We start from the raw sequence: 135,970 nt of genomic DNA, 5'->3' as shown, positions 1-135,970 counted from the left end.
TAAGGTAATCCAAATTTCTTTTTAAACTGGGAAAAAAATGAACCCAAAATGCCTGTCAACGTACTTTTTTTTGTTTTGAATATATAATATATATTTCTTGATTTTCATATACATGTAGGAACTTTCTAGCAGGTTACCTAAACAGATTATTCATAAATTAGACATTTAGAGGAATATAAGGAAAAAAATGAAAATCTAGACACTTCTGAGAAGCGACTGTAACCATGGAGACCATTCTCGTAGCTGTAGTGTGAAGGACAAAAAGAACTTGTGTTCCCAGATCTAAGCTTATCGTGTCCCTCGCTAGTACAGTCACAAAACTGAGACACAGCACATTTCTTGGTGGGAAGGAGGTCCACAGGTGGACCATGTCTTAAGGGGAAGTCAGAAGAAATCATCTTCCCCACAATAGAAAAAAGAACTCTTGAATTATTGGAACAGTCTGAAAATGCCAGCTCAGAGGCTAGAACACATGACCTCCAATGTCCCTTCCAACCCAGAGAGTTTATGAAGCTGTGTCTCTGTGAACAGAGGCACTGGGCCTGGGGTTGTCAGTTACTGAACATCTGAAGGGTCCCGCTGCGTTAAAAGCCTGCCCCGCCAGCCCCCAGCAGGCTGTGCTGCTGGCCCCTCTCTTCCCTGAAGGCAAGGGGCTTTAAGAGCCCAGCAGAGAACCAAAGGGCAAGCAGCAGCCTCTGACAGGATGTTGGTTCTCTCTGATTCTGCAAGTAGAATGAAAGAAAACCAAAAGCCACCTGAGCCATCCTCTTTTGCATGTCCCAGGAGCATCTCTGAGTGCAAAGATGCTGAACAGAAGCCTCTTTGCTCCCCCTGGGTTACCTCCAAGTCTTCCTGGGCCCCCAACTCACTAAATGCATCCCTGTTCACCCAGATAACTAAGCCAGGCCCATGAGGTGAGCAGAGTCTCCTTCATCCCCCATTCAGTGATGAAATCTGGTCTACTAAGAGGCATCTCATGTCTGGCATACTCTCCTACCTCCACCTCCACTGCAGTCCCAAGGCTGGTCAGAGTTCAGCCCCTTGTGCTCTCTTTTCTGTACTGTTTTCTCCTCCCAGTGATAAGGACTCCTTCGCCCATACCGTTACTGTCCACATTGACCTCTCATGTGAACACCAGCGCCACTGGGTCAGGTTAAGACAGGATTTCCATAAAAGCCTTGCAGATTCTTCTGCTCATCATCTCTGCAGAAGGCATAACTTGCATCAGGCACTGGTGGAAAAGGTAGATCTTCAAATAGAAACTAGTTTTATTAGGGAGCCAGGACAAATCCCAGTCTCCTCCTTTTTCTCTGAAGAGACAAGTTCCTCACTCCTGGGTGATGGCATAAAGATGACTCTATCACAGCCTGATGGGGGACTGTAATGGGACCCTGTAGGGGAGCCTCGCCTACAGGTAAACAAGCACGACCCTGTAAACCAGTTTAGCCACAACCAATGCTCACAGGTTACCTCCCTGTTGTCCTCCTGAACCAACACCAGTACTGGTCACATATTCAGGGCCACTGATCCAATTCCCTGGGAAGCCAATGCCTTGAGGGTTAGAATACAGTGTGTGGAAGTCATACCTATGGAGAAAAAGTACCTCAGATAGTGATGTAAAGCTCACCAAGTCCCAGCCAACCCAACAGGATGCTCCAGAGCAAAGGTCTCCTGTTAGATGAGTCCAAGCAGACAAAATGGTCAGATCCTGGACAACCCATGTGCTCTTCTGTTCAAAAGCCAAGACAAGGGACCACTGCAGTGTCTCATCCCTGTCATCCTAGCTACACGGGAGGGAGGTAGAGGATTTCATTTCGAGGCCAGCCCTGGGAAAAAAGTGAGTGAAAGCACCATCTCAACCAATAAACCGGACATAGTGGTTCATGCCTGTCATCCCAGCTATGTAATAGGCATAGATAGGAGGATTATAGTTAGAGGCCAGCCCCAGGCAAAAACACAAGAGCCGATCTAAAAAATAACGAAAGCAAAAAGGGGTGGGGGTGTGGCTCAAGTGCTAGAGCACCTACCTAGTAAGCACAAGGCCCTGAGTTCAAACCCCATGCCACACACACACACACTCAATCTGAAACAGGCCTTGAAAGCACTAAGAGCTAGACCCTCAGCTAGCTGGCTATACTCCTTGCAAATATTCAGCAAGTTCTTTCCAGAAAGGAGATCTGAGCAGTGTGCCTTGGCTATGTGCTGTGGAAAGAGCATTTTGGAAAAGACTGGGTGAAGGTTCTGGACGTAGTTCATACCTAAAGCCATCCGGGATCCAGGGATCACAAACGAGGCTCCACAAAATGCTTAGTGGAAGGGACAAGGTGGGACTGCAGATCAAGCTACCTCTGCACAGGAGGAATTGTGTCCTTTCAGTACCCACCTTCAAGACCCTGTGGACAAATTGGACAGAAGGTAGCTTCTTCCTTACAGCCCCTGCTTGTCCTTTTGCCAGGGGCCACCCAGGGCAGCCTCAGCACTACAGCTATCTGCCCATGTTATATGCTTACAAAAGACATGCCAATGACTCCCCGTTGCCAAAAATGAGGCTCAACCTCACTCTTACCTCACACTTCTTAAAGTGTCTTCATAACTACTCTTGAGAGTCCCTTAGAATAATCAGCCATGTGACACCAGACAAGTCACGGGCTCTCGCACCACCCTGCTTTTGAACATGCTGTTCCTTGTTATACGTGTATACCCTCCCTCCCTCTCTCCTGGAGAAGTCCTGCCTGGTCTTTGTGAATCCAGCCTTCCACCACCAATCCTGTGCAATTATCTGCACATCTTCCACGTTCACTTCCCACTCCGTGACTCTCTTTTTGCTGGAGTTATTTGTTAGTTAGGATCTTAGGTTTCGCCTGGGGCTATCCTTGGACCACAACTCTCTTATTAACCCAGCACTTTCCGCTTTCTGCAGTATTCTGTGGTGAAGGGGTACCAGAGTTTCTGCCCACTAGGTTGTGAATTTCTTGAAAATTCACACTATGGGTCTCCCTGACGCAAACTATGTGTTTGATGAATGCTCAGCAAGTTCTCACTGGGAAACCCGAGAGGGTATGTGAAGACAGAGCCAGAGCACACATGACAGCAAAGTAGCCATTCTCTGGGCATTTGTTGACATACATTCCCATTTTACCAAGACTGGCCTTTGTGCCTTTCGCTCAGCTCCGGATGTCACAGCCTGAACACTGAGGAAGAGAACCCAGGATTCTCTCTGAGGAGGTTCACACCCAGAGAAGGACTGGGAACCTGGAGTGGAGGGAGATCCTGGTATAGCCACTCTGAAGAAAATTGAAGAGTGGTTAACAATGGTCTTCATGGAATTGGGGGACCCATTTACATAGACCAACTGCCTAAAGGTATGAGGCGCTAAAGAGAACACTGGCTTACTCTATAGAATGTGACTTGAATGCAGGACCTCGGCATGACAAAAGAAGGGTGGTAACACTACCTGTGAAGGTGGGTGACAGAAAGCAGTCAAGGACTCTTTGACTACTAGCAGTTTATGGAATTGCTTTCTTTCCTGTATCTAATTACAATTCCTGCCCCTGTTCAAAGGAGATTCTATAACCTAAGCTTCATGCTTCTGTTTAGCCCAAAGTAATGTACAAATCTGGCTAAGGGCTCCTTCTGAACCCATCCCCACCCACCTGAACAGAGCTCAATAAACAAACCTAAGCCTCCGACATCCCAGGAGAACCTGTTATTTTACAAAAGAGCTGCAAAATGGCAAATTTTGCTAATTAGGACCAAAAGGCATAAATATTTTCTGCTAGCAAAGCCAGAGTATGGGGGGGGGGGGGGGGGAGGCTGTCTTCAGAAGAACTGATATTTAAAAAGCAATACTCAAGAGAACACCAAAAGATCATTGTTTCTGTGAACAGGGCTGCCCCCAGGACTGATCTCAGAAGAGAAGCCTCCTCAGGCTGAGTGGGAAAGAGACAAAGAGCTTCAAGGTGCTTGGTGCTGCAAGGGTCTGTGACTGAGAAGACCTGGACAGGGTCCACAAAGACAAATGTATTTGTCTAGATGTTTGGTCATTGCTTCCAGGAGCACTCAATTTAAAAGGATTCTGGGTCACATCTGGGCTCAGTAGGAAAGAGTGTCATGGTGACTGGTGATCATAGACACTGGGCTAAATGGCGGGGTGTGTCTCATATTTGCCAGTCCTGATTTATGGGCAGCTAAGACCAAAATAGTGAAGGAGAGTTGCCAGATCAGTGGGACACACAGGCTTCCAGCCAGTGCCAAACCCGCAGGTCCCAGAATGGTCTGCAGGTCTCCTGAGCACCTCTGGGCTTCAGGAGGTGTTCAACTTCCCCACTTGGAACACACAAGCGCACACAGGCAAGTGACTCCAGAGAGAAAGCATGAGCCAATCTTGCTGGCTACTTCATCTCCATGATTAAATAGTGCCTTCCCTTTAGAATAAGTGATCAGTAACTTAAAGTGAGTATTGATCTGTCATTTCAAAAATGAAAAATAGATCACTGTTTTATTTACATGGCTGTTAACCAAAAAGGCTGTTGAGTTATAACATCCTAAATAGTCACTTCCTTCTTGTTCCCAACTAGCTAAAGAAGCACTTGCATAGCAGTGAGCTCATTCCCTTCTACCTGTGGGAATGCATATTTATAGGAAGAGAGAATTTGACACCTGGCTCAGAAAGCTAGTAGTGTTTACCTCCAAGAAACAATCAGGGCTTGGGCAACCGATCGATGGATCTGGGGAGTCCCTCTTCTTGAGGGAATCTGACTTTCCATCACAGGGTATGGCTGACTGCCTCCATGACACATGGAATCAGCCATCATGTCGCCCTGGCTGTGCAGGGACCAAGGTAGTAATGCTCCCTGCGGAGCGGCAGGAATGACTTTGGAGAGGCTTGGCAATGAGGACAGAACTACAGCCACAATCGTGAATGGTCAAGAACAATTGAGTTGTGTGACCACTGAAGTATAAATTCTAGGAGCCCCTGGCAGTCCCCATGGTGGAAAATGATGGTGAGGAGGGAAAATGAGGAAGCATTTATTTTAAAGGAAATGAGCCAGCCATCATGTACACCTGTAATCCTAGCACTTGCTCTCAAGAAGTCAAGGCAGGAGGATTGCAAGTTCAAGGTCATCCTGGGCTACATAGTTAGACCCTGTATCTAAAAAAAAGGAAATGATTGCAAATTGCCTGTGAACACTTTGCTGATATGTATGTATGGATTTGTATGTAGGTGAACACCAAGGAGATTTGAAAATTAATGTTGACCATTTTATTACATTATTAAAAAAATAAGTAAATAAAGTCATGACCTTGGAGGCACGGGGTAGCCACCCCACCTCCCATGTCCTTTGCAGCCCCAACCCTGGTACAGGGGCAAGCATGGGTCCCAGATACCCTTTGGCTTCCATGTCACTGGGATCCCTTTCCAACCTCCCAGGATAAACACAAAAAGTGAACCTTTAACCTGACTGTGGGAGGGAGTCCACTCTGGCAGTAAAAGCTTCACTTGACATTTTTAAAGCTCAACATGAGTGTAAAAGTCCATTTTGAAAAGAAGCCAACGAGCTTCTTTCCAGAAAGATGGCCTCTTAGCCACTAGTTCTGTTTGACTGAAAGCTGTCTGAGCAGTCAGGATCCATTAAGGAATTATTGAAGCTCACGTTTCTCTCTATAAACATTGATTGGTGTGGGAAAGCCTTTTGGTTAACTGGGGCCCCTCCTTGCACAGCGCTGGCTGGACGGACCTGTGGCTCAGACCCTGGTTGACAACAGGTAGGAAAGTCTGAAGATGAAAGGTACAATCCCTGAAGGGGGTCATCTAAATTCTAACCCTGGCTATGCCAACTCCCTCCTGACTTTGACAAGTGACAAATCCTCCCTGACAACGTTTCTTTATCAGCAAAGTATGTATAATCGTTGCACCTTCCTTGTAAGTTTCTTTTGGGGACTGAATGGTTAACACAAACACAAATGACCAGTACAGTCCATTGCCACAGTTGTCACCAACATTATGATGATCATTCTCATGTGTTGCTCCCTAAAGAATCTGAAAGTCTCATGTCCCTTTGAAAATCATAGCAAGAATCTCTGCCTCTGGTTCAATACAGAAATCCCACCTCCAGCACATGCCACGCTGCTTCTCTGGGGATCCTTCCTGCCAGCAGCTCACCAGTCCATAACGCAGGCTTCCCCATCTCAGGACACCTCTACCCAAGGCCTCCCCAGCACTTCCCTGCCTTCATTTGTGGCACTTGAGTCAATCTGCCCTCTGGCTCCCTAAGCTTATCTGTCTCATTGTAGCACCACCCTGTGACAGGTGCCCTGAGTCACCAGAACCAACCTGGTTCGAGTTGAGACCTGGTGGAAGCAACTGAAGTATACAAGGAAGGGTCCTCAAAGGAGGGACATGGAGAGTTCCCAGGAGAACAGTTATGGAAGGTGTTTGAATGACCAGCTGATGCAGGGAGCAGGATAAACACAGTGCAGAGACAGCAGGGCAGAGCAGTCCAGGAGCACATCACAGGGAAGATAAAATGGGCCTTGGGACATTACCTGGGGAAGTGGATGTTAATTGAAGGAAGTTTAGACTGCCATTGAGGAGTCTGGAGGATTATTTGGTGAAAGGTATGCCAAAAACTAAACTAATGCTAACTCGATAGGGAAAAGTTGTACAAAAAAACCCAAATGTAGTCATAACACACTGTATGTTGATACTTACATGGACTTAATAATGTAAATATTGATGTGTTAGGCTCTGTGGTTAGACATCTCACAGCCCTTCCAACCCCATTCTCACACTCTAGTGAGAGCGATTTTCAACTTTTCCTTGGGAATACTTAATAGATTACAGACTCTTGCATACCTTTTATTAGATAGCATTCGGAGAACATATGTAGGTGTATTTTTGATGATATGGTGAAGTGTGTCCATTTTTAAGTTCATTTTCTAATTGCTTGTTTCTAATGTATAGAAATACAATTATTGCTGCATATCGTTCTTACAGCCAGTGATCTTACAACATCTACTTATTAACTCTAACAGTATATAGGGAGATCCTATTGGGGTTTCTACATGCAGAATTACATTGACTGTGACTAATAGGTTTTTTTTTTCTCCTCTCTACTTGTCCTGTCTTTTATTTCTTTCCCTTGTCTGGATGGGCTAAGCAGAAGTAATGGTGACAATGGATATTCTTTTCCCATTCCCAGAATGATGTTACATAAAATTCACATGCCTGGGATGCTTGCTCATAATATATTATCCCTCTTATATTCATAAGATTTGGCTTGTTAATATTTTGTTTAGGATTTTTACATCTATGTTCCTGAGACAGATTAGCCTATAATTTTCTTTCTTTTTTTTAAATACTTTTATAAGATTTGGTATCAAGGTTATGCTGGCCTTATCAAATGAGAAGTGAATTGCTTTTTCTTTTTGTCATTTTTTGGAAGAGATTGTGAGGGCTTATTTCTTCCTTGAACATTTGGAAGCCTTTGCTAGTAAAGCCATCCGAACCAGGGGGTGGATTGTGGGAAGTTTTTTGATTAGGGATCAATTTCTTTAAATTATAGATGATGCTTTAGACTATATTTCTTCTTACATCATTTTGGGGCTTTTTATCATAAATACTTGATCTTTTCAATCGATCATAAATTTTAATAAAACAATATATATGTCTATGAATGACACATGGTGAGATCTGTTGTCTAGTTTCCTATTTGCTAAGGGCACCTTGAGTACGCTGTGTTTTTAAAGGAATTTATCAATAGTGTACTTAATTTTTTTATTTATTGGTAAAGACTTGTCCATGATGCCTTTTTTTAGTGTCTGTGGGATCTATACCAGTCTGCTTTTTATTCCTAATTTGGTAATTTGTACCTTTTCTTTTCTTTTTCCCTTGCTCTGCCAGGGACAAATTTAGTCAATTATATTATCATTTCAAAGAACCAACTTTTTACTTTGTTTTCTCTCCTGCACATTTGTCTCCAAATTCACTTATTTCTTCTCTTTATACTTTATTTCCTTTCTTCTACTTTCTTGGAATTTAATCTAACTGCTGTTTTCTAATTTTTGAAGATAACTATGTTGAGCATTTATTTTCTCAACTTTTTTCTTTACTGAAATATACACATAAGTCTGCAAATTTCCTTTCAAGCATAACTTTGATGGCAAACTGTTGTTTTTTCAAATGCTTTGCTATGTCTATTAATATGATTGTATGATTATTTTTCTTTATTCTGTTTATGTGGTATATTGGTTTCCTATTGCTGCTGTCCTGAATTACTGGAGTTAGTCACTTTTTTTTTAATTGTTGTGCTAGGTGAGGTACATTGGGAATTTCTACATCTATTGAGATGGTCATATGAGTTTTATCCTTGATTCTATTTACATGCTATGTGACACAATGATTTGTGTATGATGACCCTCTTCTTGCATTTCTGAAATAAAACCACCTTCATCATGGTGTATGATCTTTTCATTGTGTTGTTGACTTTGGCTTGCAAGTATTTTATTGGGAATTTTATGTCTATGTTCATCAAGGATATTGGTCTATAGTTTTCTTTTTTGTTGTGTCTTCATCTGGTTTTGATATCAGAATAATACTGGATTCATGATTTTGGAAGCATTCTCTTTCTGATTTACAGAATAGTTAGAAGAAGATGGGTGTGAGTTCTTTTTCAAAAACATGGTTAAATTCTACAGTTAATCCATCCGATCCTGGGTTTCCTTGGTTGGGAGGTTTTTATTACTGCTTCAATCTCATTGCTTTTATTGATCTCTTTAGGTTTCACATGTCCTCTTGTTTCAATTTTGTAGGCCATATGTCTAGAAATTTGCCCATTTCCTCTAGATTTCCAATTTATTGGAATATAGGTTTACAAAATAGTCTCTGAATTTCTGTGGTATTTGTTATAAATATCCCATTTTTGTCTCTAATTTTATTAAATTGAGTCTTCTCATTTTGCTAGGTTTGGATAAGGGTTGCCAATCTTGTTTATCTTTTCAAAGAATAAGTCTTTGCTTCATTGCTCCTTTGCACTGTTCTTTTAGACACTATGTCATTCATTTCTTTCCTTCTGCTGGTTTTATGTTTGGCTAGTTCTTGCTTTCTGAGGCCTTGAGATGCACGGTTAGGGTATTTGAGATCTCTCATTTTTTAATGTAGGCACTCATAGCTACAAAATTCCCTCTTACGACTGCATTTGCTATATTTGTGATATGTTGTGTTTCCATTTTCATTCTAGCAGTTTCTTAATTTCCCCATTGATTTCTTCAGTGACCTACTGATTTCAAAGAGTATTGCTTAATCTCAATGTGTTTGTATATTTTCTATAGTTTCTCTTGTTGATTTCTAGTTTCAGTCCATTGTGATGTGTTAAGATAAACTAACTACTTCAATTTTTTATATTTGTTAAGACTACTTTATGGCCTAAAATATGATCTATGGTGAAGAAAGTTCCATCAGCTATATTCTGCAGATTTTGGATGGAATATTCTTAGATAATTGTTAAACTCTTTTGATCTATAGTGTAGTTTAACTCTGGTGTTGCTTTGTTGATTTCTTGTGTCTGGATTATCTATCCATGGGTGATATTGGGGAATTGAAGTCACCCACTATTATTGTATGAGGACCTATCTGTCCCTTTATGTCCAGTAGCATTTGTTTTATGAAACTGGGAGCACCAATATTTGGTGCATTTATATTTCCAATGGTTAAATCTTCTTGATGTATTGTATTCTTTACCAATACGTACTGACTTTCTTTGTCTCTTCTTTTTTTTTTTTTCATTTTTCTTTTATTATTCATATGTGCATACAAGGCTTGGTTCATTTCTCCCCCCTGCCCCCACTCCCTCCCTTACCACCCACTCCGCCCCCTCCCTTTCCCCCCCCAATACCCAGCAGAAACTATTTTGCCCTTATTTCTAATTTTGTTGTAGAGAGAGTATAAGCAATAATAGGAAGGAACAAGGGTTTTTGCTGGTTGAGATAAGGATAGCTATACAGGGCATTGACTCACATCTTTGTCTCTTCTAATTTTGTCTTGGAGTATGCTTTCTTGGATATGAGGTTGGTTGATGAGTTATCACATTCAGACAATAAGGAAATAAAACAAAAAATTATGTCCAGAATTTACAAGACCTTTGGAATGTGATTAGGAGACCAAATGTAAGATTAATAGGTCTAGACAAAGGAGAAGTATAGGCTAAAGGTGTAGAAAACCTGTTCAATGAAATAATAGCAAAAAAGTTTCCCAAATCTTAGGAAAAATATGAATATCCAGATACAGAAGGCACTTAGAATATCAAATAGACATGACTCCTGTATGCTTTTGGGTTCCATTTTGCTAGAAATATCATTTTACATCTTTTCATTTCAATTTGTATGTATATTTGTGAGTGAGGTGAATTTCTTACAGACAGCAAAGAGTTGTATCTTTTTTTTAATCCAATTTGTCTTTTCTTAGTTTTGTTTGTTTTGGTGGGACTGGGTTTGAACTCAGGGCTTCACACTTGCAAAGCAGATGCTTGCAAAACAAGCACTTGCAAAGCAGGCACTCTATCACTTGTGCCACACCTCAGTCTCAGTCTGTGTCTTTTAATTGGAGAGTTAAGACCGTTCATACTTAGGATTACAATTGAAAGTTGTGAACTAATTTCCTTCATTTTTTTGTTTTCCTCTATTTCAAATACTCTATCTTTTCTTTCTCTTGTATTCATCTGAGAGGTTTAATGGCTTGCTGAATTGATAATGTTTGATTCCTTCTAATTTCCATTTGCTTATCTACTCTTCTAGTAAGATGCATTCTTTCCCAAGCTCTCATGATTGTGTTTTGCTTTCTTCCTCTTCTGTTTATAGAATTTCTTCAAGTATCTTCTGCAATTCTGGATGAGTTGTCATGACGTCCTTTAAGTGTATCTTACAAGGTCTTTACTTCTCCATCAATTCTGAAGGATAATTTGCTGGCTATAGTAATCTAGGTTGGCAGTTATTTTCTTTCAGGATCTGAAATATATTATTCCATGTCCTCCTGACCTTTAGACTTTCTGCCAAGAAATCTGCTGTTATTCTGATGGGTTGACTTTAAAAGTGACTTGGCACTGCTCTCTTGTAGCTTTCAATATTCTTTTGGTTAACTACAATATGATGTGGAGAGGTTCCTTTCTGGTCATGTCTATTTAGTGTTTTAAATGCCTGGACCTGGATAGCCATCTCATTCCCAAGATTTGAGAAACTCTTTTTGCTATTTCACTGAACAGATTTTCTATACCTTAGTCTGCACTTCTACTTTTTTATTTAGAACTATTAATCTTACATTTGGTTTCTTAAACATGTCCCAAAGGTCTTGTACGTTCTGGTCATAATTTTTTATTTTATTTCTTTATTGCTATCTGAATGTGATAACTCATCAACCTTGTCTTCAAGCTCTGATACTCTTTCTTCTGCTTGACCTGGTGTACTTGTAACACTTTTAACTGAGTACTTTACTTGATGTATTGAGCTTTTCATTTCCAAGATTTCTGTTTGGTTCTTTTTCCATATCTATCTCTTTATGTTATTCTGCTTTCATATCCTAGATTGTCTTCCTTAATTCATTCAGCTGGTATTTATATCCTCTTTGAAATCAGTGATCATTTTTTAAATTAGTCTTTTGAATTTTTGTCTGGCTCTTCATCCACTTCGATATCTTTGGATTCAAGTCATGAGCTTTTGGAGGAGTCTTGGTGCCCTTTTCCCATATTTTTTGTGTTTCTATTTTGAGATTAGTACATCAGTTGGGATGGATGAATATCTCTCCCACTCTCATGCGAAGGTATTCTTAGTGAGCAGCCAGCCTTCTCTTGAGGGTTCAATCCCCAGTACTGCTCAGAGAGGAGAAAACAAACCACAGTAACACCACCACCAGAACAAACCAAATATGGAAAGACAACAATAATAACTGTATCACCAATAGCCATAGAAAATAAGGGGGTAAAAACAATGTAGAATAAATTTAAAAATGAAAAAATTAATAAAAGTAGAAGTAATAGTGATATAAAAAGGGGGCAGGGAAAGGAAAAAAAGAAAAAAGCCACATTAAAAAGGGAAAGAATGTAATTAAGAGAAAGAGAAATGAGCATAAGATGAAAACCCCAATTAAAGAATAAAGAAAACACAAATGAGAACAGATAAAAGTAAGGGGGAAAATGGAAAGAAAAAGAAAAATGAGTCAAAAAAATTCTTTCCAGGGCTGGTGGAGTGGCTCAAGTGGTAGTGTGCCTGCCTACCAAGTATAAGCCCTGAATTCAAACCCCAGTTCTACCAAAAAAAAAAAAAAAATTCCACCTAACTCAGATATTGGATTGGAGAAGGTTTTTTCTGGAACCTCTAATAATGTAATCCACCAGGTGTGGGGGCCAATTATAGTTCTTCTCTTTCCACCAAACAGGTTGGTGCTGCATTCAGGTGAGGCAGTCAAGGGTAGGTTATCAGCAAAGGCTCCATTCATATCACAGACTTCTCTTTGTGCTCCAGGGCTCACTGCTGGATCCAATGAGCTTCCTGGTCAGCAGGCCAGGCAGGTTACCACTCACTCCAGAGGACCCCTAGTCTATGCACCAACAGTACTGTAGACATTCAAGCTGAGGCATATCCCCAAATGCTTCAGAGAGTAAGGGAAGCAAACAGAACACTGAGTTCTGCTTTGAAGAGGGAGACCCATGCGCCTGAGTGAACCACCAGCCCCAGTTTCCCATGCAGTAAACCATAGGCAACAGGGCAGTACCTGCAGAAACCAAGCTATGTGCCAGCCTGTGGTTCAATGTTTTTAGACCTACTCCCCTCCCCCACACAGTCATCTACAGGTGATGGTTGTTCCACATCAAGAGGACAGAGCCACCATACCCTCCCCAGCCAAAGCTCCCTGCTGCTTAAACTTCTCAGAGGGTCTGCATTGGACCCTCACCCCTCTCTCCACAACTGCCTCTCATGACCATCTGCCACCCAGTCACAGCAACAGGATGGTCCCAGGCACCCCAAAGTTGTAATGGTTCCATGTTTTCTGATATCTAGAGTCGCTTATTCTCAAGCCCGCCCAAGATGGCTTCATGTTATAGAACCTCTAGGTTTGGCAAGTAATGCAGTGGATTTCTTCTCCAAAGCTGGCCCACCATGCAGGAAGAGTCCTTTTAGACTGTCTGCTCTGAGTGTAAGACTTGCAAGACCTGTGGGTTTCTCCTGAGTTTAGGACAGCCAGACTTTTATCACCGGGGCTGTCTGTACTCACCCTGTAGCTGTGGCTTATGTTCCCTTCCCCCTGGGGAGCTTGGGGTGGAGTTGCAGGCTGCATCCTATTTTCCTCTTCATTGCCTTCCTATTTTGCCATGCATTTTAACTGTCCTGTCACCTCTGTCTTGGCTTCTGGTGCTCTTCCTCTCTTTCTCTCCTTGGAATATAGTTTCTTCTTTGTTGCCCTGACTCTTCTCAATTTCAGAGTCACAAGCAGGGAATTTTTTTTTATTGTTTTATTATTCATATGTGCAAACAAGGCTTGAGTCATTTCTCCCCCCTGCCCCCACTCCCTCCCTTACCACCCACTCCACCCCCTTCCTCTCCCCCCCACCCCCTCAATACCCAGCAGAAACTATTTTGCCCTTATTTCTAATTTTGTTGTAGAGAGAGTATAAGCAATAATAGGAAGGAACAAGAGTTTTTGCTGGTTGAGATAAGGATAGCTATACAGGGAGTTGACTCACATTGATTTCCTGTGCGTGTGTGTTACCTTCTAGGTTAATTCTTTTTGATCTCACCTTTTCTCTAGTTCCTGGTCCCCTTTTCCTATTGGCCTCAGTTGCTTTAAGGTATCTGCTTTAGTTTCTCTGCGTTGAGGGCAACAAATGCTAGCTAGTTTTTTAGGTGTCTTACCTATCCTCACCCCTCCCTTGTGTGCTCTCGCTTTTATCATGTGCTCAAAGTCCAATCCCCTTGTTGTGTTTGCCCTTGATCTAATGTCCACATATGAGGGAGAACATACGATTTTTGGTTTTTTGAGCCAGGCTAACCTCACTCAGAATGATGTTCTCCAATTCCATCCATTTACCAGCGAATGATAACATTTCGTTCTTCTTCATGGCTGCATAAAATTCCATTGTGTATAAATACCACATTTTCTTAATCCATTCGTCAGTGGTGGGGCATCTTGGCTGTTTCCATAACTTGGCTATTGTGAATAGTGCCGCAATAAACATGGGTGTGCAGGTGCCTCTGGAGTCACCTGTGTCCCAGTCTTTTGGGTCTATCCCCAAGAGTGGAATATCCTGCAATGTGTTCTTTGTGGATTGCACACACAATAAAATATGGTTGTGAAGTGAGGGCATCATCCCCAAGATAGCAGTTGTTTCTGGAGAGAAAAGAAAGTGTGGAATTAGAAAGGCCACAAAGAAGTTTTTGTAATCTTTTTAGAGTATATTTTGAAACAAATATGATGGAAAGGGGGAAAAAAAATCATCCATACCACTGTTATGGTTTGAATATGGTATGTCTCAAGGCTCATGTGTTACACAGTCTGGTCCCCAGCTGGTGGAGCTATTTTGGAAGGTTCTGGAAACTTCAAAAGGCAAAGAGTCTAGTTGGAGTGAGTAGGTCACTGGAGTCTGGTACTTGAAGGTATTTTGTCCCTGGCTCTTTCTCTCTGTCTCTCTCTCTCTCTCTCTCTCTCTCTCTCTCTCTCTCTCTCTCTGTCTCTCTCTCTCTCTGTCTCTCTCTCTCTTTCCTCTCTTCCATGAGAAACGTCTCCACCATACCAGACCCACTGCCATCACGTTTTGCCCAAGTGAAGCAACTGTAGACAAAACCTTCTGAAACCATGAGCCAAATTAGTCCTTCTTCTTCAAGTTGTTTATGTCAGGCATTCTGACTCAGCAGTAAAAAAATAACTAATACAGTTCCTATCTTTAAAAAAGAATCTTTGCCCAACTCAAGGCAACAGAGATTTTCTCCTGTGTTTTTCTGGAAGTTTTATAGCCTTAGTTCTTAAAGGAGGTCTCTGTGTCAGAATGAGCCCCATTCTCCCTAAATGATTCAGTGAACTCATGACTAGTGGCCACCTTCCATGGCTTCAGTGTCCCTTGGATCCCTGCTGGCAAAATAAATGGTCTCTCTTGCTGTCCCACCTCCTGCTTTCCTGAGAACATTGCCTGTGGTGTGGCTTATGGCCCCAGGTCATCCTTATTACCCTGACTATGTGTGGGCAGAGGGTGCAAACTTGATTGTTCAGCCTACACTGTATTTAAATTTAAAAATCAGGAAATTGGGTTAAAATCTGACCAGCCATGTTTTCCTGTGAACGCCTCCAAGGGGAACCCAGTTGCATCTCTTCCCTTTCAATGGTCTTCTCTGCAGGTCACCCCACACCTGCCCCTCTGTCTGTCTGTCCCTGTGGCTAGGCCCAGCTGCCTGAGCAGATGATTCCTACAGCTGTCCTCTTTATGAGTGATGTTACCTGTAGGGCCCAATCCACAGCTGTCTGATTGTCTTCCCCACTCGGCATCTCACCTGGCCTTGTGACAGCCTTGATGAGTTAGTATCATAGTCCATACTGTGCAGGTGAAGGTACTGCCCAAGGGCGTACAGCTGCTAAGTGGTGAGCTTGCTTTGAGGCCCTCCCTCTTTATTCTCTACTTGTTTCACTGAGCCCCTTGCCCTGGGCTCTGGGGCTGCCTTCAAGCATTCCTGATGTAAACTGCTAAGGGCCCAGGTGTGTTACTAATCAGAGACTCTGGGAGCAGGAAGGGAGCTGGCATCTTTGTCATGGTGCTGTCATTTTGAGGGAATAGCCGGAGCTCCATCTTCTAAGATGAAGGGTTGGCTTGATTAATGTTTAAAGGACCAGTTAATTAATGGATGGACTGTCATCTGAGTAGCCCTCATATGGTTAGCCACCAATCAAAATAGATTTTAACTGCAGAAATATTTTAGCTGAGGCATGAAGGAAGAGTTGGGCTGGAATACAACACCAGAACCCATGGTCTTTGCCATCATGGTCCTTTCTTCTAATGGCTGTACTTTGAAGGGAGGATTTTCTGTGAAAAGCATAGACAACAACATTTGCACAACCCTCTGTGGTAAATCCTCTGGAGAGAACTGAATGGTGTCTGTATGTGCTATCATTTCTCCCCTCTGGAAGTCATGTTGAAATTTGACATTGTTGGTGTTGGGAAGTGGGTCTTTTAAGAGGTCCTTAGGAGGGATTGATGCTGCTCTCATGGGATTGAGTTCATTTCCAAAGGTCAGTGAATTCTGGCTCTCACATTACTGGGTTAGTTATTTTGACCGTGCTTATAAAGCAAGGCTGCTCTCAGGTTTTATCTCTTCCACATGTGTTCCCTTCCCCTTCCGCTGTTCCACATGTTATGATGGTAGCTAGAGGCCCCTGCCTGAAGCAACCAACTGATCACGGGCTTTCAGCCTCTAGAACCATGAGTAAATAAATTTCATTCCCTTATAAGTTACCTTATCTCAGGTATTCTGTTGCATCTTCAGAAAATGGACTAAGACAATCTGAGACAAATAATACATTTTCTTTGCATTATGATGAAAAATTAAATGCAAGTATGAGGAAAGACACTGAACTTACATGGAACTTCTGATAGAATCTTTGCAAAACTTTTAAATAAAAACTCTGAGCCTTCTTAAATGAACTTAAACGTAAACCATTTACGTTTAAAATGGTTATACACAATTCCTGATGTATTTTTAGTGATGATATCTGTAAGTTCTTTATAGTCCACATCAATGAGATGATTTGCAACATGGTGTTAATTTTCTTTGCAACATTCACTCAGAAATTTCAATAGTACAGATTGTAAATATAAACTCTAGTTGAATTTCCTTTTCTTCCATTTACAAATTTATTGTTGAAATTCTTACTAATATGATGGATTTTGAAATCACTGAAACACTTTTAGACTTAGTGTTTAAAAACAATGAGAAATGCTCATTGGGAGAACTGAGTTTTGTTTTTTTGGTTGTTGTTGTTTTTTTTTGCTGTAGTAGGCAGGCATCCTATAGCTAACTTGGGGTGAGAGGTAGCAGAAGGCACCAGTACCAGACAGAAAGAATCACCTAACACACTGTTAGATAATACTTTTAGCCTTGTTTGTAGTATTTAATTTTAGGACAGACAACCAAAATCCTGAGATTACATAAAGATTCATAAATTAATGGGATTTTTTTATAAGGCCTAGAATTGTACCAACCCCTCCCCCATCTCTCCCCAACCTCAGTTCCTAGAGAGACTACACTTGGACTGTGCACAGTTATTTGGAGCCCACAGAGCACCAGCCCCTAAAATAGTGCTACAGGTCCCTTGTTACAGTAGACAGAAGAACCTTCTACAGTTCTGTCAACAGCTTCTCCTTGTTCACTGTACCCATTCCAAAATGCCATTCCCTGGATTGTGACCTAACAGAACTGTGGGCTTTTTGGCTGAACCTGACTTTGCTCTGAGGAGACACAGAGAGGATCTCTCACCATCCCAGGCTTGACCTGGCTGCCTCAAATTCTCGGGGCTTGCAAGACCTCAGGATCCACCTTTCACCCATGTAGAACACCCTCATCTGTCAGATGCAGAACAGTAATTTCAGTAGTTCTTCAAAATATTCAAAAGTGCCATTAATTTAAAAAAAAGAAGAAGAAGAAGAAGAAAAGTTCCTTTGCTTGGGGAAGTTGGTTAATCATCTCAGCTCATTTAAAGACTCATTGTCAGAGTGAGAGTATATATTAAGCATAAGAATTGCTCCCACTAAACAAAAGAAAGTCCACAGGGAACCAGAGTGACAGGCTGAAGGTAAGATGTAAGGAAGCCTCTTAAGTCTTAATCTGGAGGCCACAGTCTTGACCCTGGGGAGACTAAGAACACAATTTAGAGCTCCATGAACTCAGACATTAACATCCTTATTTTCAATACTCCCTAACTGAATTTGGGTCTTCTTCCATTGTGAATATAGGCCATCACCCACAGATGTGCTAGCTGTGCCTCTGGCTTTATTCCAGAGATCACAGATATTTTCATCACTCATTCAAAGTTGCAGGACTCTCAAAATATTCTTTTCACGCATACTACTCCAAAAGCATGATAAATGACATACATGCTGCTCCACCTTGCCATTTAGCAAGTTAATAAAGAAGTACACCTAACACTGTATCACACATTTGTTTTTCTTAGGTTTTGATAGCTGAATTTCAGCATAGTTGGCTTTCCTTTAAATGCTATATATTTCATTTTATGCTTAGTTGTTATTCTTGGAAGGCCATAGGCTATACCACTCTGCAGACAAATTTCTCAGACCCAAATTGTTAAGAACCCCTAAGGCAGCCAGCTCCTCTGTGCCTTTGGGAACCCATAGGGGAGGCAGAAAAGGATCCTGGCAGGTGGAAGAGAGGACTCTGCCTATCCCATCCAGGGGCTGACGTGGCCCTGGGGGAAATGTGGGTAGCATAATTCTTGATTGACTGACTGATTTGGGGCAGTACTGGGGTTATACCAGAGCCTCATGCTATAGACATGCACTTTACCATCTGAGAAATAACCTCTTCCTGACGTTATTTCTGAGATAGGGTCTGCTCTAAGCTTAGGCTGTCCTGGACTGTGAGCCTTCTATCTGTTTCACTGCATAGCAGGGTTGACAGGTGTGCACAGTCATGTCCAGTTATTGATTGAGATGGGATCTCTTGAGCTTTTTGCCTGGGCTGGCCTCAAATCTCAATCCTCCCAATCTCTGCCTCCTGAGTAGCTAGGATTATAGGCTTGAGCTATCCCACCTGGCTCACCATCAATTTTAGAACATTTTCATGGCTCCAACCTATACTCTAGTCAGTCTTTCTCTCCCAACCCTCCTTCATCCCCCAACATCTGCATCACCATCCCTTAGTTTCTACCTGTCTACTTCCTGTGTCTATGGATTTGCCTCTTCTGGGCATTTCTTCTAAATGCGATCATATAATCTGTGATGTTTTCCAGGTTCATCTATATTGTGGTTTCACTGCTTCATTTCTCTTATTCCCAAATAACATTCCATTATACGGATATGCCACATTTTGCTTATCTACTCATCAGTTATAGACATTTAGGTTGTTTCTACTATTGGGTTATTATGAATACTGCTGCCATGGGCCTGGTGCAGTGACTCACACCTGTAATCCCAGGTACTCGGGAGGCAGAGATCAGGAGGGCTGGAGTTTCAAGGCCAACCCAGGCAAAAAGTTAGTGAGACCCCATCTCTATACCACTTGGGCATGGGTAGCATGTCTGCAATCCCAGCTACACAGGAGGCTGCAGGTAGGTGGATCATGATCAGAGCCCCCCCCCAACTCCACCAGGCAAAAATCGGTTGGGGGTGTGGCTGAAGTGGTAGAGTACCTGCCTAGCAAGTGTGAGGACCTGAGTTCAAACCCCAGTACTGCCAAAATAATAATTATGTGAACATTGTGAACAACTTTTGCATGAACGTCTATTTTCATTTCCTTTGGTGTACACCTAGGATTGCCACTGCCACATGATCTCATGACTCTTAAGCTTAAATTTTTGGAAACTGCCAAACTGTTTTCCAAAGCGACTGCACTACTTTACATTCCATCAGAGCGTGAGGTGTTCCACCTTCTTCACACTGGCTTCAGCGCTTGCTCTTGTCCGTCTTTATTACACCAGGTGTGTAGTGACAGCTTGTCATGGGTCTTCCTGCATTTTCTTCACAACCAATGATGTGCAGCATCCTTTTAGTACTTTGTTCAGCCATTTGTATATCTTTAGAGAGGTGTGTGTTCAGATCCTTCGTCCATTTTTTTCACGTTTTTTGTTTGTTTTGAGACAGGGTCTTCCTGTGTATTCCTGCCCTTGAATTCATGATCCTCCTGCCTTAGCCTTCCATGTGCTGGAATCACTGCCGTGTACCACCACACCCAGCTCCTCTGTCCATTTTTAAACTGGGTTTTCATTATTGAAAAGTTTGCTTTCTGAATGACTCAACTGCACTTTGTGTCTCTGCGTGTGTGTGTGTGTGTGTGTGTGTGTGTGTCTGTGTGTGTTGCTGGAGATCAGACTCAGGGCCATGTGCATGCTAGGTGGGGGCTTTTCCACTGAGGCACACCCCCAGCCCTCAAGCGCACTTTCAAACTCAACCCCAGCAGGAAGAAATTGGACTCCAATTTTATGTCTTTCCCCAGGAAACAAGATACCATTCTGGAAGAACTCCGGCGTCAGTCCCTGAAGTTGTGGTTCTTCATCTCTTTTTGGCTCACAGATATCTTCAAGAATCTAATGAAAACTATGAACTGCCTGCCCAGAGAAATGCATGTGTGCACATTTATCTACTTTTCACTTAATATCGGCGTTCCTTTCTTTTCATAAGAGGAGTTATAACCCTACTTCCGATTAGGTGGTTATCAAATCACTGAACCCGGCCTTCATGGGCAGCAACATAAAATTGCCAACTTGTAGGTCTCCACAGAGAAAAAAAAAGTATGAACTGTACTGTTCAAATTATCAAAATTGCCCTTGGAGGAAAAGCTTTTAAGCGGTTGTTTTAAGACTCACAGTCCATCACTCCTCTAAATGCTCCCTTTGATCCAGCCAGGCGTGGGGAGCTTTGCACCACCACCGTGTTTGTGACTCCCTCAGAATGGGTTCCCCTCCGTTGCTCTTCAGCCTCGTGCCGTGAGCTAACAGTGAAGCATGCTATACGGAGCTGTCCAGATTCTTTTATTATCAGTTGTGGAAATGTTGTAGGGCTTCCCCTGATGTTCATGCACCTAATCAAATGCTTACACACTCCAGGAAAGTATGTTTTTGAGCCCATGATCTGTCTTATGGGCACCATAAAAACTTGGTTTTTTGGTACAGAGGTTCGAACTCAGGGTTTTGTGCTTGCTAGGCAAGTGATCTACCACTTGAGCCACACCTCCAGCTCTTTTTGCTCTGATTATTTTTAAGAAAGATAGGATCTTGCTTTTTGCTTGGACCATGATCCTCCAATTTTATGCTTCCAGCTATAGCAGAGATGACAAGTATGTGCCACTATGCCAAGTTTTTCAGTTGAGTTGGGGTCTCATGAACCTTCTTCTGGCCTCAAACTGTGATCCTCCCAATCTCAAGCTCCCAAGTAGCTAGGATTACAGGCTTGAGGCACTGTGCTCAGCAATGTTTCCATTTTGCCTAGGGCCAGCCCAGACTGCAATTCTCTTACCTTTGCCTCCCATGTAATGGGTTGCAAGCCATGCCCTGCCACTCCTGATTTGTTTTTTGAGATAGGGTCTCACTAACTTTTTACCTGGCCTGGCCTCAAACTATGGTATTCCTATTTCTCCTCCTATGTAGCTGGAGTTACAGGTGTGAGCCACAGTGTCCAGTCTCATAAAACTTTTAGGTAACAGTATTCCTCCTCTGCTTTTGTCACTAAGAAGCAGATTCAGCCTGGCCCAAAAGACCAAAAATCGTATGTTCTCTCTCATATGCAGACATTAGATCAAGGGCAAACACAACAAGGGGATTGGACTTTGAGCACATGATAAAAGCGAGAGCACACAAGGGAGGTATGAGGATAGGTAAGACACCTAAAAAACTAGCTAGCATTTGTTGCCCTCAACGCAGAGAAACTAAAGCAGATACCTTAAAGCAACTGAGGCCAATAGGAGAAGGGGACCAGGAACTAGAGAAAAGGTTAGATCAAAAAGAATTAACCTAGAAGGTAACACACACGCACAGGAAATCAATGTGAGTCAACTCCCTGCATAGCTATCCTTATCTCAACCAGCAAAAACCCTTGTTCCTTCCTATTATTGCTTATACTCTCTCTTCAACAAAATTAGAGATAAGGGCAAAATAGTTTCTGCTGGGTAACGAGGGGGTTGGGGGGAGAGGGAGGGGGTGGAGTAGGTGGTAAGGGAGGGGGTGGGGGCAGGGGGGAGAAATGACCCAAGCTTTGTATGCACATATGAATAAAACAATAAGACACACACACACACACACAAAGAAGCAGATAACTTGGTGGTCTCAAACAACTGGACTGGACAATTGGATTAGGCTGTGGATCAGTTTACAGCCCTCATTTTCCCTTTGCTCTGATTCTACTGTTTGGCTCTTCTTGATGCATTTTTTATGGATTTCAAACTGTTTCTGGAACAAGCCAACAAATTCCCTTTTCGAATCATCATTCTGCACTTCAATGCTGTTCATGACCAATGTTTGCTTCACCTATGTCCTCAGTGACACACAGCTCATTTTATAGTTCTTTATCTCACCTGTAACATTTAGGTACTGAACTCGAGGGTATTTTGCCGACAGAAAGCCATCACCCAGGATTTACTAGATGTTATGTACCTATGAGGTAGGTACTATTTTTATTACCTCATTTCACATGTGAGAAAACTGAAGCACAGAGAGGTTAATAAACTTGCCCAACATTGCACAGGTAGTTAGTGGTAGAGATAGGACTAGGAACAGGACATCTGCCTGTAGAGTCCACACTCTCTACCACTTGGCTTGGTGACCATTTGCAACTGTCTTCCACCTCCTGGTAAAGGGGGAAGAAGGTTATCCAGGGCCTCCTACACTTGCTGAGGTCAAATGCAGCTCCATGGGAAGGCAATGTCCAACCTACAGTGGGAACTCCATTATGTCCTCCAGCTAAAATCTTCATAGGAATCCAGATGGAGATTCCTTGAGAATTCAAGATAACTGACCCAACAAAACATTACCCGGAAACACCAAAAGTAGACTTCAGACCCTTCCTTGGTCATCGTATTTGGATACCCTGATCACTGAGATTCTATAACATGTGCTCAGAAACTAACTTAAAATTAATTTTGACTCATTTTTATATTTGGTAAATGTTTTTGAAAAGTGAAGTTGAGATATTAAACTATAGTAAATGTTCTGACAAATTTAGACAATCAGCTGTTTCAACTCATAAAACACAATGTAAGTTGAAGGAAATACACAGCATCTCATGGTTCCTTAAGTGTGTCCAGCAACTACAGAGTCCTCCATTGTCTTCCTAGTTAAGACACTGTTTGAAAACTGGAAGCAGGAGCTGTAGACTTCAAGCTGAGGCTTAGTAGTCTGGAAATGAAAAACTCCCTCAGACCAATCCAAACATATACAGTATTTTCAGAACCTGTGAAGCCCTTTTGGAAATATATTTTTAGTAAATCTTAACCCCTTTAGATATTATTCCCGTTTTAAGGTGAGCACAATAAAGTCCAGAAGAGTAGTGATTTTCATTCACCCGGTATTTCTATTATGTGTTAGGCAGTATGATGACTAGCCAGAGAGGCAGAAGTCAGGGAAGACAGCACTGCTAGAAGAACAGCACATGCAGGGCACTGTGGGAGCAGCAATGAAGAGAAACTTCTGACTCTGGCCAGGGGATGTGACAAAGTAGCCAAGTAAACTGAGTGTGGCAGGGGTGAGGTGGTGACAGGAAGAGGAGGAGAGACAAAGGCCAACCCATAGGACAGCACAAAAGAAGTAATGTGGAGCATTTGAGGACACTGGTTCCCTAGATTAACCTATCTGGGCACCTCCTGAGTGCCCAGCTCAGCCAGGCTGCTGCTGAATGATACGGATCCCACCAGAACGAGACAGGCAAAGCCCTTGCCTTCAAGTAGTTTAATTCAAGTAACAAAATCACCTCAAGGTCAGGGAGCCAAAGAAGATAGGAGAAGCAGGTTTAGGATACAGAAGTCAGGAAAGGCTTGCTCAAGAGGGGACCAGAATACAGGCCTGAGAAAGTACCAATCACAGATGCGGTGAGAGAAGGGGGTTTCCAAACATGCTGAAGCTCGCTACACTCAGGAAACAGAAAGGAGGCCAGCATGGAGCACACTGAAGGATTGTGCAGTGACATGAGCAGGTCCAGCTCACGCTGAGGCCTAGTAGACCATGAGAAATTAGACTGTATTCTGTGTGCCAAAAAGTTTCAAAGGTGTTAGCAGTGATGCCACTTCATTTGTATTACTAAAGCACAGCTCTGGAGGTTCTTTGGAGGATGAATTATTGGTGTCAGGTGTTAGGACACCATCCCAGATTCTAGGCAAGAGTCTGGGGTAGTCTGCATCAGAGCGGTGGCTGGGGGAGAGCAGTCATAGCATCTGAGGCAGAACTGACAGAGCCTCCCTCCGTACAGGGTAAGAAAAACTCCTAGGAACGGGCCAAGATTAGTCATGAATGTAGGGAAAACTGGCCTGTAGATGGTATTGTGAAAATAGAATGGAAAATTCTAGAGAAGTATGGTGAGTGGGGTGTGATAGTGCACATCTGTAATTCCAGCACTTGGGAAACTAGGGCAGAAGGAGTGTGAGTTTAAGGCCATCTTGGGCTACAGAGCAAGTTCAAGACTAGCCTGAGGTATATAGTAAGACCCTGGTGAGAGTGAGTTCTGTGTGTATGTGAGTGAGCGAGAGAGAGTACATTTAAGGAGAAAACCCATTTATTTAGAAGATGAAAAACCAGTGAAGTTGAATGAAGAGGAGTGCTCAGGGAAGTCACAGAAGCCAGAAGAGGCAGAGGTCACCATGTAAAAAGACGCTCACAGACTGACTGGGTCACTGATGATCTCCAGAGCAGAAGAGCAGCATCAGGGTAGGGAAGAGGATGAGTGTGGAGGAAGATGAAGAACTAGACACTAGAACCTGAAACTTTTTCTAGAAGTGTTTGCATGAATGGGAGCAAATATATGTACTAGATAGAGAGATACAAGAAATTGAGGACTTTTGTTTTGTCTTTAAAAGAAGGAGAAATACTAGTCTGTATCTGACAGGGAAGATTCACTAGAGAGGGAAGAGTGGCAGGAGCTCTGCCCTCGAGCTGCCAAGCACACCACATTTGGCCTTCTCTTGGCCCCTAACTGCATGTTCCGTTTCCTATAATGGATCTACTGCCTGGATCCTCAACTGCTGGCATCCTTCAGGGCCCCTAGCCCAGCATCCTGGTCTTCTCACACTCCACACACACCTTGGTGGTTCTCATCAACTCCCGCAGTCTCAAATGCCTCCTAAGTATGGATATTCGGCTGGCTATCTCCACCTGAACCTCTACTCAGCATGCAAAGCCCCTGGGCCCCACACACTGCAGCCAGCTCCAACCACCTCTCTTCCATTTCAGGCTGGAGCAAGAGGCTCCTTGCCAAGGTCTTTAGCATGACTCCTTCATACACTTCCAGCCAGACTGCACATACATGGCAAAGCCAGGTCAGTGTGACTTGGACCCATGCTTCTACTACAAACTTCCCTAAAAGGAAGTTCCTGCAGTTAATTTTCAAGTGTATCCCAAAATCTTTATTTTCATTAGTATGGAGTTATTGACATTTAAGTCATCAAGAGAAAGTAGCGCTTAATGATAATAAATATTCATACGAGAAAAAAGTCTGCAAAATGGTTTATTCCCATGAGTTATTGCTGGAAGAAGTCCTTCGAACAAATCAGTGTTCTGACAACATATAGAAAAGCATCAATCTTTCAGGTTCGTCACCACTGCTCTAGTAAGTATCATCTTTATAATTTTATATGTTCATGTTTTTAAAGAGTTGCTCCTTCAGATGAGGGTAACTCTTCAGTGTTTACTTCTTTTCCCAAGTTTGTGATTTTGTAAGCAGCTAAATGAGAGCTGTAAATTGTCTCACTGTCTTTTCACTCTCTCTTTTTAGTTCTTCAATGTGGGCATCCAGGCGCTCTAGAATATGGTGAGACCTCAGCTCCTCCTCTTCCAAAAATCTAGTAGCTATCGAACCCAGGGGAGACACAGGCACGGAGCACTAGGAGAAAAACAAATTAACAAATTCTGACATGTATAAGTAAGTAGAAATGCATACTTCCACAGTACTCACGGTATTTTCTAACTGGCAGTATAAAAAGTGATTTTTCCCTGCAGAGATATTCCTTTCTTTTCATCCTATTGACATGAGTAGTGAAAGAAAAAAAAATCAGTAAGTTCCGTAAAAATTAACACAAATCTCTCCATTTCTGACTCGTTGTACCAATAAGGTATGAAATAAATATAGTAAGTTATTAAGTACTGTCTGAGGAGTATCACACTTTACACTTGTGTACCATTCTATCCCCCAGAACAGAGTACAGTCAATGAGTACTATTTAAAACTTACTTCAAAAATCTGAATGTTACTTTCATTTTAAAACAACAAAAATGTACAAATAATAGATTAGATGCCAGCTAAAATCAGTGCTTTCTCTTCCCTAAAATTGCATTGCAGTTTTTTATCTGAAATACTCAGTTCCAGTAATCTTTCAGAACAGATTTTAGAAAAGTGGTACGGAAGCTACGCCACATGCAGCCTATCTGCAAATCTTCAACTGGTGACCACAGAATCACAACCCACAGAGAAAACACACATGAAACAGACACAGACCTCACACATATTATCGCCCTAAATCCTAGGAACAACTCTGCCTGGGAGACTCTATAGTCTCTATTTTACAAGACAAAAATAGGATTCAGAAGTGTTAAATGACTCTCTGAAGCCACCTCATTTACTGGTGCTGGAGCTGGGGCTTTAACCCCATTCAGCTGGCCCAAAGTTGAGCTTCTTGCACTACACTGTGCTGCCCCTATTGTCACCATCCTCTAGCCGTCTCTGTGTGAGTGCTAAGATAGGAAGTCAGAGCGCCACCTTGGGCTACCTCTGCTGGAAATATGCCAATAGGCAATTCAAATTTTTCCCTGCTCTGCGTATGTCCACAACTGACTCTGGAAGTACCATGACAGTTTAGACAGCAGGCAAATACATAATCCCTGAAAAATGAGGATCAATTCTATTAGCCTGGTGGAGACTGGAGTAACATCCTTATAATGAACACATTGCTAACGCTGAAGCAAAAATGCATGGATACTCACACTAAGCAGAATAAATAAAGTCTATACATCGCTGGTGTCAGGGAAGGTTTTGGTGCCAAAAAGTTTTGCTGCCAAGCTTAGGAAAGAAAGTTAATTTTCAGGGGTTTTTTTGCATTTCAGAATTACATATAAGTGAAATGGGATTAACTTTGGAAACTAAAAGAAAACCTTTCCATGGACTTATTGCCACATTAAAGTCAAAATGTCTGAACTTAGACAAGTAGACACCCATAGCTGGTGACAGGAACTGAATGGCCTGAGGCAAGTACTTCAGTGCAGAAGCAAAATGACAGTGGCGCCTCCATGAAGCCGCAGAGCAGTGAAGGAAACAAAGGCAACTTCTGCAGCCAAGACCATGGTGCAGCACCCCAGTCAGGCTCTGCACAGCTCAGATGCACTGCCACTCCACCTGCCCATTCAGCCCCTCTTTTCCTCTTCACTGTTCATACCTCAGGACTTTCTTGGCACCCAGAGACATTCCTTGAACCTACCACTCTATTATAGAACTAGCCCTCTCTGAAAAAGGCAGGAAGGGAGTTTCCCAGAAACAGGATATATTCTGAAAAATAATCTTGGCTGAATATGTCTTCACAAGCAAAACGGAAAGACAGAAATACATAACAATAAAGGGCACTTATGATAGAGAACCAGTAAGAAAATAATAACCCTCATCACCCTTAAAATAAAAAGTAAAATCAAACTACATAAACTAATAAGTCAGTAAGATCAGAAAGTTTCCATACCGAAGATAAATTCTCTTCCTGGTCATTCATACTGTCAGACATAGTGTCAGAAAAATTGGCATCATTTGGATCTGGCACTGAAGACAAAGAGTAAGTCTGACACATTAAGTGAGAAGGCAAAGAGACGGTGGAGCTGCAAGGGCTGATTTGAGAACTCGGGGGACTGAGGACCCTGGGCATGGGGTCTATGCTATCCAATGCTTTTCCTCTCGGAGAGTGGTGACCTGTTTTGTAGTGCTTGGTCTGTATTCCATCATGTCTGTGCTGGCCATGGATTGGCCTGGATAGTAGGTTAGAAAACAAAAGAAATGAAAAATTGTAGCAATTTTTCTCTTTCCAACAGAAATGTTGTAGGAAGTTCACTTCAGCATAAACAATGAGGCTAACCCCTAAGGCTCTATAATTCAAAAAAGGAGCAGCTCACTCAGACCAGGTGTTGACTCACTCATTCAGGCCCCAAATATCCAACACCCACTGCCATGCCCCTGTCTTCACATGCTTTATAACCACAGCAGGGAGGACAAACAAGTTGCCAGAGTGATCTGGAGTGCTGGTGACAGGATGGGGAAGTACTGTGCACACATAAGGCACACAACCTCACTGGAGGTGAGAGCAGGAATGAAGGTGTCAACAAAGGCTTTGGTCAGAAGACACATAAGCCATATAGTATACAATGAATGAAGCTAAGTGGCTTTGCGTTGAATGCTTCCTTCTTATGGTAACAGCCTATAATTAATCCACTGTGTATAATGAAAGCTTTTTATAAAAAGCCAAGTTCTACTTCATATAGAACAGGTAGAGCTGAGGTGAAAGGCAACTTGAAAAGTCTCAGGGGAATAAAGATGCTGTTTATACCTACATCCAGAGTAGGGAATCATACCCAGAGCCTTAGCACATGCTAGGCAAATGCTCTATCACTGAGCTACATCACAGCCCAAACTAAAGCTTTTTTTTTTTTTATTTGTTTGTATTGCCCCCCGCCCCCTCCATTACCCCTTCCCCCAAACTAAAGCTTCAATGGAAGTGCTGTACCACCTCCCCCTCCACCTCCCCTTTTTAACCTCATAATTGTTTTGCTTGTGCACACTGTACTTCAGAATTAAATACAGAGCTCTTTGTAATTTCTGTGACCTAGAAATTATTCTCAAAGTGGAAATTAAGTCACAAAGCTACATGTTTAAAAGAAACTTTACTTCTTCAACTCTGTGTTCTTGAATTCAGTTGTTTTGCTGTGTGCTGGTTTAAAGATTCTGTCATCTTTTTTTTTACACATCTGAGTAGCAACGTCCAGCTGAGATTTGGTATTCAACAAATCTTTCTGTAGTTGTTGATTTTCAGACACTAATTTGTTTAATGCCTCAATATAATTCTCCTGGAGTTCTGCTAGTGAAATTTCCTTTGCCTAATAAAAAAGAATACTACAATCACTTAATTTGCACAAAAATATCTGTGACATGTGATACTGCTGGCTAGAAATTCAGGGGGTTTTTTTGTTTTGTTTTTACTTGTAACTAATCTATTGCTTTACTTTGGGAAAACAATTTTTTTTAGTCCTCTTAGGACTAATAGAGAAAAATAGTCTGTATCTTAAGTGGAAAATCAGACACACAAGTGGGCTTCCTACGTGTACAAGGAATATCCAAGGACCTGGAGGAAGGAGGGAACCAGGATGGAAGAAAGTTGTGAGAATCAGAATTGCCAAAAGAAATAGCAGCCAAGATTCTTCTGCAAGAAGAAGACTGAATAGCCCCAGAATATCCATGGAGAAAATCTAGAGAATTAGTTCAAGGAAAGAAATTTTAGCAAAAGGATCTAAAAAATAATTATGGCTGACAGGGACAGCTTTTAAGTAAGTGCTCTCTCACCTTCATCCCTTTTCCATAACTTTGGCATCTACTCTTGTATATGAATTTGGGCATGACTCAAGTGTATGGTGGGAATCACTGCTCTGATCTGGTCTTAGTTCTGTGATCATAAATTGTATTTCCCTTCAACTCTAGGTGTTGCTTGGTAAACAGGCCATTTTTTCCAATGATAACATATTTTAATTAGGATTCTGGAAAATTATGGTGATCTTTAGAGTTTAATATGATATTTAGCTTGCTCTTTTCTGTAAAAATTTTTCTGAAAGTAAGCTGGTCAAGGCTGTTCTTGAAAAACATAATTTACCTAGCAAAAACATAAACTTTAAAATATACTTGCAACTATCTTTGTACAAAAGTACTGACAATGAGTCACAAAACCTCTCAATGAGTTGTCCATGTCAGGTAAAATCTCAAAAGAAGGGCATTTGCAGGATACATGAGAAACTTTAAACTATGTTGGTTTTTTAAATGTGATATATATTTTATTAGAACTGCAGCTTTCATTAAGATGATTAGATAATTTATTAAAATAGATGTTTTTAACCCCAGCACTCATTTGGAAAAGTAATCCTCCTTCCTAGGTGGCAAGATGCAAAAGGGCACTTCCTAATAATGATTCTTAATATTATGTGCAACATGGTCACACTGTATATAAATGTAAACCAGAAAAAGCTTAAACTGACGTGATTTTTACCAGCTGCTGCCTTATATCATTGAACATACTTTCTTTAAAAAAGGTAACACTTGTCTTTTCTAGGTACCTTTCAAAATTTTCTCAAAGTTATTACTTTATTAACAATTACAGATAAACGAATGTGATAAGATAAAAACTGAGTAGCAAGCATGTACCTAATTGTACAGTATTATCAGTTAGATGGAGGCTTCAGGAGAAATTCAGCTGAACAGAATCTTTGGTCACAATCTGGCTTAAGCTCCCCTGAGGGTTCTCAACTATTAAATAAGAACAGGTCACTTCCTAAGATAATGTTCTCTCAATCGAATATTGTGAAATCCTGAATCTTTTGAGGATTCTATAGTGTAAAGCAGATTAGTTCCTGGATTTCTCCACTACTAGATTATTACGGCTTTATCAGGGCATACAAAGTCCATCCACTCATCCATTCACCCACCCACCCACCCACCCACCCATCCATCCATCTTCCCCCTTACAAAATGTTAAGCTATTGTCTCCGCTCCTATTTTTTGTCATCCTTGTAGGTTTGTGCGTTAAAAAAACCCAACTTATCATTATTTAAATATATATATAAATATATAATATATATTAATAATATATTACTATTATTAATATATATAAAAATATTTATAAATGCCTATTTACCACAGGCATTTGGGGAGGAAGCAAGATCACATGAGTGCTTCATGTGCTATCTTAAATGACAGCATAATATTTCATAATATAGGTAGCCACAAAATTAATCATTTAAATAAATGGTTTATTTCAAAATTTTGGATACTGTGCACAATACTGTCCTGACCATTTTTGCACATTTGCTCTTAAAGAATGGCTTCTTTGGGAGCGCAAATTGATAAGAATACTGAACAACAATTCAACAATGATGATCAAAATCAGAAATGCACATGACCCAGGAATGTTAGGGGCTGTATGTATTTACAAGTTTGGTGGCTATTGCTAATTTATCCTCCTGAAAGGCCACATCAATTCACTGTCTCATTAATAGTGCATGACAGGCTGTTTTCCTGAATCTTTGCCAAAAGTGGTCATATACTAGTCTTTTAAAGTCATTACCAAGTCAATTATCTAAAGAATATTTAGTTTTATTCTTGATTATTAAGGGAGGTTAAATATCTTTACTTCTTTACTTGATATTTATATTCCTTCTGTGAATTATCTACTTACGTCCTTTGCCTGATTTTCTACTGGATTATCTATTTCTGATTACCTTTGTAGGAATTCTTATATATGAATATTTCATATTAATCTTTTATCTGTTTATTGATTATTTTCTTCTTGTCTCTTAGTGCCCCATTTTCCTAGTTGAAATAAAGTATTCATCTAGCCTTTTGCACTTTCTTCCATCTCAGTCTCCATGATCGTGAAATTAGAACCACTTAGGAGCAAACAGGGAGCACTGTGTAACTATATATCTGTGTGGAGGCAAAATACTCTCTGCAAGTACAGAAAAAAGGGATTATACAATCATTGAACATTTGGACTACATCAAGACAAGATGAGCCAGAATAGACATACCATTTTGCAAATGATAAGAATTCTGAACAAAATAGTTAAAAAACCATCACACTCTTTGTAACTCACTGTTAGCCAATCTCTCTGGTTTTGTGGAAGCTTGTTATGCATTTCTTATCCTTCCTACTAAATTATTTCAATGTCTTAAAGGCAAGAATGCTACCTTATTTATCCTGTGTTCATGAAATAACTACTAAAATGTTTTATGTATAAAAGATCCTAAAGTATTTGATTAAATAAATAATACCTTATAGAAATGTAATTAAAACTAAATTACTTAAAAGATGATATACTTTACAATGAAAAGATATTATAGACTTCATAAATAATAAAACCAGCATCTAGCATGTATCGTATACATACTAAGTGCCAGTACTATGCTACATGCTTTATATATGTTATCCCTGAGAACACAGATTGTACATGTACTTTATCACATACATTATGTAAAAAAGATCCTCCTACTACTGGAGTGAAATCCAGAATATTTTGCTTACTCCATCATTGTTTTGATTTCATATTTTGAGAAAATTTTCTATAGAAGGATCATTCCACTTGTTTAATCTTAACTCACTCTTTATAATACCACTATTTACAAAGTGATTTTTTTAATGCAGAAAAACTGAAGTTTCTATTTAATGTACCTCATGTAAACCCAATTCCAAATTCATCACCACTTCAGAGAGACGACAATTTTCTAACTTGAGTGATTCCAACTGACTCAAAATCTCCTAAGGAAACACAGAAAAAACATAATAAAATATATGCATCTTACAAGATTTTTCATTAGGCCAAGTTACATTCTTCATTCATATGCACGCACACATACGTACATGCAAGCTTTGTAAAGGAATGTGTTAAAGGTGTTACCAGGTGAATTAGCATGCATACGATTAAATATTCTACAATGATCTATCAGGGCTGAAGCAGCAAAGCTTCAGTTCACTGGTAAACCCTTTACCACTCTCCTGTTTTGGCCTCCTCTAAATTTACTTCTGCCTCCAACATCACATGGAATTGTACTTCTTTCACAAAACAGTAAATTTTTTTTCAGTTCTCACTTCTCTTTAGCTTTTCTGCTTAACTATTTCTACTTGAAAAGGTTCCTGCCTTCCTTAGCTTCCTTTTTCCTTAACAAAAACTACCTGGTTAAACTCCTCCCTGCTATTTTTTTTTTTTTTACATCCATCCCAAACTTTTTAAAGTCTAGTTCAAGCCATTGCTCTGCATATTCTTTTGCTGCCTCATTATAATCTCTAAGTCTCTCAAGGGTCTCAAATGCCAGCTTCATGCAAGGACTCCAGCAAAATGCTTGTGCAACCAACTATTAGGTATTTCCATACAAATGTCTAGGCTTTTTCTCAAACCAATGTCCCCTCCACCAGCTTTCCTATTGTATCTTTTATATAAACTCATTATCCCCCAAACTTTTGCATTTTCTCTACATCATTACTTCTTTATGGTGTCACTTTTCACTCAGTTTCCCAAGCTTAAATCCTGAGTGACAATTTTCCTTACCTCTCTCTACCTCATCTTCCCTATCCAATCAAACACAAAGCTCAGTCAATTTTACCAGAACTCATCCATTTCCCTTTACCTACCTTGCCCACAGTTCAAACCACCACCTTTCAGCTATAACAGCCCCTGAGTGGTCTCTGATCCTTGCACATTCCCCACTTGCAACCATAGAAGCCTTTTATACCTGCTAACAGACATCCTCTACTGACCTCACAACCACACCAGGACACCTTCACCAAGGGGCAAGGCCCATCAGGAGCTTGTCTGTGTTTTCCAGCTTTGCCCCTTTCACTTACCCAACTTGTGCTCAAGTTTCAATACCAACCAGCAAGTCACACTTTCTGAGAGACTGTATGTATACACCACCTTGCTTGACGCATTTCTGCTTCCCTGTCACCCGCTTCATCCCTATATGACCCTCAGCATTCTTAACTTTGTCAACATAACCTCTGTGAAGCCTCTGTATCAAGTGGTCTAGCCCCTGAGTCCTTGGGTGTACTCCTAGCACCTTGTACACACACATTGTGCAATCACATCACTTGTTTGTATCCATTCTCACCTCTCCAAAAATCCTCACCATGCTGCTTGCTATCCCACAGCAGGTGTATAATAAAAATGTGCCGAATTAAATATTATGGAAGTTATATAGTAAATTATACTAAATTGAATAATGAATTCAATCTTCAAAAACAAACATAATTTTAAAAACCGCCAAATAAAAATTTGTTTGTTCAGGCTTTACCTTATTCTCCACTGCTTTTTCTTCTGCCTTTTGCATCTCGGCTTTGAGTTGCTTTTCCATGTCTGAGGAAGAACACTTGGCAGAAGCAATAGTGATATCACGCTGATGTAACTCCCGAGTTAGCTGGGTGATTTCCATCTTCATTCCTTCTAGTGCAGAGCTATATGTTTGTTCAGTCTGTAAAATCTGTTCTTTCAACTATAAAGATGCAGAAAGAAAAACACCAAAAGTTAAGAGAAGGCATAGGTAGAAACAATATATTAACAGTAAATAAAATATGATAATGTTTGTCTTACCCAAAGATATGAAATTTTTCCTAGATTAAATCTAAAGAAAATTAGCAATTTCCAAGTTGAATGTCTACACTGAAGGTCAGACAGGTATAACATAATCATTTATTAGATCTCAAAAGAGACAAAGACTGGTTATTCAAACACAGGACCAAAATCAAAGTCCATGTACACTTTATAGAGGGCAATACTTCTGACCTTCATTCTTTTTATAGCTACAAACCAAAACAAATTTGTTTATCTGGTTTTCTTGTCCACAAAAGATAATAACTGACCAACAGAAAGATAAGAGGAAGAACAATGCTAGAAATAATCTCAAAAAAGTAACAAAAAATACAAGTTAACAATTAGGGCAGTCAGGGTTCTTTAATGCAGAGACAAATGGCTCTGCATAACTCAGTAACCAGGACATTAACCATATCATATCACGGAAGAAAGTATTTACTCGTTTCCATCTTTAGCCAATAAGAAGATAAAAAATGACAGTGCACATTATACCTTTCTGTAAGGAAGGAAGTGTATATGCATCTGACAAGGGATTAACAACCAGAACACACAGGGAGCTCAAAAAACTAAACTCCCCCAAACTCAATGACCCAATGAAGAAATGGGCAAATGAACTGAACAGTGCTTTTTCAAAGGAAGATATCCAAATGGCCAAAAAACACATGAAGAAATGCTCAACATCCCTGGACATAAAGGAAATGCAAATTAAAACCATATTAAGATTCTACCTCACTCCTGTTAGAATGGCCACCATCAGGAACACAAACAGCAACAAATGTTGGCGAAGACATGAGGGAAAAGGAACTCTCATACACTGCTGCTGGGAATGTAAATTAGTAAAACCACTAAGGAAAACAGTGTGAAGGCTCCTCAAAAAACTAAAAATAGAACTGCCATACGATCCAGCAATTCCACTCCTAGGGATATACCCAAAGGAATGTAAGTCAGGTTATAATAAAGGCACCTGCACACCCATGTTTATTGCAGCACTATTCACAATAGCTAAGCTATGGAAACAGCCAAGATGCCCCACTACTGATGAATGTGGTATTTATAGCCAATGGAATATTATTCACCCACAAAGAAGAATGAAATTTTGTTGTTTGCAGGTAAATGGACAAAACTGGAGAATATTATCCTAAGAGAAGTTAGCCAGATTCAGAAGGCCAAGTCACGTTTTCTCTCAAAGGTGGAATACAGTCCAAAATACAAATACAGTAATATTATGGAAAAACAGGTCACACTAAGGGGAGGTCACATACAAGAGAGGGAAGGTAAAAAGAAGGAAGTTAAGAAAGTAAATATGGTTGATGTACTGTCTATACAAGAATGAATACAGAATGTTTAAACCTGTTGAAACCACCATAAGAAGGGTAGACTAAGGTAGAAAGAAGAAAAATAGAGGACCAATTTGGGTTACAATTACGTATATACTTGAAAATGTCACAAGGAAACTCCCTGTATAACTACCTTAAACAAATAAAAATGTCATTTTTTTTTTCTTTTACAAAATTAGAGAACAGGAGAGCAGAACAGGTCCTGTCTGGGGGGCTGGCAGGGGGAGGATGTAAGGAAAGGATGTAGGAAGATGAATATGGTGCAAATACCGTGTAGACATGTATGTAAATAGAAAAATGAGATCAGTTGAAACTATTCCAGGAATGGGAGGAGAAGGAAAATGATGGAGGGGGTAAATTCAAATATGATATATTTGATATATTGTAAAAACTTTTACAAATACCACAACGTACCCCCAGCACAATAAAACATTTTTTTCTTTACAAAAAAAATTTATTAGGATACATTGGTTATACATGGGGGGATTCATAGTGACAATTCCAATTAGGTTTATATTGTACATTGGTTAAATCACCACCATTCTTTCTTCCCCTCAACCCCCATACTGCCCCACTTAAAGAAACTGCAAGAGGTTCCTTTGTTCTATTTCATATAAGTATATGAATTCTATCAACCATACACCCTCATCTTAACCTCCTTCATTCACCCTCCCCTCACTCACTAATACTCCACACACACACATACACATACACTGTACCTATTTTGCAGTCCTGTCTCTAATTACTAATATTTAAGAGATTTGTTGGTGTTATTGGTCTTGAATATGACAATTTTAACTTGGGTGAGATGAAATTTTAGTACAGTTTTGATTTTCTACTTAAAAAAAATTTTAAGTATATGTTTTAGAAAGTTTTTCATCAAGACATACTTAAAATAAGGTTTTAGAGTTCAAAGTCAGCAGGCTTTGATTATCTTGAAAATAATTATGACTTTCCTGATGATGCTCAAAAAGAAAGCACTTCCCTAAGCACAGGTGCTCTTCTACTCCTGATATCAAATGGCCCTCTGGACTACACTTTTCTCTCATTAAAAATGACCTCTGTAACTTCTCAATCTATACCTCTGTCCCTAAATATATCCAACTTCATGATCCCGGACATGCAGATTTTTACCTTCTTAATCTCTGCCCTGTACTCATTATTATGCCCTTCCATCTTCTTCAGTTCTTCATATTTTTCCATTAGTTCTTGGCTCAGCTGTTTACATGTTGCACTCACAGATTCCAAACTGCATCATAAAAATACAATCACACATTAAAGACAAAGTAAAACCCCTGAAACCCACAAATTGGATTATCCAATTTTCTTTCTTATTGTCCAATATCCTGCCAGTATCTTAAACATCACTTTACAACCCAAATTAAACTCCTTTCCAATTTACTCGTCCCCAGAGGTGGCTAAGTTCATCTTAAACCTTTGGTAATAGTTCTGAATTCTATATTTACTTCTACTCTTAGGTACTGGAGGTGTAGCTCAAGTGGTAGAGCATCTGCCTAGCAAGCAAGAGGCACTGAGTTCAAACCTCAGTACCTCAAAAAAGAAAAAAGGGTGGGGAAACATTATATTTACCTCTACTCTTTCCCTCTGCTTAAAACTTAACTGGTCATAGAATTCTAAAGATAACAGCAACTTCACTAATGTTTTCTCTCTAGCTATACTAGAAAGCCACAATAGCACTCAATCTTCACCACATTTAGCTACATACAATTCCATCCTATACACAGCTGCAACAGCTGCAAGGATAACCTTTAAAGTATCCAACTTGTCACTCTTACTCAAGAATAAATCCCTCATGAGACATAAGAACTTCAGATACACCATGCCTTTCTTATCTCACTGTTCATTTCTACTAACATGATCTTTTTCTTCCTAAATTGATAAGCTTTACTGTCTGTCATGGGCCATTTGCTGGGCCTGACTTCATGTCTCTTATGTATCATCCCCTGACCACAAAGCATCTCCTTCCCCATTCACTTGGCATAAGATGGTCAACCCCCTCTCAAGAATCTGATTAGCACTTACCCAGAGTAGTGGTGCCCCAACTCTTGCTCCCCTAATTTCTTTAAAAATAATTTGTTTTCAATTTTTATAGCTGAATATAAAGATTTCTAGGATTTGCTACTTTAAACTTGCAAGTTTAAATTCCTCTCAGGTTCGTTACCATGCATATTTTATCACCCAAACTACAAATTCTATGATTAAAATGATGTCTTTTTACTTATCTCCTTCCATACCTTCAGCCATCATCCCTCAGCCCCTACATCACATGGTTCTAGACTGTACCATAAATGTTTAATACTTAAATTGTTTCACCAACACAGCCAACTTGCCAGATAAGCTATCATTTAAAAATCATCTTTTTAATACCACAGCACAAAGACAACTGATTAAATCCCCGCATTTCCTATTTTAGGGAATATTTTGTTCAAAGTAAACAATACAGATTGCCTAAAATTATTCCTTTTTCTACTTGTTTTTTAAAAGTAAAAATTTTAAGCCATTATTTTATTACTGAACACTGGTATTTATATCCATTTATTCCAATCTTACCTATTTCTAAAAATCCTAGAATATTCATTTATTTAGTATTTAGTATGCTATTGCAATGTGCCAAACAATGAGGCTGAGAGAGGAAAAATCAGAGAACAACCTGTCCTGTATACAAATGGGAAAGTCAGCATTAGACAGAGGCTAAGGTGTCCAAGAGAGTGCTGCAGGTCAGAAACGATGGATGGCTTCGGACCTAATGAGAGGACAGTAGAACACTTAAAAAACTTAAATTAAAAGTGTTTAGAAAAGAGTACACTTAAAGGACTATTAAAAAGCCAATCAGTGAAAAATCTCTGATAAAAATATAAATTTAAGTTCAATTATCAAAAAAAGCCTTTTTCATTTAGTCTAAAACATGTGCGGATACCTTGACAATGATAATAAAAAGTATCTTAAGTATTCCACAAGGAAATACTTGGAAAATGTATATACACTTAATATTAAAGAAAACACTTGAAAATACCTGGTAGTTTCCAAAACCAGAAATAGCTATCTTTTGTTGTTCTTTGTTTGCTTAAAGTCTAACAGTTTAAGTAGTTTTTGTCTTTTACATAGGGAAAATGTTTGTGTACAAGTGCTCATGACTAATGTGTTTAAAAGAAAAAAAAATCAAACTCTTCCCAGCCAAAAAGTTTAGAAGTATGACAAAAAGAAATCTGTAAGTACGACAACGATAAGTGCCAGCTGGGCATGGTACGGCATTAGTCAGCATTCAATTCATAGCCAAGGAACTCTTAACTAGGCCTCAGATCAGAAAAAAGCACTGTGCGTCAACTGTGACCTCTCCAGAACGGTCTCAATGAGGTGGTAGAGAGGAAAGCTTAATTGAAAGGGTTCTAAGCAGGTAAATAAAGGGTGAAGAAGAGGAGACAATATGGACACCATTCTGAAGAGAAGAGAAATGAGAAAGCAACTTGATGGAGCTATTGGAGTATCAGTGGAAACCATTCAGCAGAAAAGAAACAGTCACTTCCTTTCTGCAGGAACAGGACATAAGTAGATGGATAAGTCTCAAGGGAATCTATATAGATCTATCAGCTCACCCACAGTAACAGATGACTGGCACAAATACAGGTAGTTTTTTTGATGGCAGAAAGATTAGGAAGTTCTCTTTTAATTGCTTGTAATTTCTCAGTGAAATAAGAAGGCCATTTGTGATGCTAAAGAAAAAAACTTTTTTTTTCACTAAGACTATTAGTTTACTATGTCAATATGATGATCAAAGCTTCATCTTAATTAACTTAGGATTTTGAAATGTGTACATAATTATCTACCTGCCTTCAAGTCGAATCACCTCTGCCTGCAAAAGTTCTTCACTTGTGTGAGTGAAATCCAACTGGGAGAGCACACTGTCTAAGACACCTTGAGAGGTGTACTTCCTTTCTGCATGAGCATCCTCCAGTGGCCTATAGATGAAAAAAAAGATGGTTATAGGTCTTTTGTCTTTGCAAACAAAAGCAATGAAAGATGAATCTATTTTTCCCAATTGTTTTTGGTGGTTAAGCCCTTCGAAACTCTTCAGTTTGTAAGAATAGCCAGGAGGTGCTGCTTCCCAAGTGGAGACAAAGGAAGGCAGGAGTGGGTGCTTATCTCTGCATGGTGCCTTTCATCTTGGTCCCAAACTTTTGCATGGCTCTAATGGGCAATTCCTTACAGCTCTGTCCGAGGTTACAGCTTTAAATTGACAGTTTACCATGTTTTACAACCCTGTTTCAAGGCTATCTTCCTCTTCAGTTAAGCCCTTTGAAACTCTTCAGTTTGTAAGAATAGCCAGGAGGTGCTGCTTCCCAAGAGTTGGCAGTAATTTACTCCTTTCTTGAAGGGGATTTAGGCTGATTTTCAAGGGGAAAGGTCAGACAAAATGGCAAAGTCACTTTGACCCTTAATTCCTTACACCAAAGAAACTGAAAAATTACAGGAGAGTTCTGGCAAGAGTAAAAATGCACCAGACTTAAACAAAAAAAGCAGAACTCATTCTATTATTTTCCATTATAAATCACTGCTAGCAAAATATGATACATAAAAATAAATTGATTCTAAGAATCAATTTTAAGAGGGCTAACTCAATGGCTGGCTGTTATTGATGATAGGCAATCATGATCTAGTCTACCAAGGAAAGAAGGCTTTCCAGTAGAGACAGACACAATTCCCTTCATATCTGGAGTTTCACCAAGAGGGCACACTGCAGAATTTACAGATTTCTAAACATCAGAATCTTAGTGAAGAGACCCAAACTAAAACGAGGGAAAAAATCTAACCATACAAAATTTTATGACATCATAAAAATCTAACTCACCAATTAAAAATGAGTAAGGAAACCCACAATATGATCAAACACAAAATTATGAGTATGCAATATTAAAACTGGTGTTTATGTCAAAACCATAAAATGGGTAAACATAATAATATTTAAAATTAAATATACCTTATAGTTTCTACTGTGAGTTGAGTGTCCGTTGCCTTTAATTTTGCTTGTAGCTTCTCCTTTTGCATTTTTGCCTCATGGATGACATTTTCTTGAGACTGAAGATTTGCCTTCAATTCCCTCTTTTCCTCCTGCAGAGCCTGCAAAACACACACACAAAAAGTCAGATAATATTACAACTTGCCTTCAGTTCTCTTTTCTTCCTGCAGAGGCTGCAAAATACTCTGGAAAAAAAAAAAGTCAGATAGTATTACAATTTTCCTATTTCATGAGAAAAAGAAGCCAGGGAGTCAGATGGTAAGTTGTATGACAGGCACAATATTAATTCAGCTACCAACAGCTGAGCCGTCAGTCCCAGAGTAGGGAAGAGACCACAGATTTTGGAACTTAGTTCTAGGTTAATTATTTTCTTAAAACACTCATAAACACATTTCCCCAGTTCTAGTAATTTTAAAGCACACCTCTAACAATTTTTCAGATTCCCTCAATTTTTCTTCTTTTTGCCGCTGCTCCTGCAGAATGGTCATATTGGTTCCAACCAAGTCATTGACCCTCATGTTAAGGCGTTCTATTTCCAACTCATTGGCACAGATGGTGTCCTTGGCCCGCTCAAGCTTACTGCTCAGGTGCTGAATTTCTGACTGGCTGGACAGCTCCACAGACTCTAATTTCTGTTTTCGATTGGCGAGCTGAGCCTAGATTATCAATAGGTAAAAAGGGAAATGATAAAAGAATAATCAGTGAATAAGGAAGACTAAATGAAACTAAGTTTCACTTCTGTAAAAATATGGGGAATTACATGGCAAGTTCATGGCCAGCTCAAACTATACAGCAAGACCCTGTCTTAAAAAACCAAGGGTTGGGGATTTAGCTCAGTGACAGCGTGCTTGCCTAGCATGTGTAGCTGGGTTTACAATTCTCAGCATTACAAAAAAAAAAACTAATAAAATTAAATGATTAAAATAAAATTATACAGCATTAGCTCTAGAAGAAGGACCTTACCAAGGGGAAAGAAAGAACTGAGAAAGTGCAGGGATTCCTCAGGAGAATAGATGCTGCCCATCTCCTGAAAAGACAGCCGTATTCCGTATTATCTACCTCAGTGCAGAAATTTAACTGCAACCATAAGCCATCAAAGAGGAAAACTAGAGCTATCACCTATTTAAAACAAAGGAAATAGGAGTTATGATGAATTATTTATTGTATTTCTTATGGAAGTTCAGAAATTAAAGTTTTAGAAGTCATCAAACTACTTAAATTTGTAGTTCAAATTTCTACTCTTTTCTATGTGTAGTTAATTATTCTGTTGTAATATTCTCTTCCAGTGTATTAGAAAAACTCATATTCAGATTATTCAAACTGATTACAACATGCTTTTTAAATTTAGAGAAGTAGAAGATTGTAAAATTTTATTCACTGAGGATAAAAGTACTTTATAGGAGAGGATTTGTTCTAGCACCAGTTTTTGGACATTTCCTGAACGAAAAGATTTAACTGAAGTATGTACAAATAAGACCACATTAGCAACTGTCTCACAGATCTACAGTATATATTCCCTGACCTCTAGCTAGGCCCTGCATCCTAGATAGGCGATTTGGGCCTCCCACTTTCTAGTTTTCACAATTCAGTATCTAGACTTGTTTTTTCACCTACACAATAAAGATGGACATAAACCATCTGTGGGGATAAGTTTCCATTATTTTTAATATTTCTAAAGGCAAAGGCACATAAATTTTAGAAATATAAGTGGTAATATCTCTGGGAAATCTATCTGCTATAGATTTAAAGATTTTACTGTATATAGAACCAGGACCGAAATCTTGTACTATATACATACTATGGTGACAAACAGTAGATGCTAAAAAATGCCTATAAGGCAGAGAAAGAATAGGAAGAGAGAAGCAAAGAGACAGACAAATATTGTTTGTATAATTATAGATCAAGATTCCAGTGTAAAGAGCCAAAAATATTTCTACCAGATACCTACAATACTGTGAAAGAAGACTCAACACAGGCTTAGTGAATAACTGTTAAGCATGCAATTTTGCCCAAGCTTTTAAATACAATATAAACCTCTTTCTTTCCAAGAGAAAACCTTATACAGAATGCTGTGCAGAATAAATAAATGCAGAGATTCAGTAAGGATGTGAAGAAAGGGGCTGGAGTCTAGCCTATCCCTACCTAAACCTGTCCAGCAGCCCTGGGGCTTACAGAACAGCTGGAAACCCTTGCCAAAACTGGCACTCGGGATGAGGGACAATACATAAAGACAAAATGCTCATCATTGTATTAGCTACTTAACACTATTCAACTCAAATCTGCGATTTGAAAGCAAACTCAATGTTGAAGTTACACCCATTGTTTAAGTTACAGTTTAACCAGTTAGTCTAGATTTGCTAACTTAAAAACTAACCAACTTCTCAGTTTTGAAGAATCAACATAGTCTTCCTTTACGGATTTACTATTTATTTCATGCAAAAATACACAGCATTTTTAGCAAATAATCATTTTAAGTACAAATTCTAAACTATCATTAACTAGGATTGATTCTCTAGGCCTGAACTGTCCAATACAGCAGTCATTAGCCACAGTGGCTACTGAGCATCTTAAGTGTGGCTAGTTTGCATTGAGAGATGTTCAAAGTGTAAAATACATGTTGGCTTTTAAAGCCTTTGAAAAAAAGAAAAGAGAGGCACATACATACTGCAGTGACACTACTGTGGACATACTGAGTTAAATACCATATATTACTAAAATCAATTTTACCGATTTCTTTCTACTTTTTTAATGTGACTAACTAGAAAGTTTTAAATTATATGTGAATTGTATTATAGTTCTATTAGTGCTGCACTAGACTAATCTTAAGAGTACTTTTTCCAATACTAAGAAAGTCAGATATAATCACATAAACTCTTACAAATGATTCTTAAGTATCTGGCATTAGAGGTTTTTGAAGGTTATTATATTTTTAAAACTTTTTTTTTGCATTTACCACTGCAAAAAACCAAAAATTTGTCATATTAATCTAACATTTAATGTTTTAACTATTCTACTGAAGTGGCTAGAATTATTTCAACAACACAAATCACATTAAAAGTAAAGACACTATTAAAAAGGCAACTCACAGCAGGGAAACAGAAAGAAAGGCAAGTTAAATTTACAGTGACAGAGACAGCATGGATGAGAGGATCACACTGGGGGCTGCAGGCATCACAGGCTCTTCAGCCCACTGCTAGTGGGAGGCTGCAAGGTTGTGGCTTGCACTGACGCATCTGGAGCAGACCCTAATGGGGAGCTTGGTAAAGGACAGACGCCTGCACTGGCCATGCCTTCATGCTAGGTAGGATTCCTTGGAAAACATAAAGCCCTTGTTGCTTCCTACCATATTCTTCTCAGCAATCTCACTATCTAGAGCAGTCACTTTCTTGATGTGCTAGAAATATATACAAAGCAAAGTTAGAAAAGGTACTGAATTCCACCCCAGCCCCTAACCCCTTCCCTAGAATCTCTCATACTTTAGCTGTCCACCCTAGTACCAATCATTTACCATTCCACATGGATTTTAGAATCATTCTATCAAATCCTCAAAATAGAATAGTCAATAAATTATATGAATAATCATTTGAAAAAAATTTAGATTACTATCAAATATCTGATACAGAAATGTATTTTAGATAAAATATATTTTTAAAAAATTAGAAAGCATTAGAAAAATCTTGGCCTGAATAAGATTTTATAATGTGAAAGACAGGAAAAGTTGACAGAATTAAGCAATTCTCAATACTTATTTATAAAAATAACTGCATTTCCATAAAAATTACTCAGAAAAATTAATGTGACTTGGGTAAACACACACAATTGCAACATAACATTAAAGATCTCATGCTTCATATTTAATGTATGAAATGTTCTTTCAACATGGTAAAATATAAACATCCTAAAAGAAAAATGAACAAAGGATACAATTTACAGAATAATGACATTGGCTAAAAATAAATGAAAAATGTCCAACCTTACTTGTAGTTAAAAGAAATTAAAATTAAAACAAATAAACAAATACTGTATTTTTCACCCTAAGATTGACAAAGACAAGCCTAAAAGTGGGATGACTTAAACAAATAATAGTGCCCAGAGCTAGGAAAGTGTGAGGAAATAGACATTTTTCACATACTGCAAGAGAATGTATCAGTCCATCTTTGGAGAGCACTGTGGCAATACATATTAAAATCTTAAAGAAAGTACTCATTTAAGAATGCAGCAATTTCACCTCTAGAGCCATTTCTTAATAAAATAAATGAGCAAAATGCTTACATAAGGATGTTCATCAAGAGTGAGAAACAGAAACCTAAATGTTCGGCAAAAAGGGACCAGTTATACAAATTATGATGCATTTAACAGCAGAGTGGATTTCTATACAATCATTATGACTACATTATTTGTTGACACATCATATTTAAACATCACAAGTACTATTTGTCACACAGTAAGCACTCTATATATTCTTAAATGATATTTCATGGAAATTTTCAAGGCTTCCCAGATATAGAGAAAATAAGATATACTCATTAGTTAGCTTCAAAAATATCCACACTTTGCCATTCTTGGTATTTTTAAGTTTTCAACTACTTTTCCCATGCTGTACAAGTGTATGTAATTTAATTCTTACCAAATGTACCTGGATGTAATGCACACTACATGCAAGCACAGAATCAGAAGAAATTTATAACAGCATTAATCGTGATAAATTTCTAGAGGGTGGACTTAAGGACTTTCTTTCATTCTCATTTTTCTAAAATGAACATGTAGAATGTAGTTTTACTAGCTGACTAAAAGAAAATAATGCAAACAAACAGATGATTCCAAGAAGCTATTTCTGAATTCTACTTTTTAAACATTAAAAATATACAAAAAAATTATAGCAACAATTTTTTAAATGGGAAGGGTAGTGTGTCATCTATCTACCCAGCCTCCCAGATTTTCTATTGTATTGGTCAGTGGTGACCAATACAATGAGTTAACGTGATGAGTTAACTGACTGGATTTTGACTCAAGCATTCAATTGTAAAAGGATAGTTTTTTATACAGCTGGGGAAACTTCAACAGACTGGTTACTAAATTGTATTAAAAAGTTATTATTCTGTTAATGTGATACTGGTATATTATAGGTTTTGTTTTGTTTTTAAGTCTTCACCTGTTGAGAAATAAAATGATGTCTACAATTTGCTTTGTAATAGTTTAATAGCCAAAAATAAAAAGCAGGGAAGGGTACAGAGCTTCAGTTTTGCAAGATGAAAAAACTCTATAGCTAAGCTGCACAGCAATGTTCACTGTTGGCAATAATGGCGCCGATAGGTTTCAGTTCTTACTGCACCCTTAAGCTTCTGTTTTCCAGGGTCACGGTCCTGCCTCCCAGGGTCACAGTCCTGCCTCAAGTCTAGCTTGAATCCTCCTTCTGCCCCAAACTCCAATCAGCATGAACCATAAGATCCTAACCAATCAGATCATGCTGAGTCCCACTGAGGGGTATTTAAGCCCTTGCCCCTCCTGCTTCTCTCTCTCTTGGCTCTCTGCTCTCTCCCTCTCCCACCCGGCAATAAAGAATCTCTTGGCCAGATCACTCCCCTCCACATGGTCACTTTTGGGGCCTATATTTTCTTACATTCACGGTTAACATTAATGCACTATACACTTTAAAATATCCTAGCTAAGAGGAAGAGTACAGCTCTGTGTAGAGCACTTAAAATGAGTGAAGCCCAATACTTCCCAGAAGCAGAGCCAGGAAAGCCAGTGACAGAAGCAGAAAGAAACGGAGAAGAGAACAGAGGCAGAAAGAGAAAGCAGGGAGGGAGACAGGGAGAAAAGGCTAAGAACCAAGACTGAGAGCAAACATGAGAAAGCAAAAGAGCAAGTGGGCACAAAACCTAGTGCAGATAGAACAGTGAGCATGCACGTGTTCCAGAGAGAAAGGGGTGAGGGAAAAGGAGAGAGGGAGGAGAAATTTGAGCATGTCAACTTGCTGAAAAGGATAACCCTAAGTAGAGGCTTATCTTGCTATACAAGAAAGAGAGCAGGGTTAGCAGAGAAGCTGAGAAAGACTGGTAGGTCAGATTTAATCAAAACCTATCTGCCTCTCAGTTAAATGGCTTCAACCTACCTGAATTATCTCTGATTGTTCAGCCAGAGCCTTCCTTTGTGCCTCCAGAGAAGATACCTGTTGCTGATAAATCAAGCGTTGCTTCTCCCAGTCCAGTGACTTCTGACGAAATTCCTGAGGAGGCAATTAAGGTACTTAACTTCTAAGTGCTTCCCCTCTCTGTCACTACTTCCCAGATTCACCTTGCTTTAATTTCCCCCCACTTCTCTGGGTACACTTGCACCTTTCTCCACAGCAGGAGCCCCATTACTCACTTAGCTGACAGAACTGCAGACTAATACTGAATTCCCCTCATACTGTGCCTGTGGATATCTGTCTTTCTGAATTTAACACCCTAACGATGAAGAGCAAAAAGCACAGACGCCGAACAGTGGGTTTATGAGCATCTTCACAGATTTGCTGCCATCTAAGGGTTGTTATTTTTTATTGAATTTTCAGAAAACTTATGCTAAGATAACTAAAATTTCAAAATATGATTACACATACCCTTCGTTATCCTAAGTCTTGATATCCAGACCAGGACTTGGGACAGAGTCAAATAAATTTTCAGAAAGTCCCTTCATAGCCCAGTTCTTACTTCTTGGAATCTAAATCTCAGGAACCAAGTAGATTCAGATAACACAGTGTCTTTTAATGGCCAAATTTTTATTGTCTCAACAGAAAAACTGCAAATACCTTGAATAACATGGGAAATTTGTAATAAACTTTAATGGGCATTTGTAACCGAAATCCAAGCAGTTCAAAATTAATGGTTGATCAACAGCAACTTCAAACTATATGATGAAGAACATGAGCCCAGTATTTATGAAAATGAGGCAAATCAAAGGAAAAAGAAACTCAATATCTCTATCATTGTCCTCCAGGACCCTTAACTCTAAATGTCTCAAATTCCTTAGGATAACTGTTGACAACCAGATTTCTGATATTCACTCATTCTACTATATATGTCAGTACTAATTTGAGTCATGAGGATACAATATTTAACAAAACAAAAAATTCTAGGCCTGCTCAAATGGAAAGTAACAGACAACACATTCATTATGTAGTATGTTATATGGAGATGCTTTGGAGAAAATAGAGCATGGAGTGCTCAGAGTTGTGGGTTAAAAGGGATGGCCAGACTGGGAAAATAATATTTAATTAAACACATAGGGCAGTGGGAGCAAAGTTGTACTATTCTGGGCAGAGGGAACAGCCTTGAAAGTAAAGCATTCTTGGTGTGTTTAAAAGTAAGAAGTGGCTGAAAGGGAGTGACTGAAAGGAAAAGCTGGAAGAGGCAAGGTCAAAGGCTTAACAGGGGAGACTGTAGAGGGCATTAAGATAATTTTGACTTTTAAGAGAAGTTACTGGAAGATTTTTGTACAGGAAGTAACATAATTTGACTTGTATTACCACAGAATCATTCTGGCTGTTGTGCTGAGAAAAGAGAGGTCAAGGATGACTCCAAGGTTTTAGGCTCAAACAAATTGAGAAATGGACTTGCTACCTCCTAAAATTGAACTTATGCTGGGGAGATGGGGAAGAGAAAGTCAGGACCTTTATTCTGGACATGCTAAATCTGATATGATGTTAGGGTTGTAGGTATTATAGTACAGATGTGAAACTGGTAGTTGTATGTTGTCTGCAGCAAAGAAGATAGATTGCAGCAAGATATATAAATTTAGGAACTGTCAACACATAGTGTTAAAGCTGTGAGATTGAATGAGATCACCAGAGAAGTGAGTGTAGATTCAAAAATAATAAAAAAAAAAGACAGAAGAAAAAGAGTCTAATGACTCTTCTTAAAAGGTTAGTGAACAAGAAAGACTGAGAAGAGTAGCTAAAAAAGCAAACAAACAAAAAAAGAAAAAAATAACTAATAAGATGGAAGAGGAAAATTTCTCAAGCCCATGTCAGGAAAGTGTTTTAAGGAAGAGACTGGTGGGGTCCAATGCTACAGACAGAATGAGGAAAATGAGGATCAATCACAAACTTTAGGAACGTGACCCTCCCATAAACAGTGTCTGTAATGTGAGGAAACAAAAGCTTCATTGAATGGGTACAAGAAAAATGGGAGAAAAGGAACTGGAGATAAGTAGAGATGCCTGAAGTAATTTAGTTATAAAATGAAAGAGAGATGGAGCGGAGGAGGAGGAGAGGGATCAAAAGACATTACTTAAGAGGAAAGAGATTTGGATACTGGTGGAAAAGATCCAGTAGTATGAAATAAACTGAGGATGCAGAAAAGAAAAAGGAAAACTTTTGGAGCAATGTCAAGTAGGGAATTGGAAGACTATATAGATAGTTCCTCCAATGGGGAGGGAAGGCAGGGCATGAGGGCACAAATACAGAGGCCGGCAGATACAGTGTTTGAAGTCTGTGAACAGAAAGGAAGATACCACTCACAGGTGAAGATGCAGGAACAAGTGATGAAAGCCTGAGGACAAAAGAGGAAGTATGAAAGAACCATTGGGGAATGTAGGTGAGAGGAAATACAATATGAGTCCAGGTAACATTAGGAGACATTTGAGGTTAATAGCTATGAATTTAAAATAAACCAGCCAGCGTGGTTATCTTCAGCCACATGTGGCAGATGAAATGGAATCTGAGCAGGATAACGCTTGATGAGTGAAAACATAAGGAAGATATGGAGCAGAGAAAACACGGAAGAATTCAGTCATTTTAAGAGAGAGCTAGTGATTACTGAGCATCAAAGAACTGGAGAAGCAAGTGAGCTAAAAAGACAGGATGATAACTTAAAAATGAGATTCTACAAAACTTGCAAATACTGGTAAAGACAAGGTCTAAGGAATGGCAATAGGAATAAGTGGATGGGACAGAAAAGAGGTCAAAGTACAGATGTAACAAAGGATGCCAAAAAATGCAAAGGCCAGAGTATTATAAGCATCATCCCTGTGGACTGAAATTCTCAAGAGTTATGAAAAAGAGAAATGATGGAGAGAATGGTGATAACTGGGAACTAAAGTCTATGAGCCAGGGGAGGAACCCAGGGGTTAGAAGATGAACACTTTTGTTGTATGTTCACTGGTTGGTGGTATAGACTGATGACATGAAAATTAAAGATGGGGTTTTGAGGCAGAAACAAAAGGGTTAGAAAATGATAATAAGGAGTAAGAAGGATATTGGGAGTTTGGCAGAAAAAAGTATCGATGAACAGGACTGAAGGGGAGGTAATATCTGTGTAGTCCTCAGATTCAAGAATTCTAAACATATAAAAAAATTGAGATGTAAAAGGATATTAAACACAGAAATTAAAATTTTGAAATAGTAGTAATATATTGGTATTTGCGGGTGACAGTTCCCCCAGAGTAGAAAACTATAAAAATCACACAAAGATAATAAACAATGTTTCTCAAATTATAATCAGGTAGGGGAGCTGGATAAAATGCAAATTCTTAGGTTACATGCCATATTACTGGACCAGAATCCCTGAGAGCTAAAAGCAGCCTGGATAATAAAATTCTCATGTACACCGAAGAACTCATGGGAAAGACAAAATAGGGGAATGATGGGTTCCAGACAAGAAGAGTGACATGCTTATGAAGCTACTTCATCTGATCTTGGAGTGTTGACCCACCTCATCCTGTAAAGTCCTCTAGGGAACCAACATATACAATGACCATGGAGTTACTCAGTAAACAAAAAAAAAAAAAAATCAGCAAAAGCAAATTAAATGGGAACTGGAGCTAAACAATCTGATCAAATTATTCCACCAAAAAAGCCATGAACTTTCAACATTTACTAAACCCCACTTCTATTAGGTGCTTGAGATATGCTGATAAATAAGACAAGGACACTGTTCATGGAGGATTGCTAGTAACTGATGGTTGACAGTTCTCAGTATGGGAGACATTGAATACAATAATCTTTTCCAGGACCATAGTCTCAGGCATGTTTACTATCCCTGATCCCTGTCCTCCAAATATCAGTTTTATGCTCCATCATTCTGACAACCTTTTTTTAAAAACGTCTCCATTCAGTTAGTTCCAAATGCCAGGTATGAGTGGGACTACCCCATTGAGCATTACTGATAACTAGTAACCCCATTGGCCACAGGGAAGCAGGTGATGATAGGATGCACAGTGGATCTCCCTCCCACCACTGAAATAGCTCAGTGGCAGTCCTGAAGATGGTAGAAAATTGGTTTCAGGAAACTGTACCATTTAGGAATAACATTTTCCCACATGAGGAAGACTGACAATGACTATGGTGATTATTACTATGAACATACCTCTATTTTTCCAGTTAGCCTCTCAATCTCAGACCGATCCTCCCTGTGATTTTTGGTATTTCCTCTGAATTCCCTTATTTGTTTTTTCTGCAGCTTTTCATAGCTTCTCTTCAGTCTGCCTAACTATAGAGACAGTTACTTAGTTACTTAAAATTTAAGAATTATTAAACAAGGGTGGTGTGACAAATTGTATGAAGGTAAGGGCAGTACCAGCCAGAACTACTGAAAATAGAGCCAAAGCATGTTATATTTGCATACTTAAATACAAACAAAGCTAAAAAATTAACTGTAGCAAAGAAATGCACACAGTCAAAAAAGGGAAATTTAATTTTCAAACACAATTTTAGTTTTTATTAAAATGGCCTTGTACTTAATGACCTCACCACCTACCCCCACAATGGAAGTAGCAAATAGCAACTTTCTCTTTCCAATAGGCTTGTGGTTCACAAGACGTGCTCCTGCTGGCTGGGACATTCAGTAAGCACAAGAGGAGTACTTTGGAACTCAACCAAAACAAAAGCAAATTTTCCCAAATCTGAAGAATAGAGTTAACAGATAGCATTTTCTTACTTTGCTTTATTTATTCCAATGTTTTTTTTAAATTTTTGGATTCTCCATTATTTAAAATCTTATAACTGATTTAACTCAATAATTAAAATACTAAATTTTTTAGTATCATTATTTCACAGTATTATTTAAAAAAAAAAAAAAAAGGTCTGTTTCAGGTACTCAACCAATCCCCGTCCTAGGTAGCATCAAACATGTAATTAGGCAAGATCCTTTGCCTATATTCAAGAGCAAAGAAAGAGATTTCTACCCCTCCAGTTTAAATGGACTATGTACTTCCCACTTTACAAAGATTTGTTAATGAGAAATTTGCTCTCATTAACAAAATATTCTAGGGTTAAAGAGAGAAACGATACAACACGTAACAGAACTAAAATCTTACTTCTTCCTGTAGTTTCTTCAATTCCTCTTTATACTCCATGGCCATTTCTTGTTTGATTTTTTCATGTTCTTCTACCTGCTGACGCAACATTCCAACCTGAAAGCAAATAGGTGGTAGTAATTTTCATTATTAGCAGTGAAACCATATCCCTGAAATACAAAAATAGAAAATAATTATGGTTAATACTGTCAACTTGGCTGGATTGAGACACCTAGGAGATTAGTAAAGCACACCTCTGGTGTGTCTATGAGGATGTTTCTAGAGATGATTAGATCACGAGGGCTCTGACTTACTGGTTTAATCTATTGATGGATTCAAAATTTGAACAGACTATCAGGAAGTACTGGAAACTTTACAAGGGGAGCCTCATTGGAAGACATAGGTTCTACTGGCCCCTTTCTGTTAACTCTTACTCTCTGCCTCCTGACTGCAGTAAGGTGAACAGCTCTGGCCACACACACCCATCTATCATCATGTTCTTGCCTCACCACCCGCCCAGAAACAATGCAGCCAACCAACCATGAACTATAATGGTAAGCCTTTAAACTGTTTGTCTCAGGTGTTTGTCACAGCAATAAAAATTAACATGACCTTTGTAATTATTTAACTCAAGTCTTCAAATGTGTATGTATGGTAATACTGCACTTCTCAGGCAGTCAATTATCTCGTTTATAATCCATAACACTGTCAAAAAATGAAGGATAAACAACTGTTCTAACATTTCTTGGTTTAGATGGAAACTCATGTCCTCTGTTTGATTTATTCTCCCCAACTCTCTTCATCAAAAAATTCAAGAGAAAAATCAACAGATATAAAGTTTTAAAATGTTGGAAACCAGGAATACTTTATAAAAAGTCTACAAAACTTGAAGAATAATTTCTATAAATCAAAGTGCAGATTATTAATCTCAGACAAAAAGACAATAGAAGGCTTATACTTACTATTTCAGACTTACAAGAAACCAGTTCTACCAATCAGAATAAGGAAGTTATCCTAATCCATTTTTCAACTGATACTAACAACAGCTATTTCAAACCCAGCTCTCACCTCCATAAGAATCCATCAGTATTTCTCTTGACAACCAGTTCAAATTTCACTTCCTGATAAGCAGGAAGGGAGAATGGGGAACTGAGATAATAATCACAATCACAAGACAGAATGGTATTTTTGTAAAAAACTAGAAATAAGCTTATAAGATATAGGGGTTAATGCAATTTTTAAAACTATAAGATTTTTGGAGGATGAGGGGGAGCTTGAAAAAGTCATCCTAAAGTTCAAACTAAAAAATAGTGAAAGAAAACCAATAAAGACCTGGGTGTAATGGTATACACCTGTGGTCCCAGCTACTCAGGAGGCTGAGGCAGGAAGATCCTTTGAGCCCAGGAATTCAAGGACAGCCTGGGTAATACAGCAAGACCCTATCTAAATACATATAACCGATAAGTAGAAAACTCTACTTTTACAAAAATACCTATGTGAATATTTGCTGAATTTCTGGGTGTAAAGCAGCTTTCTGAGCTTAAAACTAATGAAAAACTCATTTTTTAATGATGGACTTGACTATGTAAAAACATAAAAATCCTGTATGTCATTTTTATTTTTTCTAGTGCTGGGGATTGAACCTAGGTTCTCATGCAGGCTAGGCTAGCACTCTACTACTGGGCTATGTTCCTAGACTCCAAGACTAGATTTTAAAAACTCCAATTAAAATTAAAAGGTAAACAAGCCAAGAAAAAATTTACCCAAAAAAACCCCCAAAGAGTCTTAAACTTTTAGTATATAAAAAAAATTCAAACCAAAATTTAAAAAAACTTTAAGCCTTCCATAGAAAAATAATCCAAGAACAAGAATGATTCCCACACATAAAAAATAGATACCAAGAAGCATATGAAAAAAAGGTTTAATACCACTAGTAATCTGAGGACAATGAAAAATCCAGTGCCATTTTATGTCTATCAAGTTATAAATGTATCTTATAAAATAAGACCTACAAGGGGAAATTATTTAGGATCAGGGACCCACAGCATTCAGAAAAAATGAATCACAGCACCCTTTCTACAAGGCAAATGTGGTAGCCTGTAATAAAACCCTCAAAAATGTTTTTTTCTTTTTCTTTTTTGCCATATTGGGGTTGAACCCAGCACCTCTAGCTTGCTAGACAAGCGCTCTACCACTCTATATATGCCTCCAGGGCTGTTGTTTTTATTTTGTTTTTGAGATGGGATGTTCATGATCCTCCTGCCTCCACCTCCCAACTAGCTGGGATTACAGGCATGCACCACCATGCCAAATTCTTCATAAATATTCTTAACCTTGACTTGGTAAATTTTATTTCTAGAGATCTATGTTAAAAAAAAAAAAGAGATGTTAACAATTTATGAATTAGGTATGTTGTTGTTCTGTAAAAATTGAAAAAGATTGGAAGTCTAAATATTTTAAAATAAGGGAATTGTTGAATGAATACACTGAATGAATTGAATATATATCTAGATGATAAAATAAACAGATATTAAGATGCATCAGAATAACTAATATATAATAAAATGCTTACCATCTGCAGACATAAAGATGTAAAAACTACACTAAAAATCCCAATTTTATAAAGGATTTTTAAATAAGTAAACTTGTATAGCTTAAAGGAAATATAACAAAATGTTAACAGAGGTTAACTGATTCACAGTATTATTGGTTATTCTATTTTCTTCTTCATCCTTTGTCATCTTCTCTAAATTTTCTCCAATGGCTATTGCTTTTATAAGCAAAAAAATGACTGCTTTAAAAGAATGAGAATGACCCTAAGCCACCTACTTTGCTCTGATAGAGATCTTAAAGAGTCATTTGTTTAACACAAATTGAACAGTCTTAATTATTCATAGCTCCTAGCCCACAACCTGCTAGAAAATACAAAATTAGAAAATAAAGAAAAATAGGTACATACAATCATCAGTAGAAATGAGCAAGTACTTTTAGCAAAAATAGAAGGGAAAAAAGAGCATCACGCTACCCCTTAAAGTAGCCCTGCCTCTACAATCATAAAAACACACAACACGCATCATATATACGTAACCATCGGTTCTAACAAAGATACCAAGAGTAAAGATGTTGTATTTACTATCTACTGCTCTCTCTCCAAATAAACACACCCTTCCTTGAACTTTCAGTAGCTATTACCCTTTGACCTTCTATTACAAGTTAAGACAAAACAGGCTAGCAGAATCTTACAAACTTTTAATGATTTTCATAAGGCTGCTGGCAGCACGGAAGCTATTATGAACTCCTCAAATCTAAAAAAAATTCTTTGACCCAGGTTTACAAAGTCAAAGATAAACAAAAAAGGAAAAAATCTACCCCACTAGCTTTCTCCCTGCAGTATTTCATGATCCCTCTCATTTGGCTCTCTGCTATCACTAAAGTCACATATATACCATGAAAGCCTATATGCAGAAGAGAAAGGTTTGCTGGCATGGCTGTATTTAAGCATCTCTCCTTCCCCAGACTCCTTGCATAATGTGACACAGGGAACCTCTGAAGAGCACAGAAAAGGTTCTGGATTCGTGTCGGTTTCCCTGATCAGTTGGAGTTTGAGCCTCTTTATCTGTCACTAACAGATTAGAAAAATGCCTAAATTACATTTATTTTACATATCAAGGCAGACAGAGGGAGGAAAGTAAAATGTTTTCTGACAAAGAGCAGTGAAAGTACCTCTGGGTTACTCTGCTAATAAGAACTGCAGATAATGGAGTGCTAGAATCTAAAGAAACAGGGAAACACATGAGAAGAAGAGACTAACAGATAAAGTGCATGTTAAGATTTGTAAATGTAGATAGGCATGGTGATACATGCCTGGAAATCCCAGCACTAGGGAGGCAGAGGTAGGAAGACTGTGAGTTTGAGGCTACTTGGTGAGGCTGTGGATGTAGTTCAGTGGCAGAGGGCCCTAGGGTTAACCCCTGTACCACAAAAAATCTAAACTAAAATGCCAGAAGAGCTCCTCCAAGCCTAGCTAAAATCTTTTCAACACACTATACAACTGAAGTTAACAGCAAGAAATCTATCCCAAAAAAAGTTATTTTGAAGAAAGAACAAAAGCAGCAACAGACTCCCTTGCCTTCTCAGAAAAGAAAACACTGTTAACACTGAAAAAGGAAACCAGAGACGCACATTCCACTTAACTGTGTAACTGACTATCAGGCAACACTAAGTTCCTGGTCAGTAATGCAGATAACAGCACCAAGATCTTCACTAATGAGGTCTACAGCAAAACCAACGTGAGAAAGTGAAAAGATGATGCTGTTAACAGACTATATTGACATAAAAAATAAAGTGTACTTTGTGTAAATATAAAAGGATAAATGCAAACAAGATAAGAATTTGTGTACGGCTGACAGCAAGCATGCTAAATAATGTAATTCCCAGAGCTTATCCTTTCCAAACTTTTCTAGGCCCAAAGGCAAACAATCCCCAATTCCAGGCCATGAGAAAAACAATAATGCCCAAGATGTACACTTTCAACCACTCAAATGAGAACTGCTATTATTTTATTTTAAAATAATCATTAACTGGAGGAAACATAAGCACAGAAAAGCACAGCTAGTAACACATAAAAATAAAATAAGCCTATCAATCAAAGGCACCACTCTGGTAGACCTGCCTTTTCCACCCCACTCATCAATATCCAACCATCTCTCCATAAGTAACCATTGTTCTGACTTCTTGCATATGACCTATTAGTTTTCATTTGCCTGTTTTTGTACTTTATGTAAATACAATCAGACAGTATGTATTCTTGGGCTGGTGTCTTTTCACTTCACATTGCTTTTGAAAGTTGCCCATACTATTGCCTGAAGCAAAACCTCATTCATTTTCAATACTATACTATATTTTACTATATGGATACATAACTTTTTAAAAAATCCTCTTCTTCTCTATCACTGATGGACACTACACTGTACTCAGCTTCTAGGTACTAAGAATCCTGCAGTCATGAACAGAAGTACCATACATATGTACTGAGGGGAACTCATTTATTTGCCACCAACAATGTATAAGAGTTCCAGCTGTTTTGTGTTCTTAGAATAACTTACTATTCATCTTTTTAACTATTCTGGTGAGAATCTAAAGATATCCTGTGGTTTCAATTTGCATTTCCCTCATAACCAGTGCACCTGAGCACATTTGTTTATTGGCCATTTGATATCTTACTTTGCAAAAATCCCTATTATTTTGCTCATTCTTTCACTCAATCAACTTCTTATTAAATTATAGAGCTCTTAACATGTCCTTTGTTAATTACGTGTTGCAAGTACATAAAAAGTTCCTTGAGGAGGTTCCAAGAGGAACTAGAGGGAGGAAGCAGATAGCATGAGCTCCATAAAGTAAAAATCTTGCAGAGACGCTGGAGACACACCTGGTAGGAAAAACCACCAAGAAGAGGCAAAAATCCAACACCCCTGAACTCCCAGCCTGCACATAGCTTCCCCACACCACATTATACCGAGAAACCAGGAGGGCTCCCGTGCCGCCAGATGCTGGCTCCTGATCTGCTTGGGAGGCACAGACCAACAGGTGAGCAAGTAAGCAGCACGCGGTATTCCCACAGCCACCCCTGGGATAAACCAGCATAGCCCCCTGGACAGACTGACCTCTGCCCCACAAAATAAAAAAAACAAACTGAGTAATAAAGAATTGAAAAAGGCACATAGCAAAGAGGGCGGCATGCCTTGAGCTCTGGAGAAGGAGGGGGCAGGCAGCCGAGTGATTTGTAAACAAGCCTGCTGCAGAAGGCAGGTTTGGCAGTGCCAGCAAGCTTGGGGTGGGCAAGGTCTGCAACAGTGGCTGACAGGCGACATGCTCCACCAGAGAGTGGGGGAAGGGAAGTTCCCCACACGAACACTAAATGAACAAGGACTGCAACTGTAGCAGGCTGGTAAGACTCCAGACTGGAGAAAAGGGGAGGGGCAGGTGCCCGAGAGAACCCTAAATGAACAAAGTCTGCTGGAGTCGGTGGGGTGATGGCTCCCCACAGCGAACTGCAATAAATAAAGCCTGCAGCAGCAGCTGATAGTAGGTGGCAGGTGAGCCTCAGAGGGAAACAGAGCAGACAGAGGCTCACAAAGCTGTCTCCTGACCCAACCACCTGGCAAGAAAACCACAGTGCTACTAATTAAATACCAACACCAGAACTGGATGCTGAAGGAGCAACAGCAGAACTACTAAGACTGAAACAGCATGGTTTCTGGACCTGAAATTTTTATTCTTTTATAGTTTCATATATCTTTTCTATTTTTTTTCTCTTAAGTTATTTTTTTTCTTTTTATTATTATTTTTTCTCTTTTCTCCTTTGGTGAGACGTCAGAGCTACTACTCAAACACCAACATCAGGACTGGATACTGAAGGAGTAACACCACAACTATTAAGACTGAAACTTCATTGCATTTGAACCTGGGACTTTTTCTTTTTTTTTTCTCTCTAGTTTTTTCTTTTTGCTCTGTCTCTCTAAGGCTTGTTTAGTTCACTGGTAATTAGTACACTATCTCTCCCTCTTTATTTCTTTGGCTATTTTGTTGGTGGTGGTGGTGGTGGTGGTGGTTTTTTTTTCCTTTTTTCTTTTCCTTCTTTGCTCTCTTTCTCCTCTTACCCTTCCATTCTAGATATCATTATTCTTACTATTACAAGCTAGATAATACTAAATTACATACAGTACAGGGACAGTAAATCACCAAGTGGAATGATGGGAAGAAGGAAAAAGGATAGAAACCAATTTTCCCCCCAAATAATAAATTAGTACAGGAACCAAAGGGAAATAAAGAAAACAGAAACCCAGATCCAGACTCCAACAAAACAAAGATAAACTATGCCAAAGAACCCAATGAAGCCCACAAGAACACTATGAAAGAATCCTGAAAGTAATCAATGAGAATTTTATCGAGATGATACTGGATGTGGTCAACCAAAATGTAGAGGAGACACTCAAGAAATTCCAAGAGAGATTCCAAGATGGCGGCTAGAGGTAGGAAGCAGAAAGCGACCCTCTTATAGTGAAATCTTGGAGAGACGCTGGAGACACACTTTGCAGGCATAATCACCGAGAAAAGGCATAACTTTGACCCCTCCACATCTCCAGACGACGCAGAGAATCTCCACTTAACGTTAAACGGAGAAACGAGGAGAGCCCCCGGGGCCGCCAGTGGCTGGCGCCCATACGGCTTGGGAAGATGCGGACCAGGTGAGCTTCGCGGTACCGCGGTAGCCCGACAGACAAGCCTGGGCCAGAGCAGCATAGCCCCCTGGACAGACTGACCTCCACCCGGGAAAAAAAGAGAAACTGAGTAATAAGCAATAAGAACAGTTAAGACACGCTGGAAAGAGGGTGGGGCGCCCTGAGCGCTGAAGATTGGGGGAAGGGAATCCTTCCCGGGACTGTAAATAAACAAGCCGGGCGGGCTGGAGAGCCTCTGGCGGGAGCAGGGCGCGCGCCCAGCAACCAGGAGCGGGGCAGCTTGTGAGTAGAGGGAAGACCCACTTCCCACGTGAACTGTAAACAAACATGGCGGCCGGCAGGAGCAGCAGCACCACCCAGTAAGCAGGAGCAGGAAAGCTGCTGAAAGTGGCAGTGGGAGGAAAACTTCAGAGGAGAGGGGCTCCCACATGAACTGTAAATAAACACGCAGGCCTGACAACGCAGGCCTGACAACGCAGGGCAGTGTCACCTTTCCCAGTGCTTGGAAAGGGGAAAGCCTGTAGCAGAGGCTCCCGCACAGGAGAACTCTGAACAAACAAAGCCTGTGGGACCAGGTGAGTGCTAAGCTCACCCCAGAGATCTGCATAAATAACGCAGCCAGATACAGGCTGAGAGCAGCAGGCAGGCAAGCCACAGTTGCAGATACCACTTTCAGAACTGTCTCCAGACGCTTTTTTTTCTTTTTCTCCCTACCTTTGATGAGAGAACAACCGAATTACACCTGCAAGCCGAAAAACTTACTGAAACTGTATTGCATTTGAACTAGGGACACTTGGTTGTGCTTTTTTTTTTTTTTGTGAGTGTGTGTGTGTGAGTGTATAGTTTTGTTCTACTTTATGCATACCCTTTGATGAGACAACTACAGAACAACATCTGAGGCACCAACTCCAGGACTGGAGATTGAGACAGACACCCAAATTATTAAGACTGAAACTGCATTGCATATAAACTTGGAAGTTTTTTGGTTTTTTTTTTTTAATTTTCTATTTTCCATTTTATTTTAATTCATTTTTATATATAGATATTACTTTCATTTACTTATTTTTTATTTTTTTTATCTTTGATTTTCAATCCTCTGTCTCTCTAATGTCTGTTCAGCTTACTGTCGATTAGTACACTAACACTCCCTGTTTATACCTTTGAAACTCTCTTGTCTGATACCTTGTTCTGCTTTCTCCCTCTTGTCTGTATATTTGTTTTCCCCTTTTCTTTAACTTCTTGCTTTCCATCTCAGCTCATTCTTCCATTCTAAATATTACCATTGTTATTATTACAAGCTAGAAAATACTTAATTACACACAGTACAGGGACAGTAACAACACCAAGGACAATGACGGGAAGACAGAAAAAACAGGGAAACCAGTTTCCCCACAGCAAAAAAGTAGTACAGGAACCAGAGGGGAATGAAGAGAACAGAAACTCAGATCCAGACTCCAACAAAATGAAGATAAACTATGCCAAAGGACCCAATGAAGCCCACAAGAATAATTTAAAAGAAGACATACTACAAGTACTCAATGAGAATTTTATAGAGATGATACTGGATAGGGTCAACCAAAATGTACAGTACAGGAGACACTCAAGAAATTCCAAGACAATAAAAATAGAGAATTTGAAAAAGCAAAAGAAGAAATAAAGGAAACCATAGAAGCACTGTATAAACACCAAAGTGAAAGAGAGAACACAATGAATAAATGGATAAATGAACTCAGGACAAAAATAGACAACAATAAAGAAGAAAACTGCCAGGATATGGAAAACCTCAGAAAAAAGAACGAAACAGAACTGAAAAACAAAATGGAAGGCCAATCCAGCAGAATAGAACAAACAGAAGACAGAATCTCAGAACTTGAAGATGAAATGGTAATTAAAGGAAAAACCAAAGAACTATTAATTAAACAACTCAAGACATGTGAAAAGAAAATGCAAGAACTCACTGACTCCATCAAAAGACCAAACTTGAGAATCATGGGCATCAAAGAAGGAGAAGAGGTGCAAGCGAAGGGAATGCGTAATACATTCAACAAAATAATAACGGAAAATTTCCCAAATCTAGAGAAAGATATTCCCATACAAATGCAAGAGGCCTCCAGGACACCAAACAGACCAGATCAAAATAGAACTACTCCACGACATATCATCATTAAAACAACAAGTTCAGAAACTAAGGAAAGAATATTGAAGGCTGTAACAGAGAAAAAACAAGTAACATACAAAGGTAAACCCATCAAAATCACAGCAGACTTCTCAACAGAAACATTAAAAGCAAGAAGAGCGTGGGGTGAGATCTTCCGGGCACTGAATGAAAATAACTTCAACCCCAGGATACTCTACCCAGCAAAGCTATCATTCAAAATAGATGGAGCAATAAAAGTCTTCCATGATAAGCAGAAACTAAAACAATATGTGACCACAAAGCCACCATTACAAAAGATTCTGCAAGGGATCCTGCACACAGAAAGTGACACCCAACTTAACCATCAAAAGGCAGGCAGCACCAAACTACAGGATAAGAAAAAGCAAGACAGTAGAGAGTAACATCAAGTTAGGTACACACAATCAAACCTTCAAATAACTAAGACAACTAAATGGCAGGAATCACCACATACCTATCAGTACTAACACTTAATGTTAATGGACTTAATTCACCCATCAAAAGACACCGTTTGACAAAATGGATTAAAAAAGAAGATCCAACAATTTGTTGCTTACAGGAGACTCATCTCACCGACAGAAATAAGCATAGGCTTAGGATGAAAGGCTGGAAGAAGATTTACCAAGCCAATGGCCCCCGAAAACAAGCAGGAGTAGCAATACTTATCTCTGACAAAGTAGACTTCAAACCTACATTGATCAAACGAGATAAAGAAGGACATTCCATACTAATAAAAGGGAAAATACACCAAAAGGAAATAATAATCATCAATCTGTACGCACCCAATGTCAATGCACCCAATTTCATCAAACATACCCTGAAAGACCTAAAAGCATATACAAACGCCAACACAGTGGTTGTGGGAGACTTTAACACTCCATTATCATCAATACATAGGTCATCCAAACAAAAACTCAATAAAGAAATCCAAGATCTAAAATATGCAATAGATCAAGTGGACCTAGTAGATGTCTACAGAACATTTCATCCAACCTCTACACAATATACATTCTTCTCAGCAGCCCATGGAACCTTCTCCAAAATAGATCATATCCTAGGGCACAAAGCAAGCCTCAGCAAATATATGAAAATAGAAATAATACCATGCATACTATCTGACCACAATGCATTAAAAGTAGAACTCAACAACAAAAGTAAAGACAAAAAACATGCAAACAGCTGGAAACTAAATAACTCATTACTTAATGAAGAGTGGATCATCGATGCAATAAAAGAGGAAATTAAAAAGTTCCTGGAAGTCAATGAAAATGAAAACACAACTTACCAGAACCTATGGAACACAACAAAGGCAGTCCTGAAAGTTTATAGCCATGACTGCATATATTAAAAAGACAGAAAGATTTCAAATCAATGACCTAATGCTACATCTCAAACTCCTAGAAAAACAAGAACAAGCAAATCCCAAAACAAACAGGAGAGAAATAATAAAAATAAGTGCTGAAATCAATGAAGTAGAAACAACAACAAAAAAAACAAAGATTAATGAAACAAAAAATGTTTCTTTGAAAAAATAAACAAGATCAACAGACCCCTGGCAAACCTGACTAAAATGAGGAGAGAAAAAACCCAAATCAATAAAATCAGGAATGTAAAAGGGGAGATAACAACAAACACCATGGAAATCCAGGAAATCATCAGAGACTACTTTGAGAACCTATATTCTAATAAATTTGAAAATCTTAAAGAAATGGACAGATTTCTAGATACTTATGATCATCCAAAACTGAACCAAGAGGACATTAATTACCTGAATAGATCTATAACACAAAATGAAATTGAAGCAGCAATCAAGAGTCTCCCAAAAAAGAAAAGTCCAGGACCTGATGGATTCTCTGCTAAATTCTATCAGACATTTAAAGAAGAACTAATACCAACCCTCCTTAAACTGTTCCATGAAATAGAAAGGGAAGGAAAACTGCCTAACTCATTTTATGAAGCCAGTATTACACTCATCCCAAAACCAGGCAAAGACACCTCCAAAAAGGAGAACTACAGGCCAATCTCCTTAATGAACATCAATGCAAAAATACTCAATAAAATAATGGCAAACCAAATTCAACAACACATCAAAAAGATCATACACCACGACCAAGTCGGATTCATCCCAAGAATGCAGGGGTGGTTCAACATACGCAAATCTATAAATGTAATACAGCACATTAATAGAAGCAAAGACAAAAACAACTTCTTTTTTCCTTTTTCTTTTATTATTCATATGTGCATACAAGGCTTGGTTCATTTCTCCCCCCTGCCCCCACCCGACAAAAACAACTTGATCATCTCAGTAGATGCAGAAAAAGCTTTTGACAAGATCCAACACCATTTCATGATAAAAGCTCTAAGAAAACCAGGAATAGAAGGAATGTACCTCAACATTATAAAAGCTATTTATGACAAACCTACAGCCAACATTATACTTAATGGTGAAAAACTGAAACCATTCTCTCTAAAATCAGGAATGAGACAAGGATGCCCACTATCCCCACTCCTATTCAACATAGTACTGGAATTCCTAGCCAGAGCAATTAGGCAAGAAGAAGAAATAAAAGGAATACAAATAGGTAAAGAAACTGTCAAAATATCCTATTTGCAGATAATATTATCCTATACCTTAAAAACCCAAAAATCTCTACCCAAAGACTCCTAGACACCATCAACAGCTATATCAAGGTGGCAGGATACAAAATGAACTTACAAAAATCATTAGCTTTTCTATACACTAAAAATAAGCAAACTGAGAAAGAATATATGAAAACAATTCCATTTACAATAGCCTCAAAAAAAAAAAATCAAATACCTAGGAGTAAACTTAACAAAGGATGTGAGTGACCTCTACAAGGAAAACTATAAACCCCTGAAGAAAGAGATTGAGGAAGACTACAGAAGGTGGAGAGATCTCCCATGCTCATGGATTGGTAGAATTAACATAGTAAAAATGGCTATACTACCAAAAGCAATATACATGTTTAATGCAATTCCCATCAAAATCCCAATGACATTCATTAAAGAGACTGAAAAATCTACCCTAAAATTCATTTGGAAACATAAGAGACTGTAAATAGCCAAGGCAATACTCAGGAAAAAGAACAATGCTGGAGGTATCATGATACCCGACTTCAAACTATTACAAAGCAATAGTAACAAAAACATGGTACTGGCATAAAAACAGACATGAAGACCAGTGGAATAGAACAGAGGACCCAGATATGAATCCACACAACTATACCCAACTTATTTTTGACAAATGTGCTAAAAATAAACGATGGAGAAAAGACAGCCTCAACAAAAGCTGTTGGGAAAATGGTCAGCAGTCTGTAAAAAACTGAAACTAGATCCATGTTTATCACCCTGTACTAGTTTTAACTCAAAATTGATCAAGAGCCTTAATATCAGACCCCCAAACTCTAAAGATGGTACAGGAAAGAGTAGGAAACACTTTGGAACTAATAGGTATAGGCAAGGACTTCCTCAATAGAATCCCAGCAGCTCAGCAACTAAGACATAGCATAGATAAATGGGACTTCATAAAACTAAACAGCTTCTGCTCAACAAAAGAAATGGTCTCTAAACTGAAGAGACCACAGAGTGGGAGAAAATATTTGCCAGCTACACATCAGACAAAGGACTGATAACCAGAATATACAGGGAACTCAAAAACTAAACTCTCCCAAAATTAATGAACCAATAAAAAAATGGGCAAGTGAACTAAACAGAACTTTCTCAAAAGAAGAAATTCAAATGGCCAAAAAACACATGAAAAAATGCTCACCATCTCTAGGATAAAGGAAATGCAAATCCAAACCACACTAAGATTCCACCTCACCCCTGTTAGAATAGCCATCATTAGAAACACCACCACCAACAGGTGCTGGCGAGGATGTGGGGAAAAAGGAACCCTTTTACACTGCTTGTGGGAATGGAAACTAGTACAACCACTCTGGAAAAAAATTTGAAGGCTTCTTAAAAATCTAAATGTAGATCTGCCATATAATCCAGCAATCCCACTCCTGGAGATATACTTAAAGTAATGCAACACAGGTTACTCCAGAGGCACTTGCACACCATGTTTATTGCAGCACTATTCACAATAGCCAAGTTATGGAAACAGCCAAGATGCCCCACTACTGACGAATAGATTAAGAAAATGTGGTATGGATACATAATGGAATTCTACTCAGCCATGAAGAAGAATGAAATCTTATCACTCACAAATAAATGGATGGAACTGGAGAATATTATCCTGAGTGAGATTAGCCAGGCTCAGAACACCAAAAGTCATATGTTCTCCCTCATGCGGACTTTAGATCAAGGGCAAACACAGCAAGGGGACTGGACTTTGGTCACATGATAAGGTGAGAGCACACAAGGGAGGTATGAGGATTGGTAAGAAACCCAAAAAAACATGGTAACATTTGATGTCCTCAAAGCAAAAGAACTAATGCAGAAACTTTAAAGCGACAGAGGCCAAAAGGAGAAGGGGACCACGAACTAGAGAAAAGGTTAGTTCGAGAAGAATTAATTTAGACAGTAACACACGTGTACAGGAAAGCAATGCGAGTCAATTCCCTGTATAGCTATCCTTATCTCAACTAGCAAAAACCCCTGGTCCTCCTTATTAATGTACATACTCTCTCTTCAACAAAATTAGAGATAAGGGCAAAACAGTTTCTGCCTGGAAGCGAGGGGGTGGGGGGGGAGCAGGAGGGGACGGGGGTAGGGAAGGATGTGGGGGGGGAAGGGGGGAGAAATGACCCTAACATTGTATGCACATAAAAATAAAAAATATATTTTTTAAAGTTTCTTATTTTAATATAGCCCAAATTATTAATCTTTTTTTAGAACTATTTTTAACAAATTTTTCACTGCCCTCAGGTCATTAAGCTATTCTATCTCATATTCTAGAAGATTTTTAATCAACCCATATTTAAATCTATAACCCATCTAAAACTGTATTTGGTATATAGCATGAAGTAGAAATCAAAGTCTTTTCCCCTACTTTGTTATTGCACCAATTATTGAAAAGACTCCCCACCACTTTTCAGTATCACTTTGTCATTAATCAAATGTTCACATATATGGGGACTCTGTCATGAGATCCTCTTCTGTTCCACTGGTGTTTTATTTTATTCCTACAAAAATACCATCTTGTACTTAACATCTTTTTAAATAAATCTTGTTGTCTAGTACTCTAAGTCCTCCACCTTAACTCCTCTTCATCAAGACTGTCTTGGCTATTTTTACATAAATTTGAGAATCAACCTTGTCAATTTCCATTAAAAAATATAATGGTGTTTTGATTAGAGTAACACTAGACCTATATGTCAATTTTGGCAAAACCATACCTCTAAAATACTAAGTCTATGAATATACTCTGATTCTTTCATTTATTTCAGTTTTAATTTCGTTCCATAATTTAGAGCTTTCTATGTGGAAGTTTTTACCTCTTTCATTGGATGTACTGTATTTCATGCGTTTTTATACTTGTCAATGGTGTCTTTTTTTAAGCTTCATTTTTAACTGCTTTCTGCTGGTATACAGAACACAAAACTGATGTTTGTGTAATAACCTTGAATTCAGCAACCTGCTGTATTCATTTGTTAATTCTAACAGTATGGCATAGGTAATTTGGACTTTCTATGTACAAGCCACATATTACTACAGTAGTGTTCCTTTCCAATCTTTGTACCTTGTATTTTTCTTGCTTTGTTACACAGTCTAAGCCTCCACTATGTGATTAAAAAAAATAAAAGTGGTGGCATCAGGCACCCTTATCTCATTCACAATTTCTGAAGGAAAGCTTTTAATATTTCACATTGCTTTTTTTTTTTTTTTGCTCTGTTTCTTGTATATTCTTTTGTCAGATTAAAGAAGTTCCCCTTAACTTCTAGTTTGCTATGAGATTTTAAATATTTTCATGAGTGGATAACTGAATTTTATTAATTCTCTTCCTGGAACATCTGAAATAATTACAGGTTTCTTTCTCTTGTACTATAGTGAGTTGTGTTGATTTGTAAATGTTAAACCAACATTAAAGGCTTAGAACAAACCTAACTAGATCATGATGTAATAGCCTTTCTATACATTGCTCAATTAACTTTGCTAATATTTTGTTGGAGTTTCATATTCATAACAAATTGGCTTAATTTTCCTTTCTTTTTATGTCTTTGTTACGTTTTGAAATCGAGGTTATGCTTCTTCATAAAAGGAGTGAGTTAAAATACTTTTTTTCTGCTCTCTGAAACATTTTATATAAAATTAGTGCTACTTATTCATTTTTCTGATCTAGTATCAATAAGAAAAATTTTTACACACCTATCAATTTTAGTATATATTAATTGTACAGGGGTTGTAGTATTTTCACACACGCATGTAACATACTTTGACCATATTCACCTTTATTGCTTTTTTCTATTCACTTTCTCCCTTCCCCCCATTTTTGCAACTGTAGAGGGTTTCATTACTGTGTGCAAACATGCATATATAGTTAATTCAATCATACTCACTCCCCCCATGTTCCCCCTCCTGCTAGTTCCCTCCTACAAACAGTTCCCCTTTTATACTCATGTCTAGATTTTAGGTCTTGATTCCACGTATGAGAGAATATGCAATATTTATCTTTCTCAGTCTGGCTTATTTCACTTAATATGATGATCTCCAGTTCCATCCATTTCCCTGCAAAGACATTTCATCCTTCTTTATGGCTGAAAAATATCCATTGTGTATGTATACCACATTTTCTTTATCCAATCATCAGAAGTTTGGCATCCAGGCTGATTCAATTATTTGACTATTATATATAGTGCTGATATAAACATGGATATGCAAGTATTTCTACTGTATACTGACTTACATTCCTCGTATGTCTACGAGTGGTAGACTGGATCATAATGGTATCTACTTTTAGTTTTTTGAGAAACCTCCACACTGATTTCCATAGCGGCTGCACTAATTTCAGTTCCCACCAACAGTGTATTAGGTTCCTTTTTCCCTGCATCCTCACATTTGCTATAGTTTGTTTTCTTCATATTGCCATTCTGACTGGCTTATGAAAGGATTTCAGTGTCCTTCTGACTTTCATTTCCTTTATGGTTAAGGATGTTAGTCATTTCTTCAGGTATTTATTGGTCATTTGTTTCTTCTTTTGAGAACTGTCTGTTTAGTTCATATGCCATTTACTAATTGCATTATTTTTCTTTTGGTGTTTAATTTTCCGGGCTCTTTATATGTTCTGGATATTAATCCCCTGTCAGATAAACAGCAATCAAACATTTTCTCCCACTCTGTGGGCTGTCTCTTCATTCTGGTGATTATTTTTTTTGCTACGCAGAAGCTTAGCAATGTGATGAAATCCCACTTGTCACTTCTTACTCTTATTTCCTGAACATTGGAGTGCTATTCAGAAAGTCACTTCCTATACCTACATCTTCATGTTTTCCTGTAGTAGTTTCAAAGTTTCAGATTATTCACAACTTTGTCTTAATTTACAAATACACAGATTTTCAAGGTATCTTTTTCTAACTTGTTTCCACTATGTTCAGAGAACAGAACAAATCTATGGCTTCAAGCCTTTGAACTGCATCAAGATTTACTTTATGCTCCAGCACATGGTTAATTTTGGTAAGAATCCTGCTGTGCAATGTTCTGTCCGTACGAATCGGGTCAAGTGTGCCGATCATGCTGCTCAAGTCTGCATCCTTACTGATGTGTGTCCCTGCTTCGATCAGTCCCTAAAAATGTGCTAAAATCCCCAACTGTAACTGTGGCTTCATCCATTTTCTCTTGCAGTTCTGATACTTTTTTCATACAGAGAAAAAGAGACAAAAAGAATTTTATTTTAAAATTATTTTATTATATACTTAGAAAGTTTAGCTTTTGCTTTTTTTGCTTGTTTTTGTATTTGTTTTGTCCTAGCTTGAGCCTCTCTCCAGAAGTACAACCTGAGCCAAAGACTTCTGGAGATGTCTCAGGAAGCCAAGTGAGGAGACAGGAAGAGGCAGGCAGGGAAGGAAGGAGGGTGGTACAGTGTGTGTTCCGAGCAGATCACTATACTAGCAGCTGGGGATAAATGCCCCTGGGAACCCGCGATGGAACCAGACAGAAGGTGTTCAGAACTGTCCCTCTGAAGGATGGAAAGCTGGGGAGATTTTACTTACCAATTTTTCCCTCTACTACTTGAGGATTGGCCAAGGAGTGTTAATTCCCCCATACTTCTGTATTTCACTTGAGCACCTGCTCCAGAGAAAGAAGATATAGGATGCTACTTATGCAGAGAGAGCTGTATATAATTGCTAAAATGAAATTGGGAGCAAAGGGGATGTGGTACAGAGCACAAAGAATGTCTGTGACAATCACATATCCTGAAATTTCATATTTTGTCATTATCAAGTGCTGCTCTTCAAGTTTAGCAATGTTCTTTGCTTCTGCTTTAAATATACTTTTTCTGATATATAGTTACACCATCTTTCTATTTGAAGTATTTGGATGCTATACATTTTTATTTTACCTTTTATCATCAACCTTCTCACACATTTATCATCATCAAATGTGCTTAATTGTCTTTACCCAGTTGGCCAATTTTTATGTTTTAAGTAGGCCCGTTATTTCATTTCTATTTAATGAATGTATTTGAATTTAAACTTACCACCTTAAATGCTATTTGCACTTAATAAGCTATGTACTTTTTTCCTCCCTTTACTTGCCTTCTTTGGGACTGATTCCATTTTTCTCCTTCTATTATGTTGGAAAATGTACTATACTAGTGTATACTTTTCTTGGCTCTCTCAAGATTAAAACATGGATTTCTGATATAACAAGTCTAACAATTAGTAATTGTATCACTTCCCAGGCAACCCAAGGACTATGGAAATATTTTAAATTCTTCTTATCTGAAACCTGACTTAAATACGCCATCATTGCACAATTCCACATATATATTAAACTCAAAAGGGCACTGTGCCCTTTTCCAGTGCAGGCCTGCTGTGATAAATTTTATTAAATTTTGTTGGTCTGAAATGCCTTATCTCAGCTTTATTCTGGTAGAGAATTCTGGTTTGGCAGGAAGAAAGTCGTTTTCTTTCCTTGTTTTTGGTTGTCACTGTTTTAGCTGACAAGACAGTTGTTAAGAGCTGCTTGTTGGTAATCTTTTTTAAAAACTGCTTTTCAGATTTTCTCTTTGTCTTTAGTCTTCAATCCAGGTAAATAATTTACTTTTATTTATATTGCTTGGGATTCTTAAGACTTCTTAAATATGTGGCTGACTCACTTTTGGCAAAATCGCAAACAATACTTCTTCAAATATTGTTTGTGCCCATTCTTTCTTCCCTCTTTCAGATACTCCAAAACCATTTTAACAAGTGTTAAACCTTCTCACAGTATCCTCTTTCTCTTATCCTTTCATCTTCTAACATTTTGTCCTTTATTCCACACATTTTCTTGTCTGGAACTTCCAGTTCATTAATGATCGGTTAATCTTTAAGGCCCTAATTTCAATTATTAGTTCGAGTCTAAAATTTCCAATCATTCCACTTTTTCATAGTTTTCCATTCTTTCTTGAAATCCTCAATCTTAGTAAATACTGCAATTGTAAAATGTGAACATGACAATGCCAACATTTATATCTATCATGGATCTATTTCTGTTTCCTATTGCTCCTGTTGTCATTTTTATTGTCTTGCCTCCTTGCATGTCTGGGGTTATTTTATTATTGCATATTAATTGTACAAAGGGGTTTTATTGTGATATTTCCATACAGGCACACAATATATATTGATCATATTCTCCCCATTACTCTCTCTTATCTACCCCTTGTGTTTTCTACAATTTTATATATGCATACAATGTACTTCAATCATTTTCACCTCCACCATTTTCCTCTTTCTTCTTCCCCCCTCCTGCTGGTGTCCTCCCCCACAAACAGTCCCCTTTTACATTCATGTCATACTTTTAGGTCTATATTCTGCATATGAAAGAAAAGGTGATATCTGTCTCCGAGTCTGGCTTGTTTTGCTTAACATATGATCTACAGTTCCATCCATTTTCCTGCAAACGATGTAATTTCATTCTTCTTTATTGATGAATAATACTCCACTGTGTATATATATATTTTTTCTTAATCCATTCACCTGTTGATTGGCACTTTGGCTGATTGCATTGCTCAGCTATTGTGAATAATGCTATAATAAGCAAAGGTGCAGATATATCTATTGTATGCTGACTTACATTTCTTTGGAGATATGCCGTGTCAGTGTTCTTTTCTGGGTATTACATTTACACAATTATTTAAAGAAATAATTTGAGACTTAGAATGCTGTTTTCTCCTTTGTAGAACATTTGAGTTTGCTTCTTCTAGATTCCTGGAAGCCCTAACACTGTGGAGACAGCCAGGGACAGCAGCACTCCAAGATCACCTTAAGGTGGTTTCAGGGATTTAAATGTTTGAAGCTGAATGGTCCTACCCAAAGTAAGGAGGGCCTCAATGCCACTTGGGGCACCAAATGCTTGATTTCTTCAGTCCCCTGAAGTTACCAAAACTCCCATTCAGTCTTTCATCTTCTCTTCTCAACTGTCTTCCCTAGTTTCAGCTGATAATGGCCCCAAACCCTGAACTTACTGCTCTGGTTTTCTAGTTTAGCCAGATCCTGGCCTGGTAATCCTTCACTATCCTGTGAACATTTAACTTCAAATATGTGTTTTTAAATCTAACTTACTTATTTATCCTCAGCAGGAAGATTGGCCCAAACTACTTAATTTACCATTACCAAATGTTAAATCCGAAAGATTCACATCTAAATAAAAACAGAATTTTATAGCATGACCAAACTTTTAATCAGGCCTGAAACAAGAACAAAAACATTTTTAGACAGATAAGATCTCAAAAAGTATGCTCTACCAAAATGGAAAAGTAAAATTATAAAAATAACAAATTTACAGGCATAGTGTTACACACCTATAATCCCAGTACTAGGGAGGCTGAAGAAGAGAGGTCAAGGATTAAAGGTTAGTCTGGGTACATAGCAATACTCTGTCTCAAAAAAACAAAGAGGAAGGAAGAAGAGGAAGAGCAGGAGCAGGAGAATAAGAGGACATAAAGGAACAAGAGAGAAAAGCATGGAGACCCTCAAGAGAAATGGTACAGGAGCTCCCAAGATGACAGCCAGCCAGCTTCCCTCAAAAGCAACCTACCTGCCATTGAGAATGCTTAGCTCAGGAAAGGCAACATCACAGGGAAAAAACAAGTTAAAAAATGGGTAATCTGATATGTCCGAACATACAAAATAAGAAAAGTCCTACACCGTGTCAGAGAATTCAGAAGGAATCAACATTATATGCTTAAGAAGAGCAAATAAAAATGTAACAATTATTAATTTCCAGAAAGTAAAATATAGTACGAGAATAAGTTTGATTACACTTATAATTATCTGACTCAGGGTGAATGATACTTACCTTCTTCATTGTGCAAGTACTCAATGCTAAGCAAACAAAACATTAGGATATATACTTCTGGCGGGATGAAGGGATGGCAATCATATCTAAGCCAGCAAAACCCTCATCTTTCATAACAGCAAGTCATTAGACAAATAGCTAAAACAAAAAATTAGGAAGCAGTATAAAATGCTACTTAGGAATGGGAGAATACCAAAAGAAATACCAAAAGAGCAGGGTGCCGGTGGCTCACACCTGTAATCCTAGCTACTCAGGAGACAGAGATCAGGAGGATTGTGTTTCAAAGCCAGTCCAGGCAAGTAGTTGATGAGATCCTATCTTGAAAATCCCATCACAAAAAAGGGCTGGTGTAGGCCCTGAGTTCAAACCCCAGTATCACACACACACAAAAAAAGAAATACCAAAAGAAAGAGTTATGGGTATTGAAATTACTGCCTCAGAGAAACAATCATTCTAGGTTCAAAAGGTAGTTTTTTTTTTTTTATTATAAGCCTTAAGAAATGGTTTTTTATCTTTATTTATTATGATAAGTATAAATATTAAGTGAGAAAAGGATTTATTTATGTACCAGTGTCTGGTTCATAATGGGCACTCAACAAAATTTAAATTTCTTAAAGAAAACGAGGTTAAATGCTGCGAGTGAGGGAGTGACATTAGTTAGAAAAATGGGAGTCAAGATTTGTATAGAAAAAGAAAGAACTGAAGTATCTCTTTTTCTCTAGTGCTGGGAATTGAACCCAGAGCCTCACATGCTAAGCAAGTGCCCTATCACTACATTAAAATGTAGCTACATTTAATTATAATTTTCAAAGTAGTTTCTTATATAATAATTCAATCTTCACAACAATGCTGAGACACATGCATTGTGTCTAAATTTTACACACGATGAAACAGACAAGTTACTTGTCAAAGGGCAATCAGCTAAAAAGAATCAGAGCCAGAACTCTAAATTCCTTACCTGTTGCATCAGGTCAACCTCTCCTATAGGAAGCTATAAAATAACAGCAGTAGAAATGTCCATCAAAACCAACCCAACCCCAGCACTGTAATCAGAAATCAGCATTAACTTTCACAATGAATTGTTTACGCTACTGCTCCTCCCTGTTTGATCTGCAGGGGGCTAGTGCTGGTCACAAACAGCAATCCAGCACAAGAGAGGGAGCTAAAAGTGGAAGTAAATCAACTGTGCCATGAAACACGCTGCTTAGAGCAAATTACATTCTTATACAGCAAAACATTCTCAAAGAAGGACATAATTCTGATGCAAGTTTTTCATCTCATCACAGACCTGTCATTTAGGTAGCATTGGTTCTTACCATAGGACTAACTGTACTTTTCAAACAAATAGAACGACAAAAATTTAAAGCCCTAATATCTAGTTCTTGTATCATGTACTTCTCAAATGAGATTATTAACATATGTTGAAAGAAGAATCTTAATGAAATGCAAATTCACAAACTCTATAAAACAGATTCCCATTATTAGTGTTTCATGGAAATACTTCTAGAGATTTAATCAATTTTTAGCAACCCAATCAATGAAGCAGCAAATTACCCAGAGAGCTGAAATTCTAAATTTCTTGTATGTCCCATGCAAACTTGTAATCTTGGAATCCTTATCACAGAACCCATCCATTCAATCCCTTTTCTCTGAGGCAATAGTAATGGCAATAACACCCTTGACATAAAAACCAAGCCAGAGGAGTAAGTTCAAACTGAGCCTCAGAGTGACTAAATATTCTCATAACTACAAATATGGGAATTTCTTTAATGGGTTTCCAACAAAATAAATAACCTAGATATCCATGTATGCAGTGCTTTTCTTAACCAGAAAACCACTTTCACTTCAACTTACTAAACATAACTGCTTTTGTTTTGTCCTAAGAGAAATAAATAAGTAGTAGCTAAAGTAGCTTACCAGAAAAGGATCATGGGACCCTGCCTAAATTGTTTAACGTGATTATCTTTTAGTGTACTTTTTCATCTTCTTCTATAGCTTTGCATGGTGTAATTTCAAAATGTATTCTCAAAAGATCTACTAAACTTTAAAATAAAATTCCAGTTTAGTAAACGTATTTATAGAAATCTGAATTTGATATAGCCAATATTACTCTGTAATGCCTGGACACAAAGAACAAGCCTAATCTTTTCCTTGTCATATGAAACATTTCTATGTTTCATTTGGGTATGACACTACTGATAAGTGTCATCAACCTAAGCATAATCTCAACGTGCACCACTCACACCACTGTACCTGAGTAAGCCGGTAACGGCCTGGATGAATTATGATCCTACTGGTAGGAAAAGACATCAAAGGGGGGCTTGGAATTAATGTTTACCTACAACTCTCTGGTCCTTCTCAGATTAACATCCATGCCAAAAACCTAAGAGGCAACTTTTGCACTTTCTGCTTTCCTTGCAATATTCAGTGTAGTTCTTCCTATTGTACCAGCTAAATTATGAGAAAAGAAATCAGCAAATACTACTGAACTTTTCCCAAAAATTATCAATATCAATGAATGGTGGGGTGGTAAGTAATTTTATTTTCTTCTTTTCCTTTAATTTTCAACAAAGGTAAATTTAAATGGGTTTTCTTTGGTTTTGTTTTTTGCAGTGTCAGGTATCAAACTCAAGGCCTTGTAAATGCTAGGCAAGCATTCTAACACTAAGCTACATCCACACTCTGATTTTTGTTTTAAATCTAGGAAAAGAGGCAAATATATTGTTGAGTCAAGGACTCAACTTTTTTTTTTTTTTTTTTTTGGCAGTGCTGGGGATCAAACCCAAGGCCTCATACATGTTAGGCAAGCAACCTATCACTGACAGTACCCACAACCCTCAACTTTGTTTTTTAACTAGCTATATAGTAAGGCCAAAAAACAACTTCCACTAAACTCAGTGCATGTTGATATGAACTGATGAAAGTTACACAAAGATTTGTGATATCCTTTTACATTTTTAAAAACAATTTTGTATATATTACATGTGTTCAAGGTAAAATGGTCCTTGAAATAAAAGCTAATGTCTTTATACATTTTCACAATGAATTTTTCTTCTAAAAAAAAAAACCATCAGAATTAGAATAAAAAACAAAAAAACTTGGTACCCAAATGCTTTCTTCAACAAATAAGAAACACGTTTAATATAAAAGTTAAGGTCAAAATATCAAGAAAAGAGAGAGTTAAGTGCTCTACCTCTTTGTGTTTCATATCCAACTGGCTCCTGAGTGTCTTAAGTTCCCGATCACGGATGTCCAAGCAAGTTTCTAGAGCATGTGTCTGGCCTTCCCATTCAGATTTTTTATGAGCCACCATTATGTCAATCTGTTTCATGAGCTCTTGAAGTTCTGCTTCACAAGATGTCAAAAAACCCCTGAAAATAATAGACCAAATACAGAACATATGTCCAAGTGGCTTTTCATCTTTCACATACAAAAATACAGCAGACTAAGCCCACTTAAGGAACAACGTCAATAATAAACTATCAGAAACAAGGAACAGTATTCCTGAGATTTTGCTTTCATTGCTCATATTAAGGTTACTTATCCCATAAATTGTTTTTCCCTCCTTTAATGAGAAACCTAAAACCTAAGTCATTTGGTCAAACACAGATTGACATTGTAGGTATGGCTTGTGGAGTGAGACTTCCACAGCTAACAGGGAGATCTTCTGTAATATTTTAGGGAAGTTTTTAGAAAGAATCCAGGCAAGCCTATGGCACACTCTTATCTAGCTAATAAAAGGCATTGGAAGCAAGCAAGCTATTGTGCAGTAAAGTGGTAATTCAACTTTAAGAGTTGTTTCAAGAAATTCATCCTTGAGCCAGATTTAGTTCAACTATTTCTTCCCTTATTTGAACTATTTCTTCTTCCTTATTAGAAACCTACCGCAAGCTACCTTTCTACTGTAAACTTACTAATGTCATCTTTCAGGAGATGCCACACTTTGCAGAGGTGAAACAGATGAACGTGGACATATCAGATTCAAAGATGTTTCCAGGAATGCCCACTAAAAGCTCTAACTACTAAGGTTTAAATACTTTTTCAAAAAATCATGTGTTCTACGTGTCACAGACCTCTGTAATTTTAATTTTGCTTTTGAGAGTAGAAAACTTAAGCTTCACATTGCTGAGACGAAGCAAGCATCCCAAGGAGAGATGCTGTCCACAAACATGACATGGATCCACTCAGCTTTTGCTCATCACTTTTGCTTCTGCACCCAAAGCATAGCATAGTCAAAGGCATAAATAACTCAGATATGCTCTATGAACTGCGGTGAGGCAGCATTCAAAGTCAAAATAAAACTTACCCACCACGCCCCCGATTTTGTATTCCTTCCAACAAAGCCTCCATCACTAAATCCCCTTTGCTGCAGCAACTGAGAAAACAAAACAAAAACCACAAGAAAAATGTCATGACAAAATTCATTGTGCTAAATTCTAACATTCCAACTTTAAGAACAGGAATGTCAGCATACAAATCACAATGAAAAATGCAGCACTTCTTATATGACTATAAAAGCAAAGATTATCACTTAAAAATTGTCAGAACCAAATACGTTTTAGACTAACAGAAAATGAAGTTATCCTAATTGTTGTTGACTCTCCCAGCATGACTATCAAATATTTCATTGTTCTATACCTAGTTCCTAGTGTCTAGGGGCGGGAGGCCAGGGGTCTTTCTAGCAAGGAACACTGACACAACCCTCTTACAAAATGAGAGGGAGAAATTGGAAGCCACACCCATCAGAGGAAAAGAACAGTTCTATTTCACAAAGAACTACAAATTTCTTTTTCAAAATAAGAGATATTACAAAAAGGTGGAATGCATTGAGATTAAGCTCTCTGGTCTTCACCATGGGAAAGGCACACCCAGTGCTTCCTGGAACATCCTCCCTCCACTGTACCTCATCACAGACTTTTTCACAGGAGTTACAAATTACTTAAGAGTTGAAAATAAAGTTTTTGCACATCCTCTTTCCCTTGTAGACCACTCATCGCTCAAGGGCAGAAAACCAATTTTATTCACTTCTATAGCTCCAGATCTTAGTGTTTCAACATGGCATGAACTAGAGCCCTTGGCTAAATTCACCTTGCCTCCTCTCCTTCTTCTGCCTTACCCTACCTGGGCAAACAGATCATAGCTGCAGGACTAGCAGAAAAAGTGAGGGAGACAGAACAGACTGTCGCGAAGGAGAGTGGAGTGAGAAAGGGCAAATGACCCTTAAGTTCAGAAGTACCAAGGAGCAGCATGTGCTCTAGGTTTCTTGCCTCTCATTATAAATTATCAGGCCATGTTTCCTTCCTAAGAAACTGCTTTCTTTCCTTAAGCTTCAAAGCCTCAACCCTAAATTATAGCCTTTAGACAATGACCAAAGACAGGGCTGCGGAGGTTCTGCCCCTTTGTCCAAAAGCCTCATATAAAATCATATTGCTCTGAAAAATAGATTCCTTTACTCACAACCAATTTAGTGCTACACTAACCACTTTATACACAGGAATGAAAGACATGGTCCTTCTTAAGGAATTAAGAGTCCAGCATGCAACTGAAAAACTTAATAAAAATGCTTCCCCATCACGACAAATATGGCGACAGAGGGATGTACAGGGCATTCCAGAGACAAAGAAGAAGGCAAGAAGACTGGAAAACACAACCCTTGCACCTTATTTGCATTTATTTCTAAAGGGACTAACAAGGAGTGTTAACTCTCCATGCATAAATGGGACAGAGAGGAATTTTCTTCTGGCTAGTTTATCTGACATATTTCAGCAACATTACACAAGGTAAAAACCTAAGGAACAAGATTCCCACATTCTATTCCACTTTCTTTCAAACTATGGTAAGTTCTCTTAGAATAGAAAACTGGGAGAATCACACAGTGGAGAGCAGGGAGACATTCTTACGCAACCAACTAGTTACATCTCCTTCAACTTCACTTTTTGCATCTGTAACACGAAGGGCATAAATAGTAATTGCCAAGGTTGTTTTTTTCCAGCTTTCTCTAAAAGTCAATTAAATGTCTAAGAATTTAATAGAATTTTATAGTAAGAATTATGCCCCTGACAAACTACATGGGTATTTACTAAATATATGGGAAAGTGCTACTACAGTTATTCTGAACTATTGCTACTAAAATTATACTTCTTTTGGTCATGTTATTCTTAAACAGTAATATATTTGTTAATACACAGTTCGTTAATACTTTGGATGACATTATTTAATAATTAACAATATTTACAGTAGCTGCTAAAAGTCACTGATCTACCTGCCTTTTATACTGCCGGTAATTCAATCTTCACAGCACTCAGAAAAGACAGGCACTCTGACTGAGGAACGTGAGACTTAGAGGGTGAAAGAACATGGCTGTGGTAAACTACAAATTATAGTGCTAAGATTCAAACCTAGGCATTGTGACTCTCAAGTCCCAGCCAATGTGCAATTTGTTACAGTTTTCAGGTCTCAAGATCACAATGCAAATATCACTTAAGAAACTGCAGAACCTAATACACTTTAAACTAAAGAAAATAAAATCATCTTAATTGATGCTGATACTCCCCTGTGTGGCTGATTGTCCTATGACTAGTTCCTAAGGTAAGAGAATACCAGCATATCTTCTTTTGGTTTAATAGTATCTTTTGGTGAGAAAGTTAAACTGAAGCATGAAATCACCTTGTGACCACCAGGGGGCAGCAGCACAATAATGAAATAGTTCATAACAGCCATTTCAGAAATTGAAATAATGGTCTAGCACTGAGACTTAGACTTAAAATAAGACAAAGAACTTAAACAATGGAAGCACTGGACCAGCAACATCCTTTGTAGAACATAAACTTGCTGGGCCAGGTGCTGTGGTTCGTGCCTGTAATCCCAGTTACTTGGAGGCAGAGATCAGAATGGTAGTTCAAGGCCAGCCTGGGGAAAAACTTAGCAAGACCCACCCCCCTCCCAAAAAATAGGCCAGGTTTGGTGGTATACACTGTAATCCCAGATACACAGGAGGCAAAGGTAGGAGGATCAAGGTCTCAGGCAGGCTTGTGGAAAAAAATGCAAAACCCTAACTGAAAAAATTTAAAGAGAGAGAGAGACAGACAGAGAGACAGAGAGAGAGAGAGAAAGAGAGAGAGAGACAGACAGACAACACTGAAGTAAAAGGGCCGGGGATGTAACACAAGTAGTAAAGTACTTGCCTAGCAAGCATGAGGCCCTGAGTTCAAACCCCAAAAAAAGGAAAGAAAGAAAAGGACAACACTAATGTTTAACGCCTCTAACAATAACTTCACCATCTGTCTGAGTAGCCGCCAAACACCACCTGTTCTCATTCCTTAGGATTAAGTAAATAGCAGGAACTCATATTTTCTGTGGAACCTTTGCTGTTTCTCCTTGCTACATCCTAATTCTGTTCCTAACCAACCGGACCCTCATTCAATAAAGTTAGATATTCTGTGTCTGTATAACAAATACAAATTTTACTTAAAAAATTTAGTAATTTGCTACTCCTAACACTAACATGAAGTGCTAAGGTGGTAAAGAAGAAACTGTGAAGCTTCTGTAACTGATACAATCTTACTCATGTCTGCAGGCAGACATCAACAAGAGAATTTATTAATTATAACAGGCATTTGAAATGAAGACTATTTTATATCAGTGAAATTTGGAAATGAATGGTTCAAGAAAATACAAGGTGTTTTTTTTTTTCTTCAAGTTTAGGGAACAGGGAAAACAATTTAAATCTTAAAAAATATAAATAGGATGTCTAATAAAAAGCAAATCTTTGAAATTCACTAACATATTAGGATTTAAGAACTAGAATGCACTTAAAGGCCTCTTAACCTTTTACAGATTAGGAAAATATGCCCAACATCAAATTACTCATGACACACAGAAAGAAAAAAATTACGCCTACAATTATGAATAAATGTATACATACTAAGAGAAGGATAATGCCTGCCTGAGGAGGATAATGCAGCTCTGTCCCTTTACTTTGGTGTCATTGTAACTACACAGATCTGTGGCTGTCTCAGGTACACTTCAGCTCATAAACTATGGCCAATGAGCAATCAACAATATTGACTGTTTCCCAGAAAAGCTCCTCTATAAACTTAAGGAAGAAAAAAATCAGCAGATAAGGTAGATAATTTTTTAAAGAAGATTGCCCAAACTATGATTCAAAATCCAGAAAGAATAATGACAAAAACTAAGAATTATCAGTACTTAAACTTTTACATGAAAAATTCCATAAGGAAAGCTAACAGAAAAATGACAAAAATATTCGCAAGTTTTATCACAAAGGTTTAATATTACCCTAATATATAAATAGCTTATAAAATTATGAAAAAAAAAAGAAATCTCTAGAAAAATGTGTAAGAGATATGAACAAGCAGGATACAGAAAAAGAAATGCAAGTGACCTAAGGTATATGGGCTTTGCCCATAGTAAGAGAAATGCCAATTAAAATCCTTTCTTCTGTATCAGATTAACCAAAAATTTAAAACTTTACAATATACTTGGATAATAAGGCTATGGGAAAATAGGCACTCACATACATTGTAGGTAGAAATGCAAGACTGGTTGATTGACTGATTGAGATTTACCATTTGATCCAAAGTGTTTCCTCTAGTAATCTATTCCCAAAAAAATGACAAAAACATAAAATATGCATAAAGGATATTCACTGCTGCATTATTTGTGAAGTAGGAAACACCAAAATGCTTACCAACAAAGATTAGTCAAATATTCACCAACAGAATACTATGAAAATGTAAAAAGGGATAAAAATCACTACGTGCTTCTAGGGAGGGATCTATTACAAGGTAATAAACAAAATAGTACCCACAACATGTTCTTATCTAAGGAAAGAAGTCCTGGGTGTATGTGTGTGCATATTTAGGTACATTTTTAATGCAAGAATAAGCCAAAAGCTACTAGAAACAATACCTTTGAGGAGGGATGACATAATAAGGATGGAAGAAATAGGAATGAAAGCTAAACTTCTCTATATGAACCTTGTTTAAAACTAGAAACAATATGAAATAAATCAACCATCAGCTGGATACCAAGTTGACCGCTAACCACAGACAAATGGCTTTTCTACACCCTCACAACACAGCAATTTTACTGTGCACACCCTAGCAGCATACATCCTAAGGACGAAAACAAACTGCAAAAAATCCCAAGCGCTATTCAGGATTGCACTGCTAGTAAGTAGTATCATTCACTTGTAATCTTTATACGTAACACAGGATTTTAAAAACTAATTATATTAATGGGATTAAGTATCAAGATTTTCAGCAAGAGAAAAATATGCAAATATAAAATGTTAAAAACCTACAAAATTAAGTTTAAATTGGAAAGTGTGAGCTCTGTATTTTTTAATTTTATTTTTCAATTAGCATACAGTGACAATTCCTTAGACATGTACAGTGTACTTTGAACAAGTCCAGCCCCTCTGTGGGGGTGGACTTACTCCCTTACTCCCTTCTCTTACCCCCTTTTTAAAGTGTTTGGCAGGTTTCATTATGTTTTATGTATCATACTTCAATCTTCTTCATCCCTTTTTTAAAAACATAATTTTCAACTCTGGCCACTGTAAATCCTAAAATCAATGACCAACCTAGTAGCAGGAACAACTCTCTCCCACACACTGTGCTCTCTAAATACCACCTCCCACTCAAAGGGCCAGGACTCTGAAGGCCAGAAATGTACAAATGAGCCAGGAATAAGTTTTACCAGAAAGCAAGGAAATTATCAAAACTACTGATCTATCAAATGGAATAGTAGCCAACTTAACAGGGCTCCCACTGGATAATTTCCATCTTTGGGTATCAAAATCAATTTTGATATCAAAAAAATAATGATTGTAGTATGTTGAGACAATTTGAATACATTAAAGTCATAAGTTCATGATGATAATTTTTTAAAAGTAAAAAAGCAAAAGTCCTCATGGTTACCTTTGGAGGTCGCTAGGCCACCAACTCATTACTGTAGTCTGAAAATAGAGGGAAAGAATTAAGCATTTTCCTTGCCTTCTCTGCACAAACTGTATTTCAGGGTAGTCAAACAGCTGATGAGGGAAAGTTCTTCTAAATAGTCCCAGCTAATAAATACTAAAGGGATGAAAGAATCAGAAAACCACCACTTTGCAGCTTTTTCTGCAGTAATAGTTACAGGCGCTGCTAATCTAGGAAATGATTTCCCCGTGAAGTAAAAGGCTTTTGGACAATTTCACGGTAGATGGATTGGTCACTGAAACCCACTACACAGAAAAATCTTAACATCACAAAAGGAGAGAACTCAGACATTACCTGCCTTTCTGAAAATTAATGCAACAGAAAGTACATTTTCATAATCTGAAATCTACATCTATGAAGTCTTCTTGAACCCCCCCCTTCAAATGTTGACTCTAATCAAGCTTCTGTATCACTGGTGCAGAACTTCCTGCAATTAGAGAAATACTTTACACTGGCACTGTTCAAACAGTAACCAACAGACACCTATAACTACTGAGCACTTCAAATGTGGCTGATCAACAAGGGAACTGAACTTTTCATTTTATTTCACTTTAATTAAACACAGCTGGTTGATGGCTACTATACTGGATAGAGTAATGCTTGATCTAGCAACTGCTGAGAGGACACAAAGGGACTAGAGGTACACGTTAAAGGGTACCACATGGCACAATTAGCTAAAGTCAGAAGGGTAAAGAAAAGGGGGGAGGTGAAGGAACTGCTATAGGTTAAAATATTTTAAAGGCAGCAAGTGACTCTCTGGAATTTGGATCCAAACAAGCTAAAGACAGATATGGGGCAGCTGGGGAAATCTCAACTCTGATTGGATACTGGCATTACAGAATATTCATTCATGTAAATGTAAAGATAGTACTGTGGTTTTGTTAAAACTGAAATAAACCTAGCTCTTGGGAGGGAAAACAGCTATGACAAAAGTGTGCGACATCATCTGCCACCACACAATGAGATGAGGAGGGACCAGGCAAAGGTCTTCTACCTCACTACAGGAGAAAAGAGCACCAGTCCAATGAATATACATAATTTTCACAAATAGTTTTTAAAACTTGAATCTACGTACATTTTAAAGGGCTGTGTGTCTGAACGTTTGCAAATCCCTAACCCATTTTACTATTCTGATCTTTGTAATGATATAGTCAAAAGACAAGGGGCTCAGGATAAAAATTAATTTAAAGTTGCCACTGCATTCCAAATAAAAAAAATGCACGCTTTATTATATCATTAAGCTACAGCTATTAAGTCTAAATGTAGATACCTAAAGATGTGTAGTCAATGATCCCTACCTTCCTCTTCACATAAAAACTAAACGCAAGTATATGAAGAACTGTTTAAAAGACACCTCTATAAGACTGCTTTATTAAAGAAATGTTTAAAAATTAATAGGTCTAAGGAGGCAGATGTAATAAGGCTGGGGGAAGCTACTTTATGCAAATACATGTACCACAATATAACTATAATGAAAACCGTATTACACATGTACGGTTATAAATAGTTACATTACAGTAACCTTAACTGAAAAGTCGTCTCCAACATCACTCATCCATGCTCCCTGACTTTGTTTTGGATCTAGACTTGCTGTTCCGTTATCTTCACCATTAAAGTGTCAAGAAACTGCTGAAGTCTTTACTCCCATTTCCTGAGTAGGAAGTATAAAGTGCTTCTCCCTTTTCCCCCCACTTCTCCTTCATCCTGCTATAGTTAAAAAAAAAAAAATCCTTGCTTAAAAAAAAATAATTAAGGAAAGAGAAGGGGGGAGAAGAGGGAGGAACCTGTCCCTTTAAAACCTTCACTTAATATTTCCCATCCCCGATTTTGTATGCACGGAGCCAGCACTAAGTCCCCAACTTCAGTCCTTCACGATTTCTGCCACATTCCGTACCTCTCGTGCTAAATAGTAACGTTTAAACCAGCTCACTTTTAAAAAATTGCTAACTGTAATGTCGCATCATGAATGAGCCGGCATCACCTGCCGTTAATGGCTAGGTCGCCCCGAAGCAGGAGCTCCGGGGGTGGTGCGGAGTCCCCCCCTAAAAAAAGTGGGCTCCGCGGGAAGACGGGGCTCCGGGGCGGCCTGCCCACCCGTATCCTCCGGGGCGCCCCCGCGGCCCGGCCCGGCCCGGGAAGGGCTGACCACCTGGCTGGGCCGCAGGCAGCAGCGGGAGGCGCCATGCCCGCTTTCTCTAGGCCGCAGGGCGGAGGCCGCCAGGCGGAGGGGCAGGGAGCCGCAGCGGAATCGGACCGGCAGCGGCGACTCGCGGACGGCGGCGGGGACCAGCCGCGAGCCATGCGGCCGAAAAGTCAGCGGCACCACAGCGGCCAGGGCCGCCTAGGGACCAGGGCACGCTGGCCCCTCCCCTGTCCTCCGTGCGCACAGGCGGTTACAGGACTACCACGAGCGCGGCTCCGGGCCTTCCGGGCGTTACCTGGGGCGGGGCCGCGCACGCGCGCCACCGCCAAGCTTACGTCCAGCCTCCGGCGTCGGCACGTTCGTTTCGCCCACTGCCCCCTCACTTTTATACAGTCTTCTTCCGACCTCCCCTACGCGAGAGCAAATGGGCTCACCCACATCCGGACTCTCAGAGCAGCGCCCGCGCGTCACGTGCCCTGGGGGCGTGGTCTGGAAGAACCTGGTGCGCCTTCTGCGGGTAAGGGTTCCCCATGCTTCGGGCCTTGGTCTCAGAGGGACGGGAACGCGTTCATGCCTGAGCGTCACCGTCTCTGCGCGCCCAGCGGGCGAGGCCTATGCCCTCACCCCGCTCTCGTGTTCATTTTCTCAGTTGCACACCGTGTCGCATGGAAAAGAACCTGCGTGGCGAAGCTAGACCTCCCCCTCTGTGCTTCCGCTTTGGTGTAGCCAGCCTCCGGGCCGGAAGCGGCGTGCTCACGCCGTGGTACGGACGATGGGGGCCTGCGAGGCTCAGTTCGAGAGCCGGGAAAAGTTCGCCTGCTTTCGTCGTAGAAATGCATGTTTACAAAGCTGTAAAACGTATGTCTGTCTCGGGGGACGCACGCATCGCCTGTCTGGAAAGACATATCTGGGCAGGGTGACAGGGTCCTCGGTTGGTGTCATGCCCTGCGCCCAGGGATCTATGGGACTGGGGGGAGAATTGGGTTCTGGCTGCGCTCTCTGCCTGGGGTTTGGAGGACGTCCTCTGAAAGACCCCGCCTAGGAGCTAAGATTTTTTAGACGGTGGGCTAGCGGGAAAAATGAGGGGGGAAAAAAGAGAGCATTCCAGGCTTTGAGACTGTCACATGCCTAAGAACAGTTTGTTTAGGAAACTGGAAATGGCCAGTGTTTGGGACAGTGGGCGGGACCTGAGCATCGCCTGTCTTGATGCTTCCCTGTTTTCCAGGCCCTTAGAGGTGAAGTAACTTAGCTCTTCACCCTGGAAATGAGGTGACCCTGAAGAGCTGCTGTTCCTTTTGTGTTAGGAAGGAAGAGTGGGCATTAGGGATAACGAAAGGGGCTTTTAAATGCAGAGGGTGGAAAGCATGACGAAGTTGGAAGTGTTTTTGAAGAGGGACAGGTGAAAAACTAGTGAGGCCAAATTGTGGGAAGAACTGCTAAGGAATCATTTGTGCAAAATGTATAGATAACAGTTGGAGACAGTAATTCCCAAGTTATCAATCGCCACGAAGTTGACCTAACTTGTTTAATGGGTATAGGTAGGACAAGAAGCAAGCATTCAAAGACAGAAATCTTGCCGAAGCTGGAGTGATTTGATGAAACTTTACAAAAAAGTGAAATCTATATGGGTCTGGGAAAATCTGCAGATTTAAATCAGAGGAGTGGATGAGGGGATTCCATGGGACTGAGCAGCAAGGACAAAGGTTTTCTACTGACATATTCTTCAACTTGTTTGACTTATCCACTGGGTGGTACTGGATGAATTCCAAGTAAAACGTTAAAACCTCACCAGGTTCACTGATGGCTGCATTAGCTGTGAACCTTTTTTCCTGAATCAATACTCATGTCAAAAACCCCTTCCCCAGGGCAGGTACAGTGACTCACATCTGTAATCTCAGCAACTTGAGAGGCAGAGGTCTGGAGGATCAAGGTTTGAGGCCCGCTCAGGCAAAGAGTCAGCAAGACACCTCCCCTCCAAAACCACAGTGTGTTGGTTCGTAGCTGTCATCTCAACTACTTGAGAGACATACATAGGAGGATTGTGGTCCATGCCCCCTTGGGCAAAAAAACATGAGACCTTACCTAAAAGAACCAAAGCAGAAAGGGCTGGGAGTGTGGCTCAAGTAGTAGAGAGCCTGTTAGCAAATGTGAAGGCCCTGAGTTCAAACTCCAATACCACCACCAAAAAAAAAGAAAAAATCCCCACCCCAGCCTGGGTTATAGTTATCACACACGTAAGGCTATCTTGTCATTACACTATTGGAGACAAGTACAGACTTGTATGACAGAGTTGAATTCAACTCCCAAAAATTACTTCTTGTGTGTGTGTCCATCATCTCAGAAACTAGGAGAGGTTGAAAGTACCACTGTGCTACTGACTTCAGAGCCTTTGAGATTGCCACTTTGTAGCAGGGAGCACCTAAGGTGATGTCTTTGATGAGACAGGGCCCAAACTTAGAAACAGGAAACTCAGAAGTCCTCTCTGAGCTGACCAGCTCTTTAGATTACATTGTAGTTGTTTTAAGAGAAAACTGAGGAATGAGCCATACTCAGGGAGCTAAGTAAACATCCTGACCACTCGGACCAGACATTGAAGGGAGTGTAGCATTAAAAATCAGGGAAGGCCTGGCCCAGCGGCTCACAGCTGTAATACCAGCTCCACAGGAGGTGGAGATCTAGAAAATAGAGGTTCAAACCCAGCCCACACAAGAAGTTAGCAAGACCCCACACCTCAACCAACAAACCAGGTATAGTGGGTTACACCTATGAGGCCAGCCCCAGGCAAAAACATGACCCTATCTAAAAAATTACGTAAAACAAAAAAGTTGGGTTTAAGTGGTAGAGTACCTGCCTAGCAAGCAGGCGCTGAGTTCAAAAGCCAGTACCACCAAACAAGAAAAAAGGGAAGAGACCCCAAAGGGAGGCAGAAACTGGAGCAGCCTGGAGTTCTGCACTATTGTGCACCTGGAGGTACTCCTTTCAGAGCTCAGCCTGGATGCTTTCTTAAGAAAGGAAGCCATTTTTTCCATATAAATTCCACTGCCAGCATTGTTCTTGCCTTGACGATTTGTGTCAGGCCGCTGGTTGGTCACCTGGCACATCCCAGCTCAGTGTTATCTCAGTATGATCATTAGCTCCTGTGCCTAAGAATGCCAAGGTTTGAGCAAAGGACAGGTATACACTCTAAAGCACTTGTCAGCTGATGTGGGAGAACTGTGATCTTACAAATAAATTGTCACCTGACCTATACAAGATGAGCCTTTCCCAGGGGGATGTTGAACAAAAAAATCCTGGCACTGGATCACACCATCTCCTCAGTCCTCACATTGAAGTAACCTCTTTGACTTACAGGTCTGACAAGGTCAAAGCTGCAGGAAAATGGACAGTGAGGTACAGAGGGATGGAAGGATTTTGGACCTGATTGATGATGCTTGGCGAGAAGACAAGCTGCCCTATGAAGATGTCGCGATACCACTGGTAGGTTAGAATTTGGGCTGAGGATGATGGGTTCAAGGCATGAGCTACAAAAACCTTGTGGAGGTGGGATATCAATGGAAGGTGAACTAGTCAGACAAAGAAATCAAAGCTGTAGCATTCTTTAACTCTAGAAGCCTCTGGAGAGCAGCTAGCTTATCTCTAATTGAAGAGAAATGGGCTTCAGAGAACTGACATGACCAGCTCAGGGATTATACCAAGATTGGAGCTCAGATTTTTTTTTGGGGGGGGGGGTGGTACTGGCTTTGAACTTGGGGTTTTGCACATGCTAGGTGTGCACTCTCCCACCTGTGCCATGTCCTCGGCCCTTTTTTGCTTTAGTTATTTTTCAGATGGAGTTTTGCATTTTTGCCCAGGGCCTGCCTTAAACCTTGATTTTCCTGCCTGTGCCCAGGTATCACAAGGGCACCACCACCACACCTGGCTTGTTAGCGGCGGTAGGATCTTGCTAACTTTTTCCTAAACTGGCCTTAAACTTCTGTCCTCCTAATCTCTGCCTCCTGAGTAGCTAGGATTGCAGACTTGGGCCAACACTCCTGACCTGGAGCCCACATTTTCTGAGCCTTATTCTGTCTACCACACCAAAGCCAGAGGTAAAGCAAATAATGAAAGTTTAGCATATATGACATGGAGAAACAAGAAGTAATAGCATATATGTTTCTTATTTCCCTGCCTTGTCTTGTCAGTCTATAGAAATCTTTATAAACCCACATTCTTGGGACACACACCTATGCTAGGTTCTATAGAAAATATTCAGAAGATAGCTGGCTTTTCTTCTTTTGCAATTAGGCCAATAGACTCCTCTTTTCTTTCCTAATCACTGGACTTCTCTCCAGAATGGAACTTGCTGAATCTCATGTAATAAATAATCCCCAAATTTTGCTTGTAGAAATGTTTATTAAAGCTCTCATTTACGTCACAGAGGCCTAACAATAAGAAGAACAGGGTCTGAAGACTTCTTTAAAGTGTGCCAGCTGCTCTGAGAAGAGCAGTTAATAAAATATGACTTACAGGGATATTGTCTGCTGCTGCTATTTACAGAGATATAAAATATTCAGCTCACCCACATGTTCATTTAAGAACAACAAATAGTAATATAATCAATGAGTAATATACTTATCAAATAATAAGTCAATTTAGTTTAAGTTTAGGAAAATAGTGAAAAGAAAGAGCATAATAAGACTATATTATATCCTTATTAGAAATATAGCTGCCATTTATTGAGTGTCAGTTTTATACTATGGACTGATGTTGAAGACTTACATTCTTTCTAATCTGTAAAGGAGATGGTATCGTCTGCATTTGCAGGCAAAGAGTAGGATCAGAAGGGGAGCTCACCCCAAGGCTGGTAGCTGGGAAGTTGGACTTCACACCTAGGCCTGCGAAGCTCCAAATCCTGTCTTGTAAGCTTTTGTTCATTCGCTCATTTGACACACATTTCTTCAAAGCCTACTATATGCCATAAGACCATGTGAACGTATGAACATAAGATACAGTTTGTGCCCTGAGTGTGTGTGGGGTGGAGGATTCCTAAGTAGGCAACACACATAAATAATTAATTATAATGATAAAATAGTCTAAGTGGGCTGCGAACAGCCATGTAGTGTAGTGACTGATTGCCTGGTATGACCAAAAGTTTAGTGGGGTAGATGAGAGAACCCCAGCAGAGGGAAATGACAGGTGCAGGTTTTGGGAGATAGTGAGACATTCGGGGGGATGGCGGATTGCACTTGTGACATAAGTAGGCACAAAAGTTGGACACAGGTTTGTAGAGGGGTATTTGTTGCCAGACTTAGTCCTCATCCTCTGGATATCTAGGTATAAATGGTCTTCAGAGCAAGACTGCCGTGCTTAGATTTGGCTTTTAGAAAATCACATTAGCAGCATGGGTAGAGATGGCCTGGTCTGGAGATTCAGCTAGTGAGACCGAGTAAGAAGCTATTGCAGTGGTCTGGTCAAGGGGCGGAGGACTGGAACAACAACAACAAAATAGTGGAGACTTTACCAAGTTCTATAGAGCAAGATTTGGGGACCATTTATGTGATAGGGAATGAGGAAAAGGGGCATTTCCCTGCTGACTTCCAGGTGGTAGCTTGGCCCTGTTGCTAATCCATACCTTTCCTTGTCTTGAAATTCTAAAGCAGTCTGTGCACATCAATTTAGCTTTTTCTAGAAACAACAACTATTTATCTCACAGTTTTATCACTCAGCTAGTAGGTCTTCCCGTCCGTACCAACTCAGGTAATCTACGCTAGGCTTGCTGTGTTGTGCTCTGAACCAGTAGACTGGCTAGGGGTTGGGTGAGCCAGGATGATCTCACATGACTGGCAGTCAGCAGGATGTCCCTGGGTGATGAGGTGACTGGGCCTTGTTCTCTCATGATTCAGCAAGCTAGTCTAGATTTCTCAGCCTTGGGACTGAAAGCAGTATCAGAGGGAACTGCAGAGTCTCATAGAACAGCTCACTAATACCACAGCGGCATTCTGCTCACCAAAGCAAGTCACATGTTCAGTCCAAATGCAAGACTGGGGAAATAGATTCCTCTTTTTTATAGGAGTAGCTGCGAAGAGTTCCAGCCAATGGTTGTGTTTATTATACTTGGCTGTGTAGGCACATATGCAATTTTTATGCACTGGTATTCATTGCAAGAGACAATATTCACCAAACGAGAGACACATTTTTTTTTAGAAAGCATATCACAGATGAGTTTAAGCAGAATCGTCTGCCTCTGAATTAAATAATTCATTAACAAATGTTATACTTCATTAACAAATTGTTAGACCAAGCTTCTTTTTATGTTTACTAGAGAATGATAGCTCTTTCAAATATGTACAGGTATGTTTGACTCTCAGTCTTAAATTTGGAAAGTAAGATGTATGTGAGTCAGATACACTTGTACATTGTATAAGTAAATATCATTTAATACATATTGAACATAACTCTAAAGGAGAAAAACCTTCACATGAAAATTCAGTGGTTTACCATTGTAAGAAAACTCGTTAAGTGGGAATTGGTGTTTGCCGAGTTTTATGTTGCCCTACTTCACCACTAGGGGGAGATCTCTATCCCGTTAAATTTTAGTGTCCCTCACCACCTCTACCTTTGTTGCAACAAGCATGTTGGGTGCAGCATAATTTCTTGATAAATTTCCTGTATTTAATGAATATGCCAGAAAATCTAGTGTGATTTTAAAGCACACTCTCAAAAAAGACTTAGTATTGTCTCTTCAGTGTTGTAGCCACTCATAATAACAGCAGATATCCCTGGAGCTCTGGATGCCCACACAGTGCTACGCCCTAAGTCTATATTACCCCATTTACTCCTTACAGAAGTCCTATGGGATGATGGTTGCTTTTTCTCCCATTTGCCAAAAAAGGAAACAAAGGCCCCACAGGTTTGAACAGCCTGCCCAAGTAACGCAGCAAATGGTAGAGTCTTGGGCTTGAATCCTGATTGACTGCCAGAAGCCTCTGCCCTCAGTCCCTTTGCCATCCTGCCTCTGCACAAATGCCAGTGACAGTGCCCATGGTTCCTTCCTAAGACAGACCAGGCCACATTGGAGCGGTGCTTCTCAGCTCTTTCTTTAGGTACACACATAGTTGTGTGTTGCCTGTTCCAAGGAACTCACAGGCTTTGATTCCAGGTGCCCTTGAGTCAGATTGTTGTTCTGAATTTCTACTGTACCTTTTCAGAATGAACTTCCTGAACCTGAACAAGACAACGGTGGCACCACAGAATCTGTGAAAGAACAAGAAATGAAGTGGACAGACTTGGCCTTACAGTATCTCCATGAGAATGTTCCCCCCATTGGAAACTAGGCTCCTTCTTGAGGATGGATTTTTCAGAAAAATGTAGATAAAAAATATTTTCTTTCAGTCTCTGAATTCAAATCTTTGAGTAATAAGTCAACACTCAAAAATGTATACCCACTTAGTTTGTAGCAGCAAAGTGCAATGAAAATACTCAGAATGAGAAACTGAGATTTCTCAGGAATGCAAAATATTTAGCTCTGTAAACCTAAAATTCTTCATTCAGTTTTTTGTGTTTGAATGTAATTGCTTAAACATTTGTTTTGAACTCTGATTTTGCCTCAAAACTTCATATCAAAGTGTAACATTTCCAAAATACTTATATGTGTCCTGTGACACAGGTGGTTGAAAATATAAAAGAGAAAGACAAAGAAAGAAGCCAGGCATGAGAGTTATTGACTTCCCATATTTCCCCACTTCAGAGGCATTCTGACTAGATTTAGCCTGGAGATAAATATGCCTTATATAGGCGTCCCATTCACTGGTTACTGGGATTCCTATGATTCCCAGGCTATTTTCAAACTTTAGATAAGTTTTCAGATTAAAAAGTTATCTGATAGTCACCTCTGCTCTCACTACTGCTGCCTTTGGTGCCACTGGAAAGGTTCTTTGGCTAGATGGACCGACCAATGATTTTATTCAGAAATGGCATCTTTTATTTTCAAAACCCTTCAGATATAACCAAAACACATTATTTAGCACATTTAGTACTAAATAATGTAGCACAATATTTAGTGCTACATTTGTATGGAAATTTATAGTTTGCCACATACATTCATGCATTTCTATCTCCTGCAGTTACTTCTTCTCACCCTTCTTTACTGGTATTTTTGTTTATGTAGCTTTTAGGAGGAAGAAGTAATGAGCTAATCTTAGAATTTCACCTAGAAAGATTAAAGCAGCCCTCCTATAATCCACACACATCCAGGCTAAGCTCCCTCTGCTTCATTGATCTGCCTAGAAATAAGTCCTCTTCAGAATAAAGACCCCAAGGCAGTGTCCCTTCAATAACTGAGAAAAGATAACCTAGTTCATTGGGGGGGACAAAATTATGCCAAGAGGAGACTAAACTTTTCAAAAAAAAAATCTTTGAAAAGCCACAGTTCTTTCATATTCATATTAAATGTCGTCTTCCCAACAACTTGTTTGTGGTGTGTAATATATAACACACCTAAAACCTGTCAATTGTATATAAATCCAGTCTTTCCCTGGAATATTGGTAGACCAGTAAAATGAACATTGTCTTGATTTCAACTAAAACAGAACCATGATGTCTATACAATAGCTTTTGGGTTGTCTGCTTGGCTTATGACCCTTATCCGAGAAGTGCCCCCATGCCAAGAATGGTTTCATTGGCCATTACTTGTAATACAGTACCAGAACTGTACAGAATTAGGTGACCTAAGCTGAGCCAGTCAGATTCTATAAACTAGGGCTTGTATAATTATCCATCTAGGGCCAGCTTGAGGATGATGGGCACATGGCCAGACAAGCTGTTGGAGGATGGCTTTCTCCATGTGTAACAAAACACCCAAAGAAGTGTCTGCATAGGGAGGTAGAGAGAGGGTATCTGGCGCTTGTTCCTGACAGCTTTGCAGTTCAAAGCATGTTATATGGATTCAGTTTGACATAATTACAGCCATCTTGAATTGTAATTGCCATGATTGCCCCTGAGTAACCCTAGCTGAATCTTCCTGAATAGTTTCCCACCGTGTCATAAATAGATAAAACCATTGAGAGTCATATGTGGGGCTTTCCATCTAGACCCTGGCTTCCTGGGTGGATCTGACTCTTTGATACTGAGATAAACCAGGTATGTTCCTGCCAGGATAAGGTCACTTTCGTCCTAACCCTAAAAATGCCCCTCCTTCTGACCCAAATTGCAAGGATTCACCTGGTCTTGCTGCCATCCAGCACCACACTTCTGTCAGTAAGTCCCCAGTATATGGCACTGCAATCCTGGACATGTCTACCTTTCTTTACTCTCAGCACCTTGGGTCTGGTCCTCATGCACTAGGACTGGGTTGTCCCCAGCTTGTGTGTGCGCTCCTCTAGAGGAAGTGCCATGTCCCCTGCTGGGAACATAGCAATGAACAAAGTATGGCTTCTGCTCGTGACTTACTTTGGGTTCCTAGAAGCAAGGCCTAAGGTGGGGCTTCTCATGCGAGTGATTTACTAAGGTGCTGTCAGCATAGAGCATGGAAAAACTGAGCAGAGAGTGCTTTCATCCAGGGTCAAGCCTCAGCCTGATCTCTAGAAGGTGTGGATCATGATGGCCTCAAGAGTCTTCTCACAGTGGGGCAACTGGCTAGGTGTTCTGTGAACTGGTTTGTCCCTCCTGCCATTCCTCAGAGAGAGCATAATGACCCAGGCATTGCCAGGGGACTCAGCTCTCCAGAGGACGTACAACTGGTGTGTCTTTGGCAAGCAGTACACAGTAGCTGGAAAATGGGTACATAGACCAGGTAAAGGGGGTATGGCCACCAACAGTGACTGCCACAGAACATAGGTGGGTGTGATTGGGGGACTTGATTTATATTGGATAATCAAGGGGGGAATGCTGTGATAAGTAGCTTTTAAGTATTCTTTTTGTTGCTGAAATTTTTATACTATTCAAGTCCTTTGTGTTTCCTATGCCCAGCAGAAAGCAGACATGCTTGTAAACAACCTTTCCCCTTGTTTGGGAAGCACAGGAGAGTAGCATGGGAGAGAGTCTAAAGCCAGGAACTTCTTCGGTGTAGTGGAAAGCTTATCCCACTCATTTCCCCATGAGATGGCAAAGTTTAGAGGCTCATGATTAGTGGGGAGAGAAGATCTGAACCTCAACCCTGAGTCTCCCATCCTCTGCAGACCCCAAGCATTGGAGTCACCTCTGTCAAGGCCCCTGGCAGTGAGCATGGGAGCAATGGCCAGGATGGACTAAAGAGTGGGGGTTTTTACCCATTCTCCAAGTCATTCTTGATCTTTCTGCTTACGAGACCCTAAGGGGTTAACAGGGCAACCCAGTGATGACATTTAATTTCTGCTACAGGACAGCAAAGTAGAGCCAAGCAGATTTAACTTACTTTGGAGAAAAAGAAAATTTGATATTTTGTGTCCTCCTTGAGTTTGCGAGCCAGCACCTGACAGATGAGTGGAAATAGCCAAGGAGGAGTTGGGAGGTTACAATTCATTACAGAGAGAAAATTGCATAAAGCCAGAAGTGAGACTGGCATAACAAATGGGTGGCTGGGTAGGCAGGGGTCTTGTTAAAATGTTCCTAGTCATTGAAAGGGTTTAAACCAGAGATAAAATGACCTGATGGATCCATCTGGAGAATGGATTTCAGCACTAAGAATAGAAGTAGAGAGGTAAATTAGTTTTGCTCCCCTAGATCTTGTAATCTCTAGCATGTCCATAAAGAAACATACCTGTCATATCACAGATTTAAATGTTAACAATTTGACAATGGTATTTTATCCCTAGATCCTGTAAGCTTTAATATGTTCATAAAGAGCTTTGCCTTGGCTCAAGTGAGTAACTTGGGGTAGCAAGATGGAGGTGGAAGTTAGAAGGACCAAGGGTGTTTCTTAGAGGTAGAATTGTCCAGGCTTGCCCATTAGTTTTATGGTTCAGTGTGAGCGCTGTTTTATGACCAAGGGCTGAATTCTCTGAGTCAAATGCAGGACTTCCGATACAACCTGTGTTTTCTAGGAACAATCTCTGTCCGGGAGATGCCTATCATTTGAGGTCCAATTTAGACACACCTCTTCACAGTGTAGTGACAATGACAGCTGGCATTAATTGAGCACTTCTATTTGCTCATAATAGTGTGAGTGTGTGTGTGTGTGTGTGTCTGTCTGTCTGTCTGTCTGTGTACTGGGGATTAAACCCAGAGCCACATCATACTAGGCAAGTGCTCTACCACTGAGCTTCATTCCCAGCACCCTGCATTCACTTTTTAGATGATATCATTGTCCTTGATAAAGAGAGGGTGGCTTAAAATAACTTGTTTCAAGTTAAAGGACTTATTCCAAGTCACTCAAATAGTAAATGCTTTCCAACCCAGGCTGTCAGATCTCAAAACTTGTGTCCTCCTCCCAAGTCTCTATAAAACTTTCTATGACCTTCTCTTTCTGAAATAGGAAGAAAATTCTATCAGAAAACTCAGAACTTCCAAATGTTTACTGTGTATCTACAATGGAGACAAAATCTGAAAGAATTTTTATTAGGAACCTGAAGATATGAAATATTAAGCACTGGGGGTATGGCTCAAGTAGAACACCTGCCTAGCAAAGCAGGAGGCCCTGAGTTCAAATCCCAGTACCTCCAAAAAAAGAAAGAAACACTAAAAATTCAACCTGTTGCCAAAGTCTTCTATAGATCATAACTTTTCCACCAAGTCATACTGTTGTCACTTGTTGTACAAGGATAAATCCATAAAGTGTATTTTCAGATTGTGGTGCATTGCCATAGTTTAATGTCAGTGCAATATAGTACCCAGCAGGGGGCACTCAATTCCTTTTAGAAAGTTGAAATCACCAGCTGATTATTTTTCCTTAACCCTGGAATTGAGCATTCAGAATCAACTGGACATTTGCTTGGAAGTGATTCTGCATATCTGGATTGCCTGAAGGGCAGAGGGAATGGGGTATGTGAAGAAAGTACAGCCTCACTAAGATACTTGTGTACTGCACCTGGACTGGGCAACTCACCTAGTGGACTCTTCACTTATGCTTTGTTGGGGACACAACAGCTGGAAGGCAGTTCAGACTCTGGTTACTGGGAAAGATGGCCAGAATCAGGAGTTTTGCCCACCCATGACCCCAACTTATACTCAGGCTTGGGGCTCTTTCATTAAGCTCTTTTCCAACTCTTTTCGGATAATTTAAAGCCATCCTAGAATAATCCATCAAGCTTTAGAAAGTAGCAAGGCGAGTAGAGGCTGGCCTTAAAAGGGCAGCTGGGGCCTCTTGAGGGGGCTCCATACCTTGTAGTCTACCTGGCCTGGATGATGGATGGCGCTGACCTATGCCCCTGAGCCAACCAGGACTGGCTTCCTGAGTGTACAACCCATGCATAGGCCCCACACTCAGAAGAGTCCCTGTTTGTATATTGCTTTGCTGTTGCTGTCTTGAAGCCCTTAATAGTTTTGTAACAAATAGTCCATGTTTTCATTTTGCACTTGGCCCCATAAATTATATAGCTAGTCTTTGAATCTATGGCAGCCATTTGCCACGGTTTCATGTTGGATGGTGACTAATTCAACTCGGCAAATGCCCTCACCTTGGTCGTGACAGTTCAAGGCATTGTGAACGTCAGTGTTTGGAGTGACAGAAAAGCAGGCAGGTCCAGGAAAAATGGAGTAGAAAACTGGGGAAAACTTCAGGCTTGCTGTTGCGTCCAGTTTCTTGAAATATTTCCCAGGGCAATTGTTGACCAAGCTTTGTGGCATTTTTGACTCCTGAAGGCTATCTGACTGTCCAGGGGGTGAAGGGCAGGCACACTGACCCTGGAAGCACAGCAAGACAGGTTTTGTGGCCAGCTAGGAGAACTTGGGGCATGTCTTTGCCTAAATTTCACCTGGTTCAGAGACAATGACCTATGTAACCTGTCCTCTTTAGCCCTGTCTTAGAACAGAGCCTCTGATGGAAAGGTGTAAGAAGCACAGTTACAGAGCTGGGAACAGTCAACTCATTCATTCATTTGTTGTACATAAAGTTTCCACCTGGACTTGTGTATTAACTTTTCCAATTGGTTGGACCATCTAAAAAAAGCTATTTTTGTAGATCAAAATTAACCAGTTAATTGAAATATCCTTTGTTTCTTCAGCTAATAATATTCTTACCAAGAGTCAATTGTACATAAATACACACACACACACACACACACACACACACACACACACTGCTCATGAACTGGATTTTTTTTTGGTGGGGGGGGATGAGGAGGGGCAAAGGGTGGAGAATTTGAAAACAACCAAATGACTCTTAAGGAAGTGAGGGAGGTTGATGTGTAAACCCATCCCAGTTATTTTGTGCCTTCCTTGGTGACTCAGACCTCCTTTATCATGATGCCACCTCCCAAGGGCAAAAGAGGTTTTCCTCCACCCATGCTGTGATCTTGCCTCCCCTCTTGGCATCTCTGCCCCATGCTTCCTCCCAACTTGTCATCTTAGTCTCGAACAGTCCCTCCGACACACACACACACACACACACACTGTGCTCACAGAACGGTGTTCACTCTAACCGGTACCCAGTCTAACTGGGAGGACTTCCTAAAGAACAGGGAGGCAGCAGCAACTACTCTTTGCCAGTGGATTTGCCTTAGCATCTTCCATTGACTAAGACCCCAGACAACCTCCCCTAGCTCAGCCCAGACAGATAGGAAGGTGAACCCACCAGGTGAGGCCCTTATTTCCAGTCTTATCTTACCTTTCTGGCTCTCACATTCTCAGCTTCTCTCCATCCAGCCCCCTCTCTCAGGGCTGTGCTGCTGTTAAGAGGTACATCTGCCTTTCCCCTCATCCTCTTGTTCACCCAGGATGCCCTCTGGCTGGGGAAGTGAGGAGCTCAGGATTCTGGATTCTTAGCACAGTACAGGCACGAAGGGATCGAGATAGGAGAAAAATGAGTCCCAGGCTGGCCTGGAGAACCCCAAGGGGACTTGTGGCAGTGTAGCAAGCTGGAAGTCAGGCCCCTGACTCTTCCCATTGACTCGTTTCTACCTCTTTCATCCTCCATCTCTCTCTCAATCTCTTTGTATATTCAAGCTTGCTGTTTTTTCTCCCTTCTAATCAAGCATTTATCTAAATACATTAAATTTGTCTCTTTCATGTTGCAAGCATCTCTAAAGTAGAACTCATGCCAAATTTGCATCTCATTTCATTTGCCACAATAGTTATTTGTTTAAAATTACATATGGATAAAATGTCTGTAGACAGAGTATAGTGGCTAAATGCATAGTCCTTAGAGGCAAAAAAATTGGGGTTCAAAACCCAGCGAGGCAACTCACAACTGCCCATCCTCTCATAGGAAATTGGCCTCTCTGAACTTGAATCTCTTCACTAGAAATGGGGTTGATAATACTGTTTACATGATAAGCTTCAAGAGGATTAAATGACATGATGAAAGTAAAGTACTTAGAACAGTGTCCATCTCATGGTAAGCACTTGCTAAATATTACCTGTTGTTATCAATATAATAGGCATTTCAAAGGCATTCTACACTGAGCTCTGAAGTCAAACAAAGAATAATTTTGTTATGTAAATAAGCATTATTTTACATGGTAGAAATAGGAGGCAGAAGACCTGGGTTCAAGTTCTAGTCCACCATTTTACTGATTCTGGGACCAAGAGTCTGTCTGTCAGGTTCACTGTTCCTCCCAGGGTCAAGAAGTAAAAATGTATTAAAAACTGTTTTGTAGTTTAAAGAAGTATACACATTTAAGTTAAGTATCATAACTTATTTACTGCATAAATTCATAATTTTATTTTCAAATTCATTTTCCACATAGCTCTTAGTGTATGTACTAACTTAGTAAATTTACATGTGGGCATAGCTGTCTGTGAATTTGCATAAACATGTTTTATATACAGTGTAGAAGGAAAGACAACAAACTATTGGCAGTGCTTAATCTCTAGGACAAGATTTGACTGGCTGCAGAAGGCAATTGTCTTATCTTTATATCCTTCTGAAAAAGTGGTGAGGATGTGGGTAATTTTTTTCAGATAACAATGTGAATATTGTGAAAGTCAGAAAAGCATTGCTTATTTTTAAGATAAAAAACTATTCTCACTGCCTTTAAACAAGATTTGGGATGTGTGTCAAAACTTATGTTTGTATTTAGTAACTTTCATCCCATTAATATTCAGCAGTGGACCATGCTGGGAGATGCCAAAGGTAAATCAGATGTGGGATTCTGCCTTGATTACAAAGTATAAGGTCAGATAAGGCACTCATGTACAAGGCCATAATATAAGGAGCAAGTGGTTGGTGTGCCAAATGCACCATAAAGGCTCAATAAATTCTTGCTGTATAGATAGACAAGTAGATGGATGGATGGATGGATGGATGGATGGATAGATTGGTGGATGGATGGGTGGATGGATGGGTGGATGGGTAGATATATACAAATAGTACCATGGAAGAAGAGAGAGTAGGAAGAGAAATAGATCTCTTTCAGTTGAGAGAATTTCAGAAAGCTTTGTGGAAAAGGTAGCCTTTGGAAGGCTAGATTTTGAAATCTACAGTTTAGAGGGGAGTTGGCAAGATGCCTTATGACGATGACATTCTGTCACTCTGTCATTTCCCATTCAATCCCAGTTTTTCCCTTTCTGCATTCCTTTCGGCTAGGGTGTTAGGAAACGTGGAGGCATTTTTTTTTCTTTCTTTTTTTTTTTGGTTGTCACAATGGCTTGGGCTGCAGGTGTTAGAGAATACTGCTGCATTTAGTGAAATGTTGGCCGGGGCCATTAAATACACTGCAACAAAGAATTGTTCTAAACCAGGTGCAGTGGCTCACACCTGCAATCCTAGCTACTTGCCAGACAGAGATCAGGAAAATCCCAATTTGTAGCCAATATTTGCAAATAGTTCGTGAGACCCTATCTTGAAAATACCCAACACAAAAAGAGGGCTGGGGGTGTTGCTCAAGTGGTAGAGCCCCTGCCTAGCAAGCACAAGGACTTGAGTTCAAAACTCCACTCCCCCCCAAAAAAGAATTGTTCTATCCAATTGCTAATAGTGAACATATGGAGAAATACCAGTAGGTGAGAGAAGCATCATAAATAGATTTACAGTATCATAAAGAAATTGCTGACACAGATATCTGCCCAAGTTTCCTGCTTTTGTCAGCCAACTCAAATGTCAAACCTCTCTTCTAGGCAAAGGAGCAAGGAAGTAAGATGGCAAAGGCCCGTGGTGGGGGTAGGGGGTGGAGTTGAACAGACAAGGGGCTTGAGGAAGAGGGGACCTAATAAAGACTTTTTTTTTTAATTTATGGTAATGAGGATTGAACTCATGGCCTCACTTGCTAGGCAAGAGGTCTGCTACTTGAGCCACACTCCAAGCCCTCTTATTGGAGCTTCTAATTAAGGGAATTGATCAGGCATTGTCTATGCTTTGGAAGATACCAACCAACCACCTATTTTTTAAGACTTTTAGATAACCAAAAATGTGAAGTGATAAGTTAATTTTTTAGGCCCTATTCTAAAATGCTTGAGAAAAAGGAAAGAAATCATTCTGTATTTTTTTAAATGCCTGAAGTTAAACAATTTATTCAATAACTTATGCTGAGACTATTGGTTTTCCATGCGGGAAAAACAGAACTAAATTAGATCCCTACCTCACACCACACCTTAGAGATAGTTTCAAAAATTAAATATAAAACATTTATAAAAATTTTAATAGTGTAGATATGATAATGAACTCTCAGAAACTATGCTTAGTGTACTCTTGCTTTATGTCTCATTGTAAATGGAGCATTAAGGGAATACAGTATTGTAACTCTGCCAATAATTCTGTCTAGAGAGAGGCCTGTTGCCATTTCTGTCTTCAGTGAAATTTTTGTCCCAAGGAAGGCAGGATTATAATTTTTTCATAACAGATTGAGTTGGTGTAGTGTATTCTTAGCTATCAAAATATTCATGTAGTTTTGGGATTGAGTTGGTGAGTATTCACAATGTGTGGAAAAGCGTGACACAGACCATACGATCTCAGTTACCTAAAATGGATCGTTATGTGTACCCAGGATTTGGGACAGTCCAACTGTACTGCTTGTGGCTATGGATGATTTTGTTCTTTGCTTCATGTGTTTGTTTCCTGTAATGCACATGTTAACTTAATAAAGGTTATTTTAAAAACCTGTAAAAAAAAAAATAATAAAAATTTATAAAAAGCATTATGGGAAAATGTAGGTGAATGCTTCAGAAACCTTGAGACAGCTACAAAAACCTCAGGACTAGAAAAAAATGTAAAAATTAATAAAATTTCTACATGACAAAAGATATAAAATTTAAAGAGGAGATCATCATAATATATATTAGACAAAAAATTATTTTTCAGGTAACATGTAAAAATTCAATAAATTAATGAGAAAAATAGGCATAATTGAGACATAGAAAAATATGTGTAATTGAGCAACTGACAGAAAAAGACACAAAACAGGAAAATCTGATTATGACATATATTTCAGATTGACTCAGTTCCATGCCCACCACCTTGCAACTTGCCTTGCTGTCTGCCAGAGCCTGAAAAGCAAAACCTACAATTTCCAAACTCCCTTATAGCTAAGCTTCTGCATGTGGCCTGGCCTCTGATTAGATGTACCCTCAAGAGATCTACTAATTCCACTGACAAACTGGGTTAACAGGGTCCTTGATTTTTGTGTTTTGTTTTGGATTTTTCCTGCAGCAACAATAGCAAAGACTTTAGTGTCTAGATCTAGTTTCTGGCTTTGTAGGTGTCATAGGATGTGAGTATCCATTGTGGAGCTGAGACAGTGTAGTGCTGGAGCGCAGGTATGGCTGAGGTTCCTGGTTTCCAGATTGTCAAGTCTGTGGTCAGGACCCGGCTTCCTAAGTCCCTAAGTTCCAGATCATGGCAGAAGAAGCAGCTCTCTTCATGGGTCAGTCGTAGACGCTCAACTTGGAACCTGCTTTTCCATTTTATCGGACAACACTTTAATCACTTAATTGCCCATAGTAAATCTCTTTCTACATAAACTAACTAGAGTGTAGTTACAGATGACAGAACTCCAACAAATTACTAATAATCAACAAAACGCAAATTAAAGTAATAATGATATTATTTCTCACTCATCAGAATGTGAACCTAAAGATCAATACAACTCCATATTGGTGAGAGTGAGAGAAATGAGCTCTGTCTTGGAGGGGCTATGCTTCTTGAAGCAGCCATTCTAGACTCTGTTAGAATCTGCTAGAGTGTAGTATGGCAGAATCTACCCAAATGCAAGATGTGCATCACATCCAACCCAGCAATTCCAACTCCATCTCCAAATATCTGTCAAAAAGAAATCCTGGCACATGTCCTTAAGGAAATATTTCCCAAGGATATTAACTGCATCATTGTGAGTAATGGAAGAATAATAACACAGGGTCCATGTGTTCATCAAGAGGGAATAGTTACAAAAATTATTCAACAGCCATTCTTTGGAATTCCTTGCAGTCGTCAAATAATGAGGCAGAGCTCCATACTAATATGGAAACAGCTCAGACACATCTCCAAGTGAAAAACAAGTTACAAAACAGCATGTATAGTGTGATCTCATTGTCTTTCAAAACACATATTACAAAAATTCCTATTTCTTTCTGAACATGCATATGCCTGCATAAACACAGACAGAAGTAAGAAAGAACACAAACCAAGCTATCTGATGGTGGAGACAGTGGGAGGAGGGGTCATGCTCCCCAAACTTGAATATTCTTTGATAAGAAAATATTCATAGCCATGTGCCAGTGATTCATGCCTATAATCCTAGCTACTTGGGAGGCTGAGATTGGGAGGATTGAGGTTTGAGGCCAGACTGGTCAAATAGTTCACAAGACCCCAAAATAACCAGAGGAAAATGGAGTACAGGTGTGGCTCAAGCAGTAGGGCGCCTGCTTTATAAGTGCAAAGCCCTGAGTTCAAATCCCAATCCCACAAAAAGAAAAAAATATACGTACTCACATATTAAATAATTATAGTTATATATAAATTAAATGCTATAGGGAACAATATTCCAACTTTCGAATATCTAAGCAAAAGTCAGATGTCTATCTATTCAGAAAGGGGGTGTCTGGGAGAAAAAGCAAATTGACAAAATGTGGTCCTTGTTGAATCTAGGTAGAGGAAAATGAACACTCATTACAACTTTTCTGTATTTTAGATATTTTTCATAAGGTCAAGTTGGAAATAAAAGCACATTAAATACACATCTTTGGATGCACACTTACTTTTCCTGAACAAGCAGATTTTTCCAGATGTAGAAGCAAAGCCTGTGGCCTGCTCAGCTGCAATTATGGCCAAAAGGCATTGGCACTCCTCTTCCCCACCCCCACTCCCACCCCAACCTCTTAGAGTTGTGGTCAGGGTCTTTAGTAGCCTTCTGGTACACTAACAAGGGAGGGGGGACAGCCCCTATGTTGGCACCCTCAAGGCCAGGCCTGTTGGGGAGCAGGGATTAAGCTGGCCTTCTGCCCCTTTAATTGAACATGCCCCCCAGGTGTGTCTGGACTCTGCCTGGTGACAGTACATAAAAAGCATGTCACTCACAGAACTACCACCCTCAGCAGCCCCAGAAAGAGGCAGGTGGCCATTGTTAAGAAGAGGACCTGGAGGCCCCTTCATGGCCACACCAGGGAGCTCTGAAAAGACTCTATTCATTGGAGCTGGTTCCTCAACCTGGTGTTTATTTTCAAGATAGCAGTTTGAGGAGAATGGGGAAGAAAGGAATTGAAAAAAAAAGGAACTGGAATTTTAATGAGAACCATCTGGAGTGATTTTTTAAGGGTGTAATGCTTGGGACCAGAAAGTTAATTCCTCAATTTAAAAGAAGAGAAGAGAGATGGAGGAAATTGGAAATTGTTATACTGTGTTTACTGTCCAGGCGAGTCGCACAGTGGGGGCTTTGGGAGAAGGAGGCAGCAGCGCCCTTGGCTCTGACGTGCCACAGGGAGAAGGAATGCTTTTCCTCTGCCAGGGAGACTTTGAGGAATGGGTTGTGGTGGGCCCAGGGCCAGCGCCTGGAATCTGGGTATCTATGGAAACGGTCCCGCGGGTGACAACAAACACAGGATGGAATTTCAGCATTTGCAGCCAGGCCGTGGAGGAATGGGAAAGTTCGGGGAAAGTTCTTTTCTTTCCTTTTTTTTTTAAACCAGGGGGAGTGGGGGCCGCACAAGGCAAGAGACTCAGTGCGCAACATTCCCCGTTCAGCACCCCAACAGAGTCACAGGAAGCAAGGTTATTTAGAAGTCCCTATTTTCACTTTATTTTTCCATTTGTTTATAGCCTATCACTTTCCATCAGAGATACCTTAAGGGTCTAAACTCTCTCCTGAGGGATCTTAGTACAGCCTGTTCTCCATCCAGCTGGTGACAGGCTGCAACATAGTCACTAAATCATGAAGAAAGTCCCCCTCCAAGGGGACTGTAGTGCAACTTCTCAATTCATTCTCACCCCAGTCCTGCAGCCCAGGTGGCCAGGTTCCCACTTTACAGACGGGGTAAAGGAAACTCAGACAGCCAGAAACAAGGGGATAGCTGCCTCAGCCTAAACTCAGACTCCTTGCAACACACCATGCTCATTCTGAGAAAAAAAATGAATAATTATGCTTGCAACGTTTATGAGGAATAAAGCAATGATCAGAGTGCAAATGCCACTATCTATATGGCTACAGGAATAGTTATATGGACATGACCTTGATTAGATAAGAAAGAATATATCAGGAAAAACATTTACAGTTACTGGGCTGAAGAATTAAAGAAGTCATGGATTCTAGAATTTTCTTTGCCAAGGCCTAACTTAGAAACAGAATAACAAATATCTGTTTAGATGTCAAAATAGATCAGGGCCTAAAAAGTCAAAAAGATATCTACCATAGGTTCCTTGTTCTGCAGATGGGGAAACTAAGGCAGAATTGGATCTGGAATGCTGAGTTCTGGCTACTGGAACAAAGTGCTTTTCTTGTGTGATCCAGAAGCCTAGAAATGAGCAATGAGTCTGTGCCTTGGGGTCTGAGAGTGGATTTAGGTAAAATAGTGTGAATCTGTAGCATCCTAAGAGAAAGAAGACTGTATAGAGTCAAGGACTGTTAAGTCTGAGATCAGAAGGGGAGAAAATGCATGTGAATTGGCTGTCCAACAAAACAATAGGCTCTAAAATCCACTCTGGTTTTACCATCAGGACCACATCAGTACTTAAGAAAAAACCTCTGTTCTAAAAGGAAAAGGAGACTCAGTGGCTGAGAATTTAACGGAGAAGATAGGTTTAAATCAGCAAAGTTACATAACCTTATTACAGTTTCAAGAAATCATCTTAAAACTACACTAGCAAAAAATGCCCTGAAAAAAACCAACAGGAAATAAGAAGTGCAGGAATTTCAGGAAATGGGAAAGCGGCATTTTGTTTGTTTTTAAAATGGGGGGGGAAAAAGGTTTTAAGGAAAAAGGAAGCCTACATAAAGATAGAGTTTTGGTAAAACTAATTTGAGACCAAGAGGGACCATGTGACACTCTTAGGAATGAAGTGAGCTCCCAGGCCCTCGAGGGCTCTGTGTAGAACCAATTTTACACTAAAGACAAAATTTTGTTCACCGAAACATAACAAACCTGCAGGAGATTGTCCACAGCCCTGTTGAAGATTAACTGTGGAAAAATTTTAAAATTGTTCCAGAACTTAGCAATCCTGGAATACTTGTTATTTATCCTGAAATAATCAATTTTCCCTAAAGCTCTACTTTGTTAAAATTTTATCCTGAAAGCCCCCAGAGGAGTGTCATTCTTCTCTACATATTTTTATGACAATCTATTATACACAAGCCCCCATTCAAGGTACTGCTATGATGTCAGATTATTACCCTTCGGGCTGAACACTGTGTCTGAGTTTTTAATATTGAAATGCAGAGTGTGCTGTGACTCTGTGAGCCTCCAATAAAAATGCTGAGTTTTCCACCTTGAAATACTATAAGTGTTATGCAACCTTCAAAAAGCCACTGCCTATCCTAATGAGAATCTTCTATGATTCATGGATTAAACCCCTATAAATGGCTTTATATACATGCTCAAAATATGTAGAACCACAAGAGGTCTGGGAGTATCCCTGTGAGGATGTATCTGCTTGTGAGAAAGTGTGTGTGGGAGGGAAGGAAGGAGTAGAAACTTTTCATTTTAAAAAGCCAGGAGGGGAAGCAAAAACTATTCGTATACATCCTGAAAGAAGTGAGTGTATAGGGCATACAGAAGAAGAAGAATGTATTTTCAGGTTGTCATTTCTCTAATCCTTAAAAGCATTGCTCCTTGATGGGAAGCCATGGGCTAATTGATAACTGCACTGAGAGAGAGGTCCCCACTACTGGTGGTTACCATACCTCTGCTGTCACTCACACAGTGCTAGTCTAGCTGAGCTGAAGGGGCTGGACATGAGATCCTCTCAACCCAGGGTGCCTATGTGTTGGTCATGGCAAAGTGTCTCCAAGCTGAGGAGTCCCTTGCTGGTCAATTCCAGACTGTACCCGCTGGACGAGCAGAAGACTGAGCACAGACATACTATGAGGGAAGAGTACCCTGCAGACCCCTTCTTGTCCCCCCAATTGCCCTGAGCCCATGGCTTTCTCCAAGCTTCTATGAGAAGAAACAACCAGAAACATTGGCGCTGTTGCTGTAATGTTCTATACTGTGTGAAACTGTAGTGTACCACTTCTGATTTTGCCCAAATGCCTATGTGAGTTGGAGTTCACAACAACAATTCTGATGAAAGCTGTGAACCAGAATATGTTAAGCTCCATTTTGCATTGGGCCATCAATTTAAGATGCCCAACAAAGAAACCAGTATCCAAGACATAGGATGCTTTTGGTTGCTTATAATATGAAACCCAAATAAAAGGAATTTGAACACTGAGGGAATTTATTATTTAATTTGATCCACCCAGATTCAAGATTGGTTAATTCAGCAGTTATGACATTACTCAGGACCTTCCTTCCTGTCCATTTTTGAGGTACTTATGTCCTCGTGCTCTCTCAATTTGTTTTCACCATGGTTATAAGATGGTGCCCATATCTCTGGGCAACATATCCTCATCTCAGAGCAAAAAGAGATTATCTTCTCCTCTGGTTCAGGTTTTGAGAGCTTAGTTGGGAAAAGGAAACAGAAACAAGCATCCCACCTCCACCATAGGCACACTTGGGTGTAGCACACACCTGCATGGATATAGCCTTTGGGGCATTGGCTGCCATCTTGTGACTGTGTGACAAGTGCTTAGTTGAGAAGGACCCAATTCTTTTGAGGAGAGAACCAAACAAAGAGAGAAGGTGGAACTGGATACAAAGGCCATTCTGGATTTTTTTTTTTTTAGTTATATAAGCCAATAAATTTCTTCTTTGACCAGGTTTTCTGTTACTTGCAATCCTAAGACCTTATCCATTATACTTTAACTTGTCAAAATAAAAATTTATTAATGCTAGACTCCAATTTTCTTGGTTTATTTGATGTTTTAAAAATATTACTAATTAGAACATTCTACAATATACCTGACCAGTACTCTTTAAAACTACTGAGGTTGTGAGAAAGACTGAAAAGTGGTCACAGGTTAGAGGACCAAAGAGACACAATAATCATATGCAATGTAGTGTCCTGAGTTGGATCCTGGGACAGAAAAAGAATCTTAATGGGAAAACTGGTGAAATCCAAATAAAGCCTGTAGTTTATATACCACACCTATGTTACTTTCTTAGTTTTGACAAATGTACCAAGTTCTATAAGATGTTAGGAAAGCAGGGTAAAGGATAATATTAGAGGAAGCTGTCTTTTTTTTTTTTTTTTTTTTACGGAACTGGGGTTTGAACTCAGGGCCTTACACTTGCTAGGTAGGCACTGTATGACTTGAGCCACATTCCCAGCTCTTTTTGCTTTAGGTGTTCAGATAAGGTCGAGAACTTTTTATCCTGGACTGGCCTCAGCCTGCAATCTTCCTACCTTTGCCTCCCGCCTAGCTGGGATTACAGATATGACCCATAGTACCCAGACAAAGCTGTCAATTTTTATGACTTTTCCGTGAATCTAAAATTATTCCAAAATTGAAAAAACATATTTGAATACATTATTGGTCATTGATACTTCAAAGCCTAGTAACCATAGAACCAGTCTGATTTCTTCAATTCACAGATAAGAATGCTAAGTTCCAAAGAGTTAAGTCACCTGCCTATGACATCTGACAACCTGAGCTTGGAAGCTAGGTTGTGTCACCTGGATGCATAACTCACACTGGAGCCCAGGAATCCAGGGACCTTTCTTAAAGGATTTTGTTACCATAGAAACAGCTCCATTCTAAACACACTTAATTCACTTACGCTACTCACCATATTAGCTCTGGACTATTGCATTTCAAAGTCCACTTTTTGCATTAATAAATTACACAGTTATAGCAGGCTGAGAGTGGGCTATCACATCATACAAATGGAATTTGCACTAGAAATTTACATTACCATATGGTCAATGGATTAATATTAACCAGAAATAAAAAACATTCCATTTCTGGTGTTTGCCAATCACATCCATATGAATTAAACATCTTCTGAAAAGCAGTACGTGAAAAACGTCGGTAACAGAGCAAACGCAAGCCATGATATTTCTAAAGACAGATTTTTAAAGGGGTTATGCTTCAAATAACTTATGTGGAGGCAAACATGACATGCTGTGGAAGGACGATATTAGATGACTCAAAAAAAATGAATCTAGCAATGACAGACACTGATGTCAGACTCATTTAAAAAGTAAGTCTGCATGAAATGTGTTTCATAAAATATGAAGGAAAAAAATCAGTGGAAGTGCCAGCTGTCAAGAATGACCTCTGTTTTCATGAATTATTTTGCATCTGCTTAGAGTTTAATAATACAACTTAGGGTGAAACGATGTTCCTTAACTCGAGTAAAAGAGAGATTCCCCAATCTACCTGCTTCCCACCAAATCTCAGCAATCCTATCCTCCTGAGTCCGCCCTCCCACAGTGTTCTATCATCCATGTCCTGGTACCCTGAGCATGACACAGAGTCAGCCACAAGTGTTAGTTCCCTCCTCTCCTCCTTTTCCCCACCCAGTAATTATTCCTCTCCCATCCTATGAGCACTGACCCCTTGGGCAGAGTTCAAGCACCCTGCTGGAATGCTGATCACAGAATATCAGAACTCAGGAATCCCTGAGAAACGCGGACTGAGATCTGCTAATTAGTACCCTTCTCTGTAATTGCCAGTGACTATTGGAATTATCTGATCAAAGCTATGATAATTTAGAACGCACATCTTGATAAAGGAAGAGACGATCATTTCTGATGTTGGCTACATTGTCTCTCATTAGCTAATGGTTATGTGACAGAAGATTTTTTAAAAAAGATCTTGACAGGCAGAAGTAATGAGCCCCAAATTACAAAATGCAATTTAGGAAGAATGTAGGCAGTGCTCTACAGTTAGGTTCCAAAAGTGCCCTGAGGAGGCTCAGGAGATGAGTGTGACAGCAGCAGAAGCTGAGGCCCAGGCCTTGGGAGCATCCGGTCCCATCTCAGCCAACCCTCCAAACAGTTTGCCATTCTTGGACAAAAGACTGGCCTTGCTGGACTGTAGGTTTCTCATCTGGAGATGATCTTTTATGTACTTTCCAGATTTAAAACACTTCTTTGCCAGAAACAGAAAGACACAATAAATTATGGGGTATCCTCATGACAGACCATCATGCAGCTGCTACAAGTCCTGTGTTTCCTAAAAACATTTGATAATGTAGAAAGTTCTTGCTACATTCATATAAGTTAAAATAAAATGTAGGAGAGGGCAGGCACAATGGTGCACTCCTGTGATCCCAGCTATGGTGAAGGTGCAAATCAGGAGAAGAGTAGTTTGAAGCCAGTTCAAGCAAAAAGTTAGTGAGACCGTGTATCAGTCAAAAAGCCAGGCATGGTGGTGTGCACCGCCTACACAGGAGACGTAGGTAGGAGGATCATGGTCCAAGGCCAGCCCCAGGCAAAAATCTTATCCAAAAAAATAATTCAAGCCATTTTTTCATTATCATAAAAGACCAAAATCTGGGCACTAGGGATGCAAGGGAGATTTTAGGAGAGGGCAAAGGATGGGTATTGTTTATTTTTTGGAAAAGGAAATGATTTTATTTATTTTTTTATTTCCTTTATTCATATGTGCATACAATAATTGGGGCATTACTCCCCCCTTCCCCCCACCCCCTCCCTTTCCTCCCACCCCCTCCTTCTTGGCCCCAGATTTTATTTTTTTAAAAAAAAGTGTTTATACTGGGTTTTCCAGTGTAATGTGTCATGTTATTTTCTTTTCACAGTTTGTTTTCTCTTGTCCTAGTTTGTGGTCTCATCAGACAGTATGACTTTTCCTGCCTTAACAAATTATAGCTCCTTTGATTCAATCCACCAGCTACTGCCCCGTGACACAAGCCTGTGCCTGGAAATGCTGGACCAGGACGCACTCCAGCATCCCTTATTCTGTTCATCTTTTCCTCTTTGGCCAGAGACCTCATTGCAGAGTCCAGGCCATACATCCCATCTGTACCTACCTGTACTTACAGCAATTGGTTTGAAGAGGTTCACAGTATTTTTCAATTCTGCTTCATTAGAAACCTGCTTTGTAGAAATGCTATCTTTTATTTAACAATGTTTGAATAAGTAATTTGAAACTGTCATTAATTTATATGAAGAAAATAAGAACCAACTAGCTTTTTCTTCATAGACTACCTGAAACAAAAGATGCTTCTAGCAAATAGAGTTTCAAACCTGAAGGCTGAGTTATTGTAGTGTCAAACTAGGTGAAATCTGAAGAGTGGCAGTGGAAGTGAGAGGAAAAACTTTAATTTCTACTGTTTATACTTGTGGATTGTTGGAATTTTAAATTAAAGCATTAACTTCCTTTGAAGTAATGCATACTATTTTAAGTATTTTGAATAATAAAAAATGATCCATTAACAGTAAGCACTACTAATACTTCTTGTGCTTTTAGCTCCTCTCCCCCTAGGCCTTTATTTCTTCTTTCTTCTCCCCACACCCCCCCCAACCCCCGTGCTGGGGCTCAAACCCAAACCCAGCATCAGCATCTTGCACATGCTAAGCAAGCACTTTACCCCAGTGCTATATCCCCAACCCCTTTATTTCTTTTTACGTCATTAGAACCATAACCCATACTTAATTTTTTCCTCCTACTTTTCCTTTATTTTTAATTTAGTTCTTTTTTTTTTTTTTTGCAGGGCAGGGGGAGTACTAGGCTTTGAACTCAGAGCTTTCCACTTGCTAGACAGATGCTCTACCACTTGGGCCAGCCCTTTTTTATTTTAGTTCCAGAAAGCACAATACTTTCTGGGATGTTTGAGGCAGTGCAAGTAGAACAAGGAGCTAGCTTAAACAGCCTTGCAAGAACTGAGATATGACATTTTGAGGATCAAATCAAGAGTGGTAAATATGGCTGATTGAAATTATTTATGAAAGACAGAGAGCAATAGTATTCAAAAAATTAATATAAATAATATAATTGAAATTAAAAAGGATAAAAACAATACAGTAGGTCTATTTTTAATGATTTAACAGGTATGGAAGAAAGGAGAGAGAGAGAAAGAGAAAAAGAAGGAGAGAGTGTATGTACACCAATGTACACACAAATGTATATCCACACATATATGTTATACACACACACACACATACACAGGGTTATTGCATTTCTTTTATTAAATAGCTGTTTGTAAGTAAAGACATGCACTTCAAACATAAATTTGTAAAACATACAGACTATGATTAAAGCAAGTAAAGCTAGAAAAAAAGTAGTTGCTGTACCAAGAGCAGGACAGACTGACCAGGATCAGAGGCCACGTAGAGTGACCTGGTGGAATAAGTCCTGGTCATTCACTGTGACCATGTACAAAAAGGTCAGTTGTGGAATCCAACACAGCAAGGGAATCAAATGTCCCAAAGATGACCCTTAGTCCAGACTCACCTCTTATGCCTTAGCAAGGAAACTCTCCAATGACCAAGCTAACCATAAACACAGCCTGTAGGGACTCTAACCAAGTCAGACAACTGGTGAGCCAGTGGGCAAGACTTATGGCTCCATCATTTCTGCAAAAAGACAACTCGCCTCAGAAAATAAAAATCTACAACAATTCCAGGGAATTAAAATAAAACTAAATTATCAAAGAGACTCGACTTGATCCTTAGGGGCTAGGACTTGAGGTACAATCTCTGATCCTGCTGAAGAATTCTTAGCTCACATCCTGCAGTCTTGGCCACTCTGAATGGTTGGGGTTTTTCTTTTGGTGGCTGACATTTTGATGAGATGTTAGAAAGAAAGTAAGAATGAGGATAAGGATAGCTAAAATAAATTTAGGCACTAGCACTTTCATAAATGTATTAATATAGGTTGAATGACTAGCTTTTTATCACTGTGATATTTGGGGTGTTTTTGTTTCTTCAAGTAGTTAAACCACTTTAGAAAATCTGACATCATTGATCTGTAATTTCAACTCATAAATGTCTAGAAGACTAGATAATTTTCAATCAGTGGGAAAATGAGAAATTCAGATCATAATTTCAATTTACAATTATGTAAATATTGTGTGCATAAGTAGAGAAGAGTGGAGCATCTGAAATTAACAGAATGTTAATCATTTGATAAAATCAGAATAATAATAAGTGAGCCATTAGACAAAATATAAGAAAGCCCTTAAACACCAAGGACTTCTTATGTACATGCTGGGACCCGAGTCATACTATGTTGAGGACCCATTTTCTGAACTTGTGGGAAGGGGGAAAAGCAGGAAATCAGACTCCATCCCAACCTGAGGAACCCTGGACCTCTGCCAGAGGCTACAACCTGAACAAGAGGCCCAGTTCCAGCCTGGTCACAAGTTTTCACATGTGACTCTTTTGTGATAAGAACTACCAGTAACAGCAGCAACAGTGCAAAAATCTCCATGGACCTCAGAGGCATCAGTTCTGGAATAGATCTTATATTTCCACCAAAGATGAAACACAAGTTAGCACTTTGAAAAGTTCTTGGTTAATCCTGGTAGGGTAGAGCCCAAGACGAAGGAAACTATCAGTTGAAACTGGGGGCTTGAGGTCTTTAATTGGAATCCTGCATTGGAGAAATGTGACCTTAATTGTATCCCAAGCTGGTGAAGTAGGACATGGGTTACTTTCAAATCTGAGTTTAGTTAGAATGTTATTGTTTTTCCCTCAAAGCTTTTATTCTCTTTTTTTCTCCAGATGGCTGTACCCCACTCCTCCTCTGGGGGAACCACCTTTTCTCCATGCTCAGAATGTCTGTTCCTGATGCAGTTGATCCCATCCTCCTTCCTCTACCAGCAGGAATGTGACCAGGTCTAGCCAATCAAAGCATCGCATTTAAATTTTGATTCCAGAGTGAAGCCTCCAGGGCCACCATGTGGGAGGCTAGAATGAACCCAACACAAAGGAAGGCTGAGCCAAAGGCAGTGAGAAACTTGCCCTGGACCAAGGCAGTTCTGTAGCATTGTCTGTACTTTTCAGTTACATGAGTCAATCGATTCCCTTTTTTATTTAAACCAATTAGATTTGGACGCTCAATCATTTCTTAACAAAAATTTCCTAACTAATTCAAATGTATTTGAGGGCTTCTAAGGATCTGAAAACTTCACCAAAGAAAGTAGCTTAGCTTAGGACCTAGTGTGATGTTATCTTGGGGAAGAGAAGACTCTAAGACCATAACTCTTCAAAGATCATTTTGATGAGTATTACTGGAAGATAAAGTAGGGTAGATGTTTTCTATTAACTAAAGTTGTCAACAAAGAAATCAATTTCTTCAGAATGAGGGGAATATCCCATTAGTGGAAGCAATCTGGTGAAGGGTGGATGACTTCCTGACAAAGACACCGGCAATGAGATTCCTTAACTGGGTGGTTAGTGTGAATCTCAAATGACCCTTTTGCCTGTAACAGTCAATATAAAAGTAAACGATCACTAGGGAAAGTGACCAGAGCCCTATTTTGACCCTGCAAAGCCTGCTTTGACCAACGAGAAGATGTGATGTTAGTTCTTTGAATCCAAATTGATCTATAGTCCAGTACTGCTCAGTAAGACTTATTGTGAAAGCCAGGGACATCACCGGAAGGCATAGAGGACTCACCATTTCCCTCCCACAAAACACGAATTATTTAAATGGTAATTTTGTAATTGTAAAGCCACTTCTGTTGACTTGCTCAATATAAGAGTGAAATATAGAAGAGACTTGCTAGAAGTTTGGTGGGAATAAAGGACTTTAGATACACCAGTGGATATGTGTGACTAGTTATTCCAGGTTTCATAGCCTATCAGCAATCAGTGTTCTCTGCAGTAGGGCACATAGTGTTAGGTGCCTAGAGATTGAGATGGTATGGGGTCTACCCAGTTTTCATTGGAATACTGGTTCGGCTGTTCTCACCACATAACCTGACCCTTTCTCCTTTGACCTCGTCCTCTCCCCCCAGTTCACTGTCCTTTGGTCACTTGGAGCTTCCTTTGATTCCTCAAACATACCTCACTCACTCCCCTTGTGCAGCCTTGGCTCTTGCTCTCCTACCACAAACTCTACCCCTTAGTCTATTGTGTGGTTGAGTTCTTGGAGTTGTTCCCATATTAGCTCAAATGAGACCTGCTTGGTGAGTTCTTTCCTGAGTACCAAACCAGATTAGCCCAGCTCCCCAAACTGTGCCTCTACCCAAATCCTTCCTCCCTGTCTTTTTATCCTGTCCTATTGTCTTTCTGGAGCTCCTCACTATCAGAACCTGTCTTTTCTAATTATTTGCTGCTTTTTTATCCCTCTACATTAAGACATAAGCTCCATGAGAACAGGTCTGTATCTGTTTTGTTCCCTGTCACACCCCTCAATTCTTGGAAGAATTCCTGGCGCATGGTGCTCATGTCATGAATGTTTGTTGAATGAATCAATGCTTAAATGAAGACACTCTTCCTACCTTGATCTTGGAGAGATTTCCTCCTCTATGTTTTCTGGAAAACAGAATGCACGAACAGGTGAGTATACTCTCAGGGACAGACTCTTTTTTTTGTTGTTGTTTATTTATTCATTTATTCATATGTGCATACATTGTTTGGGCCATCTCTCCCCCCAACCCCCACCCCTCCTTCTCTCCCCCACCATCCAGGCGTAGACTCTTACTGAAAAAACTCATCCTTGGTATGATAACTTGCCCTTTATTTGTCTTAGCATCCTAAGATAAGCAGTGAAGAAGGGGACACAGAACTTTATTCAGAGCCCAGCCCCTTTCATGAGCACATCTAACAGATTCTGCATGGACCAACTAAACTTATTTTTAAAAAGAGCTTCAGCTCAGCAACAGCCAGCCCCAAATAGCCTACCCACATCTCTCTGCTGGCTAGGTGAAGGTACTAGACCGAGAGCCTCCCCTCTCCACTCTGTCAGAGCCCAGCAAGTCTTGAGTTGAACTTGGCTCTCTAGTATGTTGATTGTTATTCCTTACAGTATTGACAAATAATGACTTGCTAGCTTGCCCAGTGCCTGAGATAATTGACAGAGGATGGCTTTTATAGTTATGGGTGCATGTCATTAAAGCTAGGCTTGAACCACCCTCCAAAGGATTTTGCCCCTCAGGCAAGTTCTTTCAGAACCTCTGAGGAAGAGATGTGTAATTATTTAAATGAAAAGAAGGCAGGGGAGGAGTTCTCTTTGGAATGTCATCTCACAGGCTTTCCTGGAGTTAGAAGTAATCTCAGACACCTCAAATATGTTGCTTAACGTGGATAGAGCTGGCTTTAGCCTCTTGGATAAGTCTGGGTGAGGGGATAGTAGAAGCAGGCTTCCTACAGAGTAGAAAATAAAATAAAGAAAAACATCTCTGGGCAAGAGAACCTCGGGGACTCCGCCCATTAGTAATGTTAGAGTGGGATGTGTACTTTCTTTTAGCTAATATACTAAATTGTGAGATGCCTTCTATTTGCTTTTGTAGCTACTAGAAGAATAAGAATGAATTTATCATAAGAAAGCTGACCGAATGAACCGGGCACTGGTGACTCACACCTGTAATCCTAGCTACTTGGGAGGCTGAGATCAGGAGGATCGAGGTTTGAGGCTAGCCCAGGCACATAGTTCACAAGACCCCCCCCATCTCCAAAATAACCAGAGCAAAATGGATTGGAGGTGTGGCTCAAGTGGTCCAGCGCCTGCTTTGCAAATGTGAAACCCCAGGTTCAAACCCCAGTCCCACCAAAAAGGCCTGACTATCAGAACTGTCCCTGTCACACTCCACTTGTTGCAAGATCCTGAAAGGTAAATGATGGCCAAAGGGAGGAGATGAGCACTGGGCCTTCATCCCAGACTCCCTGTGCTCTTTACAGACTGTAAGAAGCATAGCAATCAAGGGGCCCACACCTTTGTCCTTTTCCACTAAGACATGATTTTATGGGCAACCTGCTCTGGGCTGCCACTGTTGATCCAACCTCCCCTAGAACCACTTTTGTCCCCTCCCAGTCAACAGCTACAAAACCATACGTGGCTTTTCCAACAGTCTTCCCCACAGGTTGTGTCAGTTCAGATCTTCCAGATGCCAAGATGGAGTCAGAAGTGCAGGCAATTTACTGGGAGGGAAATGGCTGTACAAGATGAAGGGGGAGAAGGATCGGGAGGAGGCAGGGAGAGTCTCTGGACTGCAGTGCAGCTCTGATCCCTGCAGGAGAGGCAAAAGGAGGAAAGAGTGAGTGGGAAGTGCCCCAGAGCATACAACCCCAAGAAAATCTCAGCCAGTCCAAGAGGAGGCTGTAGAACAAGGATCCCCCCTCAGAAGAGTGTTGCATTGGGCAGAAATGGCCAGGCTCCAGTGCCTGTGCTGTATGCAGCACTAGCTATTCCTTCGCAGGAGAGGGTGTCTCAACCCTAACCCAGCAGCAGATCTTCTAGGTGCCTCTACTTAAGGCTGTTGGCTCAGTGGTTTCCTTTGACAGACTCCACTTGAAGGACAGAAGAGCGAGCACTGTCCTTGGGCTTTCTCCCTCATGTTCTTTCACTGCCATGACTCATGGCCAACGTCAAGGTCTCCATCAGCACAGCCTCTGACCTTCAGTGAAGACTGTGAGGATGAGATGGGGGAGGAGAGCACAACAGAACACAGGTAGGTCCTGGAATTGGAGAGAGACTGGAAATATTGTCAAGGCTCTAGTGGTGCCAGCAACCAAGGCTAAATGGACAGGAAACCCAGGGATTGAAGACCACCAAACCTAACTCAGAGAGTGCTAGTCAGAGAGAAGGAAAAGAGCTGACTTCAAGGGACCACCTCAGTGAGCAAGCCAGCAATGGGAATGCAGGGTGAGCTGGACCACCTGTTCCCATATAGGCAGCCCTGCCCACAGAAAGCAGTCAGTTTTCTGTTGCTATAGCAGTATACCTGAAGTTGAGTATCAAGAGTTTTATTGCTCTTAGTTCTGGTGGTTCAAGAGCACAGCAGCAGCATTTGCTTGGCTCTCGTGAGGGCCTCATGATGGATGGCACCACAGTAGTGGAAATGCTTGAGGAAGAGATCACATGGTGAGGCAGAAGAGACCACAGAGGGACACATTCACTCTTTTCATAACAACCTGCTCTCTCAGGAACTAATCCATCCTGTGAGGCCAGCATGAATCCCTTGTGAGGTCAGTGTCCCCAGGATCTAATCGCCTTCCACTAAGCCCCATCTGCCAAAGGTTCTACCACCTCAAAACCACCATATGAGGACCACCTTTCCAGAACATGAACCTTTGGGGGACACACTCAAACCATACATAAATCATAGCACAACTCCTTCTTGGTTCCCTATTGTTTCCTCATGCAAAATCTAGATATCTGCCTCTGTAAACACTTTCACACATCCAATGGTACCCATCCTTCTGTTCTTCAATAGGTTATTAACTGATGTTGGAGAAAAAAACCTGAAAAATGTTTTTGATCAAAAATCCAGAAGCTAAGCTGAGCCTATCTTAAACTCATTTTGCAGGCTGCATTCCTCAAAATGGATGAGGGCCATCAATTTAGCAGTACTTTATTCTGAGTTGTTCCCTTCATTTCTCTAAAAAACACATCCTGAATTTTACGTGTATAGTAAGATTGCCTTAGCCATCCCAAGCAGTATGTTATGTAACACACTGAAGAACACACTGAACTAATGTCTCTGTATCTGAGGGCTAAGGATCAAATAAAATGAAATAAAATAATACTGACCTGGCCAAAGGGGCCCTAAGCCTTCAAATGTGTCACATATCACAAACACAAAACCTAAATGTCCATTCTTCAAATTAGCACCATATAGGGCCCAGGAAAACCCATCTCCAGAGTTTGCTTTGTATTCTCAAACACAGGTGACTGTGTGAATGCTGAGAAGGCTCAGCGTAAGAGATGGATCATTGTTTTTAGTTGGAGATAGAAGTGTCAAGATCAAGAAAAGGCCAATCCTTCCTCTCAATGTGAATGAAAGAAGTTACACAGCATATTGTGGCAGCTTATGCCTTCCCAGTCCCTCTGACCATCCACTTTCTGGCTTCTTCTTCTGTTTCAAGGAGTACTTTGAAGTGTAGTCCCAGCAATTATATAGGGTGGCTAAGGAATATTTTGTAATGTTAAATAATGTACACGGTTCTCAAATATGGTTGTAAGTTTAACTCATTATGTTAAAGAATATGGGTCTCCAATTTGTTCTCTTTGCCTGAGCCCCACAAATGTTGGGGATAGGCCCAGACAATAGAATCCTGACATCAACAAAAGGATCAATGTAAACTGGGCCAGAGTTCATGAAAACATTCTGGTATTGGATCATTAGTGATGATGGCAATCAGAGCACCGGTTCTGTCAACACACCCAGAAGGCATCAGGGCCTCCACCTTTTTGCTCTTGCAATCAGTTTTTGTGCTCCTGTGGTATGCAGAGTAGGCACTGTGAGAAGCAGTCTTCAAGCAGCCCCTAGCAAAGGAGGAACCACCTCTTGTTCTACCTCAGCCCTCACCCTCCCAACTCAGAGGATCTGGGCTCTCCCAAGGTCTGCTCCTCGGATGTTTCTAGAAGGTTCACAGGTGCCATTTACCATGGACTCCGGAGCTAGGCCTCAGACATTCTTGCAGACAGCCTTATCAATCATCCTTGGCCCTAGCATCACTCTCCCATCTGCCTAATGTCATCATGAGGACCTCTCTCCTGATGGCTACAGCTGAGTCTGCTAGGGCCCAGTCTGGGAACCTAGCCAACTCCCATGCACAGAAATACCACCACCACCACCCACTACTGCTCAAAGAACTTCCTTAGAGATCCTCCAGTGTCAGTCCTATCTGTACAGATCCTTGTTACGCTGGCTCTGTCCAGGGCTCATACCTCCTCCAAGGACAGGGTCCTCTCCCACACATCCTCCAACTGATGGTCCACCCTCAACCTGCCCAGGGTCTCCACCACACCCCCGAGTTCACAGAGAACAGGTATTTCCATTCTTGTACCATCAATAGAGTGCTGAGTGGCTCCTTTCAAAATAATTGTGGTGTCTACATTCAATATAATCTTTTGAAATCATCCCTTTTCTCAGCTCTAAAGGAAAAAAAAAAAAAGGAAAATGCCATGTTCAGGTCCACTCCTACTCAATACTTTGTTACATATAAAGCACCCCCTGCTATCCTCTCACCTAACTAAAGCCAGCTCCATTTCCAACCTGTCAGAGCTGGGCACTCTCAGGAGGGATGGGCAGAGTCAACACCCACCAGATATGACACAACTCAGGGGAGAAAAGTATCCTCAAATCCAACTGCTGGACCCTTGCTCAGAGGGAAATGAGCTGCCTGTACACACATCAGAGATGTTGGGGAAACCATGAGTTTGATCCTCTGGGTGAAGAAACTGAAGTGCACAGAGGAGAAACAACTTGACTCAGGGTCAATCTGCAAGTCAGCGGCAGGACGTGAGCTCTGATCTATGGCACTTTCCATCACAGAAAATCTGTGCACTCTTTTCCCAGGAGACAAGCCCACGCATCCTTGATAACTGAAGGGACTTCCAGGGCCTTTTTATCACCCCAAAGGAGGAAGTGTGGGCAGGAGATCTTGGACAGTCACCAACTGAGCTGGCTAGCTCCAGACTTGTTTGGGCCTGGAGCAGGGGAAAGGAAGTGTGAGAGCAGGAGGAGGGGAAAGGGCAATGGACTCCCCAGCCTTGCCCTTGGTCAGAGAGCATCTGCTCTCTGTCCCTGCCTCCATCCTCTTTCCTGCATCCAGACTCCTGTCTGTCCTTCTCCACCATGTCAACACCTGGCTTCCTTCTGAGAAGAACAAGGGCAGGGCAAGAAGATGCCCAGGAAAGGGGACAAATCATGATGGAGTAGCTGATACCAGACTTGCCCTTCTGCTATAAATAATGAGAAAAATGGAAAATATAAAACAGTTACAGGACAAGTAGTAGTCCAAGACTATGATTAAGGAGAATCAGGAATAAACAAATTGGCCCTTACACTTGCCCTGGCCTTCTGCAAGGAGCCACCCCAAGTGACAACATCAGCCCACAGGTCCTCCACCCCTGCTCTCTAACAGCCTGTGGGATATGATGTTTGACCATCTGCTGCAGTGAGACGTTGAGTGGCTCCAAAAGACGACAGTCATTTCCTGCCACCGTCCATCCCAGGACTTGAAAACACCATCTCCTATGTTTTTCCTGGTAAGAATAACTTGTGTAATCCCCATCTGTTTCATGAGTCCCCTTCTGCTGTAGACCTGTCAAACTTCCAGGGACCAGGCAACTCATCGCTTCCCACCTCAGCCCAGCCATCCCTGGGTAGCACTCTTCCCGGGATGGACAAAGGTGGCTGTAAAGATTCCTCCCAGTGGTCCTGGTTCCCTGAGTTTCATCTTCTCCTATCTGCAGGTCCTGCCCCATCAGCATCTTTACTTGTACCCTGTGTAGGGAACCCTAGCATGTCCTACTCCTACCCTTTGTAATCAGGAGTGTTCATAAGTGAATGACCATAGTGGTTCTCAGAATCACTGGTCTAGAGTGTCATTAAGCTCTTCCATTATTTTTTCACATCAGTGAAAGACAAGTCACTCACAGTGTTCTGCATCAACTCCACAGGACACATTTCTTGTAGAGCTAAGCTCTATTCTATAAAATTGTAATTGTTAAGGAATTTGGCACGTTTCTTCCTTTATTATGTGGGTATTTATTTATTGCCTCGGCTAGCCTTTCTCATCTGGTTACTCTAAAACTCAGAACCAGCATGGCCCTTCTGACTTTCCCCTCCCTTACAGCCACCCCTCTTTTCTTACCTGCTGCTGGGTCCTGGTGTCCAGGCTTCCCTGGTGCTGGCTGCAGCAGCTGCTTTGAAAAGCTCAAGAACTGCTCAGTTCACAGAATGGAGAAGGTAGACTATTGGTGGTGATCCTCCTGGCTCGCTCCCTCTTACCTGCCTCCCTTCTTATCATCTTCCTGGGGACCAGCCAGCGGGGCTGTGGGACTGAGCACCCACCTGATGGAGTTAAGAAAGGAGAGCCAAGGACAGTAAAATCACACTCCAGGTTTTTGAAACACGGTTTAAGAATAGCCTTGCAAGTGAGCCTAATTGAATGAATCTGTTTTGCTTTTTTTATGCCATCAACATGTTTTAATTGTCAGTGCTATCTCAAAATGAATTTTCCTTTCACCCACGAGGATGGCTTTTCTAACAATTTCTATTTATCTTTGCTAATTTTACAGCCCAAGTCCAATGGAACCAGCCTGAGCATATACAACTGGCTCCCCAGACCCCCAGGTGAACGCAGGAAAGCTGTAGTCTTTCCCTGGGGTCAATTCCAGTCTCTCACATCTGACCAGCTCATACTGGCTTCCACCAGGCAGTCTGCTGAGTATTGTCAGCTGTCCCTGGAGGTAGGCGGGATCCATCCACAAACCATGGGACCAAATATGTTTGACAATCCAGAATGGTTTGAATTTTAGAAAGGCAATATAGAGCATATCACCTACATCATACAGAACACCAGTGGGGTCTGAACAGTATCCAAAAGTCATACGCATCCATATTTCTGCATTAAATGTTCACATTACATGGGATAAAGATGACCAAGTGGTTCAGGTCAATCCAGGTCAGGTTCTACTGCCAAATGAGTTTTGTTTTGTTTTTTAAAACAGTTCTCAGAGCTGTTTTACCTTTTGAAAGTACAGTCTGCCTTGTCTCTCATTTCTCTTCTTTTTCTCTCTCAAGTTATTTCCCAAATGAATCATCCATTAAAAGATTCCTACTGCATCTGTGGGCAAAGTTTGAAAGGCAGTTAATAAATAGTGATGAAATTCTTGTGTTTCACCCAAACTGAAATTGAAAAAAAAAAAATCTTTGTTTCACCTGGGCAAATCCCTTTCACAATTACCCAACACCTGTCCCATCTGTCAACTTCTGTGTTCCCCCATTTGAGCCCAGCCACCTGCCGTCTTCTGGCCTCGGCCACCTCACACCTGTGCTATCCAGATGGTCATCTTTTCTTCAAAAGCATCAGGTCCCTTCCTTTAATCTGCCTGCAGTCCAGAGTCAGGGTGTGTTAATCACAGAGTTAAGAGATGTTTCATCCTGGAATGAAAGATGATAGGAAGCTACTGTCCCAGGGCGTTCCAAGTCTCCTCTTCAAAACCATCAGTGTAGACCACAGAAAATCCCTGATACATGACAGAGAAAATTCTTAGAGGTCCTCCTCGACATTCAGCTCTTGCTGCTGTAGGGTTCACCGGGAACAAACAGCTTTTCTCCTACCTGACCCCCACTTTCCACAAAGCCTTCTGTGACTAAGTCTTCAGGATTCCTGCCCCCATCCCGATGGGGACAACGCTTCAGAGTGGGCTGGACTAACATGCTCAGATTTCTGCTCTTTTTATACCCAGAAGTTGGTCATGTGAATGGTTCCTACTCCATCTACTAATAATATCTTTTTGAAATTGATAATAATTGTACATAGTGGTGGAGTATATATAGTACATTATTTCACTACATGTTTACAAGGTGTAATGATCAAATCAGGGTAACTACCTCCACGATGCTATCTCGGGGTGCCTGGGGCACTTCCCTTCCTTCTGGTCAGCTTGCCCTGGCTTCTGGTTCAGACCGCATTCCACAGCTCTTGCTTCTGGCCTCTGAGCACGACCAGTAGCACATTAACTCAGATGTGGACCACAGCCCCCTGTCTTTAATCTTCTCCAAACACTGCAGCTGCTGGGGGCTATACACTCTCCCTGGAAATTCAGAGGGTAGAATGGAAGTCACTCTGCACAAGTCCAGCCAGCTTAAAACTCACTGGCTGCTTACAGAGAAGCTTTGAGCCCTCAGGCCCAGTCCCCCCTCTCTCTCAAATGGGCCTCCCTTCACATGCTATCTGAAAACTGTGCTCATTAGAATTCTCAGAGCAATTTTATTTTCTTTGCCACATCGCGACAAGACCACACGCTGCTAGACCCAGCCTGTCTTGGAGGAGCACTGTAGAAGTTGGACCATACTGAGCGTGAGTGTATTTGTGAGTGCATATGTCTCTGTATATCTGTTCCCTGTGAAGGTGTCCACCTGTAACCATAATCACAGCAAACAAAAACTGAGTGCCCACTATGGACCAGGCCATGTTCCAAGTTCCTGTTGTGTAATCCTCACACATTCTCATGGGGTTTTCATTGAAAGAGACCTGAGGTATGGAAAAGCTAAGTGCCTTTACCATACCACATGTCTGGAGGGCTCTTTGCGTCACTACTGTCTTGGCCCCTTGCTCACTCCAGGGTGGGTCTTTCCCATTCTGGCCCTGGAAAGGTTCAGCATCTGCAGAGATAGGCCTTGATGTGGGACCCCAATCGGTGACAGGGAATCTGTGTGCCTGACACGGTTTCATCCAGGAAGCTTGTCAATGTGCCAAGTCTGGCAGGACCAATGTCCCATGTCTCCCAAGAGCTCTGCTTTGAAAGCTAGTGGCAAGCCCTGTGAGTGGCATGGTTCTGGGCCCCTCTCTCCATGGTGCACAGATACAGACACTAAGGGCAGAGCAAGGATGGTGAGCTCCAGCTGCTGGGTAGAGAGATATGCAAACTAGACACAAGGCAGGACTTCCTGACTGGTGATGGACTATTGCATGGCACTGCTGGCAGCTGGGGCTTCCCTTTGTTCAGAGCACAGGTGGAACACCCCTCTCCCCAAGATGGGTTGAAAATTTTCCTATTTCTTCCGAATACCAAGGGGTTATTCTTGCCTTCCACTGTGCTAAACTTACAAACACCATCTCTAATTCTTGAAACAAATGAGGGAGGGTAGCTTGTTGCAATTATCCTCTTGTTACAGAGAAGGAAATGAAGACCCCAGAGGTTAAATGACTTGCCCAAGGCTGCACAATGAGTTGCAGATCCAGGAAACAAGTTCAAGTTTTTCTGGTTTCAAAGCCCAGATCCCGTCTACTGTATCAAAGCATTCGTGAGCTATTTGATGACTTCTTTGGGATTTTTCATTTCCTTGAGTTAGGTGTGACATCACAATGGAGAGGCTACTATGTTTTTGTCATGTCATCTTGACCTAGGCTGTCCATTAAAAGAGCACAAGGCTCCCTTCTGGTTACCACTGTTGTCCATTTGTATAAGCCAGTCTATAGGCAGGCAAACGAAAGCACCAGTCCACTGATACGGGGTGGGTCTGGGTGGGACAACACCTGAAAGCCAGTCTTGTAACTAGAACACCCTGGTCTTCAGTCTCCCCTGATTGATTGTATGGTGGTTTGGGACCTCACAGCACAAATGCTTTTAGAAAAAGAGACCTGGGATATGGAAAAGCTAAGTACTTTTACTATTCACCAAGTGTCTGGGGAGTCTGTTTGCTTTACTGCTATCCTGGCCCCTTGCTCACTCCCCCATGGAGAATCTCACCACTTCCTTGCTGGGGTCCCAGGACCAGGGTCTGTACCCCCTTGGCCTAAAAACTCTTCTCAGGATATAGAACAGAAGCTTCAGGGTGCCCTGCTAGCCCTGAACCTACTCCTCCTCATCACCCCCCCTGTCAGACCATGCTGAGGTACTTAGCTTCTGAAAGTCTGTCTCTCAGCCTGCTCTGTCCCTCTGCATGGACTTCTCTCTCTTCCTGTGAACTTCCCACTTTGTTCATCTCCTCCCTGTGTGCCTTCCTCTGGGAGGCCCCTGGACGATCGATTCAAAGTTCATAGAAAATTGCAGATAATTATTCATGTATGTCTAGCGTCTTCCCACATTAGACTATTCGGTGTGTGAGAGCAGGGACTATGTGTGTCTTGCTGAACACTGTGACTCATCCTACAGTGCCTGACACGTAATGATTGTTCAATAAATGCTTAAAAGATGAATATAGGTACAATGGATGGGAGACAGTGAGGAAGGACTTATCACTCTCCAAAATCCCTTGAGAGTTGGGTTTGGAAATTACACCATGCCCTTGAATTTCAGTGCACACCAGTCCATTTTGCTATGGAAATGAGAATTGCAAAGCTGACATTCCTTTGAGGTCACTTAAGGGAGAAAACATACTAAGAGGAAGCCATTTCCAGGAATGTAGAGGCTTTTATTCTGTGGGGCCCTGACTCACCTTCCAGACACAGCATTGACGTTCTCTGTCAAGGTACTCATCACTCACAGGCATGACTAGCCTGGCCTCAGCCACCAGAGACGATTCAGTCTACACTCCAGTCAGACATCCTATGCTGTCCTGCAGTGGTGCCAGCTACAAGGTGCTGGTGCTGGGCCTGTGGAGGGTTGAGGTCTCCATATCAGTGCCTCAAAACTGGCTCTTTCTCCCTTTCACCAAGGATGACTAATTTGTCATCTCTCTTTCTTTTTTTTTTTTTTCCCCTTTGTAATAAGGTCTTGATATGTTGCCCAGACTAGTCTAGAACTTCTGGCCTCAAGTGATCCTCCTGCCTCAGTCTCCTGAGTAGCTGAGTTTACCTATGCACACCACTGTGCCCTGCTTGACATATTTTTCATGAAGAAGGCAACTATAGCCTGGAGTGGAGGAACCTGTCTGCTCTTACCAGGCCTCCCCTCTTCTCATTCTAAGAGCCAGGCAGGAGGACATCTCCCTCAGACCCTGTTGTTACCTTCACAGTGTGACCCACTGGACAGGAAGACCTGTCCCCCATGGGTCAGCCTAGGCTTTCCTGTGAATCTCACTGACCTAGGGAATCTTGGGAATACCAGTGAGGGAGTGAGAAAGGCTGGAATAAGGCACCCTGTGAGTAGAACGCACAATTGCTCATCAGTGTGGATGGCCAGGCCGTGGCTGTGTGTCCAGACGCGTCTACCCGCTTAACCACCAGCCTGCAACGTCAGGCCACTACAGCTGCACAGCTCAGCACAGGCAAGGAAGTGACCACAGCCTCGGGTCAAAGAGGGTGCTCCCTCCCTCAGACTCCCAGGCTAGTGTTCTCCTTACCCATCCTGTTTTTCTCATACCCCAGGCCTCCCTGCCTGGGAAGGCCTGTAGAAATCCACAGCTGGTTTTCCCAGAAAGCTTCCTACAGGCACCAGCAAGAAAGAGGTGTGTGTTCCAGCCAGAGTGGGAACCCGTTGCTTCAGGCAGGCACATGCAGACAGGCAACAACAGCTTACAGCTTACAAACTCATTCGCCAAAATAGCCTTGTCTCCAGAGGATCATAGAGGGTTGACTGCTGTACATTGACAACACCTGGGGGAATGTTGATTCAGGTTAGGCCCTCATTTTACAAAGAGGGAAACTCAGGCCTGGGTCAAAATGGCCATGAAAGGCTGAGTTGGATCTAGAAGCAGGGTGCGTGATCCCAAGGTGGGAGGTGTCCCTGAGCACTCCCTGAGGGTAGGGACCTCTCTTCTCACACTTCTGTAGCCTGCCAGAACCCATTCTTGAATTGAGGTGAGTTGTAGGTGCCTGCTCCAGAGAGGGAAGAGATGGGGGACCCAGAGGAGGAAAAGTGTGACAGGGAGGCTTTGCCATAGAAGAAAGGCTGTTTAGGTTCTTCTCTCCCAGACAAGGTGAACTGTTCCTCTGAAACCCTAAGCAGAAGCTAATCAACACATTCCCAGCCTTGAACTCTTAATAGTCCAGCTGAGCCACTCAGACCTATTCATGGTTATGTGAGAGGGTACAATGGGGCAGAGGACATGTTAACAAGTGAGAAAATGTATCAGATTTCTTAAATTTTCTTTCATCTGTTTATCTGTCTATCTGTCTATCTGTCCATCTGTCCATCCATCCATCCACCTGCCACCTATCTACCTACTTATACAAATCTCTCTCAAGCCATTTCCATGTCCCTACAGGTTGCTCTCCCCTCCTTTTCCTTTTTTTCTGTCACTCTCTCCTAATCACTCTGCACTGGACAAGATCTGGAGCTGAGAGTGTCTCTTAACTTTTCTTCAAGGTTTTCTGTCTATTGATAACTATTTCAGAAGTGAGTAGTTTCTATGATTTTTATTTTAAGCCCTCTTCCTTCCAGTATGTTTTATTTTTTTGCCAATAGACTTGACTTGTTTTTTTTTTCCCTTGAGTCAGTGACCTTGACAGGGAATAGTATCCTCAGCAAGGTCCCTGTCAATAACTCTGTGTGGTGGGAGGTGAAGAGGCTGGCCCTGTGAGAGTGTTCAGAGTGAGGGTATCTTATCCACTCACCCAGTCCCATGGTGCCCTCTTGAATGGTGCCCCAACTGCCTCATCCCTCCTCATCTTCACCACCTTGACAAGCCTTGATTTTTTTCTGTAGACTCAGGATCCAGTGAGCTGGACTGTGCCTTGGTGATCTATGGACACTGAACCAATGCTATCTGTTGTAACTGTAACCCAGCACTCAACACCCTGCTGAGGGTCAAATGAGCCTGGCATGTGGACATTCCTCTTCTATCAGTCCATGGGGGCAAACTCAGCCAATCAGATGGACCTCATCTCAAGCAGGACAGAGTCAGGTGTAATAATCCTCACTTATGATTGGCACACTACCAGCTCTGTCCTTGCCCCAGAAAAAGGGGCCTTCCAGAGGTAACAATGTCAGGGCTTCCCAGGAGTGACCAGGCCCAAATGGCATCCCTGAGTTTTCCAGGAACTAAACCTGGAGAGGGATGTAGAGGTTTGGCAGAGAGAAGCACATTGGCTGGAGAGAAGATTTAGAACCTCAGATGGGCTAACCTGGAGGAGAAGGGCCTAGACAGGCCTAGGAAGGGGCTTCACACAAAGCAAAGAAGAGACAGAGGGGCTCAGAGACAGGAGTCCTGAGACTATAGGTGCTCACAGGCAAGGGGAAGTTAGTCAGTGCTGGGAAAAGTGGCTGTGCTGTAAAGGAGGGCTTGTTAGAAGGAAGAAAGATCTTGAAAGTGGGGTCAAATGGTGTAGACATTTTCTTGCTGGAATTGAAATACCACCTCCTAACTTCCACCTGTCCTTCCAGTGTTTCTATTCCATCCTCTGGAGGATCCAGGTATGGCAAGAATTCATTTCACAGAAAAATAAATACAACAATGGTTTTGTGCCCATGGAATTCACTGGTCTTACTATATGCCAGAAACAGCAGCCCTGATGAACCAGTAGAAAGGCCTGCCAAAGACCCAGTTACAGCACCAGTTGGGAAACAACTCCCTAAATGACAGGGCTGTGCCCTACAGGATGCAGCACAGGCTTTGACTCAGCAACCAATATATAAGGCTGTTTTCCCATAGCCAAGAATCAAGTCTGGGTCTGGGAATCAAGGGGTGGAATTGTAAGCAGCTCCTTTCCTGTTACAGTTAACAACCTACTCAGAAACTTTGCTTCCTATTCTAACCTAGAGTTCTACTGGTTTGGAGATCTTACTTCACAAAGGGAGAGTGTCTCTACTAGGAGAAACAAAGCCTGATTCCATCAAAATGGAAAATGGACTGTTATCTGGCCATTTGAGGATCCTTGTGCCACTGAGTTAGCAGGCAGAAAAAGGGCTATGGAATGGTTGACCCAATGACCCAGGGGAGCCTGAGGTCTTGTCACACAGTGGTAAGAGGTACCATGTCTAGAATTCAAAAGATGCTCCAAGGTACCTCTTAATATGTCCAAGTCCAATATTTAAAATTCATGTAAAATTATAACAACTGAAAAGAAGTCAGAGCTACTGAGAAATCAGACCACCCAGGAACAAAGTTTTGAGTCATCATGCCAGGTCAAGAACTCTAGCCACATGAGAATATCAGCTAGGTCAAAGAAGAAAGAAGTAATACCTATTAACTGTAGCCTCATGATCAGCTATGGAAATGAGGACTGAGGAATGTAACAGCTATATTTGTAACCATGTGTGTGTGTATGTATGGGTGTGTGTAGCAGCTATGCTTGTAAGTGTGTGTATATGTTCCTCCATTCTTCTTCCCATTTTATGTAAGGAATGTTGTTGATAATTAACATGTGAGATTTGATTTGGTTTTAGGTTATGAAATAATAAAGTGGGACTATAACTGAGTTAGATAATTAGTATCACCCAGAGGTAGACCCTATGACTATGGTCCAGAGATGGATACATAGTGTGGAGGCAGTGGAGAATAGTGGGTTTGGTATCCTCATTTTGATGGCACTTGGGAGCATCTTTGTTGTCATGAAATACAGTTGCACCTTGGTATATGGAAACACAAAGCTGCAATTGTTGTAAGTAAGAAATTGAAACATTCATAAAAGTGTGTGTAATGCTAAGTAGACAGTTGGTGATTAGATCATGTCTCTCAGCCCCTTCTTTCCATGCCCAGCTTTTTGATGCTGAGAGTTTAAAAACTATGTCTTCCCTTAGCCAGTTTGGATCTTCGCTCTGACCTTAGAAACGCCTTTCACCATGCAGGCAGCATTGGGGTCCAGCCCCATTTCTTGACAAGCTCCTAGAATCAACCTCCTATGGGTTCTGATAAACCCAACTTGTCTAGGTTTCCCAGCCATAGAAGCGGTAGCTGCTTTCTACACAGTCTGTTGGGGGATGATTCTCTGTGCATTTCTACATGCCTTGACAGTCTTTATTCAGGACCATCTTTTCAAAGAGGTTGCAGAGCAAATGGCCTTGGAAGTGTTCTCTCTCTCTCTCTCTCTCTCTCTCTCTCTCTCTGACACAAAGGTGGTTTTCTCACCAGAATAATAGAGATAATGGCTCCCTTAGGGACAGACTCTGGGCAAATGTTATGGGCTGAATTACATCCTTGTAAAGTTCATTATTGAATTCTGAAGCCTCAGAACCTCAGAATATGAACCCATTTGGAAATAGGGTTTTATTTTTTATCATATTGTTGTTTACTCTAATAAAAATTGTAAATTTTCAAAAGAAATCCTACCATAGGAGTCTGGTGAGATAAAATACCATGCCTCATGTTAAGAAACATTCATAAAGTCAGTAATGATGATGTAAATGAATGAGGCAGAGTCTTTGAAGAGCTAAATGAGGTAAAATGAGGTCATATGGATAGGCTTAAGTCCAGTGTGACTGGTATTCTTGTAAGAAGAGATTAGGACACAGACACACACAGAGGGAAGGCCAAGTGAAGACAAGGAAAGTAAGAACATTTTCAAGCCAAGGAGAGAGGCCTCAGAACTAACCCTGTGAACACCTTGATCTTAGAATTCTACCCCTTTGAACTGTGAGAAAATAAATTTCTGGGGGAAAGGGGAGGATAAAGGAAAATGATGGAGGGGTGAATTCAACTATGATATATTTGATGTATTGTGGGAACTTTTGTACATGCCACACTGTGTCCCTGAAAGAAAGAAATGAAAAGAAAATTTCTGTTGTTGAAGCTAAAGTCACCTAGTCTGTGACATTTGTTACTGCATTCATAGTTGACTAATACAGAAAGCTTGCTAGCAGCCCCATTGTAAGATTGCAGGTTTCGTGAGCTCAGTGTTGCTCTGACCCAACGTGTGTTTAGCATCCATATGGACCCAACTTTACATCACCCCCTTGGGACTTAAGAGAGAAGGGAAACCTGTGCAAACAGGAAGCTTATGATGCCCCCTCCATCCAGTACAGTTTGTTATCCCACCCCCCATTTGGACTAAATGAGGGCCCTGAAACTTTGATAAACAGCAGAGCTCCAAGCTAGACCTTTGAACTCCAAAACAATGTACTATGTCAAAATACACTAATCGTCTCCAAAGAAGTAAGAGAGAAACTATACTTCAAAATCCAATTTAAAGTACACCCAACACTTCACAATGATGTGATAGCCCAGGACATGTAAACAAGAGAAAAATGCTCCCTAACAAGACTCTCACATAAAAGTGAAAGAGATATCCATTCCAACAGATACACAAATCGCAAGAAGGAAATAAAAAGATTATGAAAAAAAAAACAAGACAACATGACCCTCCAACAGTTCATAGTTCTGTAGCAACTAACTCTAAAGATACAGAAGTGGATGAAATGCCAAGTAAAGAATTGCAAAGAATGGGGCTGGCCTAGTGGCTCAAGTGGTAGAGTGCCTGCCTAGCAAGCATGAGGACCTGAGTTCAAATCCCAGTTAAAAAAAGTGATTAAGCATTCAAAAGAATGATTATTTTAAAAGTCTATGAATTCTCAGAAAAATAACTGAATGAATTAAGGAAGACAAAACAGCACAGAACTAGAAGTTCAATAAAGAAGTGGAAGCCAGGCATAGTGGCTCTCACCTGTAATCTCAGCTGCTCAGGACATGGAGATTGGGAGGATCATAGTTCAAGGCCAGCCTGGGCAAAAAGGTAACAAAAATCTGGGCATGGTGATGCATGCCTGTCATCCCAGCTACACAAGAGGTATAAGAAGAGAACTGTGATCCAGGCTAGCCCACAAGACCCTACCTGAAAAATAACTAAAGAATCACATGTTTTCTCTCACATGTGAAATCTAGAAAGGGAAAAAAAAATACAGAAAGTAAAAGGGAGAATATTGGAGAAGAGGAAAAGGGTAAGGCAGAGGAGAAATAAGAAAGGGTAATGAGAGGTAAGTATGATCAAAGTACATCATACACATGTATGAAAATGTAACAACAAAACCCATTATATTGTGCAAATAATGTGAATATATAATAAATATATATGTAAGAAAAGAGAGAATACTGTGTGATCAAACTATATTAGATTGCAATACTAAATGGATTTTTAAATTATCATTGTTACAGGTTGTATTCAAAAAGTTTGAAGAAACCTGTGCTCTGGCGATCTCTCTTCATTTCTTTTCTCTGCAGGTTGGAGGAAAGTCATAAGTGTACATAAACCGATTTTATTGTATAAGTCGAGCACCCCTGAGCAGGCACAATTATTGGAGATTCAGGGGGAGTGGTGCTTACCTCTAAAGAGTTGACATTGGGGCTGTGACAAGAACCAACATCGCAGGCAGTATGAGAAAGGGATGCTATATGAGAAGACAAAAGAGGACTGGATGTTTTGTTGGTGCCATTCATGTGTCACCTTCTTGACTTTTTTTTTTTTTGGGGGGCAGTAATGGGGTTTGAACTCAGGGTTTTGCGCTTGCTAGACAGGTGCTCTACCATATAAGCCATACCTCCAGTGCACCTTCTTTACATTTTACAGATTATGTCAACAGACAAAACTGTTTCTTAACATGCCTGACTTTCAACCTACCCAGGGGTAAGGCTCAGGAATAGAATTGGGATGTCTGTGTATCTTTTTTTTTTAATCCTGAAGTTTAATGGTTGGGTTTTAGGATCAAAACAACTGTGTTGGAAACAGCTGTTCCAGTTATAGTCAAAATGGCGACAGGAAAATTCCATGAGCCTTCCCTGTAGGAGCCCCTCGTACAAACTCTTATTTCTCAACTCTGCCAACTTGAGGTCAGTGTGGCTTTAAAAAGGGTGGCATTTGTGTCAGCCCGCCCTGGCCTCCCAGGCAAGAGCTAAGTAAACAGGAGTCCTGGGGATGACCATTTCTTCACCAGGCCCGTGGTGGGTTTTTCCAAGGGAATGAAAGTGGCCTTTGTACAGAGGAGAGGGGAACGAGGATTGGCTATTCACTGCTGCCTGTTCTCCATGACCTCATCAATGTTGACTTTCTCAACATTTCATCTTTCTGGAGCCAGAGAGGGGACTGGTGAACAGCACCACTCCACTATGTCAAGTCAGGGAAGGAGGATTAGATGACTGACGGCCACCCTTTATGCCAGGTGACAACAGAGTGAAGCAAGGAAGAGACCCAGAGACAAAGCTGCCTTAGCCTTGAAATAGGTCCCTCGTGTACCCAAGTGTCAAATGCCCATATCATTTTTCTCAGGAGGAACTAACATAGAAATGACACTTGCCCTATAATATAGGCACTTCCTGGAAACCCACAACTGCCCATCACCTTGTAATTACCCACCCCAACTCTTCCATTTGGAACCCTTGCTTCCGTGACTTCTATTCTTAAATTCCTTCCCCACCTTGAGAAACAAGACAAAGCACTCTTGCTGGGCGTTTTTCTTCTCCCAGGGCCTTTCAATATTCCAGGCTGTCCCTTGAACATCTATTTTAACTTGCATATAGATGAGATCATTTTTCTAAGTGAGCGAAGGCAAAGAAGTGATGAGTTATTTTCTACCACCAGCCAGGAATAGAACCAAGTGTCATCTCCTGATTTTACTGCTTATTTAAAATGTCTGGAGGAATTTAGCTTTTTCAAGAATAGTCAACCTGGTGTGGCAGAAAGAACACACCACCATCCAGATGTCTGACAAGGAAGCGGGAATTGGTTTACCAACTGAAGAAATAAAGATCAGACTAAACGGTTCTCCTGTGCTGGAGCTATGCAATCAGGAGTTATAAGGTGACACCTGAGCAGAGGATCAAAGGACATTAAGAAGATATCGAAAGAACTATTTCCTTTCAGACCTTTAATACTTTAGGGGAAAAGTCTCGGGTCCTGGTGGGCCTTTAACACTTTTTAATAGCTTTCTTTTTTTTTTCTGGTGGCACTGGGGTTTGAACTCAGGGCTTCATGCTTGCTAGACAGGCGCTCTACCACCTGAGCCACTCCACAGCCCTTCTATAATGGCTCTTTAATCTTTCTTTGTAACAGATAAAAGAGGTCTTAGGCTCAAACTGGCAATAGGTCTGGAATTTAATAGCAGTACTTTCATATTATTTTCCTTCTGTGTTTATCTTATGTATAACGAGTGTTCTATTTCTGGCTAAAATGTAGTTTCTTTTTTTAGTTTCCATTAACAATGATTTTCATTCTAACATCAGGGCCAAAATTGGTAGTTAGGAGTGGGAGAATACTTTAAATAAGCCTATCCTGATAAGTCCGGATATGAGGAATGAGCCAAACCAAGGAAGCCTCAGGCACCTGCAAATGTGGCTGTGTTACCTATGATCAGTTTGAGCTCACACCCTGCAAATGAACTCTGACTCAAACTGCTTTATTATCTGTTTAGATACTTGGCAGAAAAAAAGCTAAGTGCAAATAAATACCTCTGTCTATGAGCAAGGAATCAGAGGGTTTTTCTCTTTTGTTCTTGTTTATTTAATAAATTATGATTATATCTTTCCTTTTTTTACAAAAAATTCATACATCCTGGGGCTTTAGACCCTGTTTGCTCCACACAAATTGTATCACTTTCCTTAGACACTGTCCTGAATTTTGCTTGATTTATTCACGATTACTTCTCAGAAATCACAAGTCCACAACCATCACTCCAATTCACTTTTGGAAGATGTACATATTATGCATATACCATCGTGCAAATGAGTCACATTGTTCTAATTATCCCCTGATCCATCATTTCTACCAATTCTGATACCTACCTGCCCTTTGCAACAGACATCTTCATATGTATATCTTTTTTCTTTCTTTTTGGCGGTGCTGGGTTTGAACTCAGGATTTCTGCATCTTGTTAGGCAGGCACTCTACTCCTTGATCCACACACCAGCCTCATAGGTACATCTTTAGACACGCTTGGTTTAATTTCTAAGAGACAGATCCTCAAGAATGATCGCTGGTCAAGGGAAGCTATATTTTTATTTTAACAGAAGTTCACAGATTTTATCCAAAAAATCCACTGCAGCAAGTACATTTCCAC

At 40.3% G+C, this 135,970-nt stretch overlaps 2 protein-coding genes and 1 long non-coding RNA gene across 21 annotated transcripts; 1 reads left to right on the top strand and 2 right to left on the bottom strand.

Annotated features, from left to right (window-relative positions):
- Positions 1-25,387: 25,387 nt before the first annotated feature.
- Positions 25,388-85,516, bottom strand: Cep63 (centrosomal protein 63). Of its 17 annotated transcripts, none has more exons than XM_074059523.1 (16): positions 85,237-85,320; positions 82,739-82,776; positions 77,101-77,169; positions 75,988-76,165; positions 51,936-52,031; positions 50,987-51,109; positions 46,756-46,869; positions 41,063-41,296; positions 40,602-40,741; positions 39,451-39,582; positions 36,740-36,854; positions 33,973-34,170; positions 32,357-32,443; positions 28,814-29,022; positions 27,621-27,900; positions 25,388-25,781 (listed from the first exon to the last, which is right to left on the bottom strand). In XM_074059523.1, the coding sequence occupies exons 2-16, from the start codon at positions 82,765-82,767 to the stop codon at positions 25,623-25,625; spliced, it is 2,163 nt and encodes a 720-aa protein (XP_073915624.1). In that variant the 5' UTR covers positions 82,768-82,776; positions 85,237-85,320; the 3' UTR covers positions 25,388-25,622. The 17 variants fall into 17 exon arrangements, 16 of the variants coding, with proteins under 16 accessions (XP_073915624.1, XP_073915630.1, XP_073915625.1 ...); XM_074059529.1 differs by lacking the exon at positions 85,237-85,320 and adding an exon at positions 84,948-85,099; XM_074059524.1 differs by lacking the exons at positions 82,739-82,776; positions 85,237-85,320 and adding an exon at positions 85,376-85,516.
- On the top strand, positions 85,320-92,623 carry Anapc13 (anaphase promoting complex subunit 13). Of its 3 annotated transcripts, XM_074059537.1 has the most exons (4): positions 85,331-85,458; positions 85,591-85,799; positions 88,293-88,418; positions 92,129-92,623. In XM_074059537.1, the coding sequence occupies exons 3-4, from the start codon at positions 88,320-88,322 to the stop codon at positions 92,252-92,254; spliced, it is 225 nt and encodes a 74-aa protein (XP_073915638.1). In that variant the 5' UTR covers positions 85,331-85,458; positions 85,591-85,799; positions 88,293-88,319; the 3' UTR covers positions 92,255-92,623. The 3 variants fall into 3 exon arrangements, with proteins under 3 accessions (XP_020025902.1, XP_073915638.1, XP_073915639.1); XM_020170313.2 differs by lacking the exon at positions 85,591-85,799 and having other exon boundaries at positions 85,320-85,458; XM_074059538.1 differs by lacking the exon at positions 85,331-85,458 and having other exon boundaries at positions 85,684-85,872.
- A 23,528-nt stretch (positions 92,624-116,151) lies between these two features.
- On the bottom strand, positions 116,152-123,230 carry LOC141418524 (uncharacterized). Its single transcript, XR_012443153.1, has 3 exons — positions 123,128-123,230; positions 122,251-122,450; positions 116,152-117,656 (listed from the first exon to the last, which is right to left on the bottom strand). It is a non-coding gene; the product is annotated as an uncharacterized lncRNA (long non-coding RNA).
- Between the last annotated feature and the right edge of the window lie 12,740 nt (positions 123,231-135,970).

The sequence above is a fragment of the Castor canadensis genome, chromosome 17, assembly GCF_047511655.1.
Source record: "Castor canadensis chromosome 17, mCasCan1.hap1v2, whole genome shotgun sequence".
Classification (NCBI taxonomy): Eukaryota; Metazoa; Chordata; class Mammalia; order Rodentia; family Castoridae; genus Castor; species Castor canadensis.
Note: the sequence above shows the minus strand (reverse complement) of the source record. Positions and strands in the feature narration are given on the sequence as shown.

What these genes read in the sequence shown, in the direction of transcription:
- Anapc13 (XM_020170313.2), top strand. Translation starts at nt 88,320, where the DNA reads ATGGACAGTGAGGTACAGAGGGATGGAAGGATTTTGGACCTGATTGAT. An exon ending in AAGATGTCGCGATACCACTG is followed by an intron (nt 88,419 to 92,128) that starts GTAGGTTAGAAT and finishes GTACCTTTTCAG; the next exon opens with AATGAACTTCCTGAACCTGA.
- Cep63 (XM_074059521.1), bottom strand. Translation starts at nt 85,099, where the DNA reads ATGGCTCGCGGCTGGTCCCCGCCGCCGTCCGCGAGTCGCCGCTGCCGG. An exon ending in GTGATTCGACTTGAAGGCAG is followed by an intron (nt 36,855 to 39,450) that starts GTAGATAATTAT and finishes TTTATGATGCAG; the next exon opens with TTTGGAATCTGTGAGTGCAA. An exon ending in TGGAATTGGGTTTACATGAG is followed by an intron (nt 29,023 to 32,356) that starts GTACATTAAATA and finishes CTTTTTTATTAG; the next exon opens with GCAAAGGAAATTTCACTAGC.